The sequence below is a fragment of the Theropithecus gelada genome, chromosome 17, assembly GCF_003255815.1.
Source record: "Theropithecus gelada isolate Dixy chromosome 17, Tgel_1.0, whole genome shotgun sequence".
Classification (NCBI taxonomy): domain Eukaryota; kingdom Metazoa; phylum Chordata; class Mammalia; order Primates; family Cercopithecidae; genus Theropithecus; species Theropithecus gelada.
In genome coordinates, this window is record NC_037685.1 from 45,371,258 (window position 1) to 45,497,003 (window position 125,746).

At 41.5% G+C, this 125,746-nt stretch overlaps 2 protein-coding genes across 2 annotated transcripts; both read right to left on the minus strand.

Moving 5' to 3' along the window:
* Positions 1 to 42,648: 42,648 nt before the first annotated feature.
* EFNB2 (ephrin B2) lies at positions 42,649 to 87,942 on the minus strand. Its single transcript, XM_025364748.1, has 5 exons — positions 87,677 to 87,942; positions 65,334 to 65,617; positions 48,607 to 48,699; positions 47,753 to 47,866; positions 42,649 to 46,333 (listed from the first exon to the last, which is right to left on the minus strand). The coding sequence occupies exons 1-5, from the start codon at positions 87,796 to 87,798 to the stop codon at positions 45,945 to 45,947; spliced, it is 1,002 nt and encodes a 333-aa protein (XP_025220533.1). The 5' UTR covers positions 87,799 to 87,942; the 3' UTR covers positions 42,649 to 45,944.
* A 7,301-nt stretch (positions 87,943 to 95,243) lies between these two features.
* ARGLU1 (arginine and glutamate rich 1) lies at positions 95,244 to 121,595 on the minus strand. Its single transcript, XM_025364208.1, has 4 exons — positions 121,002 to 121,595; positions 113,109 to 113,334; positions 110,727 to 110,810; positions 95,244 to 97,739 (listed from the first exon to the last, which is right to left on the minus strand). Exons 1-4 carry the CDS (start codon positions 121,346 to 121,348, stop codon positions 97,575 to 97,577), a joined length of 822 nt encoding a protein of 273 aa, XP_025219993.1. The 5' UTR covers positions 121,349 to 121,595; the 3' UTR covers positions 95,244 to 97,574.
* Positions 121,596 to 125,746: the final 4,151 nt, after the last annotated feature.

Consider the following 125,746-nt stretch of genomic DNA (forward strand, 5'->3'; position numbering starts at 1 on the left):
GTTTTCAAGACAAAGTCTCACTCTGTCACCCAGCCTGGAGTGCAGTGGTGCGATCTTGGCTCACTGCAACCTCCACCTCCCGAGTTAAAGCAATTCTCCCGTCAGCCTCCTGAGTAGCTGGGATTACAAATGTGTGCCACCATGGCTAATTTTTGTATTTTTAGTAGAGACAGGGTTTCACCGTGTTGGCCAGGCTGGTCTCAAACTCCTGACCTCAAGTGCTCCGCCCGCCTCAGCCTCCCTGTGTGCTGGGATTACAGGCGTGCACCACCGCGTCCAGCCAAGATAGGTATTATTATTACTCTTTTGGGTATAGAAGCTGACTCTTCCTTCCTATTGGTCCCCACCAGTCATCCAATCTCTGAGCATAGCACAACCACTCCGTTCCAGGAGCTTGTTTGGACAGCTGGGGTGAGCTCATGAGGAAGACACGTCCGTGAGACGCTCACCTTCTGTGGAGGAGATGAGTCATGATATGGAAGGGCAGGTGTCGCAAAAAAAACACTGCAAGAACACAGACACGAGAGGGAAGGATTTTTCCAGGGAGTACTAGAAAAGGTTGACAGGGGAGATGAAATCTAAGCTGGACTCTGAAGGATGCGTAGAGGGAAAGGGAAACCAGGAAGAAGGAACAGCATGTGTGAAGCTGTTGGGGGAGTAAAGAAGTCTGTGGTCTCTGAGGAGCACTCGGTAAAGACAGGGTCAAACCTCCATCCACACGCTGGCCCCTCTCAAGCCACCATGTCTCACTTCAGTTCAGCACAGCATACACCTTGCTGCATTTGGCCTTTTGTGTTTAGACAATGTCTGTGACGCCCTGAAATGTGTGCACTGAAAACTACTCCCCACTGTGGTGGAGTCAGGAGGTGAGACCTTTGGGAGGTGATGAAGGCACGAAGGTGAATCCTTCGTGAATGGGGTTAGTGCCGTTATACCAGAGACCTCAGAGAGCTCTCTTGCCCCTTCCACCACACGAGAGCATAAAAAGGATGCACTGTCCGTAAACCAGGAAATGACCCTCAGCAGCCCCTGAATTTGTGGGTGCCTTGATCTAGGACTTCCCAACCTCCAAACTGTGAGAAATAAATTTCTCTTGTTTCTAAGGCACCCCATTTATGTTATTTTTGTTCCAGCAGCTGATCCGGTTCGGCTGTGTCCCCCCCCCCCAAATCTCATCTTGAATGCTCGGTCCCATAACCCCCCTGTGTCATGAGAGGGACTTGGGGGAAAGTGACTGGATCATGTGGGCGATTTCCTCCGTGCTGTTCTCGTGAGTGAGTTCTCATGAGATCTGATGGCTTTATAAGCATCTAGTATTTGCCCTGCTTGCATTCATTCTCTTTCCTGCCGTCCTGTGAAGAGGCGCCTTCCACCATGACGGTAAGTTTGCTGAGGCCTCCCCAGCTATGCAGAACTTCGAGTCAATTAAACCTCTTTGCTTTATAAATTATCCAGTCTCAAGTGTTTCTTCACAGTAGCATGAGAACAGACTAATACAGCAGCCCTAACAAAACGAAGACAGTTTGATCACCACCACTATCTTTTAGTTTAGTTTTTGTTTTGATAAAACGCTTGCCTATTAGAATTACATATTGAGGTCCCATGGATGGTGTATGCAGGCCTTAAGCCACAGAGAAAACTTCAATTTTTCTCAGAAAAGACATTTTGCAGGATTGTAATATGTTATTTATTTTGCTTCCAGATATCAGCGGTGCTCCATGGCCTTCCCACTACTCCTTTATTAAAATCCCATCCCTAACAATTTCACTCCTGCTGGGTGAGTGCCAACACAGGCACTTACCTGGGGTGCCCATTTCGGGTCAGCCTCCTAGGAACTTCTATAATCACAAACGCATAACACAGAGCAGGTGTCTCTTTAGATTACCCAGTACCAGCAAATGCTTTTCTTTTTTTAATTTTAATTTTAGTAAATAAGAGAAGGAAAAAGAACAAATCCATGAAATATAAAAATAATTTCTCAACAGAAAGTATCTTTTCCCTGGAAAATAAACACCAATGGGTTTATTACCAGCCATCCTTCAATTTTGGGTCATTTTGCCACATAAAACATTAAATGATTCCTCCTTTTGAAAACTATTCTTACCATTAACTTAATGTAAAAAAAAATCTGAAGGATAAAATTAGATTTAGTGATATATAATTTTTTTTTTCCCAGTTACTGATAGTCCGCATTTTAAAAAAAAATCAAATAAAACTGAAAGTACCCAAACAAGATAATAATGCTCTTAACAGAAAACTAAACTTATGTACAGACATGAAAAGTGATGCAAGGAAGTTGGTAAAGAAGGAGAGAAAGAAGGCAGTTGAAAGTTTCCATTTTGGTTTAAAATTATTTATAAGATTTATGTGTTCATAAATTAATTATCTTAAACCTGAGGAAAATTATTTAACAGTGGTTATTTCTGGGTGATATGAGAGAATTTCACTTTTTTATATTACAGACTTCTATGTTTAAATTTTTGTATGTATATTTTAAGCTTTTTATAATAAGCACATGCTTCTTTTATAGTTGGAAAAAATCAATAAATAAACAAACACTTTTATCGTCTACCCCTCATAAGTATTGTTTGCCTCTCTTGTAGGCTGAGACTAGATAAGATTTCTCCAGCACTTTCAAAAGTCATTTCCTAGGCCAGGTGTGGTGGCTCACACCTGTAATCCCAGCACTTTGGGAGGCTGAGGCGGGTGGATCACTTGAGGCCAGGAATTTGAGACCAGCCTGGCTAACATGGTGAAACCCCAACTCTACAAAAAATACAAAAAATAGCCAGATGTGGTGGTGCACACCTGTAGTCCCAGCCACTCGGGAGGTTAAGGCAGAGAATTACTTGAACCCAGGAAGCAGAGATTGCAGTGAGCCGAGATCATGACACTGCACTCCAGCTTTGGTGACAGAGTGAGACCCTGTCTCAAAAAATGAAAATAAAACAAAAATAAAGTCATTTTCTTACTAGAAAGGGGCACTTTCCTCTGTCTTGTTCTGATGCTTCCTCCTTCTTAGGTGAAATCTTAATAATTCCCTTACCCAGCAGTCCCAGTGCTGCTAGACTGAGAGGGGCAGACGTTCCCACAGATGTCCGTGAGCTTTAAAAGTAGCAAAGCACACCCAAACCCAAACCCAAACCTAAGGGATCCTACTAAGCCAGAGCCGGATGGAGGAACTCCGCCTCCTGAAATCAGCCAGGGCCCAGCCTCTGCCTGGAGCAGGTCTCTCACTATAGACACTAACTGGCCAGGCTGCAGGTTTGGCTGCTAAACTTCAATCATTTTTTCCTTAGCTGGGAAAACAAAATAAAATATGTTTCAAGCTTTTCCCTGATAAATAGTTCCTAAACCTTCAGGACCTACTACTATTTGTCTTTCTCAGATTTTTTTTTTTTTAAATAAAAATGGTATCTGCTTTATACTGAATTATGTATTTGTTACGAGTTTAACATATAGAATACTCAATGCAGTTTTACAAAACACAGCAGGGCTCTCCTGTGCCTCTCCTGTGCTTTGCATCTGAGTGTGTCTGAGAATCACCAGAGCAACGTCCCTGGTAAAGGACTCGGAGTCTGTCTTCTGAACTCTGCTCCGGTCACAAGGGACACCAGAGCTCTGCAAACAAGCCGCGCTCACCACCTCCTGCTTTTGTGCGTGTGGTTCCCTCACCTGGGTTCCTGCTCCTTCTTCCTTCCTCCTCCCTCCAAAGTACCTGAGACCTCACTGAAGGCTCAGTTCAGGCTTCACCTTCTTCGGGACACTCTTCCTGGTCTTCTCCCCAAAAATTCACCACTTTCCCACGATGCTCCCATAGCATCCTACACAGGTTTCTTTTCTTTTTTTCAACTATTCATACCACAGACACTTTTCCTTATGTCTCTCCCTAAATTACAGGTACTATATTCACTTTACCTTTTCCCAACACAGTGCCAGCCACAGTGTTTAATGTGTTCAACAAATGATTACTTGAGTAATTAAGAAACAGGAAAAGGGTTTGCTATGGTTTGAATATTTCTGCCCCCTCCAAGTTTCGTGTTGGGACTCGAACCTCAGTGACAGAGAGTGAACAGGTGAGGCCTTTAGGAGGTGATGAAGTTAAGAGGGCAAAGCCCCAATGAATGGGCTTAGCAGCCTGGTGAAAGAGTAGGAGAGAGCTGGCTAGACTTGGCCCTTCTGCCATGTGAGGAACCAGCACAAAGAACCTCACCAGACACCAATGCTGGTGCTTTGATCTGGGACTTCCCAGACCCCAGAACTGTAAAACACAATGCCTATTATTCATAAGTTACCCTCTTTCAGGTATTTTGTTAAAGCAGCATAAATGAACTAAGACAATCTTTCACTCTATCCCATCTCTAACCCTAACTCCCATCCAAACTCAACTCATCCTGTGTGTCTCTTAACGTGAGTACAGAAGGAAAAGAGCAGGGAGGAAGGAAGGAAGGGAAGAAATGAGGAGAGAGGGAGGGAAAAAGAAAAGGAAGTAAAGTGATCTGCCTGCTTCAGCCTCCCGAAGGTCCAGGATGACAGGCATAAGTCACCATGCCCAGTCCTCTCTGTGCTTTTTTATGTGACCTATATTAAATGATCACTAGAATTTAGTTAGTAGCTTGTACAATGATGCTCCTCACCCCTAACATATTAGCGTCTCATTTTGCAAATATTTGTTGAATAGCCATCATTTGCCAAGCAAAATAAGCCAGATAATTTGCTTACTGAATATTTTCTATCTTACTTCTTGTGTTTTTTATGTATGTCCATTTTTCCGGATTGGAATATAAATTTCTTCAGAGCAGAAGTCTTATTTTTAAAACAATGAGCAAAATATCTGGTAGGCCTTCGCCTCATAGATCCCGCAGTTTGATGGGGTTAACTGACATTGATTAGCAGTCACACATATGTATTTATAAGCCATGATCATTGTCATGAATATATATGTGTGTGTGTGTATATATATATATGAATATGTATTGTGCGTGTGTGTGTGTGTATATACATAGAGAGAGAGAGAGAGAGAGAGAGAGAGAGAGAGATGGAGCCTCACTCTTGTTGCCCAGGCTGGAGTGCAATGGCACAATTTCAGCTCACTGCAACCTCTGCCTCCTGAGTTCAAATGATTCTCCTGTCTCAGCCTCCCAAGTAGCTGAGATTACAGGTGACTGCCACCACACCTGGCTAATTTTTTTGTATTTTTAGTAGAGACAGGGTTTCACCATGTTGGCCAGACTGGTTTCAAACTCCTGACCTCAGGTGATCCGCCTACCTCGGCCTCCCAAAATGCTGAGATTACAGGTGTGAGCCACTGCGCCCAGCCAAATAAATTTTAAAATACACATAAGAGGAGGTATTGACCTGGTCTTGGAGGATTAAGAAGGTTTCCCTGTTGATCAAAAAACATGACAAACATGTTGAACAATCTAACCTGAAGGATGAAATGGAGTTAGCCAGGCCAGGGGGCTGGGGTGAGAGCTGGGGTTCTGAGCATCTGGAGCAGGAGGAACGCCAGGCTACAAAGCTTTTGGGACAGTGGGTTCCCAGACATGGTCCATTGGGTCAGTGTGCCTGAGGAGCAAAAACAAAGGGAGGGAGACGAGGCCAGAGAAGAAGACAGAGACAGGTGATTGGGAGCCCATCTGGCCGTACTTAGGAGATAAGGAAGCCACAGAAGGCTCTTGGCAGGAGAGTGGCTTGATCAGATGGGAGTGCCGAACAGCTCTCTGGTCACAGAGTAAGGATGCAAAGAAGGCAAAATATGTGCAAGGACACCAGGTAGGAGTCCACAGCACCTGTGTAGGCGACAGAGAATGACGGCATGGAACATCGCAGTGGCAACGGGGAAGGGAGAACGAAACTGCTGAGGGACTTGTTTAGAAGCTAAAATCATGAGGATCTGATGATAAATTGGATACGCGGAAATGGGGGAGAAGAGCATGAGGGTGGCTGCGACTTCTGGATTGTAGGATGAACAATTCACTATTCACTTGTGTAATCCACTGAGACGATAAGCTGGTTTTTAGACATATTGAATTTGAGGAGTCTTCAAGACAGCCAAGCAGAATGTAAGTGTCCCTCACATTAACACCAGGAATGCAGAAGAGGCAAGTCTTCCATTCCAGCTTTGGAAAACAGACTCTTAGACCAGGAAGGATTTGAGAAGAGAAAAATGCCTTTTTTTTTTTTTTTTTTTTTAATGCTTCCCACTGGAGCTATTAAAAGGAATAGTAATTAAAAGTATTTAATAACATTAAAAGCAATGACAAAACCAAAATTACTTTTGCACCAACCTAATGAAGCCCACTTTAGCCTTGTCTCTGTAAAACTTCTTTATGGGATATGCTACAGACACCACGAGTGTCAACTGCCAGAGCGAGTTGCCGTGAAGATCCACGATGCTGAAAGCTGCAGAGCTGGTTAAGGCCCCACTATTCAATCCTGTGTTTTTCATTTAATAGCTCATTTATTTGTATATGTGTAAGTACTCTCTTGTTATACTACAGTTTTCAATTTTGCTTCTTATGGTTTTTATGTATGGCCACTTTTCCTGATTGGGATCTAAGTTTCTTAAGGGCAGGAGCCTTCTTTTTCATCCACTTATTCCCCCACAAGACCTAGGAAAATGACCTACTGAACAGGCTCTCAGTGAAGATCACTTGAGCCAGTGGCGGTATCATTAGCTAAATTGACTGACCATCCTGGAGAGAGACATGAGAGCAGTTTCTGGGTGTTGTTCCTATGCTGAAATCAGCAGGTCTGCATGTGTCCTTTACAGCTCTGCAGAGGGAAATGTTTATGCACTGGGTCACTCATTTATTCAACCAACAAGCATTACACACCATCGGGAGCAAGACACCAAAGGGGAAGCAAAGGCGCTTTCTCTCCTGGGCACGGCCTGTGAGCACCAGGGGCCAGCTGGCAGTCACTGGGGCCCCTCTGGGGTGCTGGGTTGGCCTGGCGATTCTCTCTCTCCAAACCAGACATAAGCCACTGACTTAGTCTGTCTGGGCTGCTATAACAAAATGCTATAGACTGGGTGACTCGTAAACGACAGGAGCGTATTTCTCACCATTCTGGAGGCTGGGATATCTGAGCTCACCGCACCAGCAGACTCAGTGTCTGCTGAGAGCCTCTTCCTCAGGGACAGCTGTCTTCTCACTCTAAGCGCACAGGGTGGAAGGGGTAAGAGGTCTCTGTTGTGTCACTTTTACAAAGGCACTAATCTCATTCATGATGACTCCACCCCCAAGACCTGATCCCCTTTCAAAGACCTCGCCTCCTGATACTGTCACCTTGGGGATGAGGATGGCAACATGTGAATTTGGGAGAACACAAACACACCTGCCACATCCTCTGCTCAGCTAGATGGCTTGCGGAAAGGCATGCATCTCCCCCTACATCACCCATGGTTGCATGATCTGATGTGTTTTCCAAAGCCAGAATGGCTTGGCTCGGCTGCACTCCCAAATGTGAGCATCAGAGATGTTTCAACTATTTAGAGTAACCACTTCAGAGGAGAGAGCTGGCGTAAAAGTTGAGACAGACGGGAGGTTTCTTGTCCAACATTGCTGGCGAAACAAAGAGAAGCACGCGCCCCCTCCCTGTTCCCCAGGGCTCTGAGACACTCCACATCCATTTCATCATTTCTCCATGACGGCCTCCAGAGCACCCTCACTGCCATCAGGGCGGTAGGAAGATCCAGATCCCCTGTGGGGCAGGAAGGGGGTCTGGGGATAGGAGCTCCATGGAAGGCCATCCTGGGCCCTACTGCCAACTGCCCGGGAGAAATCCCTCCCCAATAGCTGGGTAGCACCCTCCAGGTCTACCAGATGCCCAACTGTAGTGCGCACTTCCGCCCTGAAATTGGGGCCTGATCCTGCAGAGCCTCTGCTCCCACCAGGACCCTTCCCTGACTGCAGACCCTGAGCACAGGGATGAGTTCCTTTGTGCTCCATTGTCTCAACCCTGCCACAGAGAAGGAGGTTCTGCTCAGTGCCAGGAGGCTACTGGGGAAATAACACAAGGCTCTCCAATTCCTTCCAAGTGTAGAAGCATTTTGTAGTCTCTAATCATTTTAATGGTCGTTAATAGTTTTTAAAAGTCACTTAGGAAGTAGTGGTTTACCAGAATCTCTGAACTTGGGATAATTATGGATTAATTAAGCTATCCTGGCCTAGACACCGGGGCATCAAGGTCAGACACGACTGAAGTGCCAGCTTACTCTGTCAGCTTGCTTTTCAAGGTGTAAGAATTGTGTTGCAATAGACTACAGGACTTGACTTCGCAGTGATGAAACAGCCATGCCTCTCTTTCATCAGCTTAACAATTTTTCTTTCATGCTGGATAGTTGTTAAAATCAAAGTCTGTGCTGGCACAGGAATGTTTCATTCTTCTCATATGTGTATTGTTATTTTTATACTTTTGATTATTTTCTTAATCTACTTTCCAGGCTTACTTATTTTATCAGCTGAAAGGCTGGAAAATGTCCTTATGACTAAATACTTTGCTGTTTATTATTTTACTTATTTTTTTAGCCAAACCCTATGATAACATTCTAATTTGATAATGTTCCATTAAACACATTAATAGGAGATGGAAAAGTATGACAATTAAGGAATGTTTTAGCAATTTTTAGTAAAATACATCCTCTAACATAGAAACATTATATTTAGCATTTTGGAGCTTCAGTTAACCTGTAACAAATGATTTGCATTAATAAGCTGTAGGTATATTTATGTGCACATTTTGAGAAGTATAAACTAGAGGCAATATCATATGAATAATGTCCTGAATTAGTAGTACGAAAATAAAAACTCATGTGCCTAATTCTAACACTCTCGTCACAATTAGCAAATCATTTAGCTTGCCTTCATTTCTCCATAAGATGCATAGTGGAAATTATGTTAATACACTATAATAATGTTACCACGAGGAACTAAGAACAGCAGAAGGTACCCCATAAATCCTGCAAAAAGAAGTGCTCAGTTAGAGCTTAGGACTTAAATACATTTTACCTACAAATAAAACCAATTTACATGCCATTTCTAATTTTTAAGATCTAGCTAATAATCAAATTTGATCTCATTATAAGCATATGATGTAATAAATTTCTCCCAAAGAATGAAGACACAAATGTTAGAACTTAGGCTATTATCTTTTTTTTTTTTTTCTTTGTTTTGAGAGGGAGTGTCACTCTGCTGCCCAGGCTGGGGTGCAGTTGCACGATCTCGGCACACTTGCAACCTCCGCCTGCCAGGTTCAAGCAATTCTCCTGCCTCAGCCTCCTGAGTAGCTGTGACTATAGGTGTGTGCCACCAAACACGGTTAATTTTTGTAGTTTTAGTAAAGAAGGGGTTTCACTACGTTGGCCAGACTGGTCTTGAACTCCTGACCCCAAGTGATCTGCCCACTTTGGCCTCCCAAAGTTCTGGGATTACAGACGCGAGCCACCATGCCCAGCCAACTGTTATATTTTTTTATGGCCAAAACTGCAACAAAAAAGAGTAATTCAAAATAATTACTTGCAAGTGATATTTATCTGTTTAAAGAAATCTTAGTATGAAAATAACCATGCTAAGCCCTCTTTAATATTTTAACCTCACTGAAGTCAGAATTCCTTTTGTAAATTCGTACTTCCTTCCCATTTTTGTTAGCAGCTAAAACTTCCGTGGTACTCAAGTTTTACATTTAATTTTTAGAAAGTAGCTATGGAAGCAATCAACATCTGCGCTGGCCTCTGAAAATAAATGTTGAGAAAAATGGGAAAAACAATAAGATTAATATTTGCATAATCAGTCTAAATTAACCACAGGTACAAATGTCTAAATTAAAGTAGCACAAATTTGAAACTAGATGTATGGATGCTTTAGAAAGCTGAACATTTCTGTGTTTCAGGCGTAATTTTTCTGAAGTTTTTTCCAAATAATTAGAAAAGGAAACAAATCCTTATTAACTATACGTACACATATATTTAAATTTAGTCACCATCTATTTCTCAGGTGGTATTGTGAAACTATTATCTTCCACTACAAAAATGTATTGTGAGCAGAGCTTAAAGAAATATTATTGCTTAATATAATACCAACTGTTATAATAATTTCACTTTGCTTTGGGGGTTGGCCTTGCTTCTCTTACTACTTTGCTCAGCCTATTAAAATATACTGAAAAGGGCAAAGCTATGGAAACAGTAAAAAAGATCAGTGGTTGCCAGGGGTTAGTGGAGAGGGTGGGCTGAATCAGCAGAGCACAGAGGATTTTTAGGGCAGTGAAACTACTCTGTGTGACACTGCAGGTGTAATGGTGGATATGTGTTACTACGCACTGTCCACGCCCATATGAAATACACCAAGAGTGAACCCTAATGGAAGCTACGGACTCTGAGTGATGCTGATGTGCCAGTGCAGGTTTATCCACTGCAGTAAACGAACCACTCTGTCGGGGAGGTTGTTAGTAGGGGCTGTGCATGTGTGCGGGGAGAGGAAATATGGAAAATCTCTGTGCCTCCTGCTCAATTTTACTGTGAACCGACAACTACTCTCTGAGAAGTCTAATTTTAAAAACTTTTTAGAATATTATGTGCATTATATAAGTTAAAATCTTCACAGATCAACCTTTTAATCTATATTTCTATTTTATGAAGGACTTGAATGCACCTAACAGCCTGAGAACAGCTGGAAATTTGCTTTTCCTCATGTCTTTCTCTGCTGAACGTTTCCAAAAAGTTCTCTTTTTTGAAGCCAGACATCTTGATATACTGAATTTTCCAAGTCCCGTTGTTCCTGCTGACCACACTCTCCTTCTCCATGGACTTGGTTTGCCACGTTCTGCTATGGAAGGGGTTTGCCCTATCCATACCTGATGTGCAGGTTTCTCCTTCACCTATTTTTTTTCTCTTACTTCCCTCTCACTGTTTCTACTCACCACCATCTTACATTCACAGGAGAGGGTCAAGCAAAGAGAAACAGGATGCACAAAATGCCTGGAGTGTGCTTAGCATCCACTGAGAGTATATTTGTTGAATGAATGAATGAATGAAAAAACAAAGTAATGTTTTATTTAATTTACACCCAGGCTTCAACTTCCCAGTTATTCCTGTATGCAGCTTGTAGGTAAGATTATGAATGAAGGAAAAGCAGGCTTCCTGTCTCCAGCCCTCCCGGGTGCTTTTTGGGGTGTAGACACTCACACCAGTCTCTGCCTCTCTTGCCCCATAGCCTTCCCCCGGCATTTTCGTCTCCTTCTCTGACTTTGCAGACCAGTCACATTGGATGAGGATCACCCTAATAACCTCACCCTGACTTGATCATCTCTGCAAAGACCCTATTTCCAAATGAGGTCACATTCCCAGGTAGTGGGAGTTAGGACTTGAACATATCTATTTGAAGGACACAACTCAACCCATAATACAAACCTTCCCAGACTGGAAGTGCCCCGTGCCTCCAAACTACACCTGAACAAGGGTGACAGCAAAAATGGCAGTGGCAGCAGTAGCAATAAAGTACACTTAAACAAAAAAATGCCCAGTGATGATTTGGAACAGCTTAATGTTTCTTTATTCTAGAAGTGCTCATTCTGAACAAGCTGACAATAAATACTGAGAAAGGAAAAGAAATCTCTACATGTTGACCTTATGAAAGTCAACAAATTACTTTTGTGTAAGTTTTCAATGCCTAACTTCAGCTGGTCGTTGCAAAGGAGATAATGTAATATGATTTCATATAAAAATTTTGGAAAATTCTTGGTTTTGCCCAATCATGTGAAACCTTTTGGTGAACTGACAGGGTTTTGCAGGAGCAAGACAGGAGGTGTTTAGGGTGTATACCTGTCATTCTGCACGGTGAGCTGCATGGGCCAGCCTGTAACCTACGTGTGATCGGTGTCAGCTTGGTAAGTTCTTGCTGGTTCCCGGAATGCATGCAGAGCAATGCTCTAATTCCTCACCACTGGACTCCCAAGTCCAAGGTTAAGGAGCAAGTTTAGGCAAATAGGTAAGATGGCTTTAAGTATGTCATCCTGCAGGCTTGGAGTAAATGTCATTACCTAGGCTCTCATTCAAAACACAGGCATTCATATTTTATAGCTTTCGATGGCATCGTCATTTATTTGTGGGGTTTGGGGGTGGCTTTTGAGACAAGGTCTTACCCTGTCACCTGGGCTGGAGTGCAGTGGCATGTCACGATCATGGCTTACTGGAGCCTCGAACTCCTGGGCTCAAGCAATTCTCCCACTCAGCTACTTGAGTAGCAGGGATTCCAGGCACACGCCATCATGCCCATCTAATTTTTAATTTTTTGTAGAGATGGGGTCATCCTATAGTTGCCCAGGCTGGTCTCGAACTCTTGGGCGCAAATGATTCTCCCCCTCAGCTTCCCAAAGTGTTGGGATTACAGGCAGAAGCCACTGTTCCCAGCTGGCATATTTATAAGTTGAGAACATAGACAGAAAAAAACAGCATATGCAAAGGAAGATCTCACCTGCCCTCTCTGCTCCGCCCGGCAGTCATGGCACACGTCGTAGATGCCGTTCTCGACGCCTCTGCTGGCCCTCCAGCACTATACTGAAGGTGAAATCTGTCCAGCACCAGTTGGCTTTTTAGCCATACAAAAATTTAGGGAGAAAACATTTTCTGTCCTTTTAAAAAAGTATAAACAAAATTTGGCAGGTTTTTTTTTTTTAAAAAAGGTGTGAGTCTTAAAGACTGAGAGCATCATAATTCTAATTTCTAATGAGGCAGTTCAGTCCTGCATCTCCGAGGCCCTCAAGCCCACTCTGAGCCTGGGAGAGGCCATTGCCTGGCTGGTGTTCCATGTGATCAAGGTGGCATGAGTGAGGAATGCTGGCCTAAGTTCCATTTTAAAGTTCTAGGATTCTGTGCTGTTGCATGGAGCTTAGGTGATAAATGGAGCCCAAGAGTTGTGTGATAATCAAAGACAGATAAAGGATACACATATGTAAGGTGAAGTGTCAGGGGTGGGGAGTTTTGGGGGGTAGTAAATACCAGATCACTACTTCAAAGTTGAAATATCTTCTTGTCCCCATGAGCTAATCATAAATGCCAGTAGATTTTAAAGTTTTTTTATTTTGTTTTTATTCATTTTCTCTGCTTAAGGAGAGCACAGGCCAATTACTTTGTGAGAGAACAGTAGTTCTCCATCCATTTAATTCATTCATTTATTGACGCATATTTATGGATTGACTAATTAGAACAGGCTGCCAAAGCTCGAGGCAGAGAGGAAGAGACAGGAGCAGTGTCGTGGTGTGCACGTCCTGCAGGCTTCTACACCTGCAATCCCAGGACTTTGGTAGGCCAAGGCAGGTGGATCACTTGAGTCTAGGGGTTCAAGACTAGCCTGGGCAACACGGCGAGAGCCTGTTTTGACAAAAAATACAATACTTAGTCAGGTGTGGTGGCCTGTGCCTGTAGTCCCAGCTACTCGGGAGGCTGAGGCAAGAGGAGGATCACTTGAGCCCTGGGGAGGTCAAAGCTGCAGTGAGCTGAGATCCAGCCACAACACCGCAGCCTAGGCAACAGAACACTTAATTTTTTTTTTTTATAAAAGGAAGGAGAAATGTCACTAACCATTGGATTTAGCAACACAAAGGATAGAAAATGTTTGAGAAGTTTTAGTGTGAAGGGACACAAAGACAGTTGAGTCTTATTACAGGAGAACAAAGGAAGAGCCAGGCACCCATGCCCAACCCAGGAGTTTGGTGGGATGCTCTGAAGAAGGTTAGGTCTAAAATCACTGGAAACCTGGAGGGATTTTCATGACCTGTTAAGGACCACACACTTTAGCCTCTAAACAGTGGAGACCCTAGCAAGAATGCTTGCTGTGGATGGATGTTGTCATTAAATTCTATGGTTACCAGAGGTGTATGGAATGGAGCAGCAGTTGAGACAAGAGATGGTGACACCTGGCCGGGCACGGTAGCTCACACCTGTAATCCCAGCATGCTAGGAGGCCGAGGTGAGTGGATCACTTAAGGCCAGGAGTTCGAGACCAGCCTGGCCAACATGGCAAAACCCCATCTCTACTAAAAACACAAAAGTTAGCCAGGCGCAGTGGCACGCAGGAAGTGGACACCATGACACTGCTTCTGTCTCTTCCTCTCTGCTTCTAGCCTTGGCCGCCTGTTCTAATTAGCCAATCCATAGCTGTAGTCCCAACTACTCTGGAGGCTGAGGCAGGAGAATCGCTCGCACTCAGGAGGTGGAGGTTGCAGTGAGCTGAGATCGTGCCACTACACTCCAGCCTGGGCAGCAGAGTGAGACTCTGTCTCCAGAAAAAAAAACAAGGAAAAACAAAAGGTGATGAGAGCCTGAAGGACACAGAGCTAGAAACATATTTTAGGAAGTAAGATTATCCTGTATTTGCCCTAAGGTAGGAATAAGAGAGAACAAGTCACTAGTTTGAGAGACTGACCAGAGGGAGAGAATACAAAACATAGAGCTAGTTTTGTTCATTTCGCTTTGCTCTTTGTTGGTTGGGTTGGAAAACTGATGAAGTGAATTTTTGCCTTCTTGAATTTGAGGTGTCTGTGCAATGGTTAGATGAAGATGCTTTGCGAGGTGAGATATGGACATCTGAAGTTGTGGAGGGACAGCTTGGCTCAGTCATCGGCTTGCACGCTGTGCGTGGCGCCATGGGATCAATGGCATCATTGAGAAAAGCAGTGCAGCAAGGACACAGCCCCGGAGACTTCCAGAGTCTCAGAGATTCACAGGGAGGTTTTGGATGCTCGAGATGCAAACTGTGTGGATTGAAAGTTTACTTAATGCAGACAGCCCTTGCTGGTTGATAGCAAAGGTAAACATGGGGAAAATTATTTTGGATGTGCCAACAGCTCACATTTCGAACTCTTTTTTTTCCCTCCATACGTGAGCCAACATGTGAAGGAAGCATCTTTATTATAGTCTTTTTCCCTCTTGTTTTCTTGCTGTTAGTCTTAAGTTACTACCTGCAGGAGTTCCAACAGTAAAGTCAAAGCCAAAAGGTTCAGAAGCCAGCTCTAATGGGTTGATGGGCTGCTAAGAACCATCTATGAGGCTTAGGAAAGTGGATCATCAGGTGACACTCAGTGTGCGTTGCAGAACTAAGAGCAGGCAATGGATTGAAAGCACAAACAGATTTATCAGAGACAGTGTTGCTGACTAACCTCAATATAGGGGGAAAATGTGGATTTTTATTAAAGTGGTGAGTAGCACATAAGCCTTCATTCTTATCCTGCTGCCTCCCTTAGGCTACCTATAAAACCATATTGAGAAACTGTATTTTTCTAAATCATGAGGTGATTTCTTGGCATGACTCCCAGAATTTTCCTGACCCATGTGCTTGGTGAGGGGGCTGGGAAAGGGGCATAATTTACATGTTTGGAAGTGTGACGGGCATAAAAGGATTGAAATCGTTTCCTCCCTTGGGCCATGGACAAATACATCTGACAACTCTGGATGTTTTTCCCTTCAGTCCCCAAGAGTAGCTTTGAATTTTGGGGTAAACTCCGTGCAAAGTGAGGATGAAATCCGGGTGACTCTGAGCGATGAAACGAGGGAATATTGCTTCCCAGCCCTGACCAGGGGTTGAAACTAAAGTTTCAGGCAGTGGGGAAAAAGGGAGGGGTTACGTTCTAGACAATGAATATGAGTGAGTTCACTGATGACACCCAGGTGAAAGACTGAAATCTGCAGCAAAAAAATGAGGTTGACCACTTTAAAAACTTCAGGTGGAGGAGGCAGCACAAAAAAACACGATTACAAAAACATGTGAAACATCTGCTAATCTAATTCTTTGCTTTGTGTGTTTAAGAAAAACTACAGAAAAGCACAGAAAATAACAAAACAAACACCTGTGCAGCTACTACCCAGAATCTACAAATGCCAACATTCTGTTGTATTTAATTCTGTTTAAAGAAAAATGAGAAAACATTTTTAAGAAAGTGAACTATCCTTTCCTTTTCCTGTCTCCAGCCTGGCGCTCATAAACCACTATCATGGGAATTTGATGTATGTATTTCCCAACCACGTTATACACACACACACAAATTATCTACTGTGGCTTTTAAAAATGGACTTATATATAATATTGGATTGGACTATATAATTCTGCATCCTGCTGTTTGGGGTTCACAGTACCTTTTTGATGTCTATTCATGGTAATACATGTGTATCCCATTCATTTCAATTATCATGTTCCCATCTCAGCTTTACTGTATGAAGGTACAATATATAGTTATCTCATTTAAACTGTTGTACGTTCACTTAAATTCCATGATATCAATATATTACAGCTTTTCATTCATTCACAGCACTGCGATGAATACCCTTGCTCATGTTTCTTGCTGCTCACCCCCATGAATGTGTCTAGGATACATGCCTCGAAGTAGAAATGCATATCTGAAATTTTCACATTCACCAGTTTTCTCCCTAAAGATGTTGAACCAATCTATTTTCCCAACATAATAAATCAGTGTTTTTTGGAGGTCCCTAACAAGAAGAGAGTTGGCTATTCAGTTGGCCAAGGCTTATGGATACCTGACAATTTAGACCAGCATTTTAATGAATGATGGGAAAGTCTTACAAAGAACAGAAGACTTTGTGCCTGACTGGATTACTGTTGGCCAATACTGTGGTGGCCCTGCAGGGCCCTTCTTGTGGTAACCCTCACTGTGGGAGAATTGCGCATTTCTGACCCTGCATGCTTTTGCCAGCAACATAGCAATAGAAAGTGATGTGTGTCATTTCTGAACAGAGGTTTTAGGAGCCAGCCTATGGCTCACCCTATCTGTCTATTTCCTCTACCCACCATTTTTCCAGAAAAAGATAACTTCTGTGATGGAGATCCCAGAGTGAAGGCCACAGGGAGCAGGGATTCGGTCAATCCAGAAGGAACATAAAGTAGGAATGAAACAGAAACTTTTGGCTGGGCACGGTGGCTCACGGCTCTAAACCCAGCACTTTGGGAGGCCAAGGTGGGTGGATCCCTTGAGGTCAGGAGTTCAAGACCAGTCAGGACAACATAGCGAGACCCCTAGCTCTACTAAAAATACAAAAATTAGTTGGGCATGGTGGTGCGCACCGGTAGTTTCAGCTACTTGGGGGGCTGACGTGGAAGGATCACTTGAGCCCAGGACGCAGAAGTTGCAGTGAGGCAAGATGGAGCCACTGCACTCCAGCCTGGGCGGCAGAGCAAGACTCTGTCTCAAAAATTCAAAAAAAAGAGAAAAACCTTCGTAGTAGAATCCACATAAATGGTGTGGCCATTTGTTGTTGGAGAATTACCTAACCTATCCTGATATAGACACCTCCATACTGAAGAGAGCCAGGAATGGTAGCAGCTGCAGAGAAATTAAAGGAATGACTGAGTACATGCTGTGCGCGAAGGAACATGTTTTTAGGGCTGCACTAGTACTGTTTGAGGGTGAGACTGAAATGCTGTGTTTTATTCATTTAGAGCTACGTTATCAGAAATTTAGATGTTTCATAATTCCCTATAATTGCTATATGTAACAGAGGAAAGCAGGAAAAACTCAAACTTTTACATCGAGGGAAATAAAAATAAGTAGTCTGCATACTTGAAAAAAGTTTTTTAAAGAAATTTTTTGTCTTAAAGAAATTTTTTAAAGAAATTTTTTTGTAAAAGAAACTTTTACATCGAGGGAAATAAAAATAAGTAGTCTGCATACTTGAAAAACTTTTTTTAAAGAAATTTTTTTAAAGAAATTTTTTGTCTCTGAAAACCTGGCATTTCAGAGACATTGAACAGTTCTATCATCCCTGAATCTCACAACATATTTTGTTGTGTTCAATTTTGGTGGGTGGGGAGCAATTAAAAAAAAAGATTTTATAATTTAGTATTTTACTTACTATCATTTTAAAAAGGTCAAAACACCTGAGGAGCTTTTTAAATATATAGATGCTCCGTCCTGAATGAGCACCTTTAGGGACGAGGTCTAGAAGCTGTATGAATTTGTACATACTGTGATGTGTGGTCAGATTTAGGCATTACTGAATGTTCATATCTATGGGTATGACATTTTCAATTGTATGTTTTTTGGAAAAGAATTGTTTTCTAACTCTGTCATTCTTAATTTTTAGTTTTAAAATATCTTTCATTTATGAAATAGTGAAAATGGTAAATAGTAATAGTAAGGATATTTTAAATCACTTCTTTTAATGCTGTACTTGGCAAAATAAAGAACTGGAAATCCTAAAAAATATAAATATAATAAAAAATGATCAAGATGTACATCTTGGAAAGTAATGTAATTTTTACTAAGACATTCAAAATGTGAAAAAATTACAAAGTCTATTTTTTCAGAATTATGAGTTCTGGTACTATAGAGTGGAAAAAGATAAGCTACAAAGGGTATGAGAATGAACGCCCAGAGTTTTCTGGAACTTCAATCAGGTATCATTAAGCAATAGATACTGTTAAGCCTTTATAATATGCTAGTTATAGTGTTGTGTAAAGGGGAGAAACTCAAAGAAATATAAACCACAATTTCTGTCTTCCCAGACCTCAAAACACATGAGCCAACTGTATATAAACATACAGAAAAACATCCAGTGGTACCGATAAAAACCACAGGACTGGGGCAGATGAAGAGAGTTCAAAAGAAGGAGGAGGCCCCAGGCTGCCAGAGACTTCCACTGCCCTTGCCCAAGGTCAAACGACCAGCAAATGGCAGAGCTCAGATTGGACCTCGTGTTCTGTGGACTCAAAAGCACAGCTCTGTCGTTTAGAGATTGCGAACTGGTGGTCCAGGAGTTGGATCCAGCCCACAGACAGGTCTTTGCTGTCATTGTTTAGGTCTGCACAGTTTCATCAACTTGAGGCAGCATTTAATAACTTGGAACATTCGTGTGAAAACCCACATGTCTGGCAACTCTAAGCAACCCCTTCCCGCAGGCCAGAGTGCACGGGTGGTTCGCACAGATGGCGTATGGACTCTTCATCCACCCATTCCTACTGCTCCCATGAGGAATGCATGGGCAGCCACTACAGCCCCCCTCTGATCCCCCCCGTCTGCCCCAGTGTCCCCATTCTCTGATCATTCATCATAAAGGTGTTATGCAGATGTGATCTGGCCTGGTCTGGCTCCTCTAAGAAGCTCCCCATCCTCTCCACCTTTTCTTACCCCCCACCAGGAGACAAACTATGGTTTACATAAAAGAGATACCTCTGGGTGCCTAGCATTGAAAGATTTAGTTCCCAAACTGTCAAATGTCACCTACATCGCACCTGGTTCCTGGTTCCATTTCCTCAACCTCCTCTGCTACTGCTGTCTCAGTCTAATCTCTGTTTATACCTTTCCTTGTCATTCCAATTTGATGCATGATCTACCTTCTCTTAGTCTGTGACCTCAGCTCTCCTCCTGCCTCTGGCTTTCATCTCTCTCTTCTCTTTGATAAAACAAACAATCTTCCTGTCCACACCTAGCCTGGTCCACTGGTGCCCTGGACCCATCCTCCCATCGGCCACCCCACAGCCAGAAGCCTCACAGGCAGGAGCTAGCATAGCCCAGTTTGTTGCCAAGTTTATTGCTATTTAAGTATTTTATTTATGTATTGGTTTAGTTTGTCTCTTTTTAATTACTTCTTGAAACAAATATTTAGAAGAAATGCCCAGGTATAATAAAATAGTTAAAATAGGAAAACAGGAAAAGCAAGGTAAGAATCACGAATAATTGTACTAAAAACTAAGGTTAGACCGTAGTTGTTGTTACAATGGCCCTTTCAACAGCTCCGAGCTTCAAGCAACCATGGCGAAAACCACAATGGAAAGGGTGGAGTGACTATGAGTTAATAGAGGTTATATGACCTAATTCTCATATAAAAGAAGCATAGCTGTTCATTTGAAGAAGAGAGAACTCTGCTATTAAACTCTACAAAAAAAAAAAAGGACTTACTGAGGAAATAATTTTTTACAACAATGAACTATTTCTCTGAGTATCAAAGATAAACAAAGCCGACTTTTCCCTCAAAGGAGAATCCTAAACCAGTAAGAACGGAACATTTTATGAAAGAAAAAGATGCATTCCGCCTTTCAGTTTAAAAGTACTCTCCAGTACTGTCAACAGCGGCTTGGCTGGAATGTCCCCTTCATGGGAATGAACAGGAATCTTGACCCTTTCTGTTGTCTTTGACATGATCTAATTTCACTGAATGCTACTATAACTTGCTAGCTTTAATTACCACTTAGCACCTGAAAATTGATACTTTGAAGGCCACTAAGAAGAGCTTTCTAAGGGTGCTCTAAAGCGACACTATCTTTCTTGACAGGTCCATTGTGTGAAATAGACTCATCATTTCATTACTCCTGGACATCAAATTGTTGGGAGCCGAAGCTCATTCCGCTCTCAGCGTGTCCCAGCCTGACAGCTCCTTTACAATGTTTTTGAAATTCCATTATCTCCAGTAACCTCTCTGACCTGCCCTTTGCGTGGATGGCATCTTCCCTCAGGGGTGGGGGATGGTGGCTACCTTCAACCTTTCCCTTTTAGGGGCTGCTGAAAGCTATTCTTTTAGAAGTCAAATGAGAGTTGGAAGCCAACAAGTCATGTGTGGAGAACTTCTTTTAACTTTCCCCTAAATTATCTTAGTAGACAAACCCAGCTGCCTCAGTAAATGATTCATTGAAAAGGTAGAGATTACAACCAAAGTGTTTTCCTTGACCTGGGAAGTGATCGGAATAGGATCGTAAGTGAAAATGCCAGATTTGCAGTGGCCTCAGGCACATGCCAACCTCCTGGCATTGCAACAAATGCCAGGCCTCTCTTGCCAAAGTGAAGCTGGGGGTTCGCATGTCCCTGGTTCACCAATGTGGGCCACAGCCCTTGGCTGATAACATTGTCAGAAGCACCAGCCATTCCAAGGAGACGACTGAGAGCCTTGGGTGATGAGGGCGCCTTTCAATTAGCACTTTGCTCTGCCGAGCCAGCCGGCCAGCCCGCCAGCTGGCACAGAGCGGATCGTCGGCAACCTCAGCCCGGGCAGCACAGCCAACTCTGTGAAAAAGAGACTGCAGTTAACACTGGCAAGTAACAAAAACAAATTAGAGAGGGGAACTGGGAGACAGGTGGTGTGGGGGGCCCTGGTGGGGCCAGCCATCCCTAAAACTCCTGCCTCCAAAGACAGGGGAATGTGGCAGGAGGAGCATATGAGGAGTTCAGGAGTTCAGACCTGATCCTTCTATACCAGTTGGAAACTCACCGTCCTGTGTCTCCATCTTCGCTACGGTTGTCTCAACCTTTCCTGTAAATCTATGTCTGAAATAATCATGTTGACTTTTTTGTAGTTTGGGATAGAAGACAAAATATATTTTAGACTAAAAAGTGTAGGTGAGTTGTTTTTTAAAAAGAAAAAAGCTCTAACAACTATTGACATGATTCTTAGCAGTCTTCCTTTCATGTGTTGCCTGGGAGACACCACCTCGCACTTCGAAAGCTCTCCCTTTCTTTAGAAAACTGCCGCCTGTGTGAATGGCACTTTTGCGGCTTTTTATTAACGCACAATGGAGGAGGCAGGTCATCCTCACAATTCCATAGAGAGAAACACCAGCTTCTTGCAGGTGTGTGGGCAAGATTCACAGGTGTTTCTGGAAATCTAATCTGGGCACAGGGATTTGTCCTCGTCAGCACATGAGAGACGTCGACGCCTTCCTTGAAATCTGCCTGCAAGGAACAGCTCAGCCCTTGCTTGGCACCAGCCATGGTGAGGGCAGGGCCACAACATGAGATTCCCTTGCTGTCGAGAAATTACCTTGATAGCAACTGCTGCTGTTCATAACAGCATGGAAGCCGGCCCCGGCGTTGCACACACAGAGCTGGTGAAAGCCTCCATTACCTCTCCCAGTGACTCTTGCAGACACACGGCACCCGAGGAGAGGGGAGGTGATGGGGTAATAATTGGGAGTGATAAGGAGCTACTAGGAGGCACGGCGAGGGCTTGTCCTGTGTCGACTCTGACAGCAATCAAAGCCAGGCCTTGGTTCCCCAGCTCTCCATTTTACTAACAGTCTGAAGAATACAAAGCGAAAAGCAAAAGATGCCAAGAGCAGCACTGCTTTTGAAGGCGAAGGCGTGCTCTCCAACCTGTTTCTCTCGGTAAGTGAAGATAGGAGCAGCAGAGTCTACGAACGAATAGGGATTTATCTTCTCTTTTGGAAACCCTGAGCACACCAAAAATAAATTTCGGTGTGTTGGTTGGTTTGACTTCCAGTTTTGTTTTGATCATTTGAAGGGAAGAGCGGGGAGATCATAGCTGGGCCTTGGGAGATACAGGGAAATTCCGAGGAGAAGGTTCCAGGGGGAAGATGAAGTTCAATTTTGAAAAGTGCCTTTTATACCAGGCCTCCAGAATTACTAGGTGCTTTATTCGGGTCTAAATAAAATATTTTCGACTACAACTGGAGCAATAAAAAGAAACAGAAAATCCCCATGCTGTGTTACCCCCGTTAATGTTACTTATGTTTTTAGATTATTTAATCTCATAAGCATGAGAAAGAAAAAGCGCTGAAATGCAGGGGGCGCCGATTTGGTTTATTCCTTACTCCGTTTTCTGTTTGTTTGTTTGTTCGTTTGTTTCTTTTTGTTTTTGTTCTGAGTCAGGGTCTGACTCTCACCCAGGCTGGAGTGCAGTGGCACAATCTCAGCTCACTGCAACTTCCGCTTCCCAGGTTCGAGTAATTCTCCTACCTCAGCCTACCTAGTAGCGGGGACCACAGGCGCATGCCACAATGCCTGGCTAATTTTTGTCTTTGTAGTAGAGACAAGGTTTCACCATGTTGGTCAGGCTAGTCTCGAACTCCTGACCTCAGGTGATCCTCCCGCCTCAGCCTCCCAGAGTGTGGGGATGGTTTATTCTCTACGCTTTATGCCCAATTTTTTTTTATTTGAAGAAACTCAAAAACACTTTTTGCTTTGAATATATCAAAGCGAAAAAGAAAAGAAATAATCGGTGCATTATCTTTACCAGCATCCTAATTTTGTTTCCTAATTCTAGAGAAAATCTTTTTATGGAAAAGTAAAACTTCTATTCTAGTTATGGCAGTGCCGGCTGCAGTGTCGCCTCCGTTTCGCCTTGTGCTCTGGCCCCAAATGTTTCACCTCTCCTGGGATTCACAGCCAAGCCAGCCCCTACAAGGTCTCTAATAGTTAGTGAGGTTCCTTTTCTGCTTTCCATTCCTTCTTGACCTGTATCTCCTGTTTCCTAAGGCCTGTGCTCACCCTCACTGGTTAGGGACAGTAACGTAGCATGTGGTTAGGTCCATTTGTGGAAACACCCACACAAGTTTTTAAACAGATTAGATCCCATTGGATTTCTGCTGCTCATTCAAGCCTGTGTATGTTGCGTCTAAATACCACAAAATAAAACCGTTGAGATATATTGAGTACTCAGCATGTGCCAAGCACCTCGGAGCATGGTCTCATGTGTGCCTCACGACAGCTCTGTGAGCGGTACTCTTATGATCGAAGAGAAAACTGAGGCTCATGGAAGTAAAGGAACTCAGCTCTGGTTACAGAGCGGGCAGAGGGCAGAGCTAGGATGACAGCAGTCGGCCTGACTCCAGAGCTTCTTTTCTGAACCACAACAATGCATCCAAGCCATTGTTAATATCACAGCTCTTTTTTTTTTTTTTTTTTTTTGGTGGAGTCTTGCTCTGTCACCCAAGCTGGAGTGCAATCATGCAGCGGCATGATCTGGGCTCACTGCAACCTCTGTCTCCCGGGTTCAAGCAATTCTCCTGCCTCAGCCTCCTGAGTAGCTAGGATTACAGGCGCACACCACCACGTCCGGCTAATTTTTGTACTTTTAGTAGAGATGGGGTTTCACCATGTTGACCAGGCTGGTCTTGAACTCCTGACCTCAAGTGATTCACCCGCCTTGGCCTCCCAAAGTGCTGGGATTACAGGCGTGAGCCGCCAGGCCCAGCCAGTATCACAGCTCTGAATTTGAAAATTGGAATGTTTGACTCCGGTAAGTCCATCAGCAACATCAATGAATGCTGCTTTCGAATCATCCCACTATTCCACAAGATGCAGGGGGCCACCCTGTTCTTTCAATAAAGGTATAACATGAATGCCCCTTGGTCACCAACAGAAAATGCAAATGTCCCCACAACACGTTGCGGTTGTGACAAATGCCTTAAAATGTCATTGCTGTGAGTACTATGGACTTCTGAATTGTACTAGACCTTGTTACTTAAAGAGTTAATCAAGAGGCACACGTAGGACTAGATCACAATTACTTCAATATTTTGATAACTGTATTTCAAGATATTTGGTTTCCTTTGATAGCTATTTCAATATAGCTGGTTTCCTTGGTGCCCGATGTATTTATGTTATGGATTTAAAAATATTATTGTTAGAAGGGGCCCACAGGCTTCACCAGACTGCTAAAGAGGTTCTTGGCACAGAGATTGTTTAAGAACTCCTTTTATGCTGCCTCTGTTGCATGCAAACATCATGCCTCCTCAGCTGCGAAGCGATTTTCTTTAAAATGGGCATTTCTCCTTCACGAAGGAGAGTTGGTTTCACAGATGAGGCATACCCTTCATGCTGGGAGGGTGCGGCCCGCAGGATCTGGAGGCCCCAGCCGCCTTTCTAATCGGTTTGGTTTCACCGAGGACCGCAGCCCCACCCAGTCTCTGAGTCAGCTGTGCACAAAGCAGTCGGAATTGACAAGGTAAAGAAGGCCTGACTCGTCTTTACAAACCCCAGGCTCCATTTAAACTCCGGATTCCACGTGCGTTTCTCCTTATCTAACTCCGCCCAGTGGGTTCTCAGGCGCTGACTCCCTCATCCTGCAGTTTCAATCCCTGGCTTGACTCACCTTCCTGGGCCTGCCTCTCCCCTCCAGAGTGCCTGTTCCTGCCTGCTCCGTGACTAAGCTGATCTCTCTAGGAATGACCTGTGTGCTGATCAAGCCGACACATCTCTTTGCTTCCTGACGTCCTGATATGGCAGCAAAGGGTGGTAGAATGAAGTCATTCCTGCAGAAGAAGCTGCGAGATGAAATAAAGATGCAGTGGCTGATAGGAAAGCGCTTATGTTCCCAGTGGAGGAAAATGCTAAATCTCAATCAGAGATTGGAAGAACGATGTGGTCTTTTTACTTTTGTTCTTGCTTTTGTGTGTAGTTTTGCTTCTTTTTTTTTCTTTTTTTAAAATCTGTCTGGGTTTGCAAATCTCTGAATAATATCCACAGAGTCACTGGGGATTCCAGGTTCCAAACCCTGCCATGTGTGATGGTAAAAGTGGCTCACATTTCCCAGGTCCTCCTAAGCTGCGGGTGAAACTCCTAGTTACACTCATGACTGGAATTTCCTTAACCGGTCTACCTCCCTTTTAAGCACCTTTAAATTCCCCCTTAATCAGTGTAAATGTTCTCCAGGAAGGTCTTGCATGTGTTCAACAAATTCCTCTTGACTACAAGGAGGTGGCCACCACATTTCTCCTCTGCTGCTCCAGCTAACTGGGTATTGTCCAGCTTCCGGTTCGCAGGAGTGACCCAGTGTCCTCTGAGGTCCCCACCCTAGGGACATGCCTACCAAGGGCCAAGCCACTGTGGCTGTGGCCTGAAGTTAGCCCCCAGCATGGAAAGCTGGGCCGAGCCACGCTTTTTGAAGGACACAGGCCCGGCTTGTGGTAGCACGCGGAAATGTTTTCTGAATTGAAATCGTGTGCTCGCGCCGCACAACAGAGACTGCAGTGAGACTGCTCTTCAATGTGTACCTTTCCTCCATTTCAGTACCTTGCTCAGGCCTCTGATGGCTGCATGTGAGGGCTGAGGGCCAGGCCAGAGGGCGGAGTAGCCAGCAGCTTGTGTGCCCTCGTTCCTTCGTCAGGTCTCCCTGCTGATCCTGGCATCTGGCTGATAAGCCTTGTCTCTGTCTGGTTTTCCCACAATCCTTTCCCAGGAAGCCTCTTAGGAAAGTCTGCATTCACAGCCTCAGGCACTAGGACGCTGTTTTGGGGCGGGCTGACCACCTGGTCCTCCAGCAGCCCTGGGCGGTCATGAATCCTGCGGGGCTGGAGTTGAGGCACAGGCCCAGACCCCATCTCCCCCTCCGGGCTGAGAGAAGCTGCCCCATCCTGGAGTGAGTTTCCTGCGCCTGCTGCTAGAAGTCCAGTCCAACAGAACAGAGCCGGCCAGAGCCTGTGTGAAGGTCTTCACGGCAGAAACGGAACTTGTAGTTTCTCTAAAATAAGTGTTTGCCAATATTATTTTTATTGGCATTTTGTACCCATAATAAATTATTTGGAACTGTTGTCAGTTGTAACTCAGTAAGGATTATTAAGACAAACCCCATGGGAGCTGCTAATTTGCTCTTACGCATTGGAATGGCAATTTTTTATTTTATGTTCTTTGAGACGGAGTCTGGCTCTTGTGGCCCAGGCTGGAGTGCAGTGGTGTGATCTCAGCTCACTGCAACCTCCACCTCCTGGGGACAAGCAATTCTCCTGCCTTAGTCTCCTGAGTAGCTGGGATTACAGGCACCTACCACCGCACCCAGGTAATGTTTGTATTTTTAGTAGAGACAGGGTTTCACCATGTTGGCCAGGCTGATCTCCAACTGGCGGCCTCAGGAGATCTGTCTGCCTCAGCCTCCCAAAGTACTGGGATTACGGTGGCTCACGCCTGGCCTGGAATTGCAATTTTGATTCGCTACCCTGAACGGAGAAGTGAGAGGAAGCAAATGCTATCATCCTTGGTTATGACTTTTTTAAAATTAAATAATTGTTAAAAAAAATAAAACTATGTTTACCATTCACTGAATCTGCTGTATGTAAATGCATCAACAATAAGAAATGTAACAAAAGCAAACAATCTTATTTCAGACAGTGCTGTTTTAAGCAGTTTACTTATATACAACCATATAACTGTCATGATGGCATGAGGAGATTGATACTATTAGTTTCCCCATTTTTCAGATGAGGAAACTGAGGCACAGACTTAGAAACTTGAACTCCTTCTGAGGCAAGATTTTAAGAACTGTAATCCTACGGATACAAGACTGTCTTCTCGCTTGTTAACTGCATCAATGGCCTTAACACCCATAATACACTGAACTCCTTTTGAGGATCTTAAAATTCCGCTGCCAGTGTTATTTATTCACATTACGGATTTTGACCTATGGGAACTTGAGGAAAGTAGTGAAATAAATGTAATGAGGCAGGTTGTTTTTAAAACTGGAGGAGAACAAAAAAGTATACAAAACATCAGATTACATCATGTATGATAATAGTACATTTTTCATGAGACTTTTGCTTTAGTTGTGTGGGGGGTGTGTGGTGTGTGTGGTGTGTGTGTGTGTGTGCACGTAGGTGCATGCTAGGTAACCGTGTAACGTAGCTGGATTGCAGTCTAAAGGATTTGACAAACACCATCCCCAGCCTGTGCCTGGTCCTGGGCAGGGCTGTGCGGGTTTGAGCACTTGCTGAGTGAACTGAGCCTCTCTGCGAATGTGGAACTGGTTCCTTATCCTTATCTGAGCTAAGGTATCATACCACTTTGCCTCTGCGGCACAATGACAGCTGTGAGTTTCTTTCATGGTGTGAGGGAAAAATTGCATATTATCTTCATGGCATGAGCTAAGCACAGACCCCGAGAAATGGAGCCCCTCCCTCCGCATGACTCACTTGTGATGCTAATCGCAGGGGAGCCATGGCAAGGATTCCTTGTCCTCCCTCCCTCCGACTGCCCCTCCTGAGGGGACCTGCAGTGGCATTTCTTCTAGGGTAGCGACTTTCACCCACCTGGCAACTTGATAGAAGCTGGTGGATGTTATCCCAGGAGTGTCAGCCCTAGTGGAGGCTCCCCCTCACCCTCCCTGGGTTCTAATTATGGCTATCCTTGTCTACCTCCTCTGAGATGTGAAAACCACTTCATGATTGACTAAGCCATCTTCATTCTTGTATTTTTCATGCTTCTGACTTAGTAGCCAGCGTAGTCACAGCTCACTGCATATTTGTTGAATTTGTGGAGTTTTGCTTTTGATGTGTGCAAGCATTTTGAGACATAATCTGAATGAACCATTAGAAAAGCAACATTATTAGCTGAACATGGTGGCATGCTCCTGTAATCCCAGCTACTCGGGAGGCTGAGGCAGGAGTATCCTTGAGTCCAGGAGTTTGAGGCTAGCCTGGGCAACATAGTGAGACCCCCATCTCTAAAACCAATGCAGAAATAAATAAAAGTATTTAACAACTTCTTCAGAGAAACGTACAAAACGTAGGTACCTGACATATAGCATGTTTTGAGATTCGCTGCATGCATAGATCTATGCTAGGAAAGATAAAGCAATCCTCAAGAAGACAGAACTCCTGGCCTGTTAGGCTGTGTTGTTTCAGCCTGATGTTGTCATCTGACCCTTGTACTCAGAAACTTCTCGGGCTGTCTGGACCCAGCAGCAGCACAGCCTGTCTCCAATCCTAAACCTTTGTGGGAATAGCTTCATGACTGTGAGTCTTTCTTACCTGTTTATCATAAAATTCGGAAATCTGAATCATTGGCAGAAAATGTTTGAGGAAACTGCTGGCTGTTGTTAGGTTGAGAGATATGAAAGAGTTAGAGAGTTCTACTCTCGGCCATGGTTCCACTTACTGTTTCCCGTTCTCTCTAAGAATGTAATGCTGCCACAGGACAAACCTAAGGATGGAGTGACATTTTTTTCTTTGCCATTTCACATGTCCTCTCAAACTTTCTACATGTCCTTATTATTGCCTTCATCATAATAACTGCTTATGTTTAATTAGTCAACACATTACCGTGCTCTGAGAATGGGCTGTGCACTGTGAAAATCTTTCGGGTTTATGATCTCCTCTGATTCCTAGGAGCCCTTGTGATGTACGTACTCCTCTCTCCATTTTGCAGCAAGAACATTCAGGACTGCAAAGTTTATGAGATATGCTCAAGGTCACAAACAATTAAATTACAGGTCTGAAATGCAAATCAAGTATCCTCTGCTATTCTAGGTGACCGCCCAAGTGCTGGGGAGGCACCCGCCAGCCCAGGACACAGAAACGACCTCGCCATTCCAGTTTGCATTCTCAGCCTCAGGCACTGGGACTTCAGCATTTTTGTACCATAATATAGCTAATGTTTTGTTGTTTTGTTTGTTTGTTTCTTTGTTTTTTGAGATGGAGTCTCGCTCTGTTGCCCGTGCTGGAATGCAGTGGTGTGACATTGGTTCACTGCAACCTCCACCTCCCAGGTTCAAGCAATTCTCCTCCCTCCACCTCCTGAGTAGCTGGGATTACAAGTGTGCACAACCGTGCCCCTCTAATTTTTTGTATTTTTAGCAGAGATGGGATTTCACTATGTTGGCCAGGCTGGTCTCAAACTCCTGGCCTCAAGTGATCTGCCTGCCTTGGTCTCCCAAAGTGCTGGGATTACAGGCATGAACCACTGCACCTGGCCACAATACAGCTAATGTTTTAATCTGCCCAGATAACATAATCTCTTGATCCAGTGTTAGAGGAAAGTGTTCCAAAAATAGATAGAATCGTGACTCTTGTACAGATATAACAATGAACACATAGTAAAGATTTTGCTTAACTCATTAATGAGAAAATGGTAAGATGCAACAACCAGTTTCAAGAAGAATACAAAGGACAGACGCAATTTTGCATCAGGAATAAAAAACGAATGTGCAGAGGAAGGAAACCAGCTTCCTCCCCGGTTGGGGAGACTAGTCCATTGAATGCTTGCGTCTACCAGGCAGAATTTATTTTTCATGTCTTCAGACAACATTTTGCATTGCTGTTGGTTATCTATAAATTATAGAGTCATAGAATAGTTCAAAGGCATGGAAAGCTGGGAGCCAGACAACCCAGAATGGCGTACTCTCCACCAGGTGTCTGCAAATCTGGCCCCCACCTGCTTCTGTGAGTAAATTTTTATTGGAACACTCCCATTTGTTTACTTATGGTCCATGGCTGCCTCCTGTCACTACAACAGAAGCAAGTAGTCACAGCCGAGGACCACATGGCACACACGCCTAATATCTTTACTATCTGGCCCTTTTCAGGTGAAGTTTGCCAACTCCTGCTTTATATAATGAATGGCTTTCCACTGAAGCACGCAGTTTTCCTTATACCACCTAAAACACATGGCTTTGTATGCTATGCAAAGCAGGTGGCAAGGATTCCAACAATTTCTTTAAGAGCAATCATTGATTAAGGGAGATATTTCGTGTGTTTTGTTTTGCTGGGGCTGCCATAATGAGGCATCATCAACTGCGTGGTTTAAACAGTGGAAATGTATTTTTTCACAGTACATGAGGCTAGAAGTCTAAGATCAAGGTGTCAGCAGGGTTGGGTTCATCCGAAGACTGTGAGGGAAGAAGCTGTTCCAGGCCTCTCTCGTTGGCCTGTAGACGGCCGCCCTCTCCCCATGCCTTCACACCATCTTTCCTCTATACGTGCCTACGCCCTGACCTCCTGTTCTCGTTAGAACATCAGTCATATTGGATTAGGATCCCCTCCAGTGACTTCATTTTCACTGATTACCTTGGTAAAGTCCCTCTCTCCAAATAGTCATTAGAGGTACTGGGGATCGGGACTTGAACACATGAACTTTGGGTGGCACGTGCAGCCCCTCACATTTGGTGAGAGGGTAATCTGTGTGTCCACTAAAGACACTGTGAAGACGGTCCGATTCTCTTCCACCCCTGAGAATGACGCTACTGACGCTCTGCCAGAAGCAGATTCAGCAACACCCCATTAATTCTGGAACTTCCCGATGGCTACGTGTGAATGCCTCTGCTCTTGCGCTCCTCTGCATTTGGAAAAGTCCTGCTCTCCAGCAGCAACTGGCACATGTAGAATCCTGACACAGGGACGGGAGCCTTCGCAGGGATACATTCTGTGTACGCTTTCAATATAGCTACCATATATTTTACCAATATACCATATATTTTGTCTTATTGTATAAAACAGGTATAAACCAGGAAAAACTTGGTCTCCTTTTAGGTCTGAATCAGTAGCATTTTAGTATGGAGTATATATTGGTGCTGACTTAAATAATAAAGGCAGGAAAGTCAGGTGCAAAGAATGTTCTGTCCTTACTCTGGGAAAAAAAAATGCAGATGGATTTCCTCTTCCCTTAGAGACATCCAAAGATGCTGTACAATGTGGCTTCCTCTTACCCATAGGAATACCTTCCAAGGCCCCCTGTGGATGCCTGAAACCACAGATAATGCTAAACCCTGTATACACTATGTTTTTTATATATGTTCACACCTATGACAAAGTTTAATGTATAAATTAGGCACAGTAAGAGATTAACAAAATAATAAAATAGAATAATTATAACGATATACTGCCGTAAAAGTTAAATGAATGTGGTCTCTCTTTCTGAAAATATCTTGTTGTATATTACTCACCCTTCTCCTTGTGATGGTGTGAGAATGATACGATGCCCGTGTGATTAGATGAAATGAGGTGACTGATGCAGGCATTGTGACATGAATAAACAATTCCAGAAATAAGCATGCATATGTTCTAAATGGCGCCGATCTTAGCAGCATGACAGAGGCTGGTGCGGTCTGCATTCAGCCTGGATTGCCATTAGCCACTCAGTAGCTGCCTTGGTTCTCAGATCAAGCATTGAGGTATCACGGTGCTGTGTTCAAGTAACCTTTACTTTAGATCGTAATGGCCCCAGAGCACAAGCGTAGTGAGGTAATAGTTTCGGAACTTAGTTGACTGAGGGTAACTGAAACTGAGGAAAACAATAAGGAGGGACCACTATATACATAATGTAATGTTGACATTAATGTTTGCATGCCTATTAAAAGAAGTGTATTTAAAAAAAGAAATCAGCAACTTGGGATTATTTGTGGTCAAGAATAAAATCTAGGGCCGGGCACGGTGGCTCACTCCTGTAATCCCAGCACTTTGGGAGGCCGAGGTAGGTGGATCACCGCAGGTCAGGAGTTCAAGACCAGCCTAACCAATATGATGAAACCACATCTCCACTAAAAATACAAAAATTAGCCCGGTGTGGTGGTGCGCGACTGTAGTCTCAGCTGCTAGGGAGGCTGAGGCAGGAGAATCGCTTGAACCCAGGAGGTGGAGGTTGCAGTGAGCTGAGATCGAGCCATTGCACTCCAGCCTGGGTGACAGAGCAAGACTCCATCTCAAAACAAACAAACAAACAAACAAACAAACAAAAAAACCTATCACAAAGCCAAGTCTTGAGGTCAGCTATTTGAAATACAGAGACACTATCCACAGATCGTTACTGAGTGCCTATTATCTTCTAGCCCCTTTTGCGCATGTTGTTCTCACTAATCTCACGGCAGCTTTCAAGGTGGGTGTTAGTAGACCTCTTTTCACTGATGAAAAATCTGAGGTTCCAGGAGGTGAAGTATCTTCCTCAAGAACTTGTAGCTAACAAGCAGCAGCATGGGGTTCCCATGGAGCCCATCTGCAGTGGAAACGCACCTGCAGCTATCTTTTGGGAATGTGCGAGGATGACGCTGCATGTTTGAAAGAACCCCCTTCTATATCAGATACGCCACGATTTGGACTCAGCAGGAAGGCCTCCGCTGGCCGATTTTGCATGGTGCAGGATGAAGGAGGAGGTGCAGATGAGCATCATTGCCCTGAGTTGCCTGCCACTGGATTCCTAGCACAGGGGGAGAGATCTCTGGCGGGCCGAGCCTTCTCCTCCTTGCAATATGATCTTTTCTAATGTGTTTTTATAATGCTCTGTGGGGCCTCCTGTAGCTCAGATCCACGGAGCGCAAGCCCTGCGAGCTATTTCCTTGTATGTGGAAATTGGCAAAAAGAAAGGAAAAGAGCCCGAAAGAAAACAAACGGACTCCATTTTCTCTCTTCTTGGTTGTGACCGCTGGCTATTGATTGCCTGTGTTTGCTGAAGTAATTAGAAACCTCACCCAGCTTCTCAATTCCTATAAGAAAAAAATGAGAATGTTCATGATGTGGAAAAAGAGGAAGGAAGAAAAGAAAAACAAATTATGCTTATCCTTACTGTTCTAGGGAACCACAGCCAAAGCCAGGCCTGCATTTGGACAGCAAAGGCATAGTTTGAACGTTGCAGAGAAGCTTTCATTGCCAAGAAAATATTTCTGTATTGACTTGCTATGAGCTGACATTTTATTGGGAAAAACAAGAAAAACAGGGGCATTATCTTCAGAAGGCCTGAGTTAAATAAACCATATGTTTCCTGAGCAAGGCCTTCTAACCTTTAGAAACTGTTCATCAGATTAGACAGTTGAAATTTGGGGGTGGAGGAGCTGGGATACTAAGCAGGGAGACCAGTGGATGTGGTTCATGCCAACACAAACTCTGTAGCTGGGAGACGAGATGAGGGAGGAGGAGCCAGGAGGAATCCAAGGATCTCAGAAGGCCTCAGGACACAGGGCCTGGGCAGTTTGGGAGGAAGAATGAAGCAGAGGCGTGTTCAACTCGTTCAAAAAGAACCCCGCCATTTCTCTAAGGGCTGATCCTTTTGCCCGTCTTTCTGTTCAAAGTCTCCGATTGTTGGCTCCATCTCTATTTTTGAACCATCTGTATTATGTGCGGACAAGCAAGGCCCAGACAGGCACTGATGAGGCGTAGAGGGAGTAGGTGTTGTTTCGTAAAAGGATTCGCTGGAGGATCAGTCAAGTCTTACCCTAGACAGAGTGGGCAACCTCCTATGTAGTATGGTCGATGGGGTTTGAGATTTCAGCTCGAGTTCTAGATCTAAGCTATTGTCCAAGAGTAAAAGAAGTAGGTATGTACAAACACACACATCTCCTTATCCTCATCCCGTCTTCATATCTGATCACTAAAACTATGTGAGACGGTTTAAGTCCTGTAATTGAAGAGATGGAGCCTTGTTTATTAAAAAGAAAAGAAGAACACCTGGAGCTGTTTGCCACATTCGTACACCAGCAATCTTCTATGCTGGCCGGGAAAAAGACTCTTAGGACTCACCAGCCCTCTGGAATCTGAATCTCTGGCTTCGGGTACAGGAAGTTCTAGTTTAAAACAGGGCATCAAAGTTTACAGAACTTCTTTAGTAGGCTGTCATAACTCTCAAAACAATCACTTATTTCCCTAAAATTGTAATTTTAAAAATAAACAGGCCGGGCGCGGTGGCTCAAGCCTATAATCCCTGCATTTTGGGAGGCCGAGGTGGGCGGATCACGAGGTCCGGAGATCGAGACCATCCTGGCTAACACCGTGAAACCTCATCTGTACTAAAAGATACAAAAACTAGCCGGGCGTGGTGGCGGGCACCTGTAGTCCCAGCTACTCAGGAGGCTGAGGCAGGAGAATGGTGTGAACCCGGGGGGCAGAGCTTGCAGTGAGCCGAGATCGCGGCACTGCACTCCAGCCTGGGGCACAGAGCAAGACTCTGTCTCAAAAAATAAAATTAAAAAAAAAAAAACAAAAAAAAAAACCAATATTTATTATTCTGAAAAGATTATGTTTCTCTTAGAAAACTAAGATTACTACAGTGGGCTATGATTGCTATTTTCATAGCAGCTCTATCTTAGGTGCTTTTTATGTTTCCTGCAAAGCTTCTGGCACAATTTTAGATAAATGGGGAGACACTTGGGGAGATAGTGAATATTTGGCAAAATAAATGAAGCACGTGCCTTTCCATTTCTCTGTATAACTCTTAACATATCCTCTTACTGGCTCAAAAAGGAGAAAGAAGTAACAAAGTATATCAAATTCATGAGAGAATTACTGCCTAAATCTCATTAGGTGAAATTTCTATTTGATCCGGAATACTCGGTTTTGTTTGTGCTAGCAAGATAGCTGACTGCAATTACATGGCTTACACTTAGGCGTCTTCTCTATTAGAAGCAAAAATACAAGTCTCTCTACATCATGTTTCCAGGTCCACAGCTCAAGATCACATGCTCTGGTCACACTAGCAGGTATCAAGTCCTGTTTTAGTAGCAAATACACAAATGAAAGAACTCTTATGCATCCACAGCTATGAAACAAAAGAAGTCTAAGCTCTTACAAGGGGGTCTTCAGATTATTTGACATAAATGTATGTATTAGATTTATTTCTAATTTCCACAGCTGGCATATGTAATGTTTCAACAGTTGTTACTTAAAACAGAGATAGTACTTTAAATATAGTAATACACAAACAAATTAAAGGCTCCTTTTAGTATTAATCTGTTTCATCCTATTAGCCTCCTCTAGGTTGTAAAGCATATCACAGAGTAAAAATGTAAACAAACCAGAGAAGAGAAGAAATGGAGTGGAACACAAATTATGTATTTAAACCAGAAGTGAAAGAGGAAGGAAATTGGAAGGCAATCTGGCAGTATCTATCAAAATTTCAAAAGGGCATTTCCTTTCATACAGCAGTCTCGCCACCAGGAATTTAGGTGAAGGATGTATTTGGAAAAGTACCTGGAGATGTCAGGTGTGTGTGAGACTAGCTGGGCTTATGCTGTGGTAACAAACGGTTCCCCAAATCTTCCGGCTTAGCATGTTCGTTTTATTTATTATGCAAACAGCATAGTACCCCAGGTCAGCAGGAGGCTCTACTCCACAAAGTCACTCAGGGACCTAGGCTGACCAAGCTTCTCTCATCTTTGAGCTGTGCCTTCTAGAACTTGTGGTATCTATAGTCACTATAGCAGGAAAGGAGGAACACATGAAGATCCAGCACCTGTTCTTTTATGTCACCACATCATTCTAGCTACAGCCTATTGCCCTCAACCTATGTGCAAGTGAGGCCGGGAGAAATAGTGGAGCACCTCAATTATCTGATGAGCCCTCCTGTCTCTCCTCAAACCAAAATATGTTCATGAAGCAGTATGCAGAAGAGCTTAAAAACCATATTTTGCCTGTAGATGATGGACAAAATACACAGGCATATTATGTGACTTTTTTTTTTTTTAAAGCAGATCTGAATGTGCTGATGAGGAATGGTCTCCAAGACATATTACTTACCAAAAATACATGGCATAAACCAGTATTTGTGATGCAATCTCTATACCGATCCTTTAGAAACAGTACTTATATGCAAGTGTGTGCATATATCATTTTTCTGAACAGATAGGCAAGACTGATTATGTCAGTGCTTACTTTGAGGGATGGAGGAGGGGATGGGAAAGGAAACATAATTTTTAATCAGATAAAGTCGTAGTGTTATTTTTATCCACTTTTTTTTTTTTTTTTTTTGAGGTGGAGTCTCTCTCTGTCGCCCAGGCTGGAGTGCAGTGGCGCAATCTCAGCTCACTACAAGCTCCGCCTCCTGGGTTCCCACCATTCTCCTGCCTCAGCCTTCCGAGTAGCTGGGACTACAGGCGCCCGCCACCACGCCCGGCTAATTTTTTGTATTTTTACTAGGGACGGAGTTTCACCACGTTAGCCAGGATGGTCTCGATCTCCTGACCTTGTGATCCGCCCGCCTCGGCCTCCCAAAGTGCTGGGATTACAGGCTTGAGCCACTGCACCCGGCCTTTTATCAACATTTTTTAAAAAAGCTAAAAAAATAAATTTAATAGATTAGATAGTAGATTGTATTATGAAATGCTTGTACATTTTCTCAGGAACGATAATGGCATTGTGGTTATACAAGAGGGTTTCATCTTCTGAGATGCTGAAATGTGGGAAGAAAGTATTGTGAGATCTGAAAATTCTTCGGCCAAAGAATGTGTGTACACGGATGTGTCCACATCCGTATACACATATACACACATACCGATGTACACAGAAACACACACACAGAGCGCACACGTAGGTACCAAGTGCTGATTATTGACTCTATATAGAAGATAGCTGGGAGTTCATTGTTCTTTCAACTTTTCTGTGTATCTGAAAATTTCCAAAGTAAAATACTAGGAAAAATAAAAAGAACCAAAGGGAGAAAAAGCACATCACCTGCAAACAGAAAGCGCCACGGGTCTCCCGTCTCCCTACTTTAGGGCTCTGCAGAGTTCATAGGTAGACATATTTGCATGTCAGACATCAGATATTGATATCCGAAACCAAGAAACATCACAGAACAGGCGGGTGCCGATGGTCTGCAGTAGAAAAGTTTTCCAAAAGGATTTCTGTTTGCTGCTATAAAAAGCTGGGGTGACCTTATAAAGCATTGCCAGACTCTTTAAACTGCCTAACCACTGTCGTAATCGTAGTACCTGTTTGGCTGGCCGTGCTGGTTAAAAAATTCTATTGCCATATTTCAAACACTTTTCTGGAATCTGTTCTTAAAGTTAGCGTAATTGAGAATCAGAAACAGTGCACGGGATGAAAAGCCATGTGGCTTTAATCCATGTTCTCGTGGTCCCTGAGGTGGCGGTGACTCAGGGAGAGAGGATGTCCCAGCAGGCCATCTTTAGCAGGTGAGGACTTGGTATGCCACCTTTCCGACGGACAGCTACCTCTCCCCTGTAGTTGACATCCGCAGCACACAAGGCTTTAAGGGCCCCACTCGTTGTGTTCCACACAAACGTTAATGCCTCCCACTTTTTCAGCAACTGTTTGCAGCCAAAAAAAAAAAAAAAAAAAACCCAGTCCCTGAAGCGTGGCCTCAGTGGGAGGTTCAGAGATCGAATTATCAAGGTATATTTTCCACTGTTTAGCAAAGTACCTGACAGTTTTGGAAATGGGGAATAGTGCTTTCCACCATGCTTAAGGAGACTTTTTTTTTTTTTTTTTTTTTTTTATAAGTCCACGTGTGACTGCTACACAGAACACGAACTTCTGACACAGGCACTCCTGAAAAATGTTTTTCATCTTTTCCTGACACCCAGCCAACCATGTGGAGGAATAAACTGGTGTAAGTTGAAGTGTAATTAATGCAGTCATTATTTTTATCTGAAATATTTAAGGGAGTTGGTAGGAGACCCTTATCTTTTCTCTCCCCTTTTACAAAGAGGGAAGTTAAGAGGCAGGGCCCTGGGTTTATGCAGGAGGAGCCCCGTGTCTGCTGGTCTGAAATGCTTATGCTGCACGTAGCTTGTAGGTCGCTTTGGCAAACACCCCAGATACTCAGACTTCCTTTTTTTTTCATACTGTTTTTGGGTCCAGTACTAACTACTGTCAGCAGACATAAAGTTCTCTGCAATTCTTTCCTCAGAATGAGCTACCAGAAAACTACCAATTATAGCCAAGAAACAGTCTTTCAAACACACATACACGTTGTAATGTGGGCTGGAAACCAATTGGAAACTTTTTGATTTGCCCTTTAAGGCTGGAGGCAGGCACTTGAGGCAAACTCCTAAGATGTCTTGAAGAACAGAAGAGCGATTCTAAATTTAGCATCCTAACCAGCCAGTCGGCATATATGTAATGAAAGATTTAGAAGGAAAGAAATTGAACTCCCAGTAACAGAAGATATAGGTGGATGAAAAGGCAGCTACAAATAGACAAACACCTTCCTAAAACAATGCCCCAGGAATTCAGACCTAGAGCGGCTGTAAGCCTTCTTCCCTTCTCACCTGCATCCAAGATGCCTAATTGCTATTCATGAGGTTTTAAAATTGCTAACTGGACCGTGAGTTCCCTCATAGGAGGAATCCTGTCCTTTACGTTATAATCTCTAATATTTAGCACACTGCCTGGTAGAGAGTAAGTGCTAAATAAATGATGTTATACAAGTGGACAAATAAATTAATATGTGTGTGTGTGTGTGTTCATTATATGAAGCTTCTAGACTTATCAATAAGCAAGAATCTGCTTAGGTGTCTCAGGCCTGTCTAATAAAATGATGCTAGCTGAGGATGACTGAAACCAGTGCTGGCTCTGCCTCTCCCCCAGGACTCCCTACTAACCTGTGTGTTCGCTGCTGGAAACAGAGATGAGATTTTTGGATTTGTTGTGTTTTATGAGCTACACTTCAACATTAGATGCATGTGATTGAGCTAAGTCTTAGGAAGTCTCAATGAGTATCCAAGGGAGTCCACATTACAGATGGTTGGCCTACATCAAGGACCAGCTATGTGGTTTGCCTTGGGTCACATGAAGAAACAGCAGTTCCAGACAGAGGTGCCCCAGATTCCACACGTTCTATGCTTTCTTAGTATATAAGGGGATCTAAGGTATACTAAGTTATTCATGTAAAACAAAAAAAGTTGGAGTTATGTGTATAGAAACCTCTCTCACATCTTTTTTTGTCATCTTGAACATCACGCAGGTCACTCAGTTGATGAAGAACTAGGAGATCAAATACTTCTAGATCCGCTGGGAGATCCAGTAAGCTGTGAGCTCTACCTGGAGCATTTTTTTTTTCCCACTTGATGAATCCTAGAGCTAGAAATGAATTTCTACTACTTTTTTTCTTCCTTTAATGTTGTGTTAATGAAGGCACTGCACAAAAATGATATACCTGAAGAGCATTCTCGGTGTTCAGTGTAAGATTCTAGTTAATTTTAAGCAATTTGCTTTGAGGAAATTTATCTCCTCTACTGTTCTTGGATGTTTTAAGATAAGAGTCATCATGCCTTTTAAAATACCACACACACACACGCGCGCGCGCGTGCACACACACACACACACCCCCGTAATCTCTTTATTAAGCATGAATGGCACTTAGTTAAGAAATAATAGCTCTGTTATCAACTAAAAGATGTTTTTCAATTCTACAGTTCTCTGTCACAGACTACGGAATTAGAGGTGTAAATAATAAAGGAGGGATAAGGATGTGCTCCAGATACCAGCATGAAAAATATTCAACAGGAAGTTAAATTAATCTCGAGTCTACAAGGAAGACAAAGTTAAGTTGGGCTAAGTTAACTGGTGGAAGGGGACCCCGTGAACCCCGACACGTTGCCTGGCTCGTGGTGGGTCTTTATCAGACATTCACGTAGAAGGGTGTAGCAAATGTGCTCGGACCCTGCCTGCAGTGACCTGAAAATGTTTTTAAATAGAGATCAACGATTCCACTTAACAATTAGAGGGAAGGGCTGGCAACACCAGCTCAATCCATATGAATACACTGCTGGTTCTGAAGTCTTTTTGGATTTTGATTGTAGGGATGGGTGAAGAGCCGCAGAGCCCTGGGCCCCGGGCAGCGGGTTCTTGTCGGAGGCAGTGGGTAGATGGGCATGCGCAGCTAAAAGACAAGGTGGGACCGTCTGGGCACCACCTCCGCAGACTTCAGAGCTGTGTCTGCAGCACCCTAGCACACAGAGAAGCTTGCATGGAGATACTTTCGTACAGATGAAAATGGTGATGGCTTTTTGCTGCGAATCCTGCAGAAAGCCAAAAGCGACCTTCGGTGTCTTAGAGTCCATCCCTCTCACTTTACAGGTGAGGCTGCTGAGGCACAGAACATAAAAGGATCTGCTGAAGGTCACAGCATGAGTCAGTAGCAGAAATACAGCTAGAAGCCAGGTGCCCCATTCATCTATTTAACACATTTGTTAACTATCCACAACTGGCCAGAAACTGTGCCGCTATAATTAGTATTATTTTCCTTGTGCCGTATGCCTGTGTACCTGGTGTATACCTGGAGGCTTCTTGAGGGGATTGGTTGTTTTTTAAAATTATGGTTGACTTCATATGTAGATTGTTTTAAAGAGATTCCACTAATCAAGTTATCAAGGTATACAAATCTTAAGCTGCATGTATCGTTAGCTTTTGGGACACATCTAAAAATGGATTAACCTACCTGGTTTGCTGTATTTTATTACAAATAAATGCATTTTAGTACCTCCCTCAAATCACTGATGAATGATTCTCTACCTGGAATAACGAATCGGAGGGGGAAATACTCTTTTCCGTGACAACACTGAAAATTTGCCGTCAAGTAAGTGTATAGTGTAAATATCACAAACAAAATTCAACAATCCATCCAAAGTAAAAACCAAAGCAGTAGCAAATCCAGGCTAGTGTCCTTGGTACTGCAGTAGCTACTGTGTCTTCTGAGCCACCTGAGACCTATTTGCTACCCAATCAAAAAGTAAAGTAATGGTCCTTTTTTTTAACCTACATGAGGAAAGTGAGTTTTACTACTCTGGAGTTTTCTTTTCCTTTTGCTAATTCTTCTCTGGGTTGGGTTCAGAGACTGACAGTAAGCTGGACAGCAGTTACCCAGAAAGGAATACTTTATTTTTTCTCATTTCCATTGCGAACCTTTATCCCAGGGTTTGAATGGCCATCTGCTTTGCCAAAAAGGGAGCTGATAACAAGAGAGCTGGCTGCTGGCTGAGGGACACCTGCCTGTGCAGAGCAGTAATGTGCTCACAGCAGGCTGGGCTCACCTTTCGACAGAACAAAGGGCATCTGGTTATACGCCTTCTGCAGGGAGCTTCTGCATGTGGTTCCTTCTTCCCAGGTGAAAAGAACAAGTGGACAAATCTTGTTTCTTAGCTGAGCTTGGCTTACTCAGAAAACGTGGTCTAAAAACAAGGTCCAAACCATGACATTGAGTACTTGGTAATTTATATTGTAATAGGGACCACAAAGTAAAGGTTGAAAATGCATTACTTCACTTTGGTTCTTTTCTTTTGCCCAGACTCATCAGAAATGACCTTGGTACATAGGGTCGAGGGTTCAGCTTGGCCATAAAATTGCATCCATAAACTTGGATCTGCAACTGAAGGCAGATGGGTGCAGCAGGATAAAATCCGGGAATAGATGAAACTGTGATTCTAGCATCCACGAAAACCCTGGGCCTCTGGGGATTTTTGTTGCTGTTGATGAAGGGAGGCATTTATTTAACAAACATTTCTCTAGTACAAGTACTATGCTAAGCTGTGTAGATCCCTGTGTCCAAACCAGCCTTTCATCATCACCTGGGGACTTTTGAAACATACGGCTTCTTCCACTGACTGGGCTGTGGTCTGGGGCAAGTCAGTCAGACCTGGGAACTCTTCTGGCTTACTTCCTGACTCCAGGGGCCTTTCCCTGTCCTCCCTACCTACAATGTCTCACTCCTATGGCGGGGATTAACCTGAGATACTGTAAAGATCTTAGCACTTAGATCTCAAGGGTGGTGAAGTTCTCTGCTATGGGTGGGACTCTTGGCTGTTTAAAAAGCTACCCAGGAAGTATAATGATCAGTCTTAATACCCAAGGCTACAAGGTGCCTGAAAAATAATCACACCACTCAGCGCACATAGTTACCTTCCCCAGGAAGGTGACCACTTAGTGTGTTTTAAACTCACAGCTGGCCTCTGGCTTGCCTTCAACCAGTATCACAAAATGTGCTTTCATCCATGTTTTTACAAAAACATTGGACTTTTTCCTTCTCCCTAGGATTATTCTGTTAAGAAAAATGAAGCGATAGACAGCTGCTTTGCTTCTATGGAAACTAGATCAATTTGGAATTAAGTGTAAGATAAGAGTACACTTCCCTCTTTTCCCTGAGACAGCTAACTTTGTAGGTAACTATTCTGACTGTGCGATTCAGGCGCCACTAGAGAGATTTTCTGTTGAGGATTACTAGGATTTTATACAATTTTATATTATTTTTGAAATGTGAGTTCATGGTTTTATGGGGAATAATGAGCTCACGGCTCTTAGCAAAATTAGTATTTGTGTTATGTGCACATCCCGATTTGAAAAGTGGGCACACAGTCTCCATGGACAGAAGTCTCCGGATTACTGTAATTTTGGGGGAAATAGAGTAAAGGAAAGCAAATTAAAATAACAAACAAAAAAGAAAGAAAAATGAAAAGAAAAGAAAAGAAGAGAAGTACTTTGAAGGCACTTTTTCCATAGGAAAAAAATATTTTATTTTTTTAAGAACAAATTCAGTTTGAAACAGATGTGGAATGTGACTTCACGGATTTCATTTTCGGGGGCTAACTGCAATGTGAAACTAAAGCAGATTTAAAACCTATGACAGGCTATTAAAATAAAACAAAGAAAGAAAAAAATATTTATAACTCAAGCATAATACTGTGTTACTTACAAATTGGACAACGAAATTTTAAATAAATATTCATGGTACATAATTACGGCACAAATATGCAGCAATTTGGCAACCTTTTATACCATTTTTTCCTCATTACAGTGCAAAGGGGAATGACACTGCCGTTAAACAAGCTGTAGCTAAATACATTGCAAAATTCAGATTTTATACAAAACATCTTGCTTAGACTTTATAAAAAACCAACATTGCTCTATGTACACAATCTGGGTAAGAAAAGCCATTTCTGTCTTGTTTTCATGTGTATTTTTATTAAAAAGGTGAATAAGGCTACTGTAACACCCCAAATCCATAGACAGTAAAATCTGAACCTATTTACAGCATCTTCACTTAAACATGATGGTGCAAATTCCAAAGTCGGGTGACCAGGGACGATCATACAAGCAAGGCATTTACAGTAACTTTCCAAAGCTAAACCAACTTCAAATAAAGGGACAGTTGGTAGATTGTCATATTCTGCACCAGACACAAAACAGACGCACAGAACACTTTTCAATTGGTTGCAGGGAACTCTTTTATCAATTCATCTGATTTTTCACAGTTTAGTATAGAACCAAAACGTAGCCAACTGATGATACATACATTTGATTTCATTAAAATCAGACTATTTCCCATTTTTCCCCTTCTTGCCCCTCTCCCCTATCCTAAAAGTAACTTCTGATGGCTTACAAGAAACTCTTGTACGAATGCACAGAAAGGAGAGGTTGGGGTGATGGAAAGAATTACATATGTACTGTGGCTGGTTACCACGGCAACCTTCCACAGAAATATGATATAGATATATATAATATATATTGTAGATATATATTATACATATATGTACACATGTATACCACACACCCACTCACACATACACACACGCACTTTGGACCAACATCATTTCCAGGTTCAGGAAATAGGGGATCATAATTTCCGTGACAACTCATTTTTGCAGGTACTCACTGGAGGTCTGAGAACCTTCAAATGCTGTCGCTACATTTTTTTCCCTTCCAATTCAGAAAGCAAAGTGTTACCATAGTAACAGGACTATGTTAAAGATGTCTATTTTGCATAGCACATAAAAAGTAGGTTTCCTGTTTACTCTTCTTGTTTCCCAGAAGGGAGGGGGTGCGGGGGAGGACAGGAGCAGGGAGCCAGAGCTAAATTGTCACCTGAAGCCCCCAATGTGACCTGCTGGATTCTAGAGAACACTTCAGCCCACAAGGCAAGGGAAAACCCAAAGCAGAAAATAAATGCCGGAACATCTTGTCATTGTTAAATGTATGATGCAGTCACATCGACTTCCTGGTGTGTGGGGCTTGTACTTCCTAGTCTACGGTTCCGTGAGATGCCTTCGGAGGACTCGGTTATTTTTGTATTTGCTCTCATTATTGTTCTTTTTGGAATGATGTTGTTTTTCCCAGAAGTAACTGTCCAATTTGTTTTTTTAAGCACTGAGCATTGGGACCACTTAATTACCACAAATGAATTTCACATCTTCCGGTGTGTACTGTGTGCAACCTTAAAATATATATTAGTAAAAATCTTTCATTTTATATCCCTTGTGTTCTATAGACCTATTATAAATACGTCCTATCTTCCTTCTCCCCCTGGACATCATCATTTATTTCCGTCTTAAGGACCCTAAGAGGTTTGCCGTATGTGCTTCACCTTGACACAGAGCACCTGGCGCTGCAGCCTCCATCAGTACCGGCCCTGCAGCCCTGGCACCCAGACAGCACCGCCATAAACCAAAGTGTCGTAAGGCTCAATCCGGAGGGGAAGGGGGACCCTGGGGGGAGGGGGATCTGACCTACCTTTTATAGATGAGAATTCTTTAATAACAACAATGATGATGGAATTACAGCCTGTTTGACCTTTGGCTTTTCAACTTTTAGGTCAGATTTGGCTCTCTGCTATTCTCCTAAATGCTTTCCCTGTGTTTAATAAAATGTGATAAGTATAGCAGCTGAGTCTGCTTAAAAAATCATCCAAAGCAGACCGACTCTCCTACAGCTCGGAGCTGTGTATCTTATTGCCAGTACCACAACAGTCCTGCCCGAATATATCATCAGCGGCCTACTTTCTCCCTTCCCTCCAAGCCTGTTCCTTTCCCAACAATACCCGTCTTTGTTCCCCAGAATGAAGAGGGGCTTTTCTTCCTGCACTTCGTTATTTGATAACAGCGAGCGCCTCCCCGTACACTGGAATCCACTGTGTGTGCTGTGGTGTCTCCTACTTGCCTCTTAAATCTCAGCAAAACCAAAGTGCTGTGCTACCTAATTGCTTTTTTCTTTTTTCCTTTCCAACTTTCTGTTTCAGAGGCAGCAGCAGTGAGCTGCAATTGCAGCCAGCCCTTTCCCCAGCCCCACCCGCTTCTACCAGCTCCTAGCCTTCCTCGCAGACAGCCTAGCATCTGGCTAAAGGGCACCTTGTTAGCAAACACAATTTCTATGAACGGATTTACCCATGGACTGAAGCTGTTGTTGCCAACGGCTGGAGGAGGGGACTCCAGACACGAGTGTTCCATTAGTGATACAGATGTGGAGTGGACGTCTCAGGTGAGGTGCTGCAGAGCCCTGGGTAACAGAACGAGTGAGAGACAGTGAGGACTAAACGCTAGAGATCTTTGCAAACCTTAACTAGCCCGAGGTCCGTGTGACAAGTCCGGTATGCACTGCGGGGGAGACGCACCCCAGGCAGAAGCCGGCCCTTCCAGGGGTGGCGTCCTGGGGCACCTGCCAGGATGCTCACAGCCCTCTCGTCCACAAACCACCGTCTTCTCTTGGCTTCCGCAGAGGCCTGAGTGACCGCAGCACATGGCTTTGAGGAGGAGACGTGGGACGCGGCACAGCAGTCCGAATGCGCGTCTTCTGCACAGTCTTCCAGCCTCCAGGGAACGTGTGTGTTCACCAAGGCCGAGTGCTACAAGACTAGGTAAGCTGTCCAGCGCGACGGGCTCTTCCGAAGAGTGTCCCTCTCCCCCGGTGCTGCGCTTCAGTCAGTTCTCCAGCACGCGGGCTCTCAAACCCTCAAGGGAGGCATCGGGACAGTAGGTGTCCTCTGGGAAAGCACAGGTACCGCCAGGGCCCCTCTCAGACCTTGTAGTATATGTTCGCGGGGCTCTGCGGGGGCATCTCCTGGACGATGTACACCGGGTGCCCGTAGTCCCCGCTGACCTTCTCGTAGTGAGGGCAGAAGACGCTGTCCGCAGTCCTTAGCGGGATGATAATGTCACTGGGCTCCGAGCCGTTGTTGTTGCCGCTGCGCTTGGGCGTGGCCAGCGTGCTGAGCGACAGCGTGGTCGTGTGCTGCGGCGAGTGCTTCCTGTGTCTCCTCCGGTACTTCAGCAAGAGGACCACCAGCGTGATGATGATGACGATGAAGATGATGCATCCTGAAGCAATCCCTGCGAATAAGGCCACTTCGGAACCGAGGATGTTGTTCCCCGAATGTCCGGCGCTGTTGCCGTCTGTGCTAGAACCTGCAGACGCGGGGAGAGAAAAGGTCAGAGATGGTTACTGCTGTCCCGGTGCTGATGGACTGCTTTTATGACCCTTAAAAATGTGACAAATAAGCCAGGCTTATGACTAACTAGAAGCTGGACTTTGCCTCGCCAATACCCCGTCTACGAGCTCTAGGGGGGACTTTCCTACCCTCCCAAGCCACAGGGTTTCCTTTGTATCATTATCCAGCAAGAGCACAGACTGTCGGTGCCAGCCAGCCCTTGATCTTGCTTCATCCTCTAACCCGTGTTAGCCAGCCTGGGGCAGCGGCAGCGAAGAAAAAGGGAAGTGGCCAATTCTCCAGGTCAGCGGTGAGCGCTCATGTGGTATTGCTCTTCCGCCTCCTTTGAGAAAGGGTGTTTCATGAGAACCTTCAAAGGTCCTGCCTTCTAAAGAAGAGCCCGGCCTCCTGGCAGAACAGCTCGGGAACGCGGAAGGGGTGAGGGGGCCTGGGAAAATGTTCGGCTCGTAACTCGTCTGTATTATTTGATTTACACTTAAAATATATTTGGAAGGCAGCAGAAACTCTCACACTGAACAGACTGCCAGCCCAAATGGTAAGCACTAAAAAATTGCCTGGCATCATTATATTATCCATTTATCAGTTTGTCACAAGAATTTGACACATCTTGTCATTGAAAGTTGGAAATAACAGCTTCCCTCCTTGACTCTTGGAAAGAGATGGCATATTGCTGCAGATGATAAAGTCGCACAACTACCAACCAAGCACACAGATCCCTAATACAAAACTGCTGATGTCTGCTCAACAGCTGCTCTATCAAACATTCATTAGCATGGCAACAAATACAGAGCTATTTGTTCCAAGACTGTTAAGAAAATGAAGGTCAATGACGGACAATTTTATCTGGTATTCTACGCTTCTGTCAGGGACCTGTTTAATATTTTCTTTTACATGGCAAATGTGAAACAAAATAACGATAACCACCTGAAAAAATACTATTATGCAATATTTAAAAATGTTCGCATTTAAAATTTAGAAGAGGATCAATTAGGCCCTCTGTGGATTAGATATAATTAGAGGAGGGATTAGCACATTAATTACATATACATTAACATCAGCTTTAAGCTGGCGTTGACAACCAGCTTGATAAAATGTCAGCCAATGAAACCTTTGGCCTGACAGAGTAGTTCTAATAACTGGCACTTACAGCTCATGAATTCTACTTTTTTGAATGTATGACTTTCATTGGAATGAGTTATTTTGTTCTTATTGAGTGTAATTAATAATGACTCACTGACAGTAAAGATTCCTGATCACTGTAACTACCAGCTAATCCTAACTGGTTAGAAGTCCTTAGACTCTGCTCCACCTTTTAAGATACTACTGAGAATGTGGGCCCCACAGACCTCCATACACACAGATCATGCTGTTATACCTGGATTTGGTTTTACAAAGGGACTTGTTGTTGAACTTCTTCCGTTTGTACCAGCTTCTAGTTCTGGACGTCTTGTTGGATCTTTATTCCTGGTTGATCCAGCAGAACTTGCAGCTACATGAAAAACAAATGATTAATTACAGCACAGACATCTGACAATATCTAGCTTTAGGAGCTGCATTTTTTTTTCAACAGGCATGAATAGCAATGAACATAAGAGTGTTTATGCAAAGTACTGTGAAATACAAGAATATAATTTTTCTTTTAAAACAAAATGGTTATACTAGTTATTTCAGAGGTTTAGATCGTGAGGCCATCTGTGGAAACTATAGGGATTCTTGCATTTGGCAGGCAAAGCATTGCAGATGACATTTCAATTTAACTGAGCAAGTTGATTGACTACTATACCAATTTTTAATTAGAAGAATTATTTCTTTCTGTGCAATAGGTTATCTACACTGGAAAAGTCACAATGAACAAAACTCTTCTGTAGTCAAGATTCAGAAATGAGCAAAACTGCACAAGCTTTTAGTTTTCATTCTGGATATTTTGATTTTGAACCAAAGTGTTTTGCTTTTTAAAAAGAAATTATCTATCTATCTATCTATCTATCTATCTATCTATCTGTGGCAATAGACATTCTACCTTGCTGACCTCAACTCTTAGAGAGATCTCCAATAAAAGCTTAGTACATTGACTTGAGGAAATCTGCCAGTGGCTCAAAGTGCAGAAGGGTTTGCTTTGAAAACTAAAGAGAAGAGCGAATGAAGGTGGGCATCAGCAACACTAGCACCACACTAGCTGGGGGCTACACCAGGTCACAGTGGCGTCATGAAGCAGCAGATGGTCTTTACCTTGTCCAACTTTCATGAGGATCTTCATGGCTCTTGTCTGGCACACCCCTCCCTCCTGGTTATCCAGGCCCTCCAAAGACCCATTTGATGTAGCTGATTGAAAATAAAATGGACAAAACAAAAAAATAAAGAAAAATCAGGAAATCAATAAGCCAAGTTTACATGAACATGAAATGTCTGAAAACAATTTGAAAAATAAGAATTCACTCTTAGTCACAAGTTTTCTGAAAGTATGGGGATGCTGAAAGCCAAAAAGAAAAAGAAAAAGAAATAAAGAGAAATGGATATCGGAAACACTGCCGCATGTATGCTATCTGACTCCAAATTTATTTAGGCACTTTCTCCTTCCTTCACAAATGACTGATTTAATGTTAGTGTATAAATAAAAGGGATGGCATCTTTCAAAAAGTCTATGGACTCTTTTGGGGCCAAACTCAGAAGAGCAAAATAGTTAATGCAGCCATTTCCAAACGTGGTAATCATCCCCCCACACCTGCTTCCTCCACTGCAGATTTCCTGCTTCAAGAACAATTAGCTTGACGCTCTGTTTGTCAAGCATCCAAGTTCTGTAAACACTAGACCAGGAGCCTCCCACAACCCTTGTCTTCTTTCGTCAGCCTTATACATGCTTAAGAAGTATACCAGAATTCAGGTCTTCAAAATCTCCCTTTTCCTCCATCATTTTGTAAATCAGAAGAACACACGTGTTATTACTGCCAATGTCAACCTCAGTCAACCTCTTCAACCAAACTACGTGTTGCAGGAAAACTCTGGCTGAATAGAGGGTTCACACACATGCCCACCACTCATTCCGGGTCCGGTGCAGCCCTGAGAGAAAGTGGGGACTTTTATCAGCCACTTGCTGGTGTTCACCAACTCCACCTCGGCAGTAAGGAGTGGAAGGAAGGACAGAATCATTTTACCATTTTCAGCATTTTCTTTTTCAACAGCCTATGCTCTATTTAAACACATCCTTGTTCTGTCTCTTTAGACCAGCGAGGTCTCTGAATAGCTTTGTAACTCAAGCTGTACAGAGATAGGCTGCCAGGTACTTTAATGAGACACAGGCTTTGAATTACAGTTCAAGTTCCAGGAGAGAAAAGAAGGTGGAGAGTGCTAGACGTTTTCATTCCTCTGAAGTTCAAGGGGCAAGGAGCAAAAGTGTTTCATATACATTTCTACAATTTAAATCCATTTTCTACCTGATTATCGAAGTCTTGTCTTGTAACATTGTACTTTGCAAGGGACTGAAAAAAGGATTGTTTTTCTGGTAAAAATAAATCCCAAAGACATTCTTCTAATGGGATTGTTTGTTTTCCAAATAGTGGGTCAGCAAACAAGTTCTGTATGCATTTATAGTAGAAATAGGCATTCCATGGAAATTATATTAACTACAAAACTAAGGCACTTATTTACTTGTCTTCTGGTCTTGAATTAACTTTTACTTTCACTGTTTTCCTCAAAACAAAGGCTGCCCCTTCTGTGCATACATGTCACTGTGCTTCTCTGACTGCTTGCTTAAACTTTACAGTCTTACAGTCGCATCTCATTCTTCTGTAACTGTGGATAAATTTTTGCTGGGAAACTGAGCAATAATTGCCATAATAATAATGGTCTTGGAAGGGTAGTAAGAAGCAGACAGTATCTGTTTGTAGATACAAACATTGTAGACTATTAAGAAACTGCTCAGCAGACAGCTTAAAAAAAAACCTAAAAATTTTGTACACTTCTGTGAATCTAAAAAAAGTCTTTTTTTTAGTTCTTTTTTTTTCTTTTTAATTATTTAATGTGACTATTAAAAATTTTTTTTATTGTACTTTAAGTTCTAGGGTACATGTGCACAATGTGCAGGTTTGTTACATATGTATACATGTGCCATGCTGGTGTGCTGCACCTGCTAACTCATCATTTACATTAGGTGTATCTCCTAATGCTATCCCTCCCCCGTCCCCCACCCCATGACAGGCCCCGGTGTCTGATTTTTTTTCAGTTCTTCATTCTGCTCTTTCCCTTTTCCCTCCTCCAAATATGTGCCTAAATTTCAAAGTATCCTTTCCTCCCAAAGGCTTCAAACTGTGAGTTTCTATGAGCAGACCCTATTTCTGGACCATTTCAGAGCAGTGCCATAATCTTCAATTAATTGTTGAGAATTTTCCTGTTTGATTTTTCTAACAAATTAGGATGTGTCTGCGTATAGAGAAAAGTGAAAAGCTGATGTCTGTATTTGGCTGATAGTTTAAAATGTTTGGTTTACTTAATTCAAGTGGAATCCCAATGTTTTTAAATGTACATGCACATAAATGAACCTACATGCAAAAGTGCACTCAAACTCAAAGTGAAATGACTTACTTTTTGTTGCTGAAAGTTTCAACACTATGCTGAAAAATAACATAATGAGATCTGAAGGGCAGTGCACAGAAAGAAAGGGGAGGAATATACATTTATTTATTTTATTCTTAAGGGGAAAAGACAGTCAAAGATTCAGATCCAAAAGAAAAACAATTAAATGAATATCATGAAGAGAAAGACATGCACAGTAGAGCAGAGTTAACTGTAAATAGAATTGAGAACTGCATCTGCAGGGGGAGAAACTACTGATGACTTCTACTTCATCCAACTGGAAGCACAAGAGGTGAACATTATTTGACTTTTTTTCTTTTAATTTCTAGGTCAGTGCCTTTTCTGAATATCAGTGCTTTTGTGTGGAGCTCCCTAGGTTTACCCAAAATGCTGTCTTGACAACCACAAATGTAAAATCTCTAGAGTATTAAAATTCAATTGGAATCTATAATTTTACATCCACAGACTATAAGACAGTAGTAGGAAGGCTATGTTGCGTAAGAAGAATGAAACTGCTTTGCACCTTTAAGAGTGAAAACTTTTTTATTTCTTGGTTAAAAAAAAAAGTGTGGGGGGAAGAGGGAAACTTTCAAGTCTTAGAGTTGGATGAGGAAAAATCTACAGATGCTGCTTTTGTAGGTTCTTCTGAAGCCCCAGGCTACTGCTTGTTTGGGGGAGGGTGCTTGCAGGGTGGTGAGCAGAAGTGGGCTGAACAGTCTGAGCCAGGACAGTTTTTCAGCTATATTCAGGATTTTACTTCTTTTCCTTTTAAGTCAACTTGTGACTTGCAAAGGTTACTGAAAGATATTGAAAAATTCACTACTAACATTAAATTAACATCCCAAATGCTTGGTTGCTTATAAAGGGGCATTGAAAATACTGTGACACGTTCCACCAGGGAAGATTTTTGCCATGAGTTAGAAATGATCTAAGTTGTCATGAATAACCCTGTTTTAACCCAGTTAGTACGCTGGTACTAACTGAAACTCCAAGAGGTAAACTTTACAAGTATAACATAATTCAAAACGACTTCGGTCTATTTTATACTTGATGTAAGTATAACTTCCCATAGTGAAAATCACCTTTCTTCTCCCCTGCTACATCCTCATCACGGAATGTAATTCTTATGCCAAGCTTCCAAACCCCTCTCCTTGAACAGTGACACAGCTTAAAAAAAAGTCTCCTAACCCAATTGTACCTCCTTCCTGGCAGCGAACTCTGAAATAAAACCACAAGATTAATATTCTGATTTCTCCTGCAATAGTCACCAAGAAGCTTTGAAAGCCTTAGTGGCTGATTTTGAAAAACAACAAGAAAATGCTAATGCTTGGAAATAAAAAAAAAAAAATCTATTTCCATTTCAGGAGACAATTTTGCAATTATTTTCATTGTTCATTTGAATGTACTAGGAATTTTTAACTTAGAGAAAGAGTGAAAATAAATTGTTAGTTCATTATACTTAAGTTTTTCTTTGTATCTTTCTATCAGCATGAGCTAATGCAGCCACAATCATAGTATTGCTAAATAGATGAAATCACATTTAATCATTCAGAGACAGAAAAAGTAACACTGTTACAACTAAGCTTTTAGTGCCCAGATATTTTTTCCCCCTTGGCTCAGTAGACTTTATACATTTAAAAATTACTAGAAAAGTTTCTCTATCCAGTTGGAAAATAGGCTTAATAAAGATACATGGGTATTTTACAGCCTGCTTTTAAAAGCTTTTGCTTCAGCAGTCTAATTGCATGTAGTAAGTATACAGAAGTCACTACATTGTTCCCCCCAGGGCCTAATTTCCAGTGGGCAGAGATTACTGCTCAGCAAAAAAAAGTTCCCTGAGTTCACATCGTCTAAAAGTTCCCTCAGTTCACATTGTCTAAAAGTTCCCTGAGTTCACATCGTCTAAGTTCAGGAGCACATCTGAAACCACACAGCCGCCATCTGCGGTTTGCCATCTATTTGCACCTACAGTTCTTAGTCACTGGGAAGAGTATACTGGTTATCTGAGTAGGAAAAAAAAGAGAACCAGTGAGTAACTATAAAGCAGACTCGAAGGGCAAGAATATTTCTGGCTGTGCTGTTCAGCCCATCCCCGCGAAGAGGAAGTAGTACTCCATTTTCACATGTCTTCATCTGATGTTCACTGCTCCGCTCCCAGGAGGCTAAGCTCCAGCCCCACATCTTGGCTGTGTTTAGTCCACCACATTGCTAAGCGTGTGCTAATCAGATGGGCAGTCAAACTTCTGGATTTGTGCCGATACATGGGTCTCACTGGCACAGAGATTCGAAACAGGGGAAGCACAAAAAAATCCTACAGAATAATGGTATCACAGTTCTTACGGAAAGAATGAAGCACGAAGAAATATAAATCCTACGGAGGGTATTTCAAATTATTTTAAAATGTAGCGTATTTGTATAGGGCCGGGATGGAGTAGAGGGCTGATGGACACTTGAAAGCAAGTACTTGTATCAACTCCATTGAAGAAGTCCACCAGAGAGACATAATAAGCATCCAGGGTCATGAAAACCACAGTCGTAAGAATAAAAATGTTGCCCTTACATACAGCTGTACTGGACACAACTCACTCTCATGTGACCACGAAACAAGCAGCATTTTATGAACATTCTCTGTCAGTATCTATGGGAGCTATTCTTTTCCAGCATGTTCTCACATGCTAGCCTTGCTAATTTGGATTTCTTAGGCTAGTCTTCCTACACATCAGTTTCTGTAAGCTCGACATAGACTTCTGAAGATCGGAAGACTGTTATCTTGGCAAACTGAGGAACTAAAAAAAGCATAATCCAGTAACAACATGGAAAGCAAAGCCGTGACTTTAAAATAAACATAAACACAACAACATACCAAACTACATTACTGTTTTCTTCTACCACAGGGCTATCAAATCTGAGTGTCCCAAAAAAAAAAAAAAAAAAAAGGTAAGTTGAAAAATAAGAAGGCTGATAAAAAAAAAAAATTAATGTGAATATACAACCCAACCCAGGAAGCTAAGATTTATCTATTTAACACCCTGACATCAATTCAAACTATGTACTCTAGAAACAAGAATTCAATTTCTGAAACTCAAATTAATGTAGTTGAATGCCTTGAGTTTCACAGTTATCTTTTAAGATGCTAACTTAGAAGAAAAGTTCTAAACATGGAAATGATAATGTTCACTGAATGCCAAAAATAAATGACTGTTTCTTTAAAGTTAATTAATAAAATCTTCTGAAACAGAAACATCTATTTAATTTGCCAAAAGGAAAAAGACAATTTTATTCATTTTTTTCTAACTTCTTCCTTTTATGTGTTTTTCACTGTGGCTTTAAAATGAGAAAAATGAGAAATATAATCATGTCTTTCCAAGGGCCTCATTATTTTTGTTTAGCTTAATATATTTAACAAATTCAGCATTACTTCAAATCACATAGCCCTTCATCCTGTAATACCAAATTTGCCTTATCTTAGAGCAAAAGTTTTATGTGGTATACTTCCCTAAATGGCCTCACTTGAAGAAAGAAAAACACAGAAGAATTTATTTTCAAAAAGAAAATTATATTTAGCAAAGTTAATTTAAACAAAACAAGCTCTCTACTTGATGAGACCGTTCTCACTGACATTTGATTAACTCTTTCTTTTGTATGCAGGGAGCCACAGCTAAAACACTGTATAAACTATCAGTGATGTAGGATGTGTGAGGTTTTCACCCGTTAAAACATTGTTCAATATGATAGGAAGAATCACTTGAATTAATGCCATATTGCTATGGTTGTGTTTTGAAAATTTAAAGCAGTAAATCATGCATTAAGAAGTAATAACTGGCTTAGCTTCAGCGACTTTTCTATGCAACACAATTAATTAGTTTTCTGCACTAAACAGAATAATTTGGAAAAAGTAGATTCTAAAATTGAGTCACAATTTAGACCTCCCCTCCTGTTTGCCAGCATTGAAATATAACTGAAGATGCTATCAAGTACAAATGGATGCTCTTAAAGAAAATGGTACAGTCTTGTTTCCTTACTTTCAAATATTCATTGATGAACAATAATAGCATATTCTACCCAGAGCTCAGAAATAAGAGTGTTAAAAATGGAACAACTTTGAAGCAGTTTGGTAAGTTGTTTTTGTTTACACGTGCACTTAAAAGGTTTTGATGACATATATTACTTAATTACTTCTACTTGGGAAGAGAAAGGATACCAGCATACAGAACTGAGTTTGCAGGTGCCATCATGCTATGTGAGGCTTGGACACTGAGGGAGGAGGTCAATCTAGTGAGAGAACAGTCACAAAATAAAGCAATAAACACCATATCTAGAACAGGAGAAATTATATCACAGCTTTCGCATAAAGCCTTTTAACCATTAAAAACCATACGAATGTCAAGTAACACTCAGTGAAGACATTCAGGGCCATAGGTATCTTTGACAATACAGACCTGGAAAGCTACTGGCTACAGACACTCAGAGTGAAAAGGTGGAAGAGCAGAAAGCAGTGATGGCAGGTGCACATGTGTGCATGTCCACATGTGTGCGTGCAAGCACGTGTACACATAGGGGGTATAGATCAAGAAAACATACCCTCCAGGCTCAGTGATGTACACTGACACTTTTCTGAGAAAGACCAGACAGTACTGGCAATAAACGTCCCTTCCCCCAACCCTTGACTTTTTTTTGTTTTGCTAGAGACATGTCTAACCACATAAGATTATTTATGGAGCTGTTTCCCCTCAAAATATTGCTTGGAACACCTTGGTGTCTTGGTTTTTAATAAATTCTGTTGAGGAAAAACATCACTTTCTAAGTCTAAGATCTTATTGTTAAAAGTTATGACGATTTACGCAGGTGGAATCTCTCAGTTAAGAAAAAAATTTCAAAATAAAAAACGAAAAAAAAAAGGCTTTTCTTCTAGTATAATTTAAGGGACTGTTTCTTATTGCCACAGTAATTCAGAAAAACTTAACATAGTGGGAACATGAGAGTCAATGGTAAAGAATAAATAACTTCACATAGAAGAGCCAGCCTTAGACACACCTGAACATGTGTCTTGAGCTAGGGAATCCGGGGATGGCCAATGTGGAGAGTCATTCCTTGTCTAGGAGGCACATCTGAGCCCTCGGCCCATCCTGTGGAACATGGGCTGTACAGGGACTCGAGGTCCTAAGTTCTGGATTAAATGAAGGTTGCCAGGTGGAAGTCATTAGTGGGATGGTTTTAAGTGGAAATGCTATAGATAACTACATGCTGTTTGCAAGCAGTTGCAGTTTTCCTGCCCAGCTCACTGCCACAGGGCCATGCGGATATCCTGTCCAGCCCATTGCCACTGGACTCTCTCTCTCTCCTGTGTATAAGCCCCCAGTAAAACCCCATGTCTTGAGGAAAAAAAAAAAAAGTCAGCTTTAATATGCTTAATACGGGCCAAAATCTACTAAGACAGAGGAATTGTGTTTTAAAAATAGGTGGCCAGATGACCACTTCAATAGTAATGACTAAGCTCACATTTTTAAAGAAAAGAATAATGCAAGAGTTCTAAAGATAAAAACATAATTCCCTATTGTCTATATTAGCTATACTTAAGCATCAGATTTTTTTTTTTTTTTTTTTTTTTGAGACGGAGTCTCGCTCTGTCGCCCAGGCTGGAGTGCAGTGGCCGGATCTCAGCTCACTGCAAGCTCCGCCTCCCAGGTTTACGCCATTCTCCTGCCTCAGCCTCCCGAGTAGCTGGGACTACAGGCGCCCGCCACCACGCCCGGCTAGTTTTTTGTATTCTTTTTAGTAGAGATGGGGTTTCACCGTGTTAGCCAGGATGGTCTCGATCTCCTGACCTCGTGATCCGCCCGTCTCGGCCTCCCAAAGTGCTGGGATTACAGGCTTGAGCCACCGTGCCCGGCCAAGCATCAGATTTTTTAAAATGAAACTTCCCAGAGAAGGGATAGTGATAATATCTAATGAAAATATTTGCAACCACGAAGCAGCATGTGTTTGAGTGAATTATTTCCAGCACATAATCCAGTGCCTACTCTCAGGATTTTGACAGTCTCGACCATTAAAATTTCCTTGCCAAAATACGAAAAGGTCGAGCTAGGAAAGGGTCAGAGTAAAAAGCTCATGGTGGGGAGGGTGCACATCCCACAACCCTCTAGCTCATTCTACTGTCACTAATTGCATGCAATGATATTAATGACCCAGTAATTGCAAGACGAGTGGCACTGAAGTGGAAAACAACCATCGGAGGCAGAGTTCATCTCTAGGCGGCGGGACTTCACCAGCGACCGAATTAATGTCTGCTGACAGTTTAGAATATAACACTGCAGAGGAGAAAACGCACCACTCTCATGGCATCACAGCTTAGATGGACATGTTGTTTGCTTGGACCATTTAGAGACCAGCAGTAATCCCAATCAGGTGCCCCTGTCTAAATTTGCCCTACACATGAACCTTATTCCATCCAGCGGACATGTTCTATACTCTAAGAATCCAGAGCAATTTCCCATGTTTGCTTCATCTCCTGTTTAACATCAGGAACAGCAAAATGGGCTACTTCACCAATGCAAAAAGCCCCTTGCAAAGAAGAACTGTCACCCAGGCTGGCTCCTCTGTAATGAGATCAATTACCCTCCAGCTTGAGGGTCTGCCAATCCATCGGTCCGTCTACCCAGCCAGCCAGCCAGCCAGTCAGCGAAACTGTTGCACTTATAATTGGCTAAGGCAATTTGAAGTCTCATACCACCTCTACTTGTACGTTTGAGAGATTTTTATTTTTAATAACTATATTATGTAGCAATTTTCTACTGAGGGGCTCAAAGTACTTGCTAACACAAAAACACAAAACAGTATAGACTTACTGAAAAAATGGAATTAAGAGTATGTCTAAAAAAAAAAGAAAATTCATAAGAGCTAACAAATTGCCATCATAACCACCTTTTTTTTCCCCATGGCCTTCCTTTCCTAGTACCCTATAGGATTTTTAGTTGAACTTTGGGGGCAGATGATTGCAAGCTGGTTATATGTTACACAATATATGACAAAGCGTCAGTACCAAAATGTCTGACACAAGCAGAGAGTCCATCCTTTATAGTTCATGAGCTTCTCTGCTGTTGCTGTGCATGCAACATGTGTGTACATATAGTCCGCTGTCTCTGCATATGTGTTATGTATGCTTGCATACTATCTTTACTATTGCTACATGTGCACTTAGATGTTTGGACCCAGGAGGCACTGCTGTAAACTAACAATGCTGGCCTAAGGGTCCAGCGACCCTGGATTGAGTTTTGTTTCTGACATTTGATGGCCAACGGAATTGTACTCAGCTACGCACACTCTCTAAGTTTCAGCTTTCTCACAGTGATAAAAATTGCTCTAAGACCTGTGTCTCTAGACTTCAAAGTGAGACAAGAGTATGTGAAGGCTACAACACTTCCCTAAGTGATCAAACATCCAGCCTGAGATTTTTGAAACTTCAGGAACAAATGTGACTCTTAAGAACTCTATATTTGTTTGTCTGTGCGTCTTGGCTATTTTCGTGTTTTATTTTGCTTTAAAGTTTTATCTTCTGGATGAATGTTTAAAGGTTACTAAAAAAGAAGCCTGTCCTCTTTCATACTTGTACTAGGTCTCCAGTATTGTCCAATTATTTATAAATCCCAGTGAATCTTGAAAAAGCCATAAACACAGGTGCCAAAGATACCAAGATATATTTTATGAAATAACGAAGGCAGTTTTATTCTGAGCCATTCCTAAATAATTCTTGCTGTCATGATGGCTTAGGTGATGTCATGTAATGTGAACAGAGTCTCCATCCACAACAGCTTCTTCTTACACACTGAGCCATATGGGACAGACATTCCCATGGTCATGACTCCATCCTACCTGAGAGCCAGAAGTTTCTCAGTGCAATCTCAAGTTAAGCAGAAGCTGAGACTTTAATCCCTAAGTGTAAAGAATTTATCTTTATTCATATTAAATTCAATAAGGAGCCTCACTGAAACACACTGAGAAAACCTTTAACACAGCCAGAAAAGGAGTTCACATGATGTTAAGAAATAACAGAAACAACGCTTCTCATGATCAGACTAATGGACTGATCGACTTTCCCGGCTAGCCTCAGTGATAACGCAACCCTGACACATTTTCTTCTCTGGAAGACGATTTATACCACATTAGGATGCTGCTAAAATTATCGATAAAGATACACTCCTTTCTTTGTATAACAGGGAACTGAGAAAAAGTCCTGGCAAGGCTGGTGACATGGAAATTGGGAAAAATGATTATATGTATCTGAAGACTCCTCCTCTGTCTGTCTCTTTTGGGTCTTACAAAGGATCTGCTAACAAGCTTGGGCAATTCCATGAACAAAAAGATACATAAATGCATGTTTCTTGGTAAAGGAAGCTCAAGGACAAAAGAGCTTTTATAACACTCAAAGAAGACAGAGAGAAGATCTTATAATTAAGTTATGCAGCATGACTGAAACGTGCAAACTCTCTGGAGTTCCATTTTATGGATGGACGTCAAATCAGCCAAGCTTTTGGGGCCCATCCTCTCCAGCCTGCAGCCGAGCACAGTTCTGCCTCTAGCCTGCAGCCTCATACTTCCTCCTCTGCTCCAAAGTTAACTCTTAGTTATATGCATTTGGTGTCAAGGGTGGAAGTAATAAGCATGTTATATATCCCACTCCATCTGGAGTCCCATCAACCCTGTGAAGCAGGTGCTGTCATTATTCCTACTTTACAGATGAAGAGACTGAGGCAGACGGGGGTTAAGTTACTTGTCAAAGGGCACTCAGGAACTTGGGGTTTCCAGATCCCAGACTCTCAACCTAAGATGTTGATCTGTTTCTCTTGGACAGGGGGAGGGTGGTGGTGGTGCTGTATCCCTCAAGAACCCAAATGCACAGTCTCTGGCAACATTCTGATGAATATCCTATTACAAAGATGACAGCTATAGGTTAAAAATAAAAATGTGTTTAAATGCTTGAACTCAGCCATTATGCGCAAGGTATCAAACATAAATCCTCACCCCTCAGTCAGAGGACCCAAATGACAGGCTGATGTTGTTGTATCACCAAATGGGATTACATTTAATGATGGAAATGTGGCTTTTGCTACATTTATAGTACATAAATAATTCATCAAATAAAGCACATAATCGCTTTACACAGCCCACACATCATTCTGTATTCTAAAAGAAATCTATATGTTAAGAGGACATTTGAAAGCTCCCGTAACTATCTTGCTAAAGAACAGTGCATTCAGTACATTTCAGTGCTACTTGCCAAACCTACACCCCAGAAATAAGTAAATCAAAAGCAAAGAAAACAAATATATGCTCAACAACATAAGCAAGACTCTAAAGTTCCTCTGTTTTGATTCTTTAAGAATATTGTTTCATTATATTTGTGCAAGCATTTTACTTTGTGATTTTGCTTAGAAGTGGAGTACATGTCTAAAAAAAAAAGCAAAGCTGTTTGTGGAGCCTTCCAATTTTACATGCTCTTTATTAAAAAAAAAAAAAAAAAAGCTATAGACAACTGAACCAATGAGGGCCCTAAGAAATGGCAGCTTCTCCAGACTCGTTCAGTGTTTCTTAAGGAAGACTTTGCCAAGGCATGGAGAGTGAGGGAGGCCTCCAAGAGGATGCCATGAATGCCACAGGGTGGATCTCACAGAACAACCTTTAATCAAACAGTCCTTAGAAAAGATGACTTATGGACTATGCCACAAGATGTGTCTTAGCTATGGATTTGCAGCAAAATAATGCAAAAGCCACATGAAGCTAGATTGGGAGGTGCTTCTTTAATACCGTTTTCTTTGTCTAACAGCTCTGCCGTAGCTACTGTTCACTTGAAAAGTATGAACACAATGGCATTCATTTTTCATCCATCTCTGACTCACATGATTTTGGTAGTGTGACGAAAACCTCTTGTGGGTTATTTTGCAAGGTTTTATGTGAAGGTAGAACCACCAGCCCACAGAACCTTCGTGAGGACAGCTGTTGCAAAGGGCCAACACACCAAACCTGCTGACTCATTCAGCTTTGGGTGTCACCTCTGAAAAGAAACTAAACCAGGCACAGAAAGTGCTGCAAAGAAAACTATGGATAAAGGCTACAAACACAAGAAGGCTTTCCCAGTAACAACTGGAGCATTTAGTAAGTCTAAGACACAGCTTCCCTTGAAAATGGGCAATTTCAAAACAGTTATTTCATGAACATTAAAAAAAACTTTAAAGACAATAATAAAAATAACTATAGGTTATATAAATTAGCTACTCTGTTTTTAAGGCAATCAAAGATCTGAACATAATAAAGAAAAGGTCTCTTCAGACCACATGGCCATAATATCTCCATCTTTGCATCACTTGAAGATTAGGAGATCTCGTTATGCAAATTAGGCCCAGGGCTAATTACTGAAATAGGTCACTTGAAAATGTCAATTCTAAACAGGAATAAAAACCCATATACAGATGCTCCTTGACTTAGGTGGGGCTATGTCTTGATACTTGATAAGCACAAGGTAAGCTGAAAAATATCATTAAATCGAAAATACACTTAATACTCCAATAAACCCATCAGAAAGTTGAAAAATTTAAGTGGAACCATTGTAAGTTGGTGACCCTTCGTATATAATTTTGCCACAAGTTAAAAAGCAAATAACCATCTATGAGAAGAATGAATGAGGACGCATATCAGTTTGCCACATCATCTCCTAAGGGAACTTAGTGAATACTTAGTGTGTTTAAAAATACAGTTCAAATTAAAAATTCATATTCATGTCTGAAAGTCATAAGTATGATGACTGTATTTTAAAGCAGGTAGCACCACAAATCAAATGAAATGTTTTTAAAGAATTTACAGAGGATCCTGTCCATTTGAAACCACATTAACAAGTGATCCTACATTGGATTTGTATGCCCAGCCCTAAGAGGGCTTGAAACTGGAGGAGACCGCCACCATTAGCCAGAACAATGACAATACTAAAAGTGTTTTTTAGAGAAATAAATTAAAGTTCAAAGAAATAAAGTGACTTTCTCATTGAGCTCAGGAAGCAGGACTAGCAAGTAGGACTCTAGGTTCCTGGTTGAATTTTTCGAAATGCTGTTCATGTAGGGTACTCCACAGTGCAAGTCAGTCCCTCTGGACTGCTCCTCATTGGTGGAAGAAAGTCAAGCACTCCTCCAAAGCATCAGATCTCTTTTTCCTCTCCATGGAAAGAAACCAGCACACGAAAACATGATATTTATTGTAACACTGCTGGTTGTGAAGGCGCTTACCAACTAGACACTCAGATTTGGGGTTAAACCCATTGTAGCATTTATTAAAGCAACTCAAATGCCAATATTACGTACTGTCTCAAAGTGAACCAACGATTTGAAGTGTTAAAAATATACATGTAAATTTTAATACTTTCCGTCATGCTACCTAGCACTATTTATAAATGTACTGATATAAAAATTACTAACTTCAAACACTTTCCTTCTCAAAAAAGCCAGTACAGAGCTTGACTGTGTGTATGTGTGTGCATTTGTCTGATACGCAAAGTAGTGACTTTTTAAAATCCATTAATTGTTTTGGTGTCTTGGAACTTTTGCAGAAGCAATACAAAGTCAATATTAATTTCTAAAACTATTTTAACATTTGTTCTCTGCATTTCCCATTTCCTTTCTAGGGAAATTTGTAGATCAATGAGCTTTGCTGTAGGGTGGGTGAGAAACTGGCTTCTATATTTTCCCAAGTATCTGAAACGCCTTCCTCTGCCTACGCCATCGTGGAAGTCTTTCAACTCTGCTGAAAGTCTCAACTGGACTTCCTGGCAAACTTCTGAGCCCTGAGCCCTGAGTCCTTCACCCAGCCCTTATGATGGTCCCCCAAAGCAACATCCAAATAGCCTCTTGTAGTTTCAAAGTTGAGACCCTCAATTCCATATTAAGAAAGATTCATTTATCCCAGGCTACTATATGCTTTTGCATGGTAAATCCTAACTCTAAGGAGAGCTCTGATGGCCAGAGGAGCTCAGTAACTGTGATGAACCTGTTAGTGCGGTATGAAGAGTTTCCAAAACAAGAAAATAATAGATGCTATTATTGTGTAGATTAATATTAGAAAATAAACTGTGCTTCTAAATACAAATCTCTCATGTATTAATAAAAAGCAATTACTAAATGCTCACTACATTAAGCAAAGAGATGTTGGTAAACAATTCTTTATTTGCATATCTTGTATATTATTTCACACTAAAGGTTAAACTCTTAATGTTTACTAAAATTCCACTTGCGCCCAATGGGAACTTAGAATTTGCAAAGCATTCTTCACGAAGTCATAAGCTAAAGGAAGGGGAGAGACTCGGGGTCTGTTGGCATATCAGTGGACTTGGGCTGCATCCACGCCTTAGGGACATGCATTCACTGCCCTAGGGCATCTCATCTTTAGTGTGTCCACTATTCCCGTACCACTACCTTCTTTCTCCCGCCCCACCCAGGGGCATTAACCTCCTTAATAAATGCATCTGATCAGTTTCAGTTCCCTGTAAATGTTATGCTAAACAGTAGTTTTCGCTGAAAAAGTCTTACTTTAAAAGTCTTTACTAAGGCCAGGTGCGGTGGCTCACGTCTGGAATCCCAGCACTTTGGGAGGCTGAGGCAGGAGGATCACGAGGTTAAGAGATCCAGACGATCCTAGCCAACATGGTGAAACCCTGTCTCGACTAAAAATACAAAAATTAGCTGCGCGTGGTGGCGCATGCCTGTAGTCCCAGCTACTCGGGAGGCTGAGGCAGGAGAATCACTTGAACCTGGGAGGTGGAGGTTGCAATGAGCTGAGATCACGCCACTGCACTCCAGCCTGGCGATAGAGACTCCATCTCAAAAAAAAAAAAAAAGTCTTCACTAATATAAACACATTGTTAGACTTCCAAAAGCTTAAAGTTTCCATTTATTTTACCTGGTAACTATTTCACATTTTCAAAGATTTCCCTATTATTCTGCATACTTGACCACCCCATCTACCTGTTTCATTTCAGAATGCTTTTATTTTATAATAATTATTCCTTACTAAGTATATACTCTACCACTCTCTTTTGTTGTTATTGTTACTAATTCTCGGTAAGCTACTCTACGTGTCAAGTTGGCTTTAAAAATAGGTTTTCATTCTGTGCTTTAAAGTGTAGCTCTTGAGCTGGGTGCAGTGCTACACGCCTGTAGTCCCAGCTACTTGGAGGCTGAGGTGGGAGGATCACTTGAGCCCTGGAGTTCAAGGCTACAGTGAGCTGTGATCATGCCACTGCACTCCAGCCTCCGCAACAAAGCTAGACGCCGTCTCTAAAAAAATAAAATAACAATAAAGTGCAGCTCATAGGTTGAGACGCAAGAGTTTCAGTTCAATTACCAAGATTCTCCTACCTAAAGTTTTAGAGTCCACCTTGGAGCAAATAATAAACCAGTGGCAGACAGCAGTTCCCTAATAAACTGAAGTCTATGGTAACCAAGCCATTGGAAAAGTCAACCCAATTATGAGTATAATTTTAAACCAAATTAATTAAGAAAAAAAGACTTCATTGCTTGAATGATGCAAACAGCTGTCTGAGTCGCCTAGACTTTAACAAAACCTGGGGCCCTGGGAATGACGCTGACGAGAGATCTGCACATAGTAGGCGTGGGCTCGAAATGTGCTCATCAGCTGACTTCACGTCCTCACGAGTTAGCCTCAGATATGACCCAAAGGATACATACCATCTCTTCCTGAAACAGCGTGTCAAATTACATATATCTATGCAAAAAACAGTAATTCACGGAGAAAACCAAGTTTTGTCTTTTTCTTCTGAATCTGGTTTTAATGTGACCTTCGCCTGTCATCCCCATCTTTCTAATTTATGAGCTCCATCTTCTCTAGACTGATGGACTTCTTGAGGAAAGCATGCTATTTTACCACCTTTCACTGCTGAATCCCTAGCCCTTAAGCACAGTTTCTGGCACAGAATAAATATGAAATGAATGAGTGAATGAGTGAATGAATGGATGGATGGGTGAAGAGAAAACGCAATGCACAAGATTTACCTATCAAAATCCACCAATGGTCCTTAAAAATGGTTTTGTCAGTAGAGATGCTGAATATATTCATATAACACATTTATTTCAATACTATTAAGAATTCTAGTGGTTTTTTTTGTTTTTGTTTTTTTCTCTCTTTGGGTATGTATACTTAATGAATACTGCTAGCACAGGGTCCCAAATTCAATGAAGGTTTCTTTGAAAAAAAAAAGGGGGGGCACAATTTTTCAGCAAAGATTCTCACCAAATTATTTGCCACAATAATTTTAAGGAGACAAAAAATTGATACAAACCTATATAGCTTATCTTAATTTCTATAAAATAAATGAATAAAATTATACTTACATATAATGTAATAATCTTTGTTCTTCTGAAATTCTAGACCCCAGAGGTTAGGGCTGAATTCTTGAAACTTGATGGTGAATTTGATATCTTGGTCTGGTTTGGCACAGTTGAGGAGAGGGGTATTTTCCTTCTTAATAGTGCATCTGTCTGCTTGGTCTTTATCAACCATATAAACTTTATAATATTCATACTGGCCAACAGTTTTAGAGTCCACTTTGGGGCAAATAATATCCAATTTGTCTCCTATCTGTGGGTATAGTACCAGTCCTTGTCCAGGTAGAAATCTAAAAGCATAAGAAAAAAATGCCAATGAGTTGATAAAAAATTAACAGTACTAATGACAGTTACAAGATAGCCAGGCAATGCTGATAATTCCATACTACATATTTTCAGATTCATGCTTTTATGTATCAAAAGTCTCTTCCTTCAGATCAATATGGGATGCATGTATTTTGGAATTAAGCTTTGAAAGGAAAAGGAAAGACAGAAAGAAACCACTTTCCTTACTCTAAGCCACAGGACCAGGCTACCTGCTGACATTTCTTTACCACCCCCTCGCTTGTAATATTTCAGTACTCCTTTGTGTAACCTGACAATAACTTTTCCTCCATGGCGAGTCAGATCATCCCACATGTTTGTTATTTTTTAACCACTGGCAGCTTCAGTTTATTGGGCATGCCACAGAGAGACCTCATCAATTGGAGGGAACAGTGGATCCACTAATACTTTGTTGTCCTGTTAGTTTCCATTTGCTGTTGATGTTAATTAACAGACAAGTTTCATCAAGAATGTTTCAAATTACTTATCATAATTAGTCACTGATCAAACAATGGGTTTTTTATTACACTGAACAAAAGAAATGTCTTACAAATGCATAAAAGATAACCAGAAATAATTAGTTGTAGTATTGATTCAGCTGCAAAATGAAGAGTCCTCTACTTGCAAGGACAACAACTACTGTCCCTGCTCTAGAAATCTTTTTTTTTCCTCCCTTGAGACGTATTTGCTCCAATTAATTCTCAGAAGCAAATCTTTAGAACTAAGACTACTGATACAATATTCCCTTAATGCTTATAGCTAAAAGCCTCCCTCCTCCCTATCCTCTTTCTTGCTAGCCATGCTCCTGAATGATCTTTCTTAATGGGGAGTTTCTCTGAAAATCTGAAACAAGAACTTCCTAATGAACATCCTTCTACAAGTGCTAACACTAACAACACACTTAGAAATCCCAGCTCGTTCGTAAGCAGCCAAGCCTGCAGGCTCATTAAAATATTAAAGCCTGAGAACAAAGAATCGCCTCTGAATCCTTCCAATTCAACCCTTTTCTTTAACCAGAGACGCCCACCAGCCATGATGACTACAGGGTCATAATTCACTAAGAGATAAAGCAAGGATGATAGGGCACCCCCAATTTCAAACCCATACCAAGGGAATAGCTTATGATTTATGCTAATGAAAGGTATTAATTTTCTGAAAAGTGCATGAGTGTGGTTATGAAGCAGCACAAACATAACAGAAATCATATTATGGATTCATATTAAAAACCTGCACTCTTTATTGGCAGGAAAAATGTATGTGGCTGTTACCTCTTTCTTGGGAATGTGTTACTGTACAACCCCCAAAAGAGAAGGATGGTCCCCTTTTTTTTTAACTGAGCTCCTTTAGCAAGGACATAGGACATTTATTCATTCAAAAAAAAAATCTTTCTGTGAAACAGAATTAAAAATGAATTTTTATAACAATGATATATTTAAAACAACCATGTGTGTACTGTTGAGAATTCTCTAGAACTTTTGACAAATGCAGATCACAGGGAGCCTCTCTGTGGTATCCCCTCAACCTTGTGAATGCCAATGTGTTCTCTCTAGACAATTTAATCTTCTTTATGGACAAAATACAATTCAGTTTCTCAAGTAATAGACTCAATCAGAATGTCTGTGGATGAGGCTAATTTCTTTATCTCCCCCAGCCCCTCCAACATACACACAGTAATTCTGATGGGCTGCTGAGGTTAAAAAACTCAGGCAAGATGCTGGGCAGCAGGTACAAACTAAATTCCATAAACATTAAATTGATCATCTTCCTGACACTTCCTTTTTCTCCTGTCTTATTCCTTGACCTTTTTAGGACATCTTTAAGGTTTACAAACACCGGGAGTCAATTCCTGCCTAGGGTTTCTCATACCACTCCAAACATTTTCTATCCTAGATCTGCTCCTTTTGTAGCCTGCACAGACAGCACTATATAAGGGTTAGCTACTATTAGAGGAAGTATTCCTAAATTACAAGCCCCGGGGGCTTCCCAGGCTTCAGAGATCAGGATCCTTACCAAGCCAGATGTACCCATTTCCTCAACCATTCATTCAGCTCTTTTAAGAAAAAGCATTACACCCCCTTCCAAGCTGTACATCTCTGCAAATCTTAAAACTCTCCCACGTTACACCCTATGTCTCAAGTTTGGCTCACTAAGCTCTTTCTTCATTCAAAATGCTCCCAAGATCCTGTTTCCTTCATGAGGATTTTTTTTCCTACTTAACTAAAGATTCACAGGAGGTTTCCTTCCAGGCCATGCAAGTTACTCCTCTTGACTCTCATCACTCACCATCTCAGCGACAGCTCTTGCTGGTGCTGATGTGGTGAGGTTGGAAACACGGGATGCAGGGGTTGATGTGGCTTTGGGGATCTTCGTGTTTGAGGCCATATTTTCAGAAGGCATAAGTCACATAAAAATTGAATGAGCCTTTTAATTCATTTTACAAACACTCCAGGCCTTTCTTGATGTAAAGTTTTCGTTCAGGGTGTACTGTCCAACTTTGTGAAAAATCTCTAATGGTCAGTGAAGGCAACCCAGGGGGATGCTTATCAAAATGGAAATGTGGCGGGGAGGCTCACATTTCAATATGCATATGTGATATGCTCGTAAAAAGTAAATCCTGACAAAACTCACCATTCCTGATGATTCCAAACGCATTAATTCACCTTTCGGAACACATTGTGGCAAAATGTGAGGCAAGAATTTGATCCTCGGCTCTTCAAAAGAATTATTTCTAGAGCTCATTAAAACAATGATGGCTCCTTTAATTAGATCAATACAAAAGGCCCCAATACTTGAGTGCTTTAGCAGCTTTTACTTCTTAAGCATATACATAAACAGCCATAGCACACAGTCACTTTAATTGATGAGATTATGGCTTCTCAGTGGACAGAGTGCAGTTGAGCTGAGAGCCTGAACTACAGCTCTCCTGGCCATGTGTTTGATATGTGCAGTCTGCATTATTAGACTCTGCCTCCCGGGAACTCTTACACTTCCTAAAGCACCATGGCAGCAGACAACAGTACTGTGAGTATAACAACTCAAGTAACCCATTTTGTGCCAGACGTTGTGAGTGACAGCAAAGTAGAGATCGCTGATCATTCGGAATTTATAGTCTAGCTCCCCGAGGGCAGGCAAGTCCCACCTGTGACTAATTCAATATTCAATGCCCAAGGGGCTGACACAGAGTAGATGCTCAATAAAGAATGTATTAGTTGAACAAAAAATAGGAATGAACAAATAGAAGCTAACATTTATACAAACTGAAGTCGAATTAAGTACCACTATTTGCAGGTCACAGAAATGATAGGAATTCTGAAGACAGAACCACTGAGTCGGGACAGGATACACTGAGGAGGAGAGACCGGATTTCCGCAGATGCCCTCCCAGGCACACTGGTGTTTCTGGAGAGCAAGGAGCCCTGCAAATGGAGTTTCTGACCCTTTCTCTCTGAAAAAAGTTGTAAGTATTGGCAGTCTTCTACAATCCCTCTCTACTTAAAATGCAAGGCAATCAGCCACCTCCAGAACCACTAATAATACAAACACAGCTGCTTTGGAGCACTTGCTTTTGGCTCAGCCCCGTCCAAAGCCCCATACATCCCATGTTCTTCATTTCAGCACAACACATGGACCTAACCCACAAAACAGGTGAAGACACACTGGTGCCCAATGAGCATGACAGGAAAAGCCCCCTTTCTCTGCACACTTTTCGGTGTTGACTGCAGCACATTCAGTTATAACTCTGGCTTTGGGAAACACATTTTTCCCCCCCAAATCAAGCTGTTCATAGATAAGCCATGAAGTTAAGGGAAATCAAGAGAAAGCCAATACACCTGCACATGTGAGCGTCACATGGAGAGCCAGGGAAAGTCGAGCTCCACACCAAGCACACATCAGTGGTTCCTGAAGGGAAGAGGCTCCTTCCAAGGCAGTCATCTGAGACCATGGCTCAGATATGCAACCCTTCCCCAGGAGGCCAGGAACCAAAAGGTGAGGAAGAAACACACCAGCTACGTGGCATTTGTGTTTTACATTTAATATTACATATGGACTCCAGACAATTATGCAAATAGCAGAATATATATGAAAAGCAAATGGGGTGAGTTTCCTAACACTACCATTTTTTAATGGAAAACAATTGAATTCCATAGGTTATAATCAGGTCAGTAAACAGAGTTCCTATTTTTGAAGTGATGGGGTTTATATTTGGACTCTGTTACTTTTAGATTGCTTAGACACATTAATAAATCAAACTACATAGCACATCTATCTATGCCCTAAATATTTTGTAATATTCAACAATACACGTCTCCTATGCTAACTCTGAAAGTGTTAAAAAGAATTATGATGATGACAACTGGCTAATTTTAAATGACTAAACTGACTTGCCATTATGGATGCCAAATACAGATTTCTTTCTGTGTGTTCAGACAATGGTTCATTTTGAAACCAAAAACAGTAGAAGGAAACTGCCACAGTTACAACCCATACCGCATGGGGGGAGGCTGTTCTCGTCAAACTTCGCCCAGACACAAAGTGGTTAGAGAGGGGTGTCATTTAATAAAGGCTGCTGATTTTAAGCTCAAATAAAAAGCAAAGACCACCAAGAGTGATTCATGTCCCACAGAGGAGAGAGAACTGAGTCAGACCAGTTCCGTCTCTGAGCAAAGTCAGAGCAGGCTCTCTACTGTCTTTCTGGGAGGGGAAGGCTGCCTCTTCCTTTCCATCAAGAGAACCTCCAGGTTTAGGGCTGCTTCCCAGGCCGTGGCGTGTGGCTTGGTGCATTCTCACTGGAGGGCCTCCCTGGGAACCATGGGAAGCTGCTCTAAGAGTGAGGCATACTGAGTGGAAATAGGCAACTCCAACGGTTTTTCCCAGTGAATCAGTCCTAAGTAAGACAATAGATGCCCTGCCTTGGAATCAGATATAGAGACAATATAATGTGGAAAAAACTGGAAACACTCAAGTAGGGCTTCCAAACTTAACATGCCTATGATGAAATGATCTGATATTGGAATCTATTTTTCCTCTTGGATTACCTATTGAACTTAATCCAAGCTTTTTCAAGTTTTTCAGCAATTTAGACTCTAATACTTCTACATGGATACTTTGGCTAAGTCTAATAATCTCAATTAGACATAAATATTTAGTAATCTAAACTGGATCTCTATAATTTAGACATTTCAACTTCACAGTCATAATTGTAAAAACTTTAAAAAATAGTCATTATGTTGCCAGGCGTGGTGGCTCACGCCTATAATCCCAGCACTTTGGGAGGCTGAGGCTGGTGGATCATGAGGTCAGGAGTTCAAGATCAGCCTGGCCAAGATGGTAAAACCTCATCTCTACCAAAAATACAAAACTTAGCTGGGCATGGTGGCGGGCACCTGTAATCCTAGCTACTCAGAGGCTGAGACAGAGAACTGCTTGAATTCCGGAGGCGGAGGTTGCAGTGAGCCGAGATCACACTACTGTACTCCAGCCTGGGCGACAGAGCAAGACTCCATCTCCGAAAAAAAAAAAGTCATTATGCAACACAATATTCTTTAATATTAATAGACTGGAACATAGCATAATTAATGAAGACAGCAGAAAGTTTTAACCTACACTATGAGCACATGCTTATTTAAAACACGGGCCTAACACACTGAAAACATAAAATAGTCACTTAGAGTTCAGAGGTCACGTCATGTGATTTTCATTCACAGACCAGACCATGGCACACTGGGATGTCAAGTCTGGACTTTTCTGCTGACCAGTATTGCATTATCGGGTCTCACAGGGTGCCTGGGAAAAGGATGGAGGCAGTGGTTGCCTGCTCTATTTCTGCACTTTGCCCAATGTAATAGGAGGATCCGTGGGAAGCCAGCAGTGGAGAAGTTTATGGAGAGCTGTGTAGTGAACCTGAAATTGCACTCCCTGCTCCCCCTCCCACCCACAGCTACTCCACTTTCCCTGCTTCTTTCTTCCTCTGACCATACTACATGCACCTTAGCACAAACATCTGATGCCTTCTTACAAGTTTTCTCAAGGTTGGCCAAAGAGTGTAGATTAACCGAGAAGAAAACCCATATCGCTGGGGGCCCACCCGATGCTGGTGTAGTCTCTGAAAATACAAGTGAAAGGTGTGAACATATACCTGTTGGCTCTCCTGAGGGACGCGATAGATCCACGGAGGGAAACCATGGAAGAAGATGCCAAAGTTTCCAAACAAGGATGAGTTAATATGTTAGTAACTGACGCAAGAATACTCAGCTGACACCAAATAAAGAGATCAGAACAAAAAGATACAAACAGCAACTACAAGTTTCTATGTCCAGACAGATAACTAGGCCAGGTAAACCCAAATCGACACAGACATGATGACAGTGCTTGGAAATGCCGTGGGAAAGCTTCTATTTAAAAAGCGTCAGATTCGATCCAGAGCCACTTCTACCTAATATTACACATGTAAAAATCTATTTAAATATTTAATATTTATGTGTAATTATGGCAGTTATCATGCACTTGAGAAACAGGGCCATGTTACTCATGTAACAGGACAAGGGGAGTCCTGACATGGATGCTGGAGCACGCACGTGCAAGTGGAATAAATGTGTGGGGGCAGGAGGCCCACACCTAAAGCTCTTCTACCTCTGGAGCAAACTGCCAAGTAGGGCGAGATGCATAAGTCAATTCGCATTACTCTCCACAAAGAATTAATTTTATTTTTCTTTTCATTTAAAAATTATATCATTAGTGTTTACGGTCATTGTAAGCAGATGGCTGATTTCAGTTGAAAATATACACATCAATAATACATGGTATGTTGTTCTGTTTATTTTGCTGACTGCACGGAGACAACCATAAACAAATGGTCACACACACCGCCTTTACCTGAGAACACTTTGGGCTACTGAATGGTGGACTTCGAATGATTTTTAGCTTTCTGTGTTTTCTTTGCAATAAATAGTCAGTGCTTTTGTGATAATATTAAAACATTATTTTTTAATGTAGTTTCAGAAAAACTGTACTATCTTTCATAACTGACTTTAAAAATAAGCATTTGAAATATGTAATGCCTATAGACTTAAACTTTTGATGCAATTCCCTAGCAAGCAGATAAATAAAATTATCCTAGTTAAGTTGTGACCTATTTAATACATAAATCTCTGAGTCCACAGAAACTGTAGTAACAAACTTGTTTACTCAAATAAGTGAAAAATAGGGAATATATACAATTTATGCTTAATCATTGAACTGTACAAACATTTCAAAGATTCTAAATCCCAGCTTTACAAAGAGGCTCAGCCTAGCAGCTACCAACCAAAAGTCAGTAATATCACAGGTTTATTTTATTCCCAAGCCAGTGTTCTGTAGTAAGTACACTTCAGATTTATCCCATTTTGGAAAACATGTACTTTTTCCATAAAAGGCTTTAATTTTTAATTAAACGCCAAAGCCCACAGTGCAGAAGAGAAGTCAGAGTGCAAACTGGTTCGTCTGCAATTCCGAACGCGGATGAGCAGTCTGCAGTTCTGCTGTAATTGGCTGGTGTTTCCAGTCACCTCCTGACAAAGGATGCACGCTGCTCTGGATAAGCCCAAACCCTTGACCCTTCACCCCACCATGTACTTTGGGCCTGCCACATCTACATGGAGCTAGAAGAGCATTAACACCAAAGACCAAGGCTCCTTTCCGAAGTGCTCGGTGCACTTGGGGATACGAATACTCCCGAAGAAGGACTTTGCATCATGAGCGTGTGAATTTGATGGCACACTTCATCACCAGGCAGGATCTTCAGTCTTGCATGACTTCCATTTAATGCTAGATTGCTGCAACAGCTTAATAAGGTATTCTCTCAATGCTCCAAATGTAAGAGTTTTGTTATAAAATGAATAAATAAAGGCAGGGCCTAAGAAAGACACAGGCAGTAATAAGAAATACTCGGAAAATGTTTTTTTCCTTTTTTGTGGATAGCACTTTACTGCCCCCTTTTGCACTTTAACATCAGAACAAGTTTCTACACAGACTTATTCTGAAATCAGAGAAATACTGGGGTGTAGCGATAGGGTGTCAGGTTTATACGGAATTAGGTTACCAGATACCACGGCTTAGAGTAAAAAGTAATTACCTTAAAACTTCCAGCGAGTGCACCACTATCTTCTCAGTGGCTTTAAACCTCCAAGAAATAAGGTAGTAATTGGAGGTTTTAATTGACATTTTCTGCTTTAATTTGAATGTATATGTGTGTTGGAACAATTGCCTGTTTTCACAGGTGCCCCTTCTTTCACACTTTCCTAAAACAAATATCATCTGCAACATGAACCTGATTTATTCAAGGAAAAGAAAAGGGCTCTAAGAGCAGGCTATACAATTTGGAACCATCAAAGTGTTATAAATCTGAGAGCAAAGACTAGGTGGGTAGGGGTGGGGGTACAATTCACACCAATGACAAGCAACATCTTTTCAAGAAAAGGAAAGATGAGAAGCACAGAAATTCAAACACACAGTGAGCCGATAGGCACACAAACCAGTTTAGCAACTCTTCAAGGTGAGGTGTGTTTGTGCCTCTTCAGCATGCATACCTTTGAAAAAAAGTAATTAAACTACAGTCTAAAGGAAAGTTTCATTTGTCAAACTTGAATCTGCAATAACAGAGCTAGAGGGTCCCCAGTTCCTGGCCCAAAGACCTCAACCTGCATTTGATAGAGGTGCGTGTGATGCTGTGTATCCTTTTATTTAAACATAATCCATTTTCCTCTGTCAGTCTACAATTAGCATATGAGTCAAAATAATATTAAATTTCATAGGCCACAGTGCTGCACAAAACTGACTCCTTTTGATGTTAATCTTGTTTTTTATTTGTGATATAATGCTCAAAATCCTGGTGGCTAAAGTTAATTTTATTTTAAAATGCTCCAAGACAGTATTCTCACAGTTTAAGCTTTTTTTTTTTCTTCAGTAAAATAATAGAAATATTTATTTAATTTTTATCTGTGCCATGATTTTCACTGTCATAAAAGCCTCCAATTCACAGAGGGACATACCTGTATGTAACAGGCAGAGGCTGAAATATCATCTACTTTTGTATTAATCATCTAGAAGTCTAACTTTAAGTGTGTGATCCCCAAATATCATTGTTGTCTTTTCAAAAGTTAAGAGACTAGTTAATAATCTTGGCCATGAAATTAAAGACAAAACTCAACCACCTATCTCAAAATAAAAATGCAGGTCTTTATTTACCAAACACACACACACACACACACACACACCCCCCAAAAAAACCAGCCCATGAATTTTGCAGCTAGATAAGAAAAAATGTGGAGATTTGAAGAGTAAGGCTGGGATGCTATGTACAGTGGGCAAGTGAGAAGGGGTGTGATCTCACAAATGCCACATTTCATCCTATTGGCTTGACCATGCTGGCTCCATTACTAAAAGGAGGATTTCATAACCCTCAGAGACAAGATGCACTGCAGGCTTCTTTCCCAACTATAATTTGTGTGCACCTGTACGGTCTTGTTCCAAACCACGCTTTTAGCAAGAGTCTATAAAGGAAGGTGGAACTCCTGTTATTTATAGGTGAGGCACCAGAAAGAAAAATGGTTTTCATAGAGAAAGAAATTCAAAGGGCATTTCCAGCTGGTTCTCTCTTGTTTTAGATACGAGTGTTCAAATCCATTTGCTCATTTACCTGAGTGGGAAAAATCGCGGAGATGAAAGGCTCATGTAAATCATATAGGGAATGCCTTGGCATTAAAAAAACTCGAAGAAATTGAATTAAGATACAGTGAAAAGCACAACAATATGACAATCTAAAGTTAGGGAAAGCATATCTTTTGTTTTAACCCTCTGCCCATCCCTTTCCTTCCTACCATTACATTTTTTTTTAACTACAAAGAATTTTGCCTATTGACAAAAATGATTCACCCATGTATTATTAAAGGGAAACTTCTCCCTTTTGGTGGGGCCAACAGCCCAGCAAGGGGCTGCCATTCCTGCTCCTCCAGGATTGAGTCTATCTTGTTTACCATGCGACCCTCCCTCTGACCCCCAACCAGGTACCTTGCATAAACAGGGCGCTCAATAGGTGTCTGTGTAATTAAAGAATGAACAAATTAATAAGGCATAAGATGAGATAACACTCTCCAAGTTCTCTCTTGCTATAAGAGATTCACCTTGCCAGTCAGGCATAATCAGCCTAGTAACACAGTTTACAAGGCTGTGTGCAATTGCTTTACAAGCAGGCTGCCTCATAGATACCTCCTTCCTGGGCTTCAGAGGAGGGTCAGGGCTAGGTCTGCTGTGGGCGTATGACAGGAGACATTTTCCTGCACGTCTCAGGGCTTTGCCACAGGCCGTGGAGTTAGGGAAGAAAAGGAAGAAAAACAAAGCAGGCTACAAAACAGCCAGGTCTGTAGTGCTAACATCAAAAGGGAGCAAAATCAGACTCGGTTCCTGACTTCCATACGGATCATCCCCACAACTGTGTAACTCAGGAAAACAGAAACAGCGCTCCACTGTAACTTTGTGAACGACCCATTTATTTCCTGCTTAGTCACCACATCCAGCCTGGAATCACCTTGACCAAAACCCAAAAACACCCCAGAAGTTAAATACTATAAGTGATTCAAACAAGCAGCTACTGAGAACGGCATGAAAGTAATTGGACAAGGAGGAGGAAGGAGGATGTGCTGGGGGCCCTGAGTTCTAAAAGGCATGAAGATTTGGTTGCTGGAGACCTCTGGCCGGCAGCTGCGTGGTCTCCAGGTAAGCAGATGCTAAGCATGGTGAAAATGCAAACCAAGGGGCACCACTTGGAGTCAAGAGAACCCCAGGCCCACCAATATTCACCGCCTGGCTTCCTTAAACAAATGGCTCCAAACTTGCAGAACATCAAAAGCCAGATGGGCTGTACTGAATGAATCCACAGGCAAGAAGCCAGAATCCCAGTTTGCTGTAGAAATAAGCCTGGACTTGATTTGAGTCTTCTCAGCTCTGACAAGCTGGAAGCTGGCACAAATCCCAAAATCCAAAATAAAATGGCATTTAATTGTGACTAGACTCTAAAAAAGATGTCATACTATCTCCTTAGCTTGACACACACTCAGCATCTCACCAAATGGATCTCCCCTCAAAAATCTGACCTCTTTTTCTCCCAACAAGGAACAATCGAATGTTTCCATTTTTAAAAGGAAAATGTTACCAGTCAAAGGACTAATACTCAGTATATGCATGACTATTATATATTGTAATAACTCTCCAGTCATCCTTTAAATGGGCTGATCATTATTCTGTTTCCATTGGGTATAATCTTATTATACCCAAGATTTGACATAAACTTATTATATCAAAGATTCAAAGGTTCCATTTAAAACTACATGACTATCATAAGAACGTGACTATAAATCAAAATGGATAATGACAGAATTAAAACAATTATACCACAAACTTTTTGATCCATCATGTATGCACTGTTTTAAGCAAATGCATGCTTAATTTAGTTATATGACAAAGACTACTCCATGCACCAAAATAAGCAGGAGGCAGAGGATTAAAAGAGGGACGCTGGCCCCAGACTAGCTGGGTTTAAATCCACTTATTAGTTCAATATGACTTTGGCTAAGTTAATTAACCAATTTGGCCACAGTCTCCCCATTGGTATTATGGATACAATAAAAGTACTTCCCTCATACAGTTACCATGAAGGTTTTAGGGGTATTTGTCAGGCAGTTAGAACAGCAGCTGGCACATAGTGAGTGCTATACACAAAACGCTGTTAATAAAACAACGTTCACCAGTTAGGCAGTTTTCTAAATATCATGTAAGATCCATGTAAAAAATACAACACTGCCCATCCCTCCAGGTTGAATTAATGTATTCATTCAACAACCCAACTGTTCACCGTACTCTCTACTAGAATACACAAAATGAATTCAAAGAGCCACCGCTCAGTCCACAGTTGCACAGTGGAATGAGAAAGTCCAGGGTTAAAAGTGTTTTAAGAAAGCACCAAAAGTAGGAAAGCAGAGGAGAGAGAACTTAATTTAGCAGGACAAAAGAAAAACAAAGGGTGTCTCACGTAGCAGAAAGTCATGAGGAATGAGAAGAAGTTTGGCAGGTAAACAAAATAAATTAACATCAAGGAGTTCAAGGTGAAAGTATTATGCTATAGTCTTTATTAACAGAGTATTTTAATTTTTTCCTTGTACGCAAAGACAAATTGAACCACGGCCAGGCACATAGTACACATTCAACTGACTTTTATTAATAACAACTGGTGTTTTATTGATTGGTTCACTGTGCCAATCACAGAGCTTAGCTCTTTAAATACACTAAATGTTGACCAAAATTTTGTTACTCTTTTATTCAGCACTATTACATTATTGTCCCTATTTTAGAGATGCAACAACTGAGAGACACTAAGGCTACTGCTCCTAAAGCTACACAGCTAATAAATGGCTAAACTGGGATTGGACTCACATAGCCCAACTCTAAAGCATGTGCCCTTAATTAAACTACAATGGCACTTGCCCTACTGTCTTTGCAAAACTGAATAGTCTCACCTATCTATGATCATACTCATTTTGAAAAGCAGTAGGTACTGATAATTCTCACATGAAAAGGTAGCTGAAATCAGTGGTTTAGCTGTTCTTGTGAGGCATCTGTCTTGAGCAATGGCCTGATGTAGGGAATCCTGGGGCGTGTTCACAGGTGGATGTGATAGACACACACTGCCCTTGGCTGAAATACTGTTCCTTTGGCTTGCTTACTATTTTCTTTATTTCAGCTGTCTACTGTGACTTTGCTGAGAGATACCCACAGTATTTCAAGACTCAAGCTCCTCCTCCCCTGGGCTGTTTCCAGACCCCTCCAGGGGCAAATGCCATTCCCTTCTTCTGTGTCCCCACCTTGCACCAGGCACCTACCTCTAAATATGCTTGCTCCCACCTGGGTTTCTCTCTACTGGACTTAGACTTTAAATCTCGAGGGTACAGGTCATTCTGCCTTGTATTGTTAGAGCCAAGTAACAGGCCTAACACTGAATAGTTGCTTGTTGAATTAACAACAAATTCTCCACCATCAACGGTTTAGATTCCTGTTGCTCCCCCAACAAGGCAGGGACCACAGATTTCTTCAGAGATTCCCAAACAGCTTTCATGTTGAGTTGTTTTCCCAGAAAGGCTGGTGTAGGGCGACGGTTCTCAGTGTGGCCTTGAGGCAGCAGTTGGCCAGCATCACCTGGGAGCTTGTTAAACATGTCCATCTTCAAGCTCCACCCCAGACCTCAGGAATCAGGAACTCTGGGGATGGGGCCGAGAAACCCGTGTTTTCTCAAGCCCTGCAGGGGATTCTGGTGCCCTAAAGTTCAAGAGCCAGGGACCTCTGAGCAGTCCCATGGACTCAGGTCCCATCCACGTCTCGTAGCAGAAGGACGACAGTTAAGACAGGGTAAGCTGCCATCAACACAAATCCGGGTTGTCTGTCCATTCCACTAAAGCTTACTGAATGCCAATGCTGGACAGAAGTAGGGACTGATGAAATGAAGAAGGTGTGTCCCTGACTTTTAGGACAGGCAGAGTGGTGAAGACTTGCCCATCAATCATGAGGTACCGTGTAAATGGTTTTTTCTAAGTACATCAAAGTACAAAGCGCTACGGATTACGAAGAAAAGACTCAAAGAGATCACTCTTCATCTATGTCAGAAAGAGACAGAACATGTCTAGGAGAAATCATGAACTTTACTGGATAGTCCATTATAATAATGATTCATTTTCCCATAGAAAGGGCGGATTCAAGGCCTATCAGAACTCGCTTTTTAAACAAAATATAAAATGTACCTCGAATATATTTCTGGTAGATAAGTAAAAGATGACATTTTCTAACTTCTTCTGCAACTAGGTACATTCTCAGCTGGTCTTGAACATGATCTGCCCTGCCCCACTCACTCATTAGACAATTCTGATTCTGGGCAAATATTTTAGGGCCATGGTAAGTCCAGGGAAAGGTGTGGAAAGAGCAAGGATTGTAATTCACCAGCTATAACCTTAGGCTGGAAGAGATCAACTGAGAAACACTTCTTGCTCTGAAGGTCGGAAATTCTTTGCCATGCACACAGGTTAGGTGCCCCGCAGGGAGTGTGGATTGGGAACAACAGTGATGGGCAGACAATACGGAGTTGCGCCCACCCCACTTAAACACACATACACCCCTGCCAAAAATGCTAAAGCATTACAGGCTTTCCTCAAACACAAACATGTTGACTCTACTGGTTTCAAAAGTCTGGGTAGCACTCATAATTATTCTGGGGTGATATGAGAGTGGTATACACGGAAAACATGGATGAGGCCGCAGTGGCAATGGGTATGTACGTGGGTAGCAAGTATGGGAAGACAGATACAAATATTGTAATTAAAATTGGATGCAACAGGATTTAAACTGAGAAAATATACTAGTAATATAAACAAATAATTATAATATATAAAAACAATAAAATAATAATATAAATAAATTAATAAAGTATGGCAGAACAGCAGTGGTTCATTCGCGGGGCTCTAACTGTATGCCCCCCACAGAGCAGTTTGAACGCTTACCTACTCGGGGGTTAGAGAATGAAAAGAGCACACTATTAATACTCCATTACTACCCACTTTTTCTTCCTATTTTGTTTAGAGAATTACTAAGGGCAGAAACAACTTGTTTAATGGAGCTTTCCCTTGCTATGTTTTCTTATTTGAAATCAGCAAGTATGTACCTACCAGCCACAGAATGTTTTGGACTAGAATTACATATTTGAATTTATACATGAAAGGAAAACATGTTAATAGTCTAGAGCCATGGCTGATCTCTGCTGCAATAACAGAAATAGGTTTGCCTGGCATTCGATGTGCATGGAAAGCATTTTATAACCGGTCACCTACTCTTTTCACTGATTTGCTAGATCCTCCTTCCTTATCTCTAATACTTCTGAAATATCTTCTCACAGGTAGACTGCAAAGCTAAATGTTGGATGAAGGTTAGTAAACAAATGGCAGGGCTTTCTTGAATGATTGCTTTAATCACTTTAACCCTGTTTCTGATAGAAAGCTGGAGGCCAGGGCAATTCAGCTTTTTCTTTTGTCATTTGCCTGCCATAAATATGCACCAGTCTGCGTTTGAAAAGCTGAAGGAGGCGGCAAGCTTGCTGGACATTTATCATGCTCTGTTCCCTGTTAACAAGCAAATACTTTAGTTGAATGGGCCATTAGCAATCATTGTCAAGTGTAGAATGCAAGGTGCTTGGATGTGACCAGCTTGTAAATTAGGGGGTATCCCTTCTCTGATGAAGCTAGACAAATGAAATGAATTTATTAACACAGGTTGCTGAATTAAGTTAGAAAAAGAAGGTAAAGTAACAGGCACTGGATATGGCCAGCCTATATGCAATACTTTAAAAATGTTTTTAGTCTATAAGAGCTACATAGTAGTGGCTATAGTAATTCCCATAGCAATGAGAAAAACAGGCAACAAAGGCAATATATCTACAGCCCCAAAAAGATGCTCAAGTCAGTTGAGAATTTGGAACAAAATCAGTGAAATGGGTCTAAAATACAATATTTACTATTTAATGACCATTTTCGTCAGACACTTAGAGAATCCAAGAGTCTAGAAGGGCCCTATGTTGCTGTTAAAAACAAAAACAAAAACAAAAACACAACAAAAAACAACAGCACTGAATTCCCCTCTGTAACACACACCAAGACGCACTCCATCAAGAAAGACACTCAGGGTGTTTGCAGCCTTTGGCATTTTCAATGTCTTGAGAGTTCAGACTCTCCCAAAGAAGTGCCAAGACTTTTCTATGATGCCAAATAGGAGGCAATCGAGCAAGTATTTCCTTCTGGCTTGACCCAATTGCGAATGTCACTCTGCATGGAACCCAATCGTGGTTTCAATGACTTATTTTGTTTCATGGCTGAAATGGAGAGTATGGAAGGCAAAAACAAAAGTCTAGCTTATTTACAAGGTTGTTCAGGACAACAACAGCACAGAGATTTTTTTTGTTTTTGACTTTAAAGCTGGGCAGCATTAACATTTTTATAATCCTGTAGTTTACGGTAATGTAGCCTACCCCATTCAACTCAAAGTTTAAGACTCACATTTATGTGTAAAATTACATGTAGGTAGAGCCCACTGCTTCTGGCATCTTGGATTACTACTCATTTGAATGAAAACTGAATTCCTCCCTCCCCTTTTAAAAACTGTATTATATCTTTTTTTCCAGGGTGGGAAAGACAAAACTCCCAGAAGAGCTCTGCGGCTGAGGGAGAGGGACAATGCGTCCTGTTTACCTTTGCTTCTCCCATGCAGCGGGCGAGGGAGCTGGGCTTGAAAAGATGGCTGAAATCAAAAGGTCTCTGTTTTCTTTTCAGATAACCCCAGCCCTACCTATCCCCTCTGGTCTCTGTTCCTTCCCAGCATGTCCCTGCCTGAAGCCCAAATAGATTAAGGCAACGACCGCGAAGTGCAGTTAATCCTACAGAACGGCTGCCGCTGTTAGGCCAGGAGTTAAAAAGGAAAATCTCCCAGGCCCTAACAACTGCAGTGATCTGAAGTTTTAATCAGCCTCGATCTCAATCTATAAAAAAGGCAGTCAATGAAATCTACCTTTGCCATATTATCCACCACCAATGAGCAAGAACTGAGCAGCTTTTCTTTACCGCCTCAGCCATCCCAGACCACAAGTAGAGCTTTCATACTTCCTAATCCCAGTTTCCAAGTCTGTGTGGTTCTCACATAATGCCCAACAGCCTGGAGGCAAGGGCCTTCGTCCCGCACCCTTTTCAGAGACGTGTCATTTCTAACATCAAGCTAATCTATATGTTGCCATGGCTTCACCCTTTATCTGCCTTTACATCTTATGAACTGCATGGATTTACCACATTATTTTTATCTGAAAGACAGAAAATGGTGGTTTTATTGCCATACAATCAGATTACTGCTGCTAGTTTCTCTATGCCTTTTTACCATACTTCAATCAAAAGGGATCAGTTTCTTTATACTCTGCCCTTGATTTACATCACATCTGTAAAGACCTAGTCTGAGTTGTAATCCCCTTATTAACTATGACCAGGGTTGATTTGCCTAAAAATAAAAGCAAATTGTGTCAGACCCTTTCACTTTGTTTTTGATTCGGAACTACAAAATGGATTACTAAAGAAATCTTCAGAGTTCACACGGCCAGTATCGTGCTGAATTTAAAATGGGAGTTAAACAAGTTAAACAGGGGAGGCATGTCAACGGCTTCCACCTTCCATCATGGGAGAAGGGCTGAATTACTTATGTCTTTGTATTCTTTGGCTTCATAGAGACAATGAAGCCACAGGAGTTTTTCCAAGCTGTTCGGAACATGTCCCATTTGCTATCCTTCCTTCTTTGCTGTTCTTATATTCCTCCCCCAGCCTCTCTCTAATTCCCCCCTTAAAAAGAAGGGGGGAGCTCTTCCCTGAAAGAGCTAATTCCTGACTAGAAGCTTATAGTTCTATGGGTTCTGCATATTTTAATCAAAATATTTTAAACAGTTGAGCACTCCTCTTTAAGGCTCTACTCCGCTACACAAAGGGTGAGCTCATAAGCAAATCTATGTAGATGTATATTAAGTGACCTGAAAAACAGGTTCTTTATGTCAGCAGCAAAGGCAGGCAGAGATTAGGCTGATAGGGGGACCAGTTTAATCATCTTCCTTAGAAGAGCACTTCTTTTTTGTCTAATTTGCAATTAAGCATTTTAAGAATGAAGTTTTCATAAAATGTTAAAGAAATACCTTTCCTAAAAATTTCTGTATTAGGGTCTACAATCTGTATTTCCTTTTTCCCTGCCACTCCCATTCCTATGACGCATTACTGCAGTCATGCTGGGATCTAATAGTTTCCCATTAGGTGAACGCACTCTAAAACGTCGCCCGGAGTTTGGTGTCACACTGAAGCTCTCCGGAGCTACCTGGAAGATTTCAGTGGAAGGAAAGACAGCAAAGATTTAGTTGCTCCAGTCACATGTTCATCTGAAGGCAATTATCTCACTGATCCACCAACTGAAGGATGTACCTCAGTAAGTTTACAGACAAGAGGTTTTAATATAAATCTACCAATTGTTCTTCAGCTGACTCTACATGGAGAAACCATTCAAACGGGTAGTTTTTAGCTGGTCTTCAGGTCAATGGCTAATTCACCTGTCCACATACATTAGCTTAAGTCAGAAGCCTTTGGAAATGTTGGAGTCATTTGCATTTCTTTGCATCAGTAGAACAAGCGTCAACAGCTTATGCTTTGTAAAAGATTTAGAACCCAGTGCTTAACAAATCATCTTAACCTCTAGCTCCTGTTTCTGAGGCTTGAAGCTGTAATTGTTGAGGTTAAGATGTGCAGTCCCTAGACACATGATTCTCAAATAAATTCTCATCTGAAAACAAGGCTACCAAGCATGTTGTGAGGTGTCGTTTTTGCTTGGTCTTCGTGCTCTGCCTGGCTCAGTTGTCCTGTAGAACGACGACAGTCCATTACCTACAGTTTATCATCCTGACAAAATGTGAGGAATGTGGATGTGAAAGCACTAACAATTCCACCCCTGGTGCTTTGAGCTTTTTTCTCTCTATATTAAAACCGACAAGATTAACCCAAATGCAAACTGTGGAGCATAGTTCAAGGGGCTATTCAATCAGCGCTGAATGTGCATTTGTTTACCTACAAAAATAAGAATTTCAGACACAATGGAAGGCAGGCTGGCTTATATATGTTATTGAATGGACTGTTTAAACAGCACTATCCATTGTAGTTTATTTTATCAATCTCTGACAGGTCTGTATTTATTCAGAGCCTGATTGTGGTGAAGCCCATGTATTATACGTTATCTGGATATTAGCCAGCCATTCTTTTGTATCAAGTCATTCTATGTACCAGTATTACATAGAGAAAAAATTACATGGGAAAAGCCACATGCTATGTTAACTAACTAGTATGTGATGCATAGGGAATGGCAACCCCAGACGTAAGGCATGAGTACTCGAAATTCTCAACAAAGTCAGTGTAATGCATTGCAGAACACCATACCAATACAGATTTGCTCACATTAAAATTAAATTAATTTTTTTTTAAAAAAGAGCCTACTACTTTACTTAGGCCAAAATTTTTTCCCTCTTGGAAAAAAATGTTTCACTGAAGTGTTAGTTAAAAATGGAAGCTAGGCACTACTGTTCTCTGAATTAAAAAACAAAAAACAAACAAAAACTTTAAACAACCAAAATGGCTACAACAGACCCAACTCTACCAGAACATATCAAAGCAATGTGAATAACCTAACAGGGCAGCTACTGTTTCAGCACGCAGGACATCTTTCCATTATTACATACAGTCAGCGGCGGGCCAGCCAACAATGCGATTAAAGTAGTTACGGAGACGCTGAATTTACAAAGGGTTTTCTGGACCCTGTATCCAAACAGCTGCTGCATGCTCCCTGTGTCGACCACCTGCTAAAAAAGCTGACCTCTGAATGAAACAAATCTAATTACTGATGGCGGCTTCATTACAAATGAATTGTTCCACAGTTCATAGGAACTGATGTGAAACTTCAATGCATTTGATTACCTTCCTGCCACATCATATTTACCAACTGAAACTTTCCCCTTGAAATAAATATAAAACTTCCCCAAGGAAAGCGGCCCCCCGGCATCAGGGGGTTGTATGCATTCTCAAAAACTCAGAGAGGGCTCTTTCCTATGGCTCCTACAGGAAGAAATCTTTGTGATCTCTGGAGCTAGCATTCAGCTGCAAAGGAGACCTTTTCCAGGGACACATTATCCAGTCATCCAGGCAGGCCGTTATCAGGAGAATTTTAAAAGAAACGCTGCCTGTGGAGGACAAGACAGCAGCAGCAACCTCAGCCGCGCAAACGGCAGGCTTCCCGAAACGCAGGGGCCTCGCAGGTCTGGACATAGCTGGGAAAGACAGACTCACCTTCATCATCAGAATGCGGGGGGAGGGGGGGGCGGGGGGGAGGTAAATACCTGTCACCTCCCCCCGGGACCCCCCCACCTCAACACATTACAAAAAGAAGTTATTAATGTCGAAACCTTAGGCTGAAATAACTATTGTTCTACCTTTCTTTTTCTCTCAACTAGGTATTTCTAATCCTCCTACCGGATACACACAAACTAATAGTTAATAATAACGCAAAGATAAAGATACACACACACTGAACTAAACGCTGAAGAGGCTAACGGCATTTTTTCAACTAGATTTAAGCAGAAATATTAAATCCTCATAGAAAAAAAAAAAAATCAGCCCTAAAGAGAGCCGGTCAGTGAAAGTGCAGAGTGGCTGGAGCAGGCTGCCTGGGGGGGGGCGAGGCCCGGCGCTGCGCGATTCCGCATGGAAGAGTGACCTCTGGAGGCACCGGGCGGACAGCGGCGCCGCGGGCTCCCCCCCCGGCCGCCTCGCCCGCCCGCCCGCCTGCCTCCCCCGGACTCCGGGGCCCGCTGCAGCACGAGGTCCTAGCCTGGCTCCTTCCGGCACCACCTGGCGCCTCCCGAGCCGGCATCGATGCAAAGATGCCGCCGCCAGTACTTCATCAGAAAATACAATAATTTACATTAAAAATACAATCCATGCAAGAGCAGACTACATAGAAGGAGGCTGAGCTAAGTAACTTCTCCGAATGAGCCGTGTTGAAAGTGTCTTCTAGCATCATACAAACATTTGTTTAAACCGATTTGTAACCGACGTTTTTGCCCTTTTCGTAAAGGGATACTTGGTTAACATGTTAGTGAATTTGAAATTTGACACTTTTAAGAGAACGGACACACTCCTTTAATTAAGACGTGATTTCTAAATCAATCCCCCATTTCTTTTCTCCTAAAACCAGGCCCAACTTGCTCAACTTCAATTAGGTCATTGATTTTACTTCTGATCTCAAATGTTTTCTCCAGAAACCAGCTAATGTCTGCATACTTCTTCTCCAAGTTTCCCGAGACCACAATTCCATGATTCTGTAAAACATGTTTTGGCTGTGATTCGAAATCAGGGGATATACAGTACTGAATGGCCAAATGACTACGAGTTATGACCACACAGATTTAGGGATGGATGGCATTTTCTTAATTCTGAATGCACTCTGGTGGCCCAAACTGAAAGTTACTCTCCACAAGGCCTGGCTCGCTCCCGGCTGTAGCGTCCGATAAGAGCGAGTCTGATCCTAAGGCTCCCATTCCTACCAGGGTCCCGAGGGAGAAGGCTTCAGGAGCAGTGTCGACTGGGCAGGGCCCTAAGCTTTTATAGAAAGTGCATTACAATCAGGTCGGCTATCGAGACCGCATACTCCGGGGCTACCGGCTTATGAACGAAGCGGGAGGCCGAGGTGCGGCGGGCCCTCAGGGAGAAGCCTAAGGCCCGTCTCCCGGGCGCGGAGAAAAGGGCTCGCCGCCCGAGTTCTCCTGCGAAGCAGGCGAGCTCCCCGCGCACCCTCGGGCTGGCGGCGCGGTGCCAAGGTGCCCCGGCTCCAGCGCTCTGCGGGCAGCGTAGCGACCCCAGGCTCCCCTCTCCAGCACGCGCTCCGCAGCCCGCGCCCTGCCACCCCGGTCGCCCGCGGGCCCCGGACCCCGCCGCCCGCGCTCCCGGTGAATGCAGCATCTCCGCCTCTCTCCAGAGCCCGCCAGTCCCTGCGCGCCGGCCAGCCTAGACTGTGGCCATGTCCTTCGTCCTCGAAAACAAGAGAGGGTCAGGTATCGCCATCTGATACCTTCCCGGACGTGTCACCGGAGCCGATAGGAGCTTTTAGCGCCCGGGAGCGCTCGGGGGAGGAAAGGCGGGGAGACCGTCCCTTCCAGGGGCGCTCGGGTTGGAAAGGCGAGCGAGGAGTCTCCACCTAGTGAAATGGGGCGGGGGTTGGGGGTGGGGGACGGGGAACCGAGGTTCCAGAAACAGGCTCCGAGGCCCCGCGGACTGACCCCTCCTCCAGCCTGGACGGCGCGGCGGACCCCGGGGTGAGGACCTAGGGGGATTCGCGGACGCCACTTACTTGGAGTTCGAGGAATTCCAATAGATAGGCTCTAAAACTATCGATTTGGAAATCGCAGTTCTGCATAAAACCATCAAAACTCCCCAGCAGTACTTCCACACGGAGTCCCTCCTCACAGCCATGGCGAAGCCACTCCCAGCTCCACGCACTCCGGGCCAAGAAGGGACGGACGGGACGCAGGCTGGGACCCCCAATCCTCCAGGGCAGACTGGCGGGGAAGAGAGCGGGCGCCCGCAAGCAGCTCCGGGGCGCGCTGCGCAGCTCCAGCGGTCGCCGGGCCAGGTGCGCTCGCCCTCCAGGGCCCTCAGGGCGCGGGGCGGGAGCGCACGCGCGGGGCGCGGCGGCGCGGCAGACTTGGGGTTCCGGGGCGCCGCGCCGGACGCAGCTCGGACGGCCGACTCCCGTGTGGCTCCAGGGTGCCGGGCCGGCCGCGGCGAGCGGGTGGGCGCGGGGCGGCTGGGCGGGTGCGGGTTGGGACACAAAGACCCGGAGCAGAAACTACCGGCGCGAGCGGCGGGCGCTGCGCCCCGAGCGGGGTCGCCTGTGATTATAGATCCAGTGCAGCGGGCAGCGGCCCGAGTGCGCGGGCGCCGCGTCGGCGCGGTTCCATGTCCCGGAGCACGGAGCGGAGTAGGGCGCCTCCGGGCGCGCAGGAGCCTCCTCAGTCCGCGCGGCTCCCGGCCCCCAAGGCAGGCAAGATGGAGCTCGGTCCCCGCCGCGGGCTCCGGACGTGCGCGGGCCTTTGTGTGCGGGGAGGGCGCCGGGACCCGCTGCGTCCGCAGCTCCTCACTTCGGCCGGCGCCGCGGTCCCCGCCGAGGAGAGTCAGCGCGGCCGGCGCGCTGTCAGAGCGCTATAAACGCGGGGCCCCGCCCCGCCGCGCGAAGGCCATTGGCCCGCGGCTCAGGAGCCGTGCGCTGGTTGGACGGCCGGTCCGTCCGTCCGCCATCTCCGCCCGACATTGGGCGCCATGAGGCGGGGCTCGGGCTGACAGGTGAGCCCCGCCCCCGGCTCCCGCGGGCGGCGGGAGCGAAGCAGACGCCAGGCAGGAGAAGCGCTCCGCGCGTGCACAGGGCGCCCCCGGGGCGGCAAGAGGCCTCCTGGGCGCGGTGCAGACGTGGAAACAGCGACGGCAGAGTAGCGGGCCACCTGTCCCCGCGCCCGGGTGCGCCTTCCCCCTCGGCGGAATCAGTGGGCGCGGCTTTACCTCGCGCGGTGCGGAAGGCAACGGGCTCCGCTCGGCGCCTACCCTCCGCAGATGCGGCGCTGCCCCGCATGCAGGACTTGCACTCCGTGCACACCCTTAGAGCTCCCGGCTTCTGCGCGCTTCTCCCAACGCCTCTCGGCGAGGGCTTCCCACTTGATTTTGGTACCAATCGCCTACAGCTCCTCTTCAGTCAGTGGGGCCGGGAATTGCAAGACGATTCCCGCGACGCGGCGCCGGAATTGGCAGCTCTAATCAGGGCCCGAGCGTCGTCGCCTCCCGCCTTCTCTGCGGGCGTCTCTCTTCCCTCCTGGCGCCCCTGGAGCTTTCCCCGCGTGTCGCCGGCACAGGCACGACCGCGGGGACCGTTTCACTAGACCCTAGGAGACACGCGGGCTTCTCAAAGTGACCAGAGATTTAGAGAGTGTGAGATGGAAAAGTCAAGGCATGTGCTTCTCACACGGCGTCTGCAAGACCGCAGAGCAGAGCTGGCAGGAACAACTCACTACTTTCTCGGTCGAGCGCCGGTACCGACGCTCGTCCGTGACTTCCACGGAGCCACAGCGCCCACTAGCGGCCAGCTTTGCTTCTCCGCATCTCGAAAGCCCCGCGGTGCTCCGACCGGATCCAGTATCCTGCAGCATCTAATCAAGTCACAGTTCTAAGGAAAGTCTCTTTGTATGTCCAACAGTAGGAAGAACACGGTAGAAATAAGGCACAGCGCAAATGTACGATTCAGTGTGAAAAATTAAAATATACTGTATGCCCACTTTTTTTTTTTAATTTAATGTCGTCCACCCCAGGATTTATGTTTCAAACACAAACTGGGCAGTAATTCTACAAATTTTGTATTTTTAAAACAAATTATCCACTACGCTAAATTTAAAACAGAAAATGCATATGGTAAAAACCCCTTGTTTTCTTTCATTCTTCTTTGTAACAATTTCTGAAGATTTTTATGGTACGTTGCTTTTAAGTATCCGTTTTTAAACATTAGTCTAAGTTAACGTATACATCTCAACTGGAGTGGTAAAAGCTTGTGAAGACTAGTTTAAGATCGAAAACACATTAAGGCATAGGAAGCACTGAATACACTTACTCTTCCAAACAGATCTTTGAGAGCAGAAAACTTTCATAATTTATTTTAATTTTAAATAAGCCTTCAAACTGAGAAAATACATATTTTAAAAAGGCTCCACCACGGTGTGCCGATTTGAACAGCGGATTCCCAGGAAGCACCAAAAACCCAGGAAGGAGTAGGCACTATGAATCCTAACTTGAAAAGGATGAGAAAGGGCTAGTTTTTAATATGCTAAAGTATCATTTAAGGAACTCATTGAAATGGAACATAAAGTTAGCTTAAATGATCTTTTAAAAGAACACTGGTGTACTCAGTACCTTTTGACAAACTTATATTGTGAAATTTAAATTGTGACCTCTTACCTCACTACATCCTCCTCTCCAAGTAAACTAGAGTAAATACAGGAAATTTGCATTGTCTGAAAATACGACAGCTTCCAAAAATAACATTTTCAGTAAATCAGATAGTCTCACATCCAAAGCGTTTTACCTTGGGACAAATGTAAATATACATTTTAAAATCGTTTCCTTTTCAAAACAAAGTGCATATTTGACTGAAAAGGAATCCTACACACACAAAAATCTATGGTATAAAGTGTGAGAATACACAGCTTAGTTTCAGTCAACAGAGATTCAAATGCAGACGACGTGAAAACCATCAGCAGTAGCAACTCACTTCCAAGATGTCGACATTCTACTATTTAATGGTAATTTTGGTAGCTAAAAGCATCACCTCAAAGCCATTTGTATCTACTATTGTATAACATGCCAGGCAAAAAGTAGGTCATACTGGCATACACAAGACAAAGTAGAATTTCCAAAGCATGCCAAACCAAGAACGAATCACATCAGTGTCATATCTCTTGGTATTTGGACTTCATTTTACAATTAAATTATTAGGAAAACTTGGTAAAGAAAACTTTTTTATTCACCACACTTTGAATCATGATCAATGTATTTCGAGAAATCTATACTTTTAGCAGATGTGTTTAAACCCTCATCAAATGAGATTTTATTTCAACAGAGGAAGTTACTTCACTGTGTTCTACAGTTAGCAAGTTTTGAAGGCCGGGCACGGTGGCTCACGCCTGTAATCCCAGCACTTTTGGAGGCCGAGGCGGGCAGATCACGTCGGGAGATCGAGACCATCCTGGCTAACGCGGTGAAACCCCGTCTCTACTAAAAATACAAAAAATTAGCCGGGCATGTGGCGGGCGCCTGTAGTCCCAGCTACTCGGGAGGCTGAGACAGAATGGCGTGAACCCGGGAGGCGGAGCTTGCAGTGAGCTGAGTTCGCGCCACAGAACTCCAGCCTGGGCGACAGAGTGGGGCTCCGTCTCAAAAAGTAGTTTTGAAAAGTCAAATAAATAAGGATTTGGGAATTTCAAAGAATACCGTAGTGAGTTATAAAGGTTAACACAAAGCTGAATAAATGTAGAATGAGATGACAAATAATCGCAGCTTAAAAAGAGTGGAATCCCCCACCTCCAACAAAAAATGCATCTAAGTAGTTATGTTCCTACCCCTTTGAATTTCTAGGCATGTTTTTGTCTTTAGAACTTATGGTGGTTTCTTGTATATTCCTTATACAGTATTCCATCATTTCTAGGACGTATTTCAAAAGATGTAACAGAACTTCTACAAAAACAAAAGCTTATCTAAATATAACATTACACAAAAATAAATTTGGTATGTGTTGACTAAGTGTTGTCCAAGCCATAAATTTTTTTTTTCTTTTTTTTTGAGACGGAGTCTCGCTCTGTCGCCCAGGCTGGAGTGCAGTGGCGCGATCTCAGCTCACTGCAAGCTCCGCCTCCCGGGTTCACGTCATTCTCCTGCCTCAGCCTCCCGAGTAGCTGGGACTACAGGCGCCCGCCACCTCGCCCGGCTAGTTTTTTGTATTTTTAGTAGAGACGGGGTTTCACCGTGTTAGCCAGGATGGTCTCGATCTCCTGACCTCGTGATCCGCCCGTCTCGGCCTCCCAAAGTGCTAGGATTACAGGCTTGAGCCACCGTGCCCGGCCAAGCCATAAATTTTCTATGTAGCTTGTAAGCCTCTCGCAAAATCATACCCTTTGTTTCCTGGCATTGTATGCTGTTTATTTCATACAAGTCACTGACGTTTTCAGCACTCTTTAGCAAATCACATTTTCCCCCATTTATTCTTGAGGGAAAGATCTGACAGGAGAAAATAAAACTCTTTCTTAACATCAACTTTGCTGGCCGGGCGCGGTGGCTCACGCTTGTAATCCCAGCACTTTGGAAGGCCGAGGCGGGTGGATCACGAGGTCAGGAGATGGAGACCATCCTGGCTAACAGGGTGAAACCCCGTTTCTACTAAAAAATACAAATTAGCCGGGTGCAGTGGTGGGCACCGTAGTCCCAGCTACTCGGGAGGCTGTGGCAGGAGAATGGCGTGAACCCGGGAGGCGGAGCTTGCAGTGAGACCTCGCCACTGCACTCCAGCCTGGGAGACAGAGTGAAACTCTTGTCTCAAAAAAAAAAAAAAAAAAAAAAAAAAAAATCTTTGCTAAACACCCTTCTCCCATCTGCTTCTGAAATTCAGACTGTTAAAAGACTGAAACATTTTATATTAGAGTCTAGTTGTTCAGCAGGAAAAATATTACATTAGGCTCTTGGTCAAAAGAGAATCATTCTTCTCTCTGGGAAGTTCAGAGAAAACTCATACCTTATAGACTATCACATATTCCCTATGGAAGAAAACTACTGTACTTTCCACTAGTATCCTTTTTTTTTTTTTTTTTGAGACGGAGTCTCGCTCTGTCACCCAGGCTGGAGTGTAGTGGCCGGATCTCGGCTCACTGCAAGCTCCGCCTCCCGGGTTTACGCCATTCTCCTGGCTTAGCCTCCTGAGTAGCTGGGACTACAGGCGCCCACCACCTCACCTGGCTATTTTTTTGTATTTTTTAGTAGAGACAGGGTATCCATTTTAATCTGAAGCTCAACCTCTCATTTCTTTTACAGCATTATTAATGTAAAAACAGCATACATGGAAATACGAATGGCTCCAACAAGCATGCACATGTGGCATGAAACTTCATCTCTTTATTTGCAAACCAAGTGTGGAGGACCAAACTCCACTCCTCATTCCAAGCTGGATTAAGAGGTGTGGTGGACATAAACGAAGGATAATGGTTAGCTAGCTGTGCACTCTCTTGATTGCATGATTAATTCTAATATTTAACCTCTCTAAACAGGATTTTTCAGACTGATTTGATATAAACATACATGAAAATTTTAAAGTTAAATACTCTTATAAGGAAAACTTCTGACAACAATCATTAACAGGTCTCCTCTTTTGGGTCCATAAAATCATTTTTTTTTTTTTGGCCGCCTCTTTATACTACTTAAGTTATTACAGCTACAACAGTACTTAAAACCAACTGCAATAATGTATTATTTTGTTAACTTTTTTCTACTTGTCACTTCTTTAATCCAAAGTGAAAAGCTAGAAAATGACAATCATCCAAATGGTAAACAAACCCATTTTATTCTAACCCTAATAAACCTAGGTTTGGTAATCAACAGTTTTAGCAATCTTAGAAATCACACTCCATTAAAAACATACACTTTTGGCCGGGCGCGATGGCTCACACCTGTAATCCCAGCACTTTGGGAAGTCGAGGTGGGTGGATCACGAGGTCAGGAGATTGAGACCATACTGGCCAACACAGTGAAACCCCCTCTCTAGTAAAAATACAGAAATTAGCCAGGTGTGCTGGCGGGTGCCTATAATCCCAGCTACTCAGGAGGCTGAGGCAGGAGAATCGCTTGAACCTGGGAGGTGGGAGGTTGCACTGAAAGAGACTGCACCATTGCACTCCAGCCTGGGCAACAGAGCAAGACACCATCTTGGCGGGGCTGGGGGTGGGGGGAGGGGAAATAAAACAAAACAAATACACTTTTATAACACTGATGCAAAAACAGTGATGAAACAGCTGGATCACTGGAGTTGTTACTATTCTCTAATGTACTGGCTCTTTAGAGGTAGAGCAAAAAATAAAAAGTATAAAAATAGAACTGTCCCAATATCCTCTGATCAACCACTGGAGGTTCAGAAAAAGATAAATCTTCAAGTATGACATCCAATGAAGTTTTAATTTCTAAACTCAATAATGACTTAGGTATAAAAACACTTATCATTCCATTTGCGGAACACTTACATAGATGTAAAAGCAACCATTCTGATTTGTATTACTTTGTAAAATCCGAAGAAAGTTCCAAGGAAATACTTAATAGAGGAAGAAGCTAGTTATTTCTCTCTCACACACAAACCCCTTAATTAGGTCTTCTGTATCCCCCACTTCCACTGTTTCCCAGCACTGAATCAGTTACTGTAGAACCAATACTGGATGGGTGGATGGATGATGGATGGAAGAAAGGATGGATGGATGGATGGATGGACAGATACACAGACAGATTAGGTAATACAATCCACTCATCTTAAGCATATCTACAAAGTGAACAGTGTAGTTTATCAGCAAATGCAAATCTTCTAGATTACTGCACATTTTTCCATCATCACGGACAACAATGTTAAAAGCCAAAACCAACACAAGAGTAAACAAAAAACATAGACAACAAAGATAGTGAAAGAATCAAGACCACTGTTAAATGGCAATTCAACAAATCAAAAAAGTAGGGCCTATTGCCTGGGCTTCCACACTCATTCTAGACTTCTAGGTTGAGGCCTTTCTTTTAACTTCAGCAGTCCCTTGAGGTCCTCTGATTAATAACACTAGTACTTGTTCACAAGGCTCTCCTGGAAGGGGAGAGCCTCAAAAATTAAGATAGCCTGTCTTCAGTATTTCTCATGGCCATTAATACAACAAAACAGATGAATGGTTTTGGGTGTAAAGATGCAGAAAATTGAGACAACTGAAAACAGACGCACTAACGGATAGAAATAGCTTTTGAGAAATGTCAGTGAAGTGACAGGCTCCTCATTATAAAATGAGGCATTGGAAATGATATGTAAAGTCTAATAAGCCAGGATTCTATGCTTACTATACTTAGACAATTGAAAAAATACAAACCACTGAAAATTCTTAAGATACTGCTAAATTTAGGACAGGTGGTGATACAAAACAAAACAAAACAAAAGGCTATGGACACATACCAGCACAGTAAATGAATACGGAGATTACTGGGGATAGAAATAGTCTGATTTGCTGCATCTTCATAAGGGTAACTGAAGTAGGTAAAAATCTCATACTACAAACCCCTTCCCCAACTTAAAGCATTAAAGAGTCCTCACACCAAGCTAATTTAAAGGTTTAGTTTATACAATTGATAATTCTGCAAACCACAATATGTCAATAACTACATACTGTAATAAAAATAAACAAAGTCATAGTTAATTCTATAATGCATTAAGAATAACCTAAAAAAACAAATTGTGAATAAAGGCATATTTAATAAATTAGGGAACATCTTAACTGCTAATAGACTGGGGAAATTTTTAAGTTTTCTATGTACACAAAGGCAGTGGGAACAAATGAAAAAAACAAATTACTACATTGTTGCAGCACATTAAAGACTGGATGGTGTGTATTAACAATTACATCCTCTTTCCTATAGCCTGGCAGAGAATAGTTACCAAGCACAGGAACAATTTCAACATCTCATCTGAGTCTCCAACAGCAAGCAGATACTGCAGTATGTCATTAAGCAACTTACTGTCATTTCACACCATATGTGGCAGTAAGAAACTTAAAAAAAAAATTAAAAGGCACGCATAAGCTGATTTCAAATATTTTAAGTCCAGGCCACTCTCTTTAGATACAATGTTTTGAACACTTGTATAGAACAGTTTTTAAATAAACATTTCCAAAAACTTGAATACAGAACTTAGGAACCATGAATCTGCACCAAAAAAAGTTACACTGGAGGAAAAAAAAAAAGAATCATGAAATAATTACAGCTAACCTATATTTAGAGATAGTGTTTTTAGGCAACCTATATTCTTTAAGAAAATAAAATGGTTGATTTTAGAGTAGGTAGCATGTTTACTAAAAGTTCTCACTATAGTTCATGCCTATTTAAAATTCTACCTTTAAAGATCTTTAAACTGATTTTATATTGTTCCTTACCACAATTAGACTCATTGAAGAGCTCAAAACTAAAGCAATAGCATTTTTTCTTAGCATGCACACACAAAATAATCTACCATTTAGTCATCTCATTAACTTAGGTTTTCAAATTTTAAGAATAATCAAACTGTCTCAAAAATATTGGGCAACATTTTCTCTACTTGATGACATGTTTATGCATCTCAGGTAGCATTTCAGATCAATATCCTTTTCTTGAATGTTTTATGCCAGTATACTTAAACATATGTAAGAGTAAATGAGGCAGATTCTAGTGTAAAAAATGAAAGCCATCCATAAGATTCCACATGCAAAAACAAAACAAAACAAAAAAACTTCATAAAGTTCGAATGTGTTTGTCCTAAAAATAAACGTGCAAGTACACTACACAATGAAAATGATTTGACCATCTTAGCCTTTTTTTGGCAGTATAAAGCTAAGTTCTTTCTGATGGCCCACTCTAAAATGATCTCAGATTCCATAATTTAAAAGCATTTTTCTAGCCTTTATTAAGTATAATTTGTGATAATACTTATATCCTAAAACAGAGGCACAGGTTTGAGAATTTAAATCTTCTGGGTGTTGTCAGTCTTTCTTAAAGGTAACACTGATGCCATTTGCTCTATCAGCATAAAGTTGATATTTGTAAAAATAGCCATTAAATACTAATTCACAAGTATATTAGATGTACATATAAACCCTATGTTAAAAGCATAAACAAGAGGAAATATAGTTCTAAGACTTCTAAATGGTTGACCATCAAAAAGTGAACCACCCTCTTTAAGACTTAACATAACTTTAAAAAAAATTGCTTCAACATATGAATTTAAGACTTGACTTTATTCAGCAAAATCATTTATTTACACAATGGGGAATGCTGGTTTGAGTTTGTCAATGAAATAAAAACAAACTGAACAGAGACCAATACTGAACTGTATATGTACTTTGTATCAGAGTTGACCAACTGTTTCCTTACCTGTATCAGGAACATCAAGAGCAACAGTATCACAAGGACACTGGTTTAACAATACACCACATAGGTCCAGTAATACCCTGGGAATTTCCCAATGCAATCACCAACTTTTTCTTTTTTTATAAATATATAAAAAAACAAAAAGTCAGCAAAACCAGCATTATGATGTAGCAGAGTATAACTCTGAAGTCAGTGGGGTCAGTAAAAGCCTTATCAGACCATCCATAGTTTTACAATGTGATCTGCTCTTCCTCAGACCACTAATATAGAATCCAAACAGGTGAAAAATATGTCACTCTTTAGAAGACAACAATGATCTGATAAGGATTTGACTTAGTGGAAGGAAAGAGAAGAAAAAAAAAAAAAAAAAAAAAGGGAATTGCAGAGCATAGCCCCTATTAGAACAAGCTAAATTTCCAGATTTTACAAATTAAAAAAACGAAAACAAAAACAAAAACAAAAAACCACTTCAACATGAAGCTACCATACAAAGTTTTTCCATTTTTCTTTGTAAAAAGTTCAGAGTTTGCAATTTAATCCTGGGTTTTTAATGAGAAGGACAGTTTTGGCCTGGACTTCCCCTTGCCCAGGATAATTTTTTGTTCTTCTTTTTGTTGACGTTGCCGTTCTTGTTCTAGTTTCATCCTTTCCTCATGAATCTTTCTTTGTTCTTCAACAATTCTCAACTGTTCTTCGGCCTGAAAGTTAAAAGTAAACATTAATTATAGAAATGTATTAAAAATTATCATATGTACCCCCACAACAGGTGTATCTGTTATGTATCTACAAAAAAAATTTTAATGCAAATGCAAAAAAAAGGGGTAAAAACAAGGACTTTCTATGAATTCTATGCCTTCTCAGTATTTTAGTTATGAGGTGACAACTCACACACAATGGCATGTGTCATAAAATCTGACTAAGGTCATAGAGTTTAAGTGGTAGAGAAAAAAGAATTAAAAGAGAACCCTTTATTAATTATATCTACATTTTCTTTCATTTTTAACGAAAACAAATGAACAAATTATGGAAAAGCACTTATACATTTGGGAAATAGAAATTAATTTCCACAAATCACATGTTGAGATCATGACAGATTTTGTTCTATACCTATTTTTATCTCTAACTTCAGTCTACCAGATTAATAGATTGTTACTTATAAACCAAGGCACAGATTTACTCAAAGAGCAGGTTATCTACCAATTACCATATTTATAGTTAGAAGGACATACATACACACAAAAAAACAAAAACACAGGAAAAAATCTCCACTTGGGCTTTTTGTTTGTGTGGTCAAATCATGCTGAAAAAAAAGGGACTACATTATAGTATCAGTAGACAACCAAGAAACACCACAGACCCAATTACCTGAAGAAAAATATTAGAAAACCTTCTGACCTAACTATAAAGTACTATCAAACTTCAAAGGGACACTGGTATAACTGATTCCACTCCTGCAGTGCCTTCAACTCCTTCCATGTCAAGCGACTTCTTTCCTGCATTCTTCTACAGATTCCCCTATTTACCGAAGTCAGGCCCTTCTCACGCTTCCTAGATAGATACCATACACACATCTTCAATTCTCAACCAAGCACAATTTTAATCCCCTCCCCAAGGGGGCATTAGGCAATGCATGGAGATGATTCTGGCTGCCACAAATGGGAATGGCTCCTGGCATCCAGCAGGTAGAAGACTGGGACAATGCTACACATCCTATAATGGAGAAGACAGCTCCCACAACCAAGAATGATCTAATCAGTGCCAAAGTTGAGAAAGCATGTTCTAACTCTGGAGTTTTTAGTATCAGTTATCATGATTTATCGTTTTTCCCTTCTTTCTGTGTTCACCGCATCCTTTGAGCTGCCTACCTATTCCTCCCATCCAAAGTCAAACTTTAGATCATTGCTTCCATCTCCATTATTCTACTAAAATTATCTTCTGTATGGTCAAAATCTATTAAATTCAGTGACTTTTCCCTTTATTTAAATAAATTATTTTGTTCACTTAATTCCTTTAAAAATGTTCTCTTTCGATACATTCTCTAATGCCACACACTAAGGTTTTCCACACAATCACTTCTTTTGTCTCCAATGATAATTTTTTTTTTTTTTTTAAAATAAAGTGTAATGTGACTGGATTATAGGCTTTATGGCAAAGGAAGATGGAAAAGGTAACAGGACTCCGCTATGCAACACAAAATGTTTAAATTTTATCTTAAGTAGCAAAAAGAGAAGAACACAAAGAAGTTTAGACAGCAATGTGGCATAGACTAAAAAGACAAGTGTTGGAACAAATCAACAGCAGTCAAGTAAGGTCAGAGATAACAAAGATCAGAATTACAAGCAGTGAGAGAATCTGGCAAGTGACCAAGGTGGAAAATCCACAGAGAGCTAAAATGCATCTTTAAAACACAGCTCTCTAAAACAATTTTCCTATGCTACATTTATACCTAGCTACTGGACACATCCACCCGGGAGACCTAGGACTTGCTTCAAAATTCAACACGTTTAAGATTTAAATTCTTCCACTTTATCCTTAAAATAAATCTGCCCTTACATTTTCTCTTCTGCCACTCAAATTCTGTAGCTTTGTTTCATCTCTTCCTTCTTCAGTCAAGTTTATTAATTCTTGTTTTATATTCTCTGACTAGAGTTTATTTTCATTTCTTTTGCCAGCATGCCAGTTTAGGGCCACATATCTTTTGTGCATCTAAAATGGTGCCCCTGTTTCCAGTGTGTCCTTCAACCCATCCTACATGGTACTGCCAGACTCACCTTTCTAGACCATTGCTCGCTCACTCGTGTCCTCAAATTTCCAACGATATCCACTGTCCATGGCATACATGGCATACAGCTTAACTTCCTAAAGTATAATGTTTCTCTAAGACTTAAGATTTTCTATTACCTGGCTCCAGCTTTGTTTCTACTCCTCTTCTAAATTCTCCTTTCTATCTTGTTCCCCCGTCTTTTGCTCATGCCATTCTTTCCTTCTATGGAAATCCTACCTGTACATCAGAATCTATTTCAAATAGCCACTCTCTTCCTTAGGCTGTCACTGATATTACAACACAAAGAATTACCTGCTTCCAGACATCATTAATGAATTCATATGCCAATCACTTTATCCAGTTTTCATAAATCATCACAAATTTGGGATAAGAGCTTAGTGTGTGCAACTGAATCAAGATGTAATAAGGGCTCTTTGCATGTGTGCATGTGCCTAAGAAACATTTTATCAATATAATTACTCAGGTTCACTTTCTTCTAAGGTTCTAACTCAACCCTAGAAAAGCAGACTAGAGTCCTGGAGAGTGAGGGTACACAAAGCAGAACATCACAACTTTAATCTGTAAGAGAAATCTAATGAACATTACAAATATACCATTTTTTACCCTATAAGACAGAAATTCAAAGTGTGACAACACATTGCTGTGGTTTCAATGTCACCCAAGTTCACTGCTAGAATTAATGGGCATTGTTAACAGTATTAAGATGTGGGGCATTTAAGCAGTGATTAGGCCATGAGGGGTTCATCCTCATGAATGGATTAATTCTGTTATCACCCGAATGGGGTGTGGGTTGGTTACTGTGGGAATGGGCTCCTGATAAAAACATTAGTCTGGCTACCATTTTTCTCTCTCTCTAGGGACCTGTCTGTCTAGCTTGCTCTCTATGTGATGCTTTCCACCATGGGAAGACCTCACAGGATGCCTGTGCCATGTTCTTAGGGTTCCCAGCTTCCAGAACCCTGAGCCAAGTATTTTTATAAATTACCCTGTTACAGCAGCAAAAACTGGACCAACACACATATGCTACCATATAAACAGCACTCTGACACTATCAAAATTACATCTTCATAATACTTTACGCCACCAAGTACATTTTCTGGAATTTACATTATATACTTGTACAGCAATGTGCCAGTTTTACACCCATGCGAAACTGATATATTTACAGGGTTACATATTACAACACAGTTTATAGAAAGAATGGGAAAAAAACCCAAATATCCACCAATATGGGGTACATTAGAGAAATTACTAAAGATGTATAAAGCAGAATATTGTATAGCTGTTAAAAACAAATGAGAGGAAAAAAGGAGGCCCCTATGTTCTGCAATGGAAAAATCTCCAAGTTACACTGTTAAATGAAAAAAATAAGTTCCATGTATACATGCTACCTTTGTGCAATAAAAGGAGAACTAAAATATTATGCATTTGTATCTGCCTGAATATGCGTTTACAGACATTCTGAAAAGATTTTAAAAACTCATAACTGAGTACACCTTCTGGAGATGGAGTTGGGAATGTGGGGATTGGGTTGGGGGGAAAGTAAAGGGACTTCACTGTTTCTCTTCCTAAAAAAATAAAATTTGAACCATGTGATCGTTTTGCCTAATTAAAAACAAGATTTTTAAAGTAAAGCAACTTCCTTCAGAGAAAATACTAATTCTGCACTTTAGATTGGGTAAAGAATCAAGTTTCTTCATTTAGGTCTACAAATACAGAAGGCAAAAGTGTGTATGTATGTACGTACAGAGGAGGTGATTTTCTCTGGGACTACGACTCAACAATGTTAATCACCAGTGCTAGGCATACAGTGCCTACTAGAAGTATTTAATGTACTTATTTAAAAATGAGGTGAATATACTATCTATACACAAACATTGGTATTTTGTTCTACTATGGCTTTAAACTAAGCATAAATCTTAATTACACTTTGACAAAAACAGAAGGGACTATTCAAACACAAACAGTCCTCTCTCATTTTAAAACAGCCTCGCAAGTGAAAAAGCTGGTGTCCTGTTCATCCACCATCTGTAAGCGTGGTATGACCTTATACCTTATTTGCTAGGTTATGTTCCTAAATCCTACCCTCTCTCTGCAGTAACTTTTTCTTTCCTGATGACTTTACTTACCAGAGAATACAACCATTGCTCCTCTTCCCGCTTGTTTCACATTTATGCACAAGAAAGCAGTATTTGCATTGGGGGGTTGGGGATGGATATATTTATACAGATGAATAATACTAAGCAACTCACTCACAAGGATTATGTAGTGGAAAGCTTGGAGGCCAAGGAGAAAGCTAACATCCACAATACCAGAACCATTACACTGGGGCAGACTCTCCTAGCCATTATGCCAATAACCCTGTTCAATATCACAAAGGTGGCTTTCAACCTTGTACCCCAAGCTAAAGAGTGACTGGTGAGAAGAAATACACAAAAATAAAATGTTCCATTATAGTCAAAAGGCCTACTTACCCCTCCCAGTAACCTCTGCCCTACTTATTTATTTATTGTTTTAGACAGTCTTGCTCTTGTTGCCAAGGCTGGAGTGCAACGGCACGATCTCGGCTCACTGCAACCTCTGCCTCCCGGGTTCAAGTGATTCTCCTGCCTCAGCCTCAGGAGTAGCTGGGACCACGGGCACGTGCCACCACGCCCAGCTAATTTGTTTGTATTTTAGTAGAGATGGAGTTTCATCTTGTTAGCCAGGATGATCTAGATCTCCTGACCTCGTGATCCACCCGCCTTGGACTCCCAAATTGTTAGGATTACAGGCATAAGCCATCGCGCCTGGCCTCTGCCCTACCGTCTTTATCCAGAGGATCTACTGATTTTATAAAGATTACTTTTATAAGCATTCTCCGTCTTAAACTGTCTATAAATTTAATCAAGGCAGTCCTTAGCAACATTCCCTGTAGCAGAGATATTGAAATCTATTCTCCATTTGAAATATACATAACTTTATAAAATTTTTAAAATCCAAACATATAAATATTTGTTATCAAGAGTTATTATAGAAATGGACAAAAAACAGCACAATTAGAAACTATGTCACTCTTCAGAAATGTGATTTCTACATTTTAAACCTTCCAAGATAAATAGCCTGATCCACTCTCCACTCTGCCATTTCTAATTTTAATTCCTTTATTCATCTTCCCTTCCATGTAACTTTTAAAATGTATATCCCACTTTAGATAACCAATGAATAAAAATGAAAAAAATATATTTGATACGATTAGTTCTGACACTTAGTAAACTACGTCAGTAAATTTTTCTAAGGTATTCCATGTACGACGTTAAATAACAGAAGGGTGAAACACAAGGATCCCCTCCATCCCTGTGACAACATATTTATTCTCACGCTTACCTCCTCAGGGTTTCTAATATGACAAACCATCATTATGGGATATCATTAGCTACCATCTAAATTCATATCACCACCTACTCCCTTTACCCCTTTTTATTCTTAATTCCCCTCTTGTGACATTTATAACAAATCATTTTTGAAACTTCAACCTTAGATAGTATCTCCATGGATTCCACATTACCTGAAGTGAAGACAACTGTTTCAAAAGGAGGAAGTGATTGAGGTAGAGCTTGGTATGCAATATTATGTACAAAAAGCACTGCCTGAGAGCTCTGGAGAGACCACTGCATAATTTTGCCAAGGAAAATCTGATGGCTTCGGGATTTTCTTTATACTTTCTGTTCTAAAATTTGACAAATAAAGGTATTATCTAGATGTGGCTCTTTTAATGTTCCGTATCCTACATTCTCTCTTTTCACCAGTTCTTCTGTCTTAGTCATTCACTATTTTGTGCACTAAGTATTCCTTAAATGCCTGGGGATACCTGGCATGAGTTTATTAGGAATGATTACATCAGGAGGGTCTTTTCTGGTTCCTACAACAGACTTCCCCCCTGCGTCTCCACTTTTTCATACCTCTTCACTCACCAAGTTTATCAGTTCTCTCTTACAGTTTCTAAGAACTGCTACTTTGGTGATTCAAGGCCCCATCTTTTGAAGGGCCTTCAGTGACTTCGTGTTTCCAGTTTGTGTCCTACAAACCCATCCTTCACAATGTCAATACACTCACTCATGTCCAGAAATTTATTTTTAAAATTACTGTCTCAAATACATTAACATAAGGTCTTCAACCAGCTTTTTATGTTATCAATCATTAAAAAACCTCTCGCTCTCCGAAAATCCTTATCTGACTTACCCGAAACTTCACTTCAAATTAAAATGTTTGACATTTACATTTGGTGGCTTATTTTTCCTAAGTATTGTGCCATTTCAACTTACAGAAATTATCACTCTACTACAAGATACCCTATTCTTTTTCCAACTGTGTTAATTTCCTGTGGCCACTGTGACAAATTGCAACTGGATGAAATCTATTATGGAGGCAAGAAGTCCAAAATCAGTATCACTGGAGCAAAAATCAAAGTGCTGGCAGGGATACACTTCCACCACAGAGTCTAGGGGAGAATACGTTCCTTGCCTCTTCCAGCTTCTGGTGGCTGCCAAGGTTTCTTGGTATGTGGACACTTAACTCCAAGGTCAATATCCTCAAATCTCTGTGTTTGTCTTCACATCATTTTTCCTATGTGCGTGGATTCTGTCAGGAGTCTAAACACCTTCCTTCATCATGTCATGTGTCTTTTTCAGTCCCAGTTGGCAGTTTCTGCTGAAACAACATTCTCAGAAACTTTGGAGGTCCCCTACATGTCACATCATTAAACATGGTTCTCCACAGATATTTCCTGGATAATCTCATATTTCTGGCTTTTACTTAAATAGTACGGGAACCTATGAGTTACATGCATAGTTTCTTCAACACAAACAAAAGGTTGTCTAGCAATACCCTTGGCCTTCTTTCCAGAGCCAGTTTTTCTAACAGTGAACATCTTTTGCCATCTGAATAGCCTGATATTTTCCCAACATCAAGTGCTGGTGGTTCTTTCTATACTTATCAGTTCATTCTTCAATTTAGCTCTTCTTGCCACTTTACTATAAACAGGAAGAAACCAGGCTACACCTTCAACACTTCCTTAGAATTCTTCTCAGCTAAATACGAAAAAGTTTTAAGTTCTGCCTCACACACAACTGAAGGACACAATTCACCCAAGCTTTCTATTACTTATAGAAAGGATCTCTTTCCCTGCAGTTTACAGTATGTTCCTAATTTGCTTCTGAGCCCTAACCAGAAACACCTCTAAAATCCGTATTTTTGCCAACAGTCTTTAAAGGCAATGTATGCATTTTCTATCATGTGACTCAAAATTGGAGCCTCCACTGTCCAATTCCAAAACCACTTCCACATTTTTAGGTAACATATTACCACAAACTGAATAGCTCAACATAAATTTATTCTGGAGGCCAGCAGTCTGAAATCAGTATCACTGGGTTGAAAGCAAGGTGTCAGCAGGGTGTCCACTCTCCTTTTGGAGTCTTTAGGGGGGAGTCTGCTCCTTGTCTCTTACAGCTTCTGGTGGCTGCCAGATTCCTTGGCTTCAGCCTACATCACTTCAATCTTCAAAGCCAACATTTTCAAATCTCTCTCTTCTGTCTTTACTTAGCTTTCTTCTCCTGTCTGTGCTATATGCTAAAATTTCCCTCTGCCTCTCTAAGAATACATGTGATGGCATTTAAGGCCCACCAGATAATCCAGAATAAACTCCCCATTGCAGATACTTAATCCCATCTGCAAAAGCCCCGCCCTCCTTGTCATATATGGGCACATTCAAATTCCAGGCATTAGAATATAGACTCTTTTTCATGGAGAGAGGACAGAAGGGATTTTTCAGCCTACTATACAAACTCATTTAAAAGAAATCCCTGCTTACATTTTTCAGAGCCATCTCTCCATTGCAAAGCACACTCTGGTTAATTTTAAACTTATGTATGTGGTACACATTTGATATATAAGCAACTTTAAAACATGGCACTATATTTTCCTCTCTCAAACTGCTGAGATACCAAACTGGTGAAATACAAAGTGGTATATAACACAATGAACTTGGCAACTGAAGAAAACTATTTCATTAGTAAAGAGATCTGTAAATCTAGAATGTATAACTTGCATATACTTTAAAACCCCAAACACCCCCGTCTCCCATCAAAAGTAATTTGTCCTTCCTTTGACCAGTATGTTACCTAAAATTTTATTAAAAACTATCAGTCTATTATCATAGTTTAGGTGCTTACACCAGATTCACTAACCAGGTTGCATGGTTTGTATTTTAACATCTTGACAAGGGTATAGTTTGAGGATTCTTCCTCCTCCTGACACAACCTTCTGGAAGAGTATTTTATTCTATAGCAAAACCTATCCCCAATTTTTAAGTCTGTTTCCCTCTCCAAAAAAGTAAAGTTCACATACATTTCGGAACAGTATCTTGAGATTTTCCAAGTCACATCATAAAAACACCATGGAGAAGACTTCAAAAAAAATTTAAGCACTATTTTTAACAAAAGAAAATTAAAATTTTCCATTGTATTACCAACCCTTCAAATACCTAAAGATAGTTATGTGTCGCCAACACTAACTCAAGAACAATCTGCCAAAAAGCCAAATCAAGTCATATTTGGATGCTTTACTTTGTAAATAAAGTATGTTTGTTGGTTAATACTTTTTTTTTTGTCTCTGTTGACAAACCAAGTATCTTGGTACACAATGTGGAATTGAAAAAAACAGTAACTAGCCATGGACTAGAGCATTTAACAATGATTTTCATATATGGGTGAGCTCGTGTGGCTAGGCTAACACATTCCTTGTGGCTAGGCTATCACATTCCTTATCAGTCATTACGGGATTCAATCTGTGAACTTTTGTCAAAAGAGGCTACCAACATGGCACAAGTATACATATGTAACAAACCTGCACGTTATCCACATGTACCCTAGAACTTAAAATATAATAAAAAGAAAACAAAAGTATGACTTTAATTTCTTTACTATTATTTGTATGTGATCAAAAAAGTGATATCCATTACTTGTAGCATGTAGAAACTGAAGAAAAGTATAAAGTTACACATAAGACTAACAATTAAGGATAACTATTTTTAGCATTTTGGCTTATTTGTGTGTCTCTTAAAATGTGCAAGTACATGTTTCTCAAAATAAAAGGATTATATTGGATATATAAATTTTGTATTTAGCTACCTCCATCCTATTTTGTATTTCCCCTGAATTATCAAATACTATTTGGCTACAGAAAAATCCATTGTATAATAATAATTAATTAAACAACATGGACACTTCTATTTTAAATAATCTGAGAATATCTTTGTATGTAAATTCATTTGTAAATGACTCTATCTCATGAGATAAATTCTTAGACACAGAATTAAGGTTTTTTTATATTTACTGATTTACTGTTAATTGTCTTCTGAAATCATTATAACCCATTTAAATTCTCATGATCATCAGGTAAAGAGGTCTCTGTATCATAACCTTGCCAACAGAGGACACTGTGAAAAACAATGGCTTTAGGGGATTTCTATTAAGGAAAAAGAAAAGAGGGGGACATTTCTTTGCTTCTCTACTGAGGTTGAGATACATTTTCAGAAATTTGTTGTAGCTGCTTCTCATCCTACCTGTGCACAAATCTCCTTTTTAATTAGGAAATTAGTCTTTACTGATCTGTAACATCATTGTATTATTTTTTCAGTTAAAATGTTTAAGAAATCTCTTTCCCCACTTCCAGGGTACTTTCATTATCAACTTGTCTTTTCTGTAATCCGCTTGCCACAAAAACTTCTTAGCACACATAAGGTTGGATGGCCGCTACTTTACTACAGCTACTTCTTCCAGTATCTCAAGTTTCCATGCCCTTGCCTTTGTTTTATTCTACTACCCCAAAGGCCTTTGCCCTGTTTCATTTCCTCACACTCTTGTCCGCCTTCTAATAGAACTTCCATCTATCCATCAGGGCTCAGCTCAAGGGACTACCTCTTCTAGGAAGGTTTCCCAGGCCACCCAGGGCAATTACGTCATTATCTCACACTACCTATACCACTTACCAAATATTTCCATGGTAACAAACTTTTTTTGGAGTTGTCCTTATTTCCAAAATGTGTTAAATTATTTAAAAGCACTTAATGGCTTGTCTACTTTTTCATCAAGTTGCTTTTCTCAATACAGATTTTAGTAGTTACCTTTGATCATCCTTCATCATTTTCTGGAGGCCAGAATGTTTCTAATTCTTCTTGCTTTATATGGTATCAAGTACTTTTAATAGGAGTTTGAATATATTTTACATATTTCCCAACAAACATACACAAAGATTAAAGAATAGTGCTCAAAACTGAGAGGAAAGGGAGGGAAAAAAGCAATAAAAGTGTAAGTGGGCCTCAATGTGTACCTCCTTGCCATCTTTACACATTTTTTGTCTCCTCCTACACAAAGAATACCCTACTTTTCCTGCCAGCATATGACTACCAATAGAACCAAATAAAAAACTTTTCTTGGCCAGGCGTGGTAGCTCACACCTGTAATCCCAGCGCTTTGGGAGGACAATGAGGGCGGATTACAAGGTCAAGAGTTCGAGACCAGCCTGGCCAACGTACTGAAACCCCGTCTCTACTAAAAACACAAAAAGCAGCTGAGTGTGGTGGCGGGCACCTGTAGTCTCAGCTACTCAGGAGGCTGAGGCAGGAGAACTGCTTGAATCTGGAAAGGGGAGGTTGCAGTGAGCCGAGACTGTGCCACTGCACTCCAGCCTAGGCAACAGAGGGAGACTCTATCAAAAAAAAAAAAACAAAAAAACACTCCAGTACCAATTCACTATGCTTCCAACTTTATTGAACACTGTAAGCAAACATGTTAAATATGTTCTAATTCTTACTCAACTTTCTCAAATCCAAGCCTCTTTTTCCCTAAGATATGTTTTTTACCTGAAGTTTATCACAAGCATGCCATCAGAATAGTGTCACTCTGGGCCAGGAGTGGTGGCTCACACCTGTAATCCCAGCACTTTGGGAGGCGGAGATGGGTGGATCACCAGAGGTTAGGAGTTCAAGACCACATGATCAACATGGTAAAACTCCATCCCTACTAAAATAGAAAAATTAGCCGGGCATGGTGGTGGGTGCCTGTAATCTCAGCTATTCAGGAGGCTGAGGCAGGAGAATAGCTTGAACCCAGGAGGTGGAGGCTGCAATGACCCGAGACTGCGCCACTGCACTTCAGCCTGGGCAACAAGAGCGAAACTCCATCTCAAAAACAAAACGAAATGAGAAGAGTGTCACTCTGATCCAATCTAAATCTGTGCGATCTGGAAAAGTGCTCATGTTACGCATGGCCCATAGACCACTTACAATCTACAAACTAATCAATCCCCAACAAGGACAAATCAATATAAGTGTTTTAGAAGTTTTTACAGCAATACGACCTCATTTTTCTAGTAATTCATCTTAATTGTATTTTGCAAAATAGAGGTCTGAGTCAAACTGGGATTAAAAAACAAAAACTGAACATTTACTACCATTTGAGAAGCATTACATTATGACTACCAATACTTCTTCCAGTGATCACACACCAAAAGTCATATTTTTATTTTTCATGTGGGCAAAAAACAGAGGACTGTAAGAATAATGTAAGGAGGCCAAGCCATCCCTAGCTGCCACAGGGTCAGAAGGGATCAAGATCTTGGCAGGGCACACCAAGCTTCCAGGCCACCCACATAATGAACCCAGCACAGCTATCCAGTCTCTCTAACATGTCCTAAAAGGAGGTCTAGTTCCACCTGCTCAATAATTTTGCTTCAATGATTTAACTGTCAACCATATTTTTTCCTCTTTTCTGAAACATCCACAAAAGAGGAAACCAGAGTGTATTTTACCCTTCAAAGCTCAACATTCTAACCTCAAATTCAGATTGTACACTTTCCCTCTTCTTCCTAACTGCACTGAGGTTCTCTCCTTACATGGAATCCTGGAATCACTAAAAAAAAAAAAAAAAAAGTTATCACATACTTACTCATAAGCATGCAGCAATGTCACTTAGAATGACTCATCCATTTCACATTGCTATTGCCTTTTCGACTGTAGCAGATTTTAAGATTTTCTTTGGGAAAGTGGATTATGGCTTTCCAATAGATTCCATTATGGCCTTCACAAATACCAGGTGATATTTATCAAGAATCCATTGTGCCATGCTCACTAAGTTATGTGGAATATTTCTAGCCTTATCTCTTATCCAGAGGACACTATCTTTAAGAAGATGATGCTCTCGAAACAACTGCCCATATTAACTTTTTACATTCTTATTCATCCCCACTTTCAATGGGATCCACCGTTAACGAATTAGACCCACCCGGATATTTTTCTGTGTATTTATAACCACAAAATTTCTTTATACCATGTAACTGGAGCTTACAACTTGCTTCCCCTCACCCCCATCTTTTTATATTACATAATCACCGAAGACTCTATATTTCTCGTTAAGATTATAAACTAGGAATAGGAAATTACTCTGGTGCACTTACTATCAAACAAATACTATCTACTCCTGGTAACAAGCCAACTAATACAAAGTAAAATGCTGCATATTACAGGTGGTTTAAATATACCCCCAAGCTTTTGTTGTTGTTGCTATTAGTTTTTTAGGCATATGAGAAATGTGAACGAGGTTAGGAAAAATAAAACTGGGGATACAGAACAAAACAATTTCCCCAGAAAACTTGTTTTTTAAAATCTCTGCAAATTTTGGAGTTCTGTCCAGATTGGAAGTAAAAATCGCAATTGTTTCTATCCTTGACTCAAGAAGCCTTTAAAGTTAGTCCAAAGAACCCCCTCAAAAATAAGTCAAATTATAGAGCACAAAAGTCCACAAAATCTGAAAAAAGGAAATAAAGCAAAATACAAAACACTTTTCACATAATGCTTTACACTTACCAGTTTGGCTTGTGCTTCTGCAATTTTTCGGTTATTCTCTTCCAGTATTCGCTCTAGCTCCTCACGTTTTGCACGTTCTTCCTCCTAAAGGGGAGGATATGTTAAGATATTAGAAAAACAAAATGTTTATTTTTATTGATAAATATTTACTAATCTTCCTCTGAACTTTTTTGATATGACTTACAGGGTAGCTTTATAGCTACCTTCTGTCTGACAAATGATAAACTGTGCAGTCACTAAAATTGGTTTCTAGCACTAAATTTAAATCATCCCTCCCAGTCCAAACAGCAACCAACTAAACCCTCCCTAATGATAGTTTCCTGGCAATTATTACTAATACTTTAATATCACACAAATCAACAAGGACAACTACAAAACTGGATAGTATTTACCAAATTAAAAAAATAATATATAAAATATAAATAAAGTGAATATTTGTCTCACCAATTATGTATACCTACGTATTCTTTACCTATACTCCTTTAATCAGCATTAAAAGTTGAATATTTACTGTCTTGTCCAGTGTCCTGCAGAGTGTGCTCCTCGGCTGCCATACGCGCCAGCTTCCTCTTTAAAATGATTTGTACTGTTAGCTTGGCAATACCTGCATCAGCAGCTCAACCATTTATAAAGAAACAACATACAAGGAAGGCTGAGCTGAGGAATGCAGATGTTTATGGTAAGAAGGAACAAAAAATGTAATTCATCATTCCTAAGGCAAACAATTAATAAGAAAAATACATTTACTGTTAGTGAAAAATACAAATGGTAATCCATACTTCATGGAACTACGGGCTTCTTCCATGGGGAAAATGGACTTAACATTCAGATGTTGACAATTTCGGAAGGCAGCTTATATTGTCATCTACAATCTGAACTGAAACTCAGAAATCCAGGGGATGCATGGTCAGGAAATAAAATTCTTCAACTTATTTTTTTCTTGGAGAATTTAATGAGATTTTATAATGCAAACTGTATGAAGACTGCTTGATGACTTGGGCAGTGTTCAGATCACAGCATACATATTCAAATGATTTTAATATTTGGAAAGACTGTCAGAGAGTTGTGTCCGTGTAAAAAAAAATTGTTAATATGAAACAAAAAAGCAAATGAAGAGAAAAAAATCTTACTATGATTAATAACTCGCTACAAGACAGCACCATTACTCCAAAAATATCTTCATTATTAAAAGCACTGATATAAATAAAAATTTCATACATTCAATTTTATAGTCTGTGAAACCCACTATAAATATAAGCATGCATATCTAGTTAAAGACAGGACAAGGGAAAATGCATTTTAAAAGCTAAGCTTACCAGAAAGCAAAGAGATTTAATATGTCAACTTGTCCACAATAATGCCAAGATGAAAAATGACAATGAGTCTTAATTATTTTGAGTCAAATATTTCAGTTCAAGAAAACAACTACAGGATTTCCTACGTCACACACCAACTGGATTCATATTCAGTATGCAAACTATGGTGATAAGACGCTCAGGGCTGTAAAGTAATTTGCCTTGAGCGTTTCAGTGACTTTCACCAAGTTTTTGGATCCTGGAGTAATCAGTGCAAACAAGCTATAAAGCTTCAGTAGCAAATTACTGTCTCACAGAAAGACATTTTCAACTTCTGCTCCAGCTGCTGATAAAACAAATCATGTGTTTAGCTTGACTCCAGACAAGGACAACCTGTTCCTTCATAACTCTCTAGAGAAAAAAAGGAGTTGTTAGTAGATACTAAAAAAAGTGGATAAATAATCTGGATATTTTTCCTAAAAAGATTCCTTGAAACACATTAGGAAAATGGAGGGCCTTATGATCGGAATGCTAGAATTAGTCCATTGTGCTGAAGCAGGGTTTAGGGGAGGGAGTGAGGGATAAAAGAAGGAAAAAAAGAAGAGTGAGAAAACCTATTTATCAAAGCAGGTGCTATCACTCAATGTTAGGCCCTGCTCTTTTTAATCTGACTGAAGGCAAAAGCCTCTCACAGTCTAGGTAACAGAGTGATAGAATAGAAGAATATACAACCACAGGTGGATTTTTAACCTTTTCCCTTTACCACTCCCTGTCTCCCCACCGTCCTCCCAAAAAAGAATGTAAGTCCTGCAGCCATGGCAAAAGTTTCAAACACTTCTCAAATAGCCAGTTCCATTAAATCAAAAAGTATCCTTGAATATGTTTTATGAAAGCTTCCAACTTTTAAGTTATCAGTCAGCACTTCTGAATAGGCTAAAAAATTAACTTTCGCAGCAATGTTAAGTTTAGACGAGAAAGGAATTAGATAGTCTGTATTCCATCTCTTTCTGAACTGAGCAGGAGGCAGAACCCAACACTGAAAGTTTTGCCATGGACTGTCTCTACTTTCCAAACGACCGAGCGTTACCTCTCTAGCTTTTTGTGCTGCAAGCTCAGCTTGTCTCTGTCGCTCGAGTTCTTCGAGCAACTGCTTTTCCATGATGCGTTTGGCTTCCTCCACCCTTCGGAGAACTTCTCGTTCAATTTCATCCTTCCTTTTCTCCAGTTCTTCCTCCACCCTTTTTGCCACCAATTCTTCCACTCTTCGTGCTGTTTCTTCCTCGATGAGTTTTTCTTCTATTTCCTGCTGTCGACTAGCAAACAAAGCGAAAAAAACGAGTTAGATATTTATTTTTAAAACTATAAATTTAAACAAAACTAGTTTTAAGTCTATCAAGCCATTGAGCCTGATATTATTCAGTGATTTTTTCAGAATTCATTTTCACGTCACATTTAAGGAAATGACAGATGCCAAGATGTTAACTAATACAGAAATTCAAATGAATATAAAATCTTTTTTTCCTTTATCATATTCTAAATACAGGAGAACTGGTATATACAAAAAGCCTAATTCATTAGTTTTAATTTAGGAACGATAAATATGACACAGAAAACTACTTGTTATCGACTTTATAATCTGAGGACAAGTTGTTAAAATATATAGATTTGCTCATTTGCCAATCCCTTCGTCTGGGGCTTACAAAGTAGTAAGCAGAAATTACGTAGCAGGCAACTCAGACTGGCTGAATTCATTTCCCGCTAAGCAAAGAGAGAACACACACAGACTGAAGAGATTCAGACTGCTGGAGTAATAGTGCGTAGTTTTCACTGAAATTATGACCAACTTAAGTTTTGAACTGAAGTTCTTTAGCTTTATAGTTCCTACTGTCTTTTCTTCCTTTTGCTAATTGATTTTCAATTAAAAGCTCCTCTAGAAATACGAAAGTGGGTAAAAATATATTTTTATTACCAGAAAAAGTTCAATAAAGCATGATACTACAGTTTTAATTACTCCAATCCCATTTTGATGTTATAAACCAATTTACTCAAAATAAAATGCTGTGCTGAAATTACTGACATTCATCAAGGCACCACTGTGGAAATTCTGTACATTTTATACCAATGATATTCAGTGATAGCCACTGGTCACGTGTCTGGTCCGAACTGAAATTTAGTGTGAAGAAAAAGAATATAAATGATCTCCTATTTTTATTTGATTGTGTGTTAAAAATTATATTTTGGATAAAAATATACACTATAATTTCATCGATTTCTTAATGTGACTACTAAAAATTTTTATATTGCATATATTGTTCACACTATTTCTACTTAATAGCACTCTGAGACAATAATTTGTGCTGAATGAATAAATTCTGAGGCTCTTGCAGTAAATCTAAATCTTCAGAGGCCGATTCACGTTCCAACTTTCTCACAACCCTCAAAATTAAATAAAACCCACAACCTTTATCTTTTGATGACTCAATTGACATACATATATATGAGAGTCATTCAATTTACCTGTTTAGTAAAGACTTTATCGTTTCTAAGTGACCTTTAAATACCCCAATCCACTTCAACTTAACTCTATTCTTCAGGATGACTCAATTCTCACCCAAGGGCTCTCATTTTCAACTCTTGTTACTTATTCACAGTGATAACACACTAACACCAATGTGTCTTAAACAATCGGATTCATTTCAGTTTCTACATTTATCCTCTACATTCTTCTGTCAAGGAGACAGTAGGTACTAGAGAAAGTACCTTTAAGGTCCTAGACGTTTGCAACACCCATTCTCAGGACTCTGTTGTTGTTTCTTAAATATTTCCCTTTTCCCTTCCAAAACTAAGTTTTCTTAAAAAAAGGTATGAAAGCCTAAGACTTAACTATGCTCCTTTTCCTTAACTTCCAATTAAATACAGTATTCGAGTGGTTTCAATAAGCCTTTATCTACAGCAGCTCAGTAAGAGAGCAGGTATCTTCCCCAACACTAAAAAAATCAATCACCAAAGGAAACCAGATGGCAACTTCAATAGAAATTAAACCACATTTCAATATAAAATGTTGTTTCTCTACTTCATCCAAAGGGAAAGAGAACTAATCAATGAAATAAGGCTGACAACTGTTGAATCTGGATAATGAGTACACAATAATAATAGTAATCTACCTTTGCGTATATGTAAATTTCTCATAATAAAGTGTGTGTACACACACTTTTGCTAGTTGGTTCTTCTGAAATTAGTAAATGTAGAGAAGCCTAAGAAGAAACTTAATATTTAAAATTTCAAAGCCAGTACGATGTGACTTGTAACTAGCAATACTAAGTGGATCATAGTACTATTTAAAAAAAGGATAAAGTAACACAGTTCCAATTAAAACTCCACACAAAGTAGAAAGAAGGCCCTAGGAGTAAAAAGTTGCCAACTTAAGAATTTGACGAAGGTGGAAGAGAACTGATACATACTCAAGGTTATTTTTGGCAGTCAAGCCATCCCTCAGCAGAAGTGCAGTGGCTAACAGGGCCTCATTTCCATAGCTTTGGCCAGTAAGCAGAAAATGAGCCAAATAAATTTACTTACAGCAAAAGCCAAATCAGAATGTTGTCAGTTCCCTGCTTCTATTTCCACTGATGACATCAAACCAGAGGGCCTATATAACAGGCAGTACAGGCAGGCCGTGGGCTGCTATGCTGCTAAGGAGTCAAATCTAACTACAGCTCAGCGACTTTATAGCCCACAGGGAGGGGGCAAGTGGAAAGTCCCATGCTCAACTGAAACACTGGAGAATGAGAAATGAATGACCTAGTGCAGTTTCTCACAAAGCTGCTTATCTCCCTTTTTTCCTGGAGGAACTGCAAGGCATCCGAACATGAAAACTAAGCTTTGCAACAGGCAAGGTTATGGGTTCCACACCAAAACTGTTTGCCTTCAAGTGTTAGCAAGAACATAACTTCGCTGTTTTTCTTGGTAAAATTAATGCTACTTCAGTAATCAGAAAAAAAATTTTAAATCAAATTTTAGAACCTGTGCTGATGGAAAGCTCAATTTTATGCCCTCGCCATACACTGAATTCAGCAAACCAATGAGCACATATACAACTGAATTAAGCATGAGTTCATCTTTACTGACGGCAAATTTATCATCATAATCAATGATAAAACCACTATTATGTCTACTCCCATAAGAGGCATTGAACTTTCCTGAGTGGGTCATTAGTGTCTTGCAAAATAGGTATCACCTAACAGCCTATTCACTCCTTAAAACCCTTGCCATAGTTGTCACCCTCATGATGTTCTTTTCTCTAATGTTTTCCTCATGCTTCTCTGCTGAATATCCATTCTCCTGCCAATAATATGCTATACTGATGGAAGCATTAAATCAAGATCTTCCAGGTTTCCAATGGAAATGGTGTAATACTAGGTTCCACTTTATCTGTGCTCTCAGGTATTTTAAAAAGACTAGTCACAATGAACTTTAAAATGCTAACGATTAAAAACAAAACAGTAAGGCTATAGCACCTCATCACTGTTAAGAGTATTACTCCATACAGAGTAACTGACACCATTATTTTAAAACATCTTTAAAACGTAGGAGCTCAATCCTAGGGGCTTACTTCTAGGAATCGCTTAATAATTACTAGCAAACAGCATTTACTTATTACTTAATAAGTAACATATAATATTGTGCCGAAAGCTTTATATACCACATAATCATTTAAATCACATAATTATTCCTATGCATTGGGTATGTATCTCATTTTTACTGTGGCAACTAAGAACAAGGAGCTTAAGTTTCTGGACTCACGCACACTGGATGTTGCTGAGCTGTTTCTCTGAACCTATGTAGATGCCAAAGCTAATGATCTCAAGCAAGCACTATACTACTATCCTATATTGGTTTCTGCAGGACAAATGAGAGAGGCAAAGACAAGCACACAGATTTAACTACCAAAGAAAGAAAGAAAGAAAAAAGTATAGGCCAGGCACAGTGGCTCACACTTGTAATCCCAGCACTTTGGGAGGCTGAGGGAGAAGGATTCTTTGAGCCCAGGAGTTCAGGATCAGCCTGGGAAACATAGTGAAACTCTGTCTCTACAAAAATAATAAATAAATAAATACATATTCTTAACATCAACTAGGTCTTATGCCTTAATGTTCTGTCAGAGCCTTAACCTCCAAAAATATGCGGCTTCATATACTCAATTTTCTCCTAAAAGCTCTTCTTTGCTCTCACAATAAACTGTCCAAGAATTCTAAGAATCACTCATATAGATCCCAGTTCAGTGTAGACACTCTAATTTAGAAGGCTCTTTATCTGTCATCCAGTTGAACACAGAGGATATCGGAACCTAGACATCCCAGGCTAGAGTAAGTTACTATGCCATTAACATTTTCCTGATTTGCTGCAAGTCATTTTCAGTTGTCTGTTTTTTCAACAGTTAATACAACATGCATGCACCATCTCAAAAGAGCATTTAAGAAAATGGTGCTACTGGTGTGGGGGAGGGGTGAGAAGAACCACACTGAATGGCTGGGACACAGGGATGAGAGGAAGATCTTTTGAACTGAATTTTGAACCATGTGAATTGCCTATTCAAAATTGATGGCAAAGGTCTTAAAAAATGTAAAGGCCTACCTTTTAAGCATCAAGATTACAACTTGTAAGATCACTTCTTAAATTCATCAGGCTTGGTCTGGCTCCATGTAAGTAAGTTACATTAAATAACATTACTTCTTGGGAACTATTATATGCCAAGTATCACCTACTTTAAATACATTATTTCCAATTTTCACAATAAGCAAGAGATTAGAGGTAGGTGATTTATTCAACAACTCAGAATTGTAAGTGGATAAGGTTTCCAATCTTACCAAAGAATTCCTAATTAGCTAAACCCAGCGGTTGATTCTTATTTTACAGTCTCATTCCATCTAAGTAGACCTCTTGAAAGGGCACCTGACATTATGCATTCTTACCATATTCCTTTCCGCTTCCACCATGGGCTTTTCTCCCTCTTCCCAATTGCAAATACAGGCATGTCCTCAGGTTCTTTCAGTCCCTTGAATGAACCGCTCTCCTCTCTCCACACTCTCCGTGGGTCATTCCATATACTCTCAAGGTTTCACTGACTTTCAGAGAAGCCCCTCTTAGCTAGGCTTCAGTCTCACATGATCAACTCTGGATAAACTCAGTACAATGTATCCAAAACCAGTGCTCACAGTGGAGGCACCATTCTCTTACTCCCTTTCCCTCTCCCATATTCGCTATTCACAAAGTTTCTGACATTTTTACCAGTACCTGCCACACGGTTGTTACTGAAACATTTGGTAGATGAGTTGCAATAGCCACACTATAAACATGAGAATCAACATTCTTTTTCTGAAGTCCCACATTCCATTTAATATACCCTGAATGTTCCTTAAATCTGTCCCTCTTTTCCATTCCGACAACCATCCTCACTACTCCTGTGTAAACTTCTGTACCCATCTCTTACTTTCCATCCTATACAACAATCAAAACAAAAAAGGCACCCTGTCATTTACCTGCTTAAAATCCTTCCTGTTTCTACGATGAAATCCAAGCTCTTTAACATGACATAAAACAACTCTAACATGATTCCCAGCCTCTATTTACCTCTCCAGTCACTCCATGACTTAAATATTTATAGAACTTCGTGTTCTAAGTCAACAGTCACCTGATTATTCCACTTTTGAGACCATTTCCTCTATTTTGGCAGGAGTCGGGGGAGGAGGCTCTTTTCTGTGCTCCACATATGTCCTATACCTTGCCTGTCATTGTCATAGTCTTATCTCCTCCACCCTACAGGATACTTCCTTTACACAGTTCATTATTACTGTCACTAAATTTACTACATTGTATTATTGCCTATTTAATGATCTGTCTTTGAGCTAGATCAAGCTCTTGGAGAAGGGCCAATCATTTTTATATTAACAGCACTTAGCACAGTGCCTGGCACTTATTAAATGCTCAATAAACATCAGTTAAATGAATAAACTAACCAACAGGATATGTAGACTGAAAACTATTTCCTTCCATTCCCAAAGCTCCAATACTTAAGTCTTTCCACTGTTTCTTTTGCATTGCTTCCAAGGCATTAGAATATATTAAGTAACGCCTATTGCACGGCACCCAGGAATTTAGGATACAGGTGGCTGCTGGCCCTGGCCCCTTCTCCCTCCTAAATACTATTGGCAGTTTGTGTCTTCTCTCAAACCAGAGAATCATACAGCCTCTATCTGCCATATTTCATTCCTGAATTTCTTCTCTGCTATCCATGTGAAGCCTGCTAAATGTTTCTATTTATTCTTTGCATACCAAGTTTCTTTTCATTTTTCCTACAAATCTTAGCTTTCTAATGAAAGGCAAGTCATTCCTCTATGGAGGACTCCTTTGTTTTCACATGAAGAAATTATCTCAGCAATGTCTTAGGTAACTTTTTATACATCCATCTATTGATAGCTATTTGAGAACTTTACAGCTAAGGGCCTTGTTGCAGACCCAAAAGTTGGATTCTACAAAATCAAGGTTTAATCTGAAATAATTACTTTACCTTTGTTTTCATATACATCACTGACAGTTCTAAGTATAGGAAAAATGAGTGTTGCATGTGTTTTAAAGGAATGTTGGAAGCAAAACAGCTCCAGGTACAGCTTCCTCTGTAGTATTAGTGCTCCAGTCCTACCTTTTAGTAACTTTATTTTAGAACAAGCTGTATGTGTGCTGGAAAATCTACCTAACACAAACGCAACTACAGAAAACTACAAACCCTACGGACAATTCAGTACACATAAACTCGCCTCGAGAAAATCATAAATTCAGTAACGTTCTTGCTTCATGAGCACTTTCTAAATATTCACTGAAGAACTGACCAAACTGACCAAGTATGGCTGGTTAAATAGGCAGTTAGTAGGACTGTTCAAATCTACTTTTCAATGTGGTTTTTGGGAACTGAATACCCAGAGCATCAAAGTATGATCATCTTAAAGCAAAACACACAACAAATCCCTAAACTTTAAAACTCAAAAGTTCCTGTAGTTTGGGATTATTTATCCACATCTACTTTCATAGCCAGAAATACTTGAGAGCTGACATTTTCGGAAACACATTGTAACTCTAGTTTTCACTATTCTTCATGTGAGCAACGCCAAAACGAAAGCAACTATTCCAGTGTTTTCTGAAGTACAGTGCAAGGGAAACAACAAAACTCCACGTGTTTGCTAGAGAAATAGAAAGCAAGTTTAAAAAAGGGTAGGCTTTGGGATAGTGATTACACAGGTGAATTCAAATGCCAAAAAAACTCATCGCAGTGTACACTTAAGGTCTGTGCCTTTTTTTTTTTTTTTTTAACATCTCAAGAAAGGGGTAAGGGTGTAGGCTCAAGGGGAAAAAAGCAATCCAGACACCTTAACAATAGGAATACACTAAAGTGAAAATGCATTTTTCTGGCGGACCACCTAAAGTGTATGATTCTCGGGAGCACTTAAGTTCTGTCCCAAATTTGAGCTTCAATAGAAGAATGCTTCTGGCCAGCTGTGATTCGCATCTCAAAGGTTAACTCCCTTCTCTCTTCTTCTCAAGCCGACCAGCAAACGCTCACCACCCTTCACATCTGCAGGCCAGCTCTCCCAGCCTCACTAGCCGACGCAGCTCTCCGACCTCACTCCGAACTCCACCCCTACTTCCGGGACACCACTCCTCTCACGCGCCAAAATCGTCTTCTCCTATTTAAGCCCTTTCTGCTCAAGCCCTCCAATTTTCTTCCCGGACAACTCCTGGGTCTGTCCCACCCCAGGCCTTCCAAAAGCCAAGCCTGCTGGCCCCGCCGCCGCCTCTCCGGCCCGTTCCCGCACCCGGTCCCCAGCCCCTTTCGGTCCCCGCCATTCTCCCAGCCCGCGCCGTCCCGCCCCGGCCCCACGCCCTCGCCCAGCGCCCCGTTCTCCGCGTCCATCCCTCCGCGGACACTCACATTTTTCGCTGCCGCTCGAACTCCGCTTTCTTCTCCTCCTCCTCTCGCTTCTGCTTCTCGTCCAGGCTGCTGCGCTTGCTCACCGTGCGCCCGAAGATGTCGATGCGGTCGGGCGGGGACGAGGCGCGCTCCCGGTCCCGCTCGCGCCGGGACACGGCCGTGTTGGTGGAGCGCGAGCGGGACCGCGACTCCCGCCGCCGGTTCCGTTTACTTTCCCGAGATTTGGAACGCTTCCGCACGCGCTCCTTGTCCCGGGATCGCGACCGGGACCGGCTGCGCTTCTTGTTGTGCTTGCTGCTCTTAGTGTGCTTGGAGCGGGACGAGCTCCGGCTCCGAGACCGGCCCATCCTTCCGGGCGACGCTCTAACCGCTGGCCTCAGGCCCCTCACGCGGCCAGTTCCCCTCGCCTCCGCCTTCGGACGCGGGCTGGCGGTCCTTCAGAGGCCGGAGGAAAGAAAGGTGTCGGCCAACGGACTTTCTGCCTTTTTCCGACGTCTACCGCTGCCAGGAAGGCCGCCTCCACCGAGAAAGCCGCAGCGCAAGGCGCCCCTAAGATGGCAGCTGCGGCTGCACCGGCCGCCCTTCCCACAATGCTCTGCGCGGAACGTGCCGAAGCGTGGGCCCCGCCTTCTGACGATTTTTACCGAAGGCAGGCGAGCGCTTCCGAGCGGACTCGTTTTTTTCCGTCAGTCTTGGCGGAAGCCTGAGACGCAGTAGATGGAAGCTGTCCCTTTCGCCTTGGCGTACTCCGTTTTTTTCCTTCCTGGTAAGGTGCCAACGCCATGTTGAATGAATTAAGCACGGTTTAGTGCGATTTAAGTCCTGCCTCGCAGAAATTGATTGATTGCGTTATCTTCTAGGAGCTGGTCTTGCGGGGCAGCCCTGAAATGTATATCCAAGTGACTTGCACTTGCTGTCTTGAGCTTACTTTCCTCGTTCGTAGAATGGAGATACCACACTTTCTGAAGTGCTTATGAGACTTGAAGGAGGTAAGTATGCAGCAGGTTTTGATGAATGTAGCCTAATGCTTACTTACTATAGGGTTTAATGTGCCTTCTAAATGCTTTAATGTATTAACAAGTGCTTAATTCTTACAATTCTGAATTAAGTACTACTATTATTCCCGTTTCAGAGATAGGACCCTGAGGTCCACAGAGGTTAAATAAGGGTCACACAACTAGTAGGTGACAGAGCAGGGACGTACACCTAGGTCATACTGTGCAAAGCCCTTGCACATAACCAGCACCTCCTCAACCGTAGCCACGAAAAGCGTCGTCCCTATGTGGTACAACAAACTGTGTCATTGTTGAGCCCTAAAAGGAAAAGGCAACGTTAATATTTGCAGATGACAGGAACCCTTGAAAATCTAGGTGCCTCAATTTTAAAATTGAGTGCAATAATAAAGCTTAACTGAGTAGACGAAAAACCAGAATTATTTGAATAAGCAAAAACGTATTAAAAAATGAAATAATGTTTTCTCCACAATGGCAACAGAAACCATAAAAGACTTAGGAATCAACTTCAACAAGTTACACAATCTTTATTATAAACCTTTACTGAAAAGGCAGTAATAAGGCCCTAGTAAATGTAAAACATGCTGTATTCTTAGATGAGTAGTCAGTATCAAAAATATTGTCAATTCTTCCCAAGTAAAATTACAAAATTAGTGCAATTCTCATGAGAGTCCCAAATTCTCTTGGGGATATGTGTTTTAGAACTAATTAATTTTAAGTTTTATGTGGAAGATCACATAATTATCAAGAAAACTTGGAAACAAAGAAGAGAAGTGTATTAGTCTGTGTGGACTGCTGTAACAAAATACCATAAACTAGGCAGCTTATAAATAACAAATTTATTTCTCACAGTTCTGAAAGTTGGAAATCCAAGATCCAGGTACCGGCCGATCTGGTCACTGGTGAGGACCCAGAGATTCACAGATGACTCACAGAAGGCACCTACTCACAGTGCCCTCACGTGACAGAAGGGGCAAGCTAGCTCTCTGAGCTGTCTTTCAGTGGCACTTCTAGGATCTGAAAGTTTGTGTTCCCTCAAATTCATATGTTGAAACCTAATCACCAGTGCAATAGTATTAAAAGTTGGGGCTTTGGGATATTGATTAGGTCATGAAGGCTCTAACCTCATAACTGAAATTAGTGCCTATCTCAGTCCATTTCCACTGCTATAACAGAATACTTTAGACTGAGTGATTTATAAATAATAGACGTTATTTCTCAGAGTTCTGAAGGCTAGGAAGTCCAAGATAAAGGTACCAGCAGATTCAGTGTCTGATAAGGGCTTGCTATCTGCTTCCAAGACAGTGCCTTGTTGCTGGGTCCACAGAAGGGGATGAACACTGTATCTTCACATGAGGGAAGAGATGGGAGGCAAAAGGGCAAAAAAAAAAAAAAAAAAGCGGGGGGGACTAGGACACTCCTGTCAACCTCTTTTATAAGGATACTAATCCCATTCAAGAGGATGGAGCCTCATTTCTTGATCACTTCCAAAATGGCTTCAGCTCTTAATGTTATTATAGTGAATTTTAGCCTCCAACATAGGAATTCTAGAGAGACACATACATTTAAGCCATAGCAATGGCCTTATAAAAGAAGCCCAAGGAAGCTTGTTCACCCCTTCTTTACCATCTGGAGACATAGAAAGAAGGTGTCACTATGAAGCAGAGAGTGAGGTCTCACCAGACACTGAATCTGCTAGTGCCTTAATCTTGGACTCCCAGCCTCCAGAACTCTGAGGGATCAATTTCTGCTGTTTATAAATGACCCAGTCTGAGGTAGCCTTATAGTAGCCTGAATGGACTAAGATAGGAACTAATCCAATTCATGAGGGCAGAGCCAGCAGCCCCACCTCCTAATACCATCATCTCCCAGCAGCCCTACCTCCTAATACCATCACATTGCTGATTAGATTTCAACATCTGGGTTTGGGAGGGGACACAAACATTTAGAGCGTAGCAAATAGTACGGGTTTGCTCTATACAAAATTGAATAAACTGAACGACAAGATTTTAGCACAGAAATAGGAAAACAGTGCAATAGAAGGATAGACCTATTCTTTTACTTCAGATACATTCAAGTAAAATCACATTTAATATAGAATGTATAGAATTACCCCCATTATAATAGAAATATTTCTGTCAATCTAACCATCTGTCTGTACATATCTGTACCTATCTAACCAGTGGGAGTGAGATATGTGGTTTATATATCCATACATGGTATGAATATATGATATGATATATGCATACATCTGGAATTTTAATATGTATGTACATTACATATATATATAATCCAGAATGATGTCTAATGATAAAGATAGTTATTTCCATTGAGTTAGGTATAAATTTTCTAGAGCTGCCCCTACAAAGTACCACAGACTGATGTCTTAAATGAACAGAAATGTATTCACTTACAGTTCTAGAGTCCAGCAGTCCAAAATCAAATGTCAGCAAAGTTGGTTCCTTTGGAGGCTCTGGAGAAGAATCTGTTCGCTGCCTCTCACTTAGGTCCTGGTGCCTGCTGGCATTCCTTGGCTTTTAGTCCCTGTCTCCATCTTTACTGTATGTCTGTCCTGTTCTTATAAGAGCACTGGAGATTGGATGTAGGTGTATAGGGGATTGTGGAGCTTTTAAAAGAGGATGATATTGATCCTGCTCAGGCTCTGGCCGTGTCTTTTGGCTGCCTCCATTAAAAAAAAAAAAAAAAAGGAAAAAGTGTGCATGAAAGCCCCTAATTTACCAGGGATTATTTCTGAGGAGGCATTGAAGGAATAAGGAACACACATATTTTATACCTGCATTTTGTAGTGTAATTACCAAAATCTTGACATTTCACACTCCCTGAACTCACCTTATTTTCTCATGTCTTTCTTTATTGACTATTTTTTGCCACCAGAATCTAAATTCTAGGCATCTTGACTGTTTTCTGTCCACTGACACCCTATGGCTTAGCTAACCTCGATAAATATATGCCGAATACACCTTGAAAGAAAAGAATTGCATGGTTTTTTATCCTGAGTATAAGTTTGGCTTCATTTGTTTTGTTTTGTTTTGTTTTCAGACTCTTAAAATTTTTAGTTGCCTCCCTCCTCCATTCCCTTCTCCAATAAAAGTATTTCTTCAGTTCATGTTTGAATAATTAGGATAGCTAAATATAAATAACACATCATTCAAATCCAGATCATTCCAAAGAACAGTCTAAATGTAAAAAATAGGAGATTCATGAATGTATCTTTCCTCCTTAGTATGGTTTGGCTGTTTCCCCACCCAAAATCTCATTTTGAATTGTGATCCCCATAAACCCCATGTGTCAAGGGAGAGACCACGTAGAGGTAATGGAATCATGGGGGTGGTTTTCCCCAATGCTGTTCTCTTTATAGTGAGTGAGTTCTCATGAGATCCGATGGTTTTATACGCAGTATTTCCTCCTGGGTTCATTTCTTCTTCCTGCTGCCTTAAAAAGAAGGTGCCTTGCTTTCCCTTCACCTTGGGCCATGATTGTAAGTTTCTTGAGGCCTTCTCAGCCATGCGGAAATGTGAGTCAATTAAACCTCTTTCCTGGCCAGGCGCGGTGGCTCAAGCCTGTAATCCCAGCACTTCGGGAGGCTGAAACGGGCGGATCACGAGGTCAGGAGATCGAGACCATCCTGGCTAACACGGTGAAACCCTGTCTCTACTAAAAATACAAAAAATTAGCCGGGCATGGTGGCAGGCGCCTGTAGTCCCAGCTACT

What these genes read in the sequence shown, in the direction of transcription:
- EFNB2 (XM_025364748.1), bottom strand. Translation starts at nt 87,798, where the DNA reads ATGGCTGTGAGGAGGGACTCCGTGTGGAAGTACTGCTGGGGAGTTTTG. An exon ending in CAAAGATTATTACATTATAT is followed by an intron (nt 48,700 to 65,333) that starts GTAAGTATAATT and finishes ATTTTCAATCAG; the next exon opens with CTACATCAAATGGGTCTTTG. An exon ending in CTTTGTAAAACCAAATCCAG is followed by an intron (nt 46,334 to 47,752) that starts GTATAACAGCAT and finishes CCGCGTCTGCAG; the next exon opens with GTTCTAGCACAGACGGCAAC.
- ARGLU1 (XM_025364208.1), bottom strand. Translation starts at nt 121,348, where the DNA reads ATGGGCCGGTCTCGGAGCCGGAGCTCGTCCCGCTCCAAGCACACTAAG. An exon ending in CAGCACAAAAAGCTAGAGAG is followed by an intron (nt 110,811 to 113,108) that starts GTAACGCTCGGT and finishes CCTCCCCTTTAG; the next exon opens with GAGGAAGAACGTGCAAAACG. An exon ending in CAGAAGCACAAGCCAAACTG is followed by an intron (nt 97,740 to 110,726) that starts GTAAGTGTAAAG and finishes TTTAACTTTCAG; the next exon opens with GCCGAAGAACAGTTGAGAAT.